This window comes from Falco punctatus (assembly GCF_963210335.1).
Source record: "Falco punctatus genome assembly, chromosome: Z".
Classification (NCBI taxonomy): domain Eukaryota; kingdom Metazoa; phylum Chordata; class Aves; order Falconiformes; family Falconidae; genus Falco; species Falco punctatus.
This window is the reverse complement of record NC_137586.1, coordinates 16,840,375-16,984,553: the sequence shown is the minus strand read 5'-3', so window position 1 is coordinate 16,984,553 and position 144,179 is coordinate 16,840,375. Positions and strand designations below refer to the sequence as shown.

The window sequence follows — 144,179 nt, the reverse complement described above, 5'->3', positions numbered from 1 at the left end:
TCAAGAAACCTAGGTACTCATTAAACTTTCTGTATTGCTGAAGACGTAATGGTACTATATTGCTGCACAAAGCCATGTGGAACATTTTTTCTTTCAGTTTAATCCAAAGTGATTTGGAGCAAACAAAAAAAAAAAAACACCAAACCCAACTGCAATAAGCCATTCTTAGGCCAAACCATTCACAGAGGTTTGGATTTATACAGATTTGAGAGTAGAAAGGAAGTGCTGAGAAAACTAGTACAGGTTTTCTTAGAAAGTAATCTCTCAGAAAATTTGATTTATTTGACTTACAGTACATGGTAAACAATTGTTGTTGGGCTTAGGGCTGAGCAGCTGGAAAACTGCCTGGAGGAAAAGGACCCGGGGTGGTGGTTGATGGCTGGCTGAACATGAGCCAGCAGCGTGTGCCCAGGTGGCCAAGAAGGCCAAGAGCATCCTAGCTTGTATGGTAAACAGTGTGGCCAGCAGGACTAGGGAAGTGATTGTCCCCTGTACCCACCACTGGTGCGGCTGCACCTCAAATACCATGTTCAGTTTGGGGCCCCTCACTTCAAGAGGGATGTAGAAGTGCTGGAGCATGTCCAGAGACAGGCAACGAGGCTGGTGAAGGGTCTAGAGAAAGTCTTATGACGAGCACCTGAGGGAACTGGGGTTGTTTAGCTTGGAGGAGACTTGGGGGATCTTATTGGTGTCTACAACTACCTTAAAGGAGGTTGTAGGCAGATAGGGGCAGGTGACTTCTCCCCAGTAACAAGTAACAAGGACAAGAGGAAACGGCTTCAAGTTATGCCAGGGGAGGTTTAGACTGGACATTAGGAAAAAAGTCTTCACTGAAAGGGTGGAACAGGCTGCCCAGGGAGGTGGTGGAATCAGCATCCCTTGAGGTGTCTGACAAACACGTAGATGTGGTGCTTAGGGACATGGTTAGTGATGGACTTGGCAGTCCTGGGTCAATGGTTAGACCTGATGATCTCAAAGATCTTTTCTAACCTAAGTGATTCTATGATTCCATACTTACTGTTAAGAATACAGGAAGGAGGTAACCTCTTCATATGTTGCAAACTTTGAGTATAGGAAGCAATGAAGACTAGGCGACTGTTGAGACCTGGTTGAACAAAGGCTAAGTAGGAAAGCAGGAGCTTCTCTGCTGGTTCCCCATTACTTTTAACTTTGACATAAATAATGTAGGGTCTCTGAGGGACAGAATGGTTTCTTCTTCTGAGACTCTTCACAGACTTTTACTCCACCAGAAATATTTTTAACATGAAGTCAAATGTAATTCTCATTCATATAGCTTTGGCAAAAGCAATCAACAAATATTTAGCTAACAGATCCCATATCGCTTTTGATGTGTATTTTATGTGCATATGTGTGTGTGTGTACACATACACATGCACACATATTTATACAGATTTAAGGGGAATTATTAGTTCTTGGTTCTAGCCCCATCCTGGCACATATCCACAGAAATATTTTAGATCGGACACGGACTTAGCCTTCTAAATGTACTAGATTTAAGATGTTAGAAAGTCTGTTCTAAGTTTAGGACACATTTCTTTGCTTGCCATGGTTACTGCATAAACCTGAAAAAGGACAGCATGTCCAAAAGAGGAGTTGAAGAGAACACTGCACCCAGGCCTGCAGGCAAGTTTCAGATGATGGACACTGTTAGCGCAATGATAACTGTTAGATATTAGTAACAACAGTTGTCAACTTGATTTGAGTCACCTTGGGCAAAAGGCAAGTGCCAGAAAAATCTTAGGCTATAAGATTTTGACTGCTTTGACATAACAGGCATTATAATGGTGCTATGCCTGTTTTTCACAGTTGATTTCATTCACTGCCAGCCTTCACTTTCTCTTCGCTGTGGTCCACATTCTGCTTTGGAAATTCCTTGTAATTTTATTATCAGTCTAGCAATTAACCCCAGAGAGAGAAATGGTACCTAGATGCATAAGAGAGGAGCTAAGGCAGGGGTCCTCAAACTACGGCCCATGGGCTGGATACAGACCCCTAGGGTCCTCAATCCACCCCCGGTATTTACAGACCCCCCCTGCCCCCCCCCCCCCCCCCCCCCCACCGGGGGCTGGGGGGGGAACCAAGCAGCCGCAGATGGCTGCCTGCCACTGCATCCGCGCACCAGCCCCCTGGTTAAAATGTTTGAGGACCCCTGAGTTTGAGGACCCCTGAGCTAAGGGATGGCAACAACAAGGTAAGCCAGAGGAGAAAAGAACAGATGCCAATGGATACAGATAGGAAAGGTTTTTGTTTCCCCCCAAGCAAAGGAGAAAAAACAAGGATAGTGATGAGGAAAGAAAGGAATGCAGTCATGGAGAGGGAAGAATATACTGATTGTGGGAAGTCTTCATTTTAGCATTGCACCCATAGTTCAAGAGTGTTAAGCTGGGTCTATCAAAATAATGAAGCATAAACAGCAATCCTACCGACAAAAACCAACCTACTTTAAAAATAGGAATATGTTTTTCAGGAGCAAATTTTCTTGCAGTTTCTGTTGGGTTTTCTGTTTCCCTCCACCTCATATTAACACTTGGAGAGAGGAACACAGTAGGATTGCAAAATAGGAGATATTCTCTGATAAATAATATGGCATTTTGTTTTGGAGTTACACATGGAGCAGGAAAAAACAGGAAGGAAGGAATGAAATGACTCAATATCTAAAGCAGACATTTTGTTTGCACAAAAGTCAATTCCAGTCATGGACATTAAAGATATGGTTCTTTCCTAACGCTCTCCAAGATACACCTCATATCTATATATGAATTACTGCTAGTGATTATTTTAGAAACTGGAAATTAGCATTTTCCTACACATTGTTAGTTTCCTTCTGACAAGTAACTTTTCACCCTTTTTTTAATTGTAACATGCACCTAAACTTAAACTGTCCTTTTTTTATCTAAGGATGCAGCCTGACATCACAACTACACTGATGTAACTGTAAACTGCTGTCAGAAGAAGCAACCTTGCTTCCTCTTTCCTCCCAAAAGCTATTTACCCACATCCCCTTTGCACTAGGAAGAAAAGGGTTTTCCTTTTGTTCCATTTTCTTTTTTTTCTTCCCATTTTCCTTTTTCTTTCGTTTTCTTCCTTTCTGTTTCTCTCTCCTTCTCTGTGTCTCCCTTCCTCTCCTCCCCTTCCTCTTCCTTTTCCTCTTTCTTCTTTCCCTCCTTTGCTCCTTCTTTCCTTCCTCCCCTCTTCCTCTTCCGCGCTCCGTTTCTCTCTTCTGTCCGAACGACCTCGGCGGAGCTGGGGTGAGAGCCAGTGCCGCGCAGGGGAGAAGCAGGACCAGAGCTGGCGGGCGAGCGGGGAGCCCCGGCGCGGCTGCTCCCCGCGGCGGAGGGCGGTGAGCGGAGCCTGGCTGCCGGCAGAGGGAGCGCACGGCACGGCACGGCACGGCACGGCACGGCACGGCACGGCACGGCACGGCACGGCACGGCACGGCACCCGCGGCACGGCACGGCACGGCACGGCACGGCACCCACGGCACGGCACGGCACCCGCGGCACGGCACGGCACGGCACGGCACGGCACCCGCGGCACGGCACCCATGGCATGGCTTTTGCGGCATGGCACCCACGGCAGCCGCCGCACGGCACCCATGGCACGGCAGGGCAGGGCAGGGCAGGACGCCGCCGTGTTCGCCTCCGCGTTCAGAGGCCCAGCAGTAGCACGTGTGGCAAGGACAGCCTTGCCGGTGAATGTCCTTCACCACCTACTGCAACATCAGCACTGAGATTTAAAGCAAGCCACGGCTTAAACGGAGTAACGGCTTTCCCCATGCCCTTCTAGCAGGCTTAGAACGAGTCAAAATAATCACTGTTTATTTAACCGTGCAGTCAGAATTCACATCTGGGAGGTGCCATAAACACACATGAAAGCACTTCTAAAGAGCAAAGGAGGTAAAGGAATAACAGTTTTGAGAGAGCCAAAAGGGCCTTGCAGCTCCTACAGTTTCCATAAAGGAGTAAATTTTACATAAGAACATACAGGCAGGCTAACACAAATAAAGCAACGCGCACTCAAAGTCAGAAAAGCCGAACGCTAAGCTTTAACTTCCTCAGTTTTAAATCTTCACATTGTATATCCTGTAGTTTTTATGGTAGACCATAAATAACAAAATGATACATTAAGGTTTCCATTTAATAAGGAAACCAGGAATAGAAAATAACACGTGTACAACTTGGCCAAGTAAACACTGTGGAAACAGTCTTAAATTTTAGTGTTTCCTGAGTCTGGATTGAGGATGCTTTAGACCCACATCTGGATTAAATGACGTGTCTGGAGTCCTTCTCAGATATGAAACTATAGCATAAGATACATTCTTATACTAGTATAACTCTGCTTCAGTGGTTTGGGTTTGGGTTTTTGTTTGGTGGTTTCCAAATTTGGGGAACTATAGTGCATTTAGATTGAAAAGCAACAAATATAAATTTTATCACCAAAGTAATTAATTTTAAAAAGTTGCAAAGCACTGAAAAAGCAGTGAGAAAGTTAAGAAAAAAATCCTGTAGTGAGATAAATTGTGCTCTTGAGGTACCCACGTTAAAACAAGAGACTGCAGTTAGTTGCAGCTGATAATGATCTGTCTTGCATAAAATTACACCAGCACTACTACATCAGTTGCAAGTGAGTTGTTCTAAAGCACAAATATCATTAAACAAGACCCTTGGTTACACTTAAAGTACGAGATAACTTTCCAAGAGCCTACCTTTTATGACAAAAACATCTGCTCTGCCTTCATGGTACTCACAACAGAAAACTCCCACGGTGAACTCCAGTTCTCTCTTTATTTGTCTAAAATAGCATTATTTTTTTTCAGGGCTCAACTGAAGTCTCTGCACTGTGGACCTCTCGCTTGGTTTAGAGCTCTGACTTTGAAAGTGTCTACAGTCAAATGTAAAGACAGGGCAATATAGGTGCACATGAGCATAGCTACGGATAGGTAATGGGAGTGTATTTTTGAGACCCATGATAACATAAGCAAAACCAAGATGTATCTGGTGTGCTGTAAGTACACTATAAAGCATCTTACACAGGTGACAGTCTTCAGCAGCTGCAGAATCCCCAAAAAGGGTCAGAATCAGTTTTGAACTATGAGACACAGTAGGCATGGTTATGGTGATGGCTCCAGACATGTTTTCACATGCACCTTGGCACATCATACTTTCCTCAGAGTGGGACTGAAGAGAATTAGAAGTAAATGTATCTTTCAGCTTGCCAGTTCCTTCCCATCTGGACTCCAGATGGCTTAGGGGGGCCTTGCAGGTGTTTAAAGTTACACCAGCTTCATTTATACAGCAATGCCCAGTACATCATACAAGAAACCAAGTATGTTGTTTCAGCCATTCTGGCTGCCAGAGTTGGCTGGTTTTGCTCTAAGACATTGGGTGAATGAGAAGTATCTTCCACAACACCTGCAGATTTTCTCCATTGGAACATGGAGTTTGATTCATGACAGCCTGAGGACTCTCCAGTTCCACGGTACGTCTCTTTTATTTGAGGCATTTACTCTAACTTTCAGTCACTCAGATATTTGCTCAGACGGCTTGACTGAGGGTCGCAGGGTATTTCCATATATACATGGCCCACATTTAACAATAAAGGCTTTACTCCTACTGATCTAGAATGAAAGACCACTAGGCAATTCCAGTTGTCTGGTAGACTGGCAGTTTGAAGATGTTAATGCTTCTGCCTCTGAAATTCTTGAACTGCAGTTCTAGCCATTTATGTTTGCTAAAAGGAATTGGTTTGAGGTAGCTGTGAACATCACATTGTACAAAGCTATGAAATATTCAACACTGAAGTTCACTCACTCGGAGCTTTAACTGGTTCTGAAAAAAACAGTTGCAAGTGTGCCAGTAAAATTAGTTATTTCTTTGACATATTTTAGCACTGCTCTGTCAGATCTCAGAACACCTAGGGGTATGTCTAGAACAAGGGTGGGACATGCCCAGAGGCACTTTTCTGAAAGGATCACCCAGCACTCACAAGCCTTTCTGGGCCAAAAGCTCTCAAACCAGTTTCCAAATACAAGGATATCTTATTATACCTCTATACATGCTCTGAAGACATGACTCATGCACAGCAGAGTGCTCAGCATTGATGCATGTTTGTCCAGCTGCCACAAGCAAAAATCCCACAAAAATCTGCCTGCAGAAGACCACAGCAATGCAACTGTGTGCACAAGCACAAATCCTGCCCCACTGCAGGACAAGGACCTCAAAAATCTCTGGAGAACTGCTCTATTTTACATAAAAATTAGGAACACCTTGGATTCTTTTTCTCTCCCTACTCATTTCTGTTCTAACTAGATATTTTCAGTAATTACCTCCTTCTCAGATCACCACAAAAATCAAAAGGCCCTTAGACAACCTGTCAGCTTATTTTCCTTTTGCATTTTTCAGACAGCATTCTGATACAAATCAAAACGTCATTATCATTTCACATAAATTCTCTCTCCAGGTATTTTCAGTTGGTTCTATTCCTGAATTATTGAGCCATATAAAATACATCTGTGGGCATGCCTGCCAGAGTCCTTGTAATTCTATGAATAAGCACTGATTGCACACACTGAAGTTTCCTAAGCATGGCTTTGGCAGATCAGAAGTGCTGAGATTTTAAACAAGATTTCACAGCATTTTGGTGAAGAAAATATTTGTTTGGTGGATTTACTACACTATACGCTTCTTGCATATATTTTAATTTTCCTATATGTTCTGGGAAGGTCCCCAAAATATTAGACAAACTCAGAAGAAAAACTTAAATATTTCTAAATGTGCAAATTTTTATTTTTCGTTCCTGTTTTAAAGTACTACACTCAAAATGAAAATATAAGTTAACATCCATTTGTAGTTTCCCACAGTTAATAGGCGATACTGCATGACCTTGATCCAAAGAAGGGAAAGAACTGTCAAGGAAGAGATACAGACCGTGCAGACCTTTACGCTTTGAACAGGTTTTTGCAAGAGCTCATTGAAACCAGCGACGCATAGTGCGTGTTAGCTGGTGTTGGTCTGAAGGGTGGTATTCCCACCCTACGTCTTACCTGTATGAAAATTATTTGTTCTCAAGCCTGTGAGGGCTTAGCCCATGGGCACTTGCCTGGCAGGGTGGTGTCCAGAAGATGAGACTGGGAAGTGGTGGCTGAGGAGTCCGGGGTTGAGAGTACACCCAGAAGCCCAGATACTTCTCCACACTTGCATGTGGGGCAGCTGCCTGAACTCTAAAGTTCACTGCAACTTCCCCACTCAATAAAAAAATATTAACTGCCCACTTCACTATGATCCATTCCAAACCAATCATTTAGCTAATTGGCTAATGTGCAAGTAACCCCTGAGCTGCATTACAAGTTTCACTTGCTGTCAGTAAATAATAGTTTTAGCTGCAATTAAAAAGCATCAGTATGCTAGTGTATAGTAACATAAGATTTACATGAAGTGTGATGGAGGAGGAAAACAGTTTCTGGTAGCCAAAATGAGAAACAGAGTAAAACTACATCAAGGAATTTCAGATTATATATAAGTAAACTCATTCTCAGGGTATGGACACTACTGGAACATACTTCCTGGAGCCTCCACCACCAGGTGGCAAAAACAGATGGGATAGACACCTCTAGGAAGATGGGACAGACACCTCTAGGAAGGACACACATCTTTCCTGGGGTGCTGAGCCAAGGTTTCTCCATTTCTGCCAGCACTGTTTTCTCTGGCAGGAGGCGGGGAGTCTCTACAAAGAGCACCCAGCAGACCTATTGCTACCCAGTCTTGTTTACCAGGTTATCCACTGTATTACAAATTCTACTTTTATGGGGTCTTCTCCTGTTACTGTAATACCTACTTACGATGTTCTCTGCAGTATTACCACAGCAGGGGGAGTAATCAGCATAAAACAGACATGCTCAGCTCCATTCTTTCAGCTAGTTAGCTGTGGTACTAGTTGTTGCCGAGCTTCTCAGCATGGTCTGATTTACCTTGCTCCTCCAGTGGGTTAAGTCTATTCAGAACAGACATATAGGAAGACTCTGCATTTTGAAAACCGATTGGGAACCATTAACACCTACTTATCTTGGCTTTCTGTACAAAACTAATGAGGCTTCATTCTTTGTAATGCTTTCTGAAAAGTCTTGAAAAGTTAGAACTGGCTTGTTCAGCAAAACAGCAAGTGGAAGGCAGAAGGAAAGGGAGTATTGTAAATATACTTCAGGGCTCCCTAGTGCCAGTGTTTTGGAAACATATTCTGCATTAAGTCTCTCTCTCCAACAAAAATTGGTGAGAGTCCAAAACTCCAATCTTTTGTTTTTGAAAAGTATACACTTGTTAGGCCATTTTATGTTATAAAAAGTTTAAACATTTATTAATAAAGAAGTGTCTCTCTTCCCCCACCCCCACCACCCCCCCGGATACAAGGGATCTTAAGGTCCAAGTTTCACATTCAGTTTCCCATGAGTGGATTTTTGCATCTACCTCAGGAATAAAAATAATGGCAGAAAGAGAAAAGCATTACAAGAACGGGGTCTTGCAGAGAAACTGTCAGTTCTAGTGAGCAATTTTTTTATGGGCTCCAGATAGAACACAAACAACATATATAGCGTAACTAGAATACCAAACATGAAATACAGGACAATGTTAAATAAGGAAATTAAAATTATGCTTCCTAAAGTAAATTCATCTGTGCTGAAGATAGAGCCTTACTGATGGTTTTGGAGTTGGTCTACATCTGTAAGGTTTAGAACAAAGGGTAGAAGAAGGAACATGCAACTGGAGACAGATGGAGAAGGAGGAAAGTGTTAAATTGTTTCAGCCACAGCATTAGAGTAAGGCTCTGAATTTCAGGAGTCGGGGGAGCAGGCAGGATCTACAACATCACAAAGTCCTACATCAGTCTACATCTACAACATCAGTTCAGCAAACCTTCACTGACACTGTCATAGATAGACTTAACAGTTAACAAAAAGATGGGCTAGTAAGAGCCCCTTAGTGTGGCTAGGGGAGGTAGTGTTTTTCATTATCAGCTTTTACCTGTCTCAGATGTCCATAACGTTCAGGATGATTTCTCAGTTTACTCCAATCACTGTATTACAGCAGACTAGAAAACTCAGACACCAAGCAGTTCCAGGCAGGGTGAAATGAAGTGGAAATTTTCCATTCCTGTAATCACGAAGGATCTGAGATCAGATACTCAAACAGGTTTAAAAACTTCAGGTATTCGTATTTTAGTTTATCTAGCAAAGGACTGGTAACTCCACTAAAAGTACATTTTTTTTAATGGGAGAATTTGTCCCCTCCCTTTTATATCTGAACGTGATACTTTATATTTTATACCTGAAAGAGATAAATGTCCTTTAGGTTTCCTTTGGCTTAGATGCTAACATGGAACATTTAATAATGTTTTAAGCAATGAACATGTGAATATAAAGAATTAGGGCAGTTCCAAGGTTGCATCCCCAAAAACACAGCTTTTCTCACCAAGAATAATGTGATATAAAATAATGCAATTGGTTACCCTGGACATACTGTGAATATTCGTAATATAACTGCTTCTGCCAGAAGTCCTTCTCAAATTGTGACTTTGACCAAAAAAAAAAAAAAAATTGCCTTTAAAGATCCTCCTATACCAAGTTCCCTTAGAGTCATATCATAACCCATTTTTACAACATAAATCCCTAGAGGAAGCAAGAGGAAATTTCAAAAGCTCTTTATTTCAACAGAGTTGGCTCATCATAAGCAATTGTCTCAAGGACAATTATTTGAGTTATCTGAAGACCAGAACTGTAGTAAACAGGAAAAACTGATATAACAAAGCTTGTGTTAAACTATCTTGTTTGTACAGTTATGACCTATTACTAACCCTGGTATATCTTGTAACTGCTGGATGATTACCGAAGAGAACTTGGTCATTAACCTGAATTTTTTTATGCTTGCTTTTTCATTCACTTATGCCAAAGCCCTGAACCTAAATCTAACTAAACACGTAGGAATGCCTGTCAAGGAACAGATTATATTCTTTTAGACTCCTGCTTAATACATTGTCCTAACCTGTTATGACTGTGAAAGCAAATAAAACTGCCCAAACCAATATCATATTCACCACAGGGTTCATCATTCCTGGCCGGTGACCCAAGGCAGCTGTCAGCAAAATAATGACTCATTTGTCCAACGCCTTAATAAAGTTGGAGTTTTCAGTTCATATTATCACATTATGTTTGGCTTAAATGACAAAGACACGTATTGCTGTGTTGGCTGCCTTTGGTAGATGAGCAATATGAAGTTACATCAAGAGTCCCTAAAGAGCAGAAGCAGGACCAACAACAAATGGGAAGGGTATCATTTAGCTTTTTCAGAGTAGATTTTAAGAAATTAATTTAAAATGCAGTTGCAGGAAGACATATTCATTTCTAGAAAGGCTCTTTCCTGTAATTTATGAGCTACAGCTCCTCAGGGGCTGAACACAGCCTGTGATGGATGAGTTATACTTGCAGTATAAGCTGTTCCTCAGAGAAGGCTTCAGCGCACCCCGTCCTCCTCAGAAAGTGGGGAAAAGGACATTACTGCCATCTCCTCAGCTTTCTTACTGAGCTACAGGTCACTGCCAGTCGTCAACTCCAGTGGTCACCCCGCTGAAAAGGAGTCACTCTACCTATTTCTTCAATAAGCAAGCATCAGGTGAGCATTTGCAACCCTGCTTTTCTGATCTGCTTTGCCAGATCTGCAATCCACATTTGGTGTGGTCAGTGCAGTTGCTGAAGCTGTCTGCCCAGTCTCAAAGACAAATTCAAGTAAATGCAAGCCAGTATGGTATTTTTCATAAGGTTGCTCTTATTTGCTGACTGTTAGGAGTGGCATGGTTATCCATGAGATGGTTTTGAGGAATTGCAAATGACTATACAATGGTGTAGGCAAATCTTTTGCATCTGGCCTGTTGCCTGATACATTTTGTGTCTTTCCTGTATCTGTCTAGAAGAACTGCATATTAACAGAATTATTGGAATTTAATATATTTTAATGTCATGGTTCGATAGCGCTATTTTTTTAAAATACAATTTTAAAAAATACAGTCATGTTTATAAGTATCTTATTGGTTTGTGTTATAAAATGTTATATGCATTTTACAGAAGCATATCATAAATCCTAAAGTTATCACTGTGAAAATCATGTATAGTATAAAATTTTTCATTTGGTAATTGTTTATTTAGAAGGTGAAAGAATGTGGACTGTTTCTCAAGTAGGTATTTACAGGATGTCCTTCCAACACCACTAGGAATTCCTTCTTATAATATGATCCTTCCTGGAAAAGTTTGTACTACGTAGAACCTCAGTTTTTATTCTTTGCTACATTTATTCAGTGTCACAATAAACATTTATGTTAAAATATGTTGTTTAATACGTCAAAGTTAACAGTTAAAAATACAAATAAATTAAAGTAGGAATTATATTGATTGTAATTAAGAGCAGAATTTGTTTTCCACCTTTTCTAACCAAAAATATTTTAAACTTCTTTGAAAATACTAAGAATATTCTATGAATTGTTTTTCACCATGCTATTGTTTGGCAACTAATGAGTAAATGGTAACTTAATATCTAGATGAATAACTGGTAACGTTTTGAACAATTGCAATTATATTTAATTACAATGAATATTTTAGTTATTGATACGATTTTAATTATGAAACTGCAGCTATTGAACAATTTATGTCACCTTTAAATCTTTCTGACAGATATTGCCAGCAGTCAGGGTTTCACAATCACTTTGTTAACTATCTAGTAATTTCTTGCACAACTAGATAATGCTGAGTCAGGTCATAGCACCATTGCTTTTGAGCACTGTACCATGGTTAGGGGCCAGATTTTCGTATGTTATTCCAGCAATAACATAATTAATTCCTTCTTGTGCTGAACCACTGCTGAACATTCAGACCTATTTCTTTTCCTATGGATCTAGAAGTCTATTTCAAATATTGCTCCTTGGAAATTATTAGAATAAATAAAGCCTAATTGTACTTTGATATTTAGGGTAGATGAGCTAGGCAACCAGAATTTTCACCAGCTGCAGGCAGTTGCCTCTGGAAGTTAATGGCTCAGAGAGATGGTCCAGGAAGAGGAAGTGCTTTCAGCCCTCATCAGAATTAAAACCTTCAACTGATGCAAGTTAAATAGTCCCTGTTTCCCAAGCTGTGGCCCAAAGTGATGGTTTTGATCTGCTTCCAAGCATAACATAGATTTAAATCTTCCAATAGAAGAGGGATGTTTCTGAAGGGTATTTTTATTAGAGCAGTTTTGGAATTTTCTTTCAGAAGTATTTTTTTTCCAAGCAGAAATTTATATTTTAATTTCTAAAAATTGCAGCTCTTAGGAAGAAAATGGTTGATTCTGACTTTTCAAACTTTTGGCGAGGATGTGAAAAGTGCCAGGAAATTAAGACTTCCAGCACTGTGAATTTGGAGAGCCCTGGAGGCTGCCAGCCTTAGAGCAAGGCACGGTGCTCAAGGTCAACATGGGTTCAGCCCCTTTATGGCAGAGCCTCCTGGTCTTGCCTGCTGCTGCTGAGCTGACATTTCCAGGCTTCCTAATTCTGCTGTAGGGCAGTGGGACAGCAAATACAGACCAGTACTTACATTTAATTTTGTCAAAAAAAAATAAATCTGTTTCAGAGATAAGAAGGCTTTTGGAGGTTTTTTGTGACTTGGGACAAAAACTTGACTGTTTCTCAATCCAGCTTTAATTTTAATTAGCACTAAAAGGAATTATCCTTTCTTATTTCAATAAGAATGTTGAGTAACACTTGAATTTTATTCTCACTGCAGTTATTGTCACAGGCCTAACTATACTCTTAGAATGTTATTTGATTTTGTGCTATGCTTGCTAGGCAAAAAAATTGAACTTATGCTCTGATGGTATTTGGAGAAAGGGACAAAGACCTACTTTTGTTAAAATGAAACTAGAAGCCAACTCTGTGCACAAGAAATGTGTGTGGGAAACTTGCTCTCGGGAAATTTTAGGTACAATTCATAAAAAACAACTGAAACCTTTATTGTATGAACACAAGGAGCCTGGGAGAAAAATGGATGAAGAGTTTCTAGTCCAGGATATGAAACCAGAGACAGCAGAAATAACAAACAGCTACTGTAACCAAAGCATAGGTGTAGGATTTAGAGGAACAGACAAACATAAGGATGAAGGTGCCAAACTGAACACTGGTGATGACAGACACTGTGAATAAGAACTAATATAAATAAAAGAAAATCTAACTGAGTCAAAAAATCAGTCTCTGATGAAGAATGATGGTGCAAGTTTATTGGGATTAATGTTGGGATTCTCTGTGAATCCTTTAGATCAGGTTTGGTTATAAACAAAGACCTTGGTAATTTTATTTGAGACAAATACTACTGTAAATTTGCAACATTATGGGAAACTATAACATTGGCTATCTAATCTATGAATAACATAGGGCTAGTTAGCCCTGGATGATGTAGCTTTCACTAACAATCAAATAAACCCATGAAAGGTGAGGGTTTCTTGTTCAGGGAAGTAGTAAAAGCCATAATAAAACAGCTGGCCATGACAAAAGAAGTGATCATGAGTTGCTTTACTTTAATAGAATAAACAAAAGCAGAGCTGTAATGCAAGCTTTCCATTTCAGATGGGTGAACTAAGAAACCTGTGACCTAGTTAATGAAGTCAAATGGGCTGAAAAGATAAGAAACTATACAGGACACCTGAAACATTTTTAAAACAAAAATGTGAACATTATTCTAGTTCTAGATCAAAGATCCTGCAGCTATGAGTCACAAAGTGTGGTTGCATTATAAAGTAACACAGCACTTCAGGTGCATTCAAAAAATATTGTTTATTTAACTTGTTACCTCTAGGTTTTACACCAAATACTCTACCCTTCCACAGCCTGCATACATCCTGGCTCTGTGCTTTGGCTGATTTGACAGCAGGATTCTATGCCCATGCCTGTTCTAGAACCTAGCTATATTTCTAGGAATTGGACTGTAAAAGCCTATAGTATGTCAAAAAAGATAGATACACAATGATCAGAACAAGATACAATATAAGCCAATATAAAAAAAATATTAAAAAAAACCTAAATCAAACCAAAACTCTGGGAAAAAAAATCTTTATGTATATGACTGTCAACTCTGATACTACAGCCAAGCCTCACTTTTTCATTTAATCTGATTCAGAAACCTTTGGTGTCTATTAAGAATACAGAAGTACCTCAGTAGGTGTTTTGATTCTCATGAGCTCTTTACAACACTCCACTGGGATCAGAAGTGCAGGTTATCAAATATCCAGACAAATCCATCACACTGGATAACAAAGTTGCCATAGATATTAGTTTCCAGGATTGCATTTATAATTGAACTGGAAAAGCAGTTCAGTGTTATCCGTCTCTGGAACAGTGACTGATATTTAAAATAGAACATTCTATAGGTCTGTAATTTTTGGAAAACGAATGAAATCAGAATTGACATAATGAAATAAACTCAAAGTTTATTGTTGTCAGATTTAAAAGAACATCTGGCTGCTCAAGTCATTCAAGGACACTAATTGTACAAAATAAAATACTTTGCTACCTCAACTTACAAAACCTGATATGTTAATTTTCTACTTTCTAATATTTCTTTTTGAGTTATGTCTGGAACCCAGTGAGATGAATCAATAGTATCAAATCTCTCTGTGGGAACCCAGAGAGAACATACTGTACCAGATGTTATTATGAACCAGCTACAGAAGCAGAGCAGACATCTAGTTTGTCAAAATTCACTGGAGCAGGAGCTTTCAGCAGCTTGTTTAATCTAGCAGGACTTACCAAAAGATGCTTCAGCAAGAGCTATTTATGAGTAGACCAAGTTGCCCACTCTAGTATTCTTCAGCCAAGTTAGTATTAACATCCATCTGATCATTGAATGTGGAGAAGCACTACAACCGCCAGATAGGATGGATTCACAAATGTGATGATCATAGATCATCGTCAGTCTGTCTGTCAATTACAGAAAATGGATTTAAGCCTCCAGCTTTTTCTTCCAGTTGGACTCCACTCTCCCTGAACTAGGTAAGAGCTTTTGCTTTACAACAAATAATAAGCCAGGTTCTGAACTCTCTTCTCATACCTGTATTCAAGTAGTTAGACTACAATAAAGCATGTGTCAATGACAACAGTGAAAAATAGCTGCTGCAATGAATCTATAAACACATGTCACTTCTACCAAATATCTCCTCAGTGGATACCAACAAATCCGTGTCTCTTGTCTTCTACTCAGATTCTGTGGTGTCTGTTATGAGGAATTTAGGAAGAAAATTCAGAAGTGAAATTAGATTTGTTGCTGCTTCTTAAGGTATTTAAAGTAAGAACTGGACAACTTGAGCTGTAAAAAGTTGAACTAGCTACTGGTTAGAGACCGTTTGTTCTGTTCTGCTTATTATCTATGATGGCAGCAAACAAATTCCTCTCTACATTAATTCTGATTATGAGTTGTCCTATGATTATGAAATCCAAAGAATGTTTTCACCACACAATTGTCAGACTTAATTTAGTGTAGCTCTTCCTTAAAAAAAAAAAAAAAGTCTTTTCTTCAACTAGCTGGACACTAGTTGTTTCAAATGTACTTACACCCTGTAAATAATCTTCTGTAATTTTTTGTTGTTGTTCTTAGAAGCATCATGAGCTCATAAATCAGTGGACTTTTCACATATTTAGGATTATCTCTAGAAAATCTTTATAACCCTTAAAGCTGAGCCCCGCAAGAGTGTTTACCACACTTAAATGTCTGATGGGATAGTTGGCCTCCACACATTTAGATCACATGGCCAACCACTTCAAATGTACATTACAGAAATCCCTGATGCATTTGTTCTTAGTAGGACTTCAGCATCTGCTACCTCCTGCCACCAGAGAATTTCCATAGTCTTTGAGACAACTTAAGGAGAAGTGAGAGTTTCTTAATGTGGCTTGTGTGACAACACACTGATGTTACAACATTGTCTTGCAGGACTTAAGTTTTGTTCTCAGTTTGATACCTCCTCTCTTCACAGTCTCATCCAGAGTCTTCTAAAACCTTTAAAGCCTTTGATAATCTGTGGTTTATTTAATCATGTGGGTGTGTATTTAATCATGTGGGTGTGTGTCATATAAATGGTGCTTCTTAGTGAATTACTTCATCCAGTGCAGACAGCAAATGCCTGATGGTGATGTTAGCTAGCATTAACAGGAGCTGGTGGCTAAGTGGGTTTTATCTTTTTTAAATAAAGAGTAGAAACAAAGTTATCACAAGTCCTGTGGACCTTACAGCTACCAATACCACTTTTTTTTTTAAGAGAGTGTTAGGATCACTTGGATTATTGTTATGTGGAATAAATGAATCAGAAAAGGAGGAACATAACACTCTGCTTATGAGAGAGCATTGTTAGTTAAACAAAAATGGTTTACAGAGAGACAGAGGATTTCCTTAAAGATCCTGAGCTGAAAAATATTGCTGGAAATGGAGACTAAGTGAAGACAAAGTGCAATTATTTCCCCATTTTGGGAAAGAGAGTGGATAAATGAAAGGCAATTCATAACATAGGAGGAAAGGTAAGATAAAGGAAAATAGTTAAATCAAAATGAAAAATTGCTATTCTTAAATATTTATGACTTAGATTGACGAGATTCTTATTCCTGATGGACAACTTGCAGACTAATGAGCTTTTAATTGTCCTTGATGCAATTAAGGGTGATGGTCTTTTGCTGAATCCTGAGTTTCAGCCGTAGTTTATGTAAGTCATTCACATTACTCAACCTATAATGATGTACTTGGCTTCATTGTTTGTGGTCTGGTTTTCATTTGACTGGTATTACATTCTAAGATTGCAAGGACTCAGATTTCCTTTAGTTTTACAACAAAAAGCACTAGCATGTATTGCATGAGACATCTCAAATTTATTCACTTGTTTGTGGTCTTGTGCAGGCTTCTCAAGCAGGTGTATCCAGACACATACCTCTGCATTCAGAGGATAAATAGGAACTCCCTGCTGTTGGGTCACTATAGTGACTCCTTTGCTATATAAAGCTTTTATAATGTAATGTGAAAAATTTCAGTCCAAGATGTTCCTGAGAAGCAATTTAATCATAGTCTTTTATTTTTAATAGAGATCTATGTCTTTCTTCTCAGATTTTTTTTTTTTTACAAGCATGGAGGAGGAAGCTATGCTTAACTACACTATGTAGGAGAAAACAAAAATTGCACATAATCTACTTGGCAGTGCATTCAGCAAACCTTGCTTAACCTTTATTCAGACAAAGCAATGTGAAAGTTGATGTCTGTTACCTGGAGCAGGAAGGCAGGAGTTGGCCGCTGTTGTGTTAGAATATGGTTTTGCTTATAAAAAAAGAACTGTTATATGTATTAATTGGCTTTAAGCAATTGTTGTAAGGAATAAAAAGGTCTATCCAAATGCTCACGCTGATAAAGTGAAATAGGTTCAAGAATTTTAATAGACTTTGGGATTAGACTTTTATGTATATTCAGACAGCAGGAACAATGGTATAAGTTTAAGCATATGCTAACCAAAACATGTACTAAGATTCCCTCGACAGCCTATACTTCAACTGTTTCTGCATGTCTGTGGCTTCATAGTTACTGGGGCCAGCTAGGATTATTAAAATTAAAATTATTAAAATTAAACCAGAGAACCAGGTGTATGCTATTCTCTTACTTAAACTTTGTCATCCATGTGGACAACCACAATACAATATGTCCAGGAAGAAAATGCCTAAAGAAGTAGGGATGAATTGTAAGCAGGTATAGACATCTCAGAAAAACAGAGCAGTCAGTTTTTCTGCTGGGCCTGGAAATAAGATAGAATTCAAAGGGAACTTGAATTTAATTCCTAGGCTCTAGATTCCAATGGATATTCCTTTGGGCCTATTACACCAAATTGGCAGGTGGAGGGTAAGAGGTGAAAGAGGGCATTGAAAAGATCTTTAAGAGACAGATGATTTTTGAGAGGAGAACATATGGTTTTCTACTTTGGATGGAGAATATTCTTCCCAGGACTTTGATAATCAGTAGGACCTAGCTAGTAGGGTGAGCTCAGAGGCACTGTGCAATGATTACAGAGGAGTCTGGATTTGATTAACACTGTGAGAAGCAACCCAGTGAAACCTGAGAACTAACATTTTGGTGACAAACAGATTTTCTTTGCACTCAGTCACATAGTAGTTTTAGTTCTACACGTCATTAAACTAGAGTATTTAATAATTCTCTGTTATGTTCAGCTATAGTCTCTAAATTAAAAAAAAAGGAAAAAATCAATAAAATAAAATAAAAAACCCAAACCCAAAGAAGTGACCTTGAGATCCAAAACTACAGACCACAGCAGCTGATGCAGAGAGCCAAAACTTTGTGGTCAGGGTCTGCAACAACTCATCCTTTGTGAATAAATAAAGGGACAAACCTACACAAAATGCTCACCAGGAGGTTTTGAATGAAGTCTATGTTGAAATAGCTCTATTGTAGTTATACCTGGACAGATTTATCATTAAAAACAAGAGTTAAAAAAAAATCTGTAAGATGATCTAATGGTAATTTTATCAACAAAAAAAGACAGTCTTAGACATTTTTGTGTTCTCTGATCATTGCAATGGTTTTGATAGAAGTTGTTTATTTCTTCAAATATCAAAACATGTTCTATCTTCCTGCAGCAGGCAAAAAAATAACTAGGAAATCATATGTCCTCCTGACCATGGAGAAAGCTTTTGTGTGTGTCTGCAATCTGTTGTTGGTTTATTCTCTTCATTTTCTTTTTCTTTTCCATGGTACCCTTAGCACTGACCCCTGAAAACCAGGCACTAAAAACCAATTTATTTTTCTTTCCTGTGAAGAAATGGCCAATAACAAATATAAATGTAGAAGACTGGATGGCCATTGCCCTGATTAATTTTGGCAGTTTACAATAATCTTATGTGAAATTCACTTCATTCCTGGAGTTTGACTGTATGTCATTATTGATCCATTTCCTGGGGTCCTAGCTTAAATACACTCTACCAACCCCCTAAGCAACTCCAAGGATTCCAGATCTCTTTCTCCAGGGCACAGTGTTCCAAAAATAGTATTTGCTTTCTCAGAAATTACTTTACTGACATACCAAAAGAAACTTTACATCCCAGATGTGAATTTATAACATAGATGATCCCAAGATTTCAATAAGCAATACAAAAATGATAAAAACAATCAGCTTTCAAATTGTTCAGGTATAGAACACAATGGATCCAGAGCCAATGGAAAGGCTTCCACTTCCCTTTCCAAGGTCACTTCAGTTGGCTTTGGACTAGGCATCATGATTATACAAGGACAATTCCTCATTCCATTATACATTCACCTTGACATGCTTTTTTACATTTGAAACTTTCCCAAAAATTTAGAATATGATAGCGTTGTTACATGGATATTTTATTTTCAGAACAGTATTAACGAGAACATTGGAGTTTCAGGAAGAGCAATAAAAGTAAAAACACACATTACATAATGTAGTTTAAAGAACCTGCAAAGAATTAGCTGGAACTGTAAATATACTCAGATGGACTGTAATAATCTTGAACCAGAAGGAGCTCACTAAGACTCAAGTTTCATATGGGCAAAACTCTACTTTCCTAACTCAAATGAATAGCCCCACGGGAGTCAGTGAACCAAGAGACCAGCAATTTTGTTTATGCAGGCTCACAGAGAAAAACATCTCCTATCTGCATATTCCATACTCTTCTTAGGACAGACATGAAAGCTATCCTTCCAACAGCAATTACTTAGAATCTCATCTTAACCTGTCTCCTTCTTAAGCTGAACCGATTTGCAGTAGTAGCGGCCAAGAACAGTGAAAATGGAATGGAAAGGACCATTACTCAGGCAGAAGTGCAGGATTAGGAAACTAGGGCAGCTTCATCCTAGGAGATACAGCACCTCCAAAGCAGAGAAGTTCATGCTAATCTAGTTACAAAGGCAATGTCACCACATTGTCATAAAATCCTTCTCATTTTCTGCAGCTCTGCATTCTACTAAAGGCAAAGTCAAGACTGAAAAAGACATAACGCGTTGCCGGCTTACAGGTACCATTACACCCAGGGGTGGATGGGGGATCCAGTGGGTTTAGCTGTGCCTAAACTGCATATAATGTGAGGTTTCCACACATGGCTTGTGTGGCCCACTGGAGAGGAAGCCATTGTAAGATTCAGATGTGAACCCTACTTTGATCCTGAACTATGGAATTTGAAAGAAACAAAATTTAGTAATTAAAGATTTTTTATGTTCCATTCCCTTTTTTATTTTAAACTTTATTAAACTTTAATGGGGTTTCGTATTACACAGAATTATAACTAGTAGCAGCTTGTGGACATTTTTTTCAAAGTGTATAATTTTGCAAGTTTTCCCTTCCTCTGTAAGACTAGCTAAAATGATACAATTTTAAACACCTCTTATAAATCTATGGCCTTTCCAGCTAGTATCATAAAGAACCACTTGTAAGATTAAAACTTACTATAAATTCTGAGTCTAGCAAGATCATTTATAATAAATGACCCTCTTTACCTTACCCTTTAACAAATAGTCAAAGTAATTATTGAAATTAAATCCATTAAGATTTATCATGTTAAATATACAAGACACAAGTGCCAATAGACACCAAAAATGTAGAATACCTCCAAAACAAAACAATACTCCCCATGTTGAAATTCCTTTAAACAATAATAAAAACTAGAAGAAAAGCTATCAGAATAACCTGCTGTTCTCTCTTCATGTTATATTCACTGGTGTAACCAAACCTGCTCTTCAGAGTGAAGGGAGCACCAGTGAACTCTGGAGCAGGGGCAGGGTGCAAGTGTTGTGCTCATTAGAGTCAGGCTCAGTGCTACACATTTTGAAGCATTAGTGGAAAATTAGTTGAACCCTTACAGCAATTGCTCCTTGGCTGCAGGTCTCTCACTCTGCCCAGCACATTCATACTGGAAATCCCCTCTTTAACAAGAGCACCTATTGCAATCCAGAGGAGATATGGGGCTTTATTATCACTTAGTCTACTCCAGGATGCTGACAAAAACAGCATACCCTGCTCTCTTTGGGTGAAGCTTCAGGCACACAAAGAAACCTCCAAGATGGTCTAAGCCAAAAAAGTAGAACACTGATGTAAAAAAAGATATCTCCTTGTATTGTGTGTCCTTCCACACAAAACTATCACAGTCCAATGACAAAGCAAGATAAAAAGGTGATCTTTAAAGATAACGCACCCAGGTCAGAAAGCAAATACAGAAGTAGCAGACACATAATTTTCCCTAAGAAACACGCATCTAAAGTGAATCTCTTTCTGGCAATATAGAGTTGGCAGCAGAAATACCAATACCAAAATATTCTGATACCTGTAAGTTTTCAGTAGGCATACTGGTCTTCTCTTTCTTTCATATTTTTTTCAAGAGACAGAAATTCTTAGTGATAAGAAGCAGTGCATTAAGAAAAAACTGAAGAGGGCTGCCTGATGTAAAGTAACAGCACAAAGCTAAACAACCATAGGCATGAATGCTCACCTGGCAATTCAACCTTTCCAAGGCTAAGATATGAAAGCCTAATTTAAACAAAAAGCCTCATTTAAACAAACAAAAAAAAAGTAACATCAGAAGCAGACTTGATTAAATTTGTTCACAAAGCTCTTGGAATGATTCTAGCTAGAATCCAAATCTCTAAGCTTTTGGCCAAGAAGAGACAACACCAGTAAACCCATGTTAGCTTTTGCAGAATTTTGTTCACACAGTTTGATCAGAGTTTAGCTTGTAGGATCCAAACACAGCTGAGCAACACTTGATTATGATAATTTGATTTTATTTTTTAAAGCATTTGTACAATATTCATGTTACTTTGAAGATACCTTACTTCAAGCTGCTTAACTTTCATTCAACTAAGTCAAACACAATTTCTTTTTATGAAACACTCTAAATATAGAAAGCTGTAAATTAAGTTGCTTTGGAGCAGAGAAAGCAATTTTGAGAAATGTCAGTTGATATATCTAGCTTTGAAATCACTCTCCACAGGAAGGAAGAGGACTTTTCCCGATGTTCCTGCCATAATGGGAAGCAAAAAGTCTAATTCCATTTCATGCCAGGAAAAAAAAAAAAAGCCAACTATGTGTTTGCATTATAATATATACCTGTAGGTGGAAGAAATACTTAGGAAAAGAAGAATTGTGCTTGTGACCACAAAACTTAGTTGTTAGCATAGGTATCAGTAGTACACTAAATTTTTCAAGTTATGTATCAATTACTGTAGTATTTATTATTAGAATATGTGCTTTAACAACTCCTTTACCTAAAATAATAACTTACTTGTTATAAATAACACCTTGTACTATTAGTTACACACAACAGTGGTTTTGGGACTATCTTGATAAAACTAAGTAATTAAATAATAATTCAAGAATGCACATAGATTACAGTACTGATACAAATTAGTCTGTTAATGATAGGAGCTCTTGCTTTTAGTATGCTTTTCGTACACTGAACCATTTAACCCTTTAACTGTAGACAGATGTCCTGGTTTCAGCTGAAACCCAAAATACCTGAAAGGTATTCTTCTGTATGGACTGGTAACTATTAAAACCTTACCACAAGCAAAGATTTTGCAGCAAAGGTTTCCAAACTGGTTCTCTGAGCAGAGCTTGCAGAGCACCTCCAGCGATGGTGGTGGGTTACCTGAGTTGAAGCGCTTCTACACAAGCAATTCCAGCTGATCCCTACTATGTCACTGCTGCTAGTGACATAGTGCTGCTACAGAGGTCACCTCTTGACAACCTGTGTGATTTGCAGCTTTCGCTGCAAGAATACAGTCTGCACGGGAACCTGAGCACAAGGCAGCTTGCTTGGAGGACGGAGTCAAGATGCTCTCTATATAGGCTAAAAGGTATACTAGCTTTGGTAAAAGAGCTAAGTCTGAATGGGAATGCACAGTGGGAAGGCAGGACTTTTGTGGTGAGGTCCTGGCTTTAGGGTTTTGCAGGAGAAAGATGGCAAGAAGGCAGAGAGATGTTAGACTTTCATTTCACGCACATCACCTGCATAGAACAGGAACAAGCAGATTTTAAAAAAGCCATCTGGTAAAGGAAAAAATAGGCCAATTTGGGGATATACATAAATGATTATTTGTTCAAAACAATTTGTAAACCAGTACTATAGCATGCTGGTAAATTGCTGGAAGACCCCTACAAAACCTGTAATCTTATTTCCACAAAATTTGCAGAGATTTTTATTCTAAGTTTTTCATTCCAGGCTATGTAAGTGCAAGTACTTATATAGTGAATTATCTAAACAATTCAGTAAGAAATTTTACTCAGAATTTGACAGTGAATTCTGAAAATGCAGCTTTATGGGCCCTAATGTGTATGACTCTACCATCTACTTAGTGGAAAAGTTCCTGTGGGTTTGTACTCCCTTCTAGTTATCACTGGTATTGTTCATGGTGCTTTCAATGCTTCTTAGATATGGTTTTTGGGGGTCAGTATAAAACAGCTAGTCATGCTTTGTAGATTAATAACATATCTGAAAAATGTATACATAGGCCTCCATTAACCCCGTGCTCAAAACAGTATTGGTGTTCAATTTAAACACCTGTTGAGTGCAAATCAGTGATGATAGCGCATAATACCACTCTAGTAGTATGTAAGTATATAACATCAGAAGTGATTTCCTAGTACATTTATAAGTCCTGATGATCAATACATCTACGTAATCACACCTGAAACACCTAACTGCTCTGCTATCACAGCCCCATACTATAGCGCTTGTTTATTGAAATGAAATTATTCATTAAGACAAGTAAGCATCCTGCTGGCACAAGCAGATTTAAATCTCCTTCTACTCAACTTGAACAGAAAGAAGACATAGTATGAAAGATTACAGTATAAAAACTGGTAGATTTTAATACTCAGACTTCTGATTACAGCCCATCTTCTCTCACCCTTCCCTTTCATTTAAAGAAAATTATCTACAGAAGTTTTATTTTTGTCCAAATTCCAGAAATCCAAATAGTGTGTCTCCTGACTAGGTTTTGTTTGTTTTCTGCCAAATTTCTGCCAGAGAGTATTGCTTATCCGTTTATTGAGATTATCAGTAACATTTAGCAAGACCAGCTGCAAGGAGATCTCTCAAGTCCTGAGCAATTTCACCTCCACAATCCATCTCATATTAGGCATAAAACTTGCTGGCATAGGTCCAGATTCCTTTTTCACCCCTCTGGGTCGTTTCTTAAATCTCTGCACCACGTCCACAACAAAAGAATGAGCTTTGGGGTTTGGAATCAACAAGAATAAACAGTTTAGTTTCCTAATTGCTGGGCCAGGCTCTCTCCAAAAGGGACTAAGTTTGGAGTTCTTTTCCTGGCTACTTTTTCTAATCAAAAGCCAAGGATTTTCTGCTCCCAGGATGGGCATATAATCATTTTCATTTCTTTTGGGCTTCTGCTGTCTTTACTTGCAGCTCAGAACTGCCTTATATTCAGGAATACTGTACTGAAGAAGGAGATAGAACAACACTGCAATGACAGCTACCTAGAGAGGACTCTGATAATTATCAGTGCCTTTTTGTTAAGGCACAGGAAAGCAAAAGTGCAAAAAAAAGCTCTGGGGAAGTAATGGATAATAAAACACTAGCAAAGACAACAAATGTTATTTTTATATTCTAGCATTTATAGTCTTCACCAAGACTTTAAGTGTTTAATTTGCAGCCTCCAAACTCTACACCAATCAAGCTCAATTTATTCAAGTGCAAATCCCACAGCAACTTTCAGCATTGCATAAAAGTAATTTCCCATACAGAAGCCACAAGTGACTAGGATCAATTTTGAAATTTAAATACAATCTAGTCCATAAAAAGTCTTTCTTCACCAATTCAAATCGTTTTTGCTAGTTCTTTGTCAAAAGTCACTCAATTAGTTGGCACTGTAATGGCATTGCCCACTTATTCAAACTGTATACAAGTCTTGTGTACTTTCAAACTGATGAATTTCTTCCAGTCTTGAAGAAATTTCCTAGCCCTTTCTAACAGTCAGTTTTGCAACTGGAGGTGCAGGAGCATGGATGTCATTACTTTAAACTTGCTTCCTCTTCCTCTGTGTTAAGGTGTGTACCTTAAATTAGAAACATGCATTTGGATAGCTTTAGGCTCCCTCCAGTTCCTACCAAACAGCTCTCCTGTATTCCATACAAACAGCTGAAATAATCCAAGTATTTGAGGACATCTTCCATTCCCCAAAACTTGGGTTAGATCACTTACTGCTGACCAGAGAATCCGAAGAGCATTCCACAGTGAGTTTTTTCTCACTTCAATTACAGCAAGAAACAAAATGTATTGCATATTTCCCTCTCAATGTTTTACAATGTCTGCTACAGGAGAAAGCTGTTAACTATCATGATCTACCTATGTGTTAGGGATCAGGGTCAGTACATGCCCTCCAGTTTCTGTCACATTTTTAAAATTATTACTGTAAAGGGTGTTTAATCAGCTTATTATTTAGTTTCTTTATTTTTAGGTGATACACTATAAAGTCCTAATGACTGACTTTCTGTCAATAACACACTTTGGTTTAAGCTTGTCCTAGTAATGCACAAGATCAAATCTCACAGGTTTTCTGTTATTTTGGAAAATATAACAGCATATGTTAGGAACTGTAGTTACAATTGCCACTTCCTGCTTTTTGAGTTCTCTCTTCCGGGGCATCCTCTAGATCTCTGACTCACAGCAGCTTCACAGTTCTTGCTCGCCTGTGATTAAATTTGCAGCAATGAACCCAGTATCCTTGGTCTGGTTTCTGACTAACTGACTCTTGGTCAGCCTCAGTATTCTCAATCATGAGTCTCTCAGGAGTACAGCTGTACTCTACAGAGCAAACATTTACATTTCAAATGCCAGTGCATTCACTGCCACAATCCAGTGCTAGTTTTATGCACTTGCATTTCTGCTTCATTTACTTTGGTTTGAGAAACCTTCCCATGTAGAGTTGGCCTTTTCCATATGTTGTCCCACTGTCCTTAGAGGATCATTTTGCCAAGATTAAGCAGTATTCTGTATGTGTAATTGCTGCAGAGTTCACCTGACGTTCACCACAACCTTCCTCCTCACCCCATGTTTTCTTTTATTCCTCACCCACCCTGTAACCTATTGAACTTCCAGCAAAGGAAGAAAAAAAAGAGTGATCACAAGTATTTCATGTAGCCTTAGAGCTTCAAAAAGGCTACAACATCATGAAAACAGTATGCCAAATGATAACACTATGGACATCATTTATTACATTAGAACTAGACAGGACAGACGAATTGCAACTACATGAAAACAACCACTAGATAAATCTAAAGTTATGTGCCTTAACTAGGTTATTTCACATCACTGTTTTTATTTGGTTTAATCAAACCTGAAGTAATATCAGCTGAGTGTAGGAGGACAATATTCCTTCCTTAAAACTAAAATTTTTGTTGATTTCTCTTCTAGAAACCTCTCATGCTTAGAGAAATCACATTCATAGAAATGGAAAGAAAAATCTTGTTCCAAGGAGCAATCAGTTTTCAAAAAGATCTTGGAGGACCACATGTCAAGCACTTGGTTTAGGTAGTCTAGAGCCAGCTAGAGTGTCCTCTGTCAAAGGAAGACATTTTGACAATCAGAAATGAAAGCATTTTCAAAGTCCTAGTAGGTTTGCAGGAGGTCGAGGGATTTTTATTTTTTTTAATAGAGAATTCAATGTTTTTGAGAAAACATCCTGCATTTGAAAACTTAATTTTCTATGAAAAAGAAGTATGACCAAAACCAGTTGATCATTTTTGGCTGGACACAGGGTAACAGGTAATGAATCTGTTTCTGAAAGCTTCTGACTTACTGTGTTGCTCCCTTGATCATCAAAACTTTGCAGATATCCATTAAGTAATAAATCTAGGCAAAATTTTAAAATACATTCCTTTTAATAAGGAATTGAAGTTATAGTGTGCTTGGTGCTGCACAAATTTTAACAAAAATACAGTTCCCTTCACAATCCTACGGTCTCATAATTTGGATAAGATCCTAAGAATACAATTCCTATTTAATTCAATGGTAAGCACATAACTAAAACCCTGTGCAAGGCATTGAACATTTAGCACAGTATTCACTAAGTAGATCCAGATGATGGGCCAAATCCAGCTCTGATGTAGGTGGGCAAAATGCCATTGAAATCATTTGAGTTGCAACACCAGAGCTGAATTTGACCTTATATTTTTTGAACATGATGCCAAATGACTGCAAAAACAATGTAGTTTTTACTCAAGTGCAAATGAATGCGGTGGTTTCATCCTAGCCCCTGGAGGACATGTATTCAGAGCACAAAAGCATCACACAGTTTGGCACAGCTTGTAACTGCTTTTCCACAAAGATCCAGGACTAGAGTGTTTAGGGCGTTGCAGGTCATGAGCAAAGGAAGAAAAGCAGGATAGCTGCATGGACATGGCTGCACACTGCCTCTTGCTAACCTCTTGCCAGCACTCATTTCCTCATTTTCATCATTCACTTTAATGTTTCAAGAACAACAGCAGCAATTTTAATTATTTTGAAGTCTCAGTGCATGTGCATTGTTTCTCCCCAGGGCCTACTGAAAGGCAACTCTGTAACATTGTATTTAAGCTGATAGAACTACAAGATGAATTTGTCTTAGTGTGGCTATTAACATTTGGCCTGTGTAATGTTTTACCTTCAAAAATGTCAAGGGTCTTTCTGAAGGCAAGTTTATAGAAGGCAGAGATAAATGGGACCAGCATTTGTAGTACATGTACTCCTTAGCTGTTTGTATTTTCATATTTAGTCTTTGGCTTTCAGAATTAGCAAGCATAAGGAAATTTTACTAGCTTCCTTGAGAACTATATTCACCCTGTGCCTCCATGGACCTCATTCAGGATATAAATCCAAACATTCACATCCTCCTTCAAGTCAGTGGCAACACCTTTCATTAGGCCAAATAATCACAAGACAGGTAACAATTGAAAAACAAACGCCAAATAGAGACAGCCTGCAGAAAGGCTGCCTGGATCATGAGATTCAGCAACTAAATGATAGGAATGTAGTCCAGAAGGTCTTGAAATTCCAACTTTAACCTGTCTTCTCACCACTTTGTGAGGGTGTTGAGTAAATATAGCACCAGCGTCCCCTGACTGCTGCTTTTCCTATTTTCCTTTTCTGTCTTGAGGGTAATAAGAAAAAGCAGAAAGCCTTCCATAGAAAAGGGGAAAAAAAGACACAAAAATATCACGTCTGGGGAAAATGTCCTCATTTTGAACATGGGGGGGAGACTGGTGTCTAACAAGTTGAATATTCAATAAAGGAAGAAGACGCAAGCCTTCTGTTTATGCTAGTATTGCATAAGAACAACTTTTGTTCTGCTCTTTGTTCATCTCATTTGTACTCTTCCAAACTGTGCTGGCGCCAAAGAAACTTCCCTGAAAGAAATCACAAGGATAACACCCCAGGGCCACAGAATAGCTGAAGAAATAATCTGCAGTAGTACTTGTTCTCTTCTCACATAGAAAATGTGAAAGATAATTTGTTGCTCACCACCTTCCCCTCCACTCTCTTAGCAGCTTTTATCACCAGTTAAATTCTTCCTTCCAGCATTCTTTGATCTATCCAAATGAGATATTACATTAGTGTTCTTTTTGCAGCTGTGTGGATCCCATACAACCCCAATCTGCAGGCCAAATCTACAAAACTAAAGCTAAAAAACTGAAGTAAACCCAAAGTAGAAGATACAAACATGAAGTGAGCAGAAGGAACTCTTTGGTCATCTAACTAGAATGTTAAGGAGCAATTATGAAAAACACAAATAGAAGCTGAGGATTTATTTGGAACTTTCCCAAAAGCAAGTGAATTTAAAAGTTTTAATTCATTAACCCAGTTTTGACTATCTTGACTTACTGACTTACTTGACAGGATTCTGATTTGGAATTTTTGATTTTTATTAGGAGTAAATGCCATTCAATTGTTTTCCAAGATATTCTAGAAGACAAATAGAAGATCTCATAATTCCTTTACACATCTTTCAAAGAATCTACTCAACCAACAGCACACAATGTTGTTATACCTACATAAACTTACTTCATCTGGTTGTAATGACATCAAAATTAGATTCTTCAGAAGAACTTTTAAACTGCTGCTGAATAAACACTGTAGATTTATCTTCTGATAGGTGAAAAATTTACTTTTTCTTGCCCTTTTCACTCCAACAGGTATCAGGAAGTAGACACAAAAGATATCATGGAAAACAAGCATTGTATTTCTCTATGAGCCAAAACCTAGATGTTTAAATTAAAAAGATGCGCAACATAGTTCTTTTAAAAGAGTACTTTACAACCTTTTTTTTTTCTCCTCTAGCTCATTTTTTTACAGATGGGATGTCTGGAAAACTGTAGTAAACTAGCTTCCAATTCCAGTAAGCCTCCCTAGGAAAGCAGCTTTCAGTTCCAGGAGAAAATTTTTACTTAGTGGTTAAAGGACTTCCAAGTTCATGATCCAGAACAAGCCAAGAGCACTTAAAAATCAACAACATCATAAATTAGTGAAATAAAACTAAAGTACTGAAGTATCTGAGGTTGATTTTGGGGATATCAAATCAGAACTTAACTGAGACTTCCAAATCCTGTTTAATTTTGTTATAGAAATTCTGTCTCAAAAACCAGTTTGTACCAAAATGCTACATCCCACAAAACCCACCGCTGAAACCTTGAACAGGCTTTTGCATTACAAAGGCCAAACTTTTTTTTATCCTTTGACCATCTTTCTGCTAAATCAGACTTCAAATAGAGAGCTTTTCTGGGAGGAATTAAAAGACACTCACAAGTAACCTCCATTTCAGATTGACATTCCATAAGGATGTTAGAACTAAATGTAGCCAGCTTTTGGGTGGAAGACATCCAACCCAGGATTCTGCGGCGCATAGGGCTGGTGGATAGGTCACATTCTTTCCTCCAGCCATACAAATTGATGTCCTAATATGGTGCTAGGTGGCACTATTCTGTGAACAGGCTTTTTCAAATAAAATGTAACTCTTCATCACTAAATACCACTGTACTGTTTGACAAAAGTGTGGTGTTAACCCATTCTTTGGCAAATCTAGGTCATGAACTACCTTAGTCCCACAGACATTTCAACCAGCCTGTTTTGGTTCAGTTCATACAACAAACTTCACATACTCTGCTGTTAGAGAGGATATAGGTCCTTATGTATATTTTAAAGATGCTTTTGCTTTCTAAGTGGGGTCCCATTCAAGTTAAGGAACCTTTGAAAACATTCAATAGAGTATTAATTTGTAAAAGCTCTGAGAGATGCTTTAGAAGAAAGGCTCCAGATCTGCATGGAGAATTATTTAATGAGACAAAATTTAAAATCTTTGCCCTGTGCTGTAGGTAATTCAGACTTATGCTGCCCTGTCATTATTATGCTGATTTCTGTAATAATATATGGATGACACTTTCTTTGCAGTGCATCCTTCACACCTTCCTTCTTCTTCTTTCTTTGTGGGCATCACTGCTGTACAAGGATCCATGAACAAGAATTCACTGAAACAGGACACCTATTTCTTTAGTGGACTTAAAGCCAGAAACTTAGACTGCAGTATCAAATGTACCAGTGACATCCTGTGACAGGTTTAATCTGTGTGCCTCAGTCTCACCTAGAAGAAAATATATAGCAGTATTTTTCCATGCTTATGACATGTCTTGACATAACTAAACTGTGGCACCTGTGTCCCTTACTGCCTTTTCCATATTTCACAGATAGAGAGTGTATATAAGCAAGCAGATTTGCTTTCCAAAAAATGTAAAGCAGCCACGAGGGGGGAAAGTATCCCACCTCCTTATCATGTGATCTTGCAAAATTTATTTTGTTTCTTGGTGTTGGAGTCACTTAATGTAGTATCACGTTCAGATGACACTTCCATCTGTAGTCACTTGTAATTTCTCCCCAGAATACCCTTGGTGTTATCAGTCTCTTGTATTTAGCTCAACTTCTTACTATAGTCCAAGGCTTTTAAAAATAGCAGTGCTGAGGACCTTTAATAAAAGAGAAGCTATTTTACATTTATTTCTTGCCATCCATTCTTACTGGCAATTTGATGACATTTTGAAAATGTTTGGCATTAGGCAAGAAATGTGATTGGGCTAATTAAAAACTATGTTCTTAAATACCGCACATTATTGAAAAAGTCTCAAATAACAGATAACCAGTTTTCATGACAGAAATAATGTAGAACTCCATAGATATTAAAGGTATATTTTCCCAAGTGTTTCAGGCTCAGCATATAATAAGATACCTGTTGATGCTGCTTTCCCAGGTTTAGACTGTTTTTATAAATAGCATGAAACACCACAGTAGAAAGGAGTCAGCTTTATCAGGAACACATTTCATGGAAAGGAGCTTCCACTTTATTAACTACCCAATTAAGCAAAAAAATAGTTCAAAAGTGTGTGTGTGTGTGTGTGTGTGTGTGTGTGTGTGCACGGTGAGGTTTTTTTTCTTTGTCATCCACAGCTGCTCACACACACACACACACCCAGCCCCTTTCCAGCTTGACTGTTTTCATATATATTCTATCCTGCGGAAGGGCATTTTGCATTCCTCTTCCCTGGTCTCCAGTCTGTCCATCCCACATGAAAAGTAGCAAGAACAGGCCAGGTAGCAAAGGCAGCGCTGGCTGCGGTGAAGGCGGCAGCAGGACAGGCGGCAGTGCGGGGGCAGAGCTGCGCACCACACTGCACCGCACCGCAGCCTCGCAGCTTTGCTGCTGCTCTGGAGGGGCAGGTTGTGGCTGGGGGGGAGGGGCAGCCCCCAGGAGATACACTTTTGCACTCCGGTCAACAGCTCCATGGGGTTGTTGTACTAACACTATCCCATTTGTTGTCGTCTCAGGCTCTGGAGAAATCTTTCAAGTAATGCTGAGTTTACTTAGCTGCAGAAGGTTTGGTGAACTTCAGTTCGCTCTGAGGCCTGCTAACAGCAGGAAAAGTCCAGCCTACAGCTACAGAGGATTCACTGCTTGATGACATTAATAAGATCCAGATCCAAGAGGTAGACACAGATGTGATCTTCTGTATCCTCTGCCCTTCAGGGTGAGTATGCTAAAGCTTTTTCCATCCCATTTATAATGTTCTCTCTCCCCACACAAGTGCTCAGGGTGAGGAGAAAACAGGAGAAATTAGTGCCCTAATTTTGCATCAGTAAGAACTTGTAAACCTCACTGAGCAGATAAAGCTTAGAGACTGCTGTAGAGGTACTCCAGCCTTACCAACCTTTTAAATTCTCACGAAGAACAGAGAAACAGCTTTTTAATAAAAAGCAAAGCCAGGAGAAAATAAACATATGCATAAGGAGGCTGACACAGGGGGTTCTTCAAGAAAGTCAAGAGTCTGGAAATACAAACTACAGCAAAAATGCTGAGGATGCATTAAGCTCTGAACGTACTTCATAAAAGTGATTTCTATGTCTACACTGTATATTACACTAAAAAATGCGGTTTTCATGAACAGACACAGATATTACTGCAATATTTAATGAAATGTCTTTGTATTTTTATATAATATCAGCATTACAGCTATAAAGCATAACAGAAGTGTCTGAGGGAGAAAAAGTAATATGCCTCTTCCATTTTTTTAGTTTTGTCTTTTCAAAAAAAATTTCCATTTGTAATGCAAGCAATTACATTAAAGGCAACAGTTTGCTTAGTGTCAAGTATCATTTACATATGAGTTATATATGAAGCAACTGCATGCTACAAGCTATTCAGACTAAACAATTTACATTCTATCATCAGAAAACACAGAGGTCCCTATGCTGAAAATCGTGGCTTGTACATAGCCTCTGATCACTGGGTATGTATTTAGGCAGAGGTTAGTACGATTAAGTCCTAATCTGTGCACCTGACATCAAACCATCATGGAAAATCTGCACAGACAACAGATGTTTATCCTAAAGTTTAACAGCAACACACACAAACCACATCAAAGAAAACACAAGCCCTTTTGAACTGTATTTATTATTGTCAGGAAATATGTACCTTTCATCTCATGTAATGGAATATTTTAGTTTATTAAATCTGACTTGAACAGGTGAAACAGTAAGAAATATTTCAGTTAATAGCTTATCTTTTAAATTTAGATGGCATTGCTATAGCTAGAGGGAATATCAATGGAAGGTGTAAAGGTAAAATGAACAAAGTTGCAAAAGACCAAAAGATGTATTTGCTACTGCTTTAGATTAGTAGTTTCCAGCATTTGCATGATTATTGGCAGATAAAAAACTATTATCACTAGAAGCTTTCTAGTCATGGGTTGCTTTATTATCCTTATAAAAATTGTTAACTAGTTTCAAAATAACTTCCGTGGAATACAGAGATTTTACTGTATAAAAAAAAGATCAGAAGGGACCATTATCTCTAAATCAGTCTCTTCTCTGTGTGATTTTTGTCTCCCTTCTACAGTACTTGCATTTCCAAATGACCTACAAGGAATTTTAGCAGTTGTCTAACTCAAAGTAGCTATCCATGTTTGGCCTCTGAGTTATGTGCTTGTATCATGTCATGGAGTTGGGATCTCACTTAGGTGCCACTTTGTTAACATTGGTAAAAAAAGCATTGCTTTCACAAAAAAATGACATAAGAATTTGAACATGCAGAAAGTTCAAATGTTGCAGATGGTTCCTATCAAATGACTGATATCTGGATATAACTTTATTGGAAAGCTAAACATTTATAAAATAATTTGGACTTGTATTTAAAGGTTGTCTAATTAAACAAATAAGTAACTGTCCTGGTTTCCTGGTTTTTAAATTAGTTACAAATGTTCTTTAAATATTGGTTTATGCCATTTATAGCCAGTAGAAAGTTGACTCATACTTCTTACATCTGACAGTGTTACTTTTGATTTTTAAAGCAATAAAAGGCTCTTAAGCTGTATCAGGCTGCTAATATTTAAATGGGAATTGAGAATTGGCTTTGAGTCATATTTGGCATGATCTCCTACTTTTCCTCCCAACAGTAAAAATTATTACTGAATTTCCCATTAACTTTCACAGCAATGTTCTTTGGACACACTGGACAAATTCTACCCAGATTTACACTCTGGAATCCCATGCAGAGCCAGTAGGGATGCAAACTACAGCCCAGCCAGCTATCTGCCAAAAGGTGACATGCTGTGATGTGTCTGTTTGCCATCAGGATACTGCTGTGGTAAAAACTAATACTACAGTTATCCCAAACACCTTTTCAAAGCCACTGCTCTTACTTTGAACATTTAGGTGGTGCTCACTTCAGAGAAACAATAATCTGAATGTATTGAGAGTTAATTTGATCCCTGTGATTTAGCACCTTTGTAGTACAGCATTTCTAAAGGAACAGATAACTAAGTGGTTTCAGAGGAAGGATTTTAATGAGACAGAGATGCCTTTTTTTTTTTTTTCCCAAAAAAAGGATGGCACCAGTTCTATCTAATCATTGCAGTATCCACTATTCTTCTGTTGCTGTTGACAAAGGCTGTTTCAGCTTTTTTTAATACCTTCTTTAATTTTGCTACAGAAAAGGTGATTACATACAGTCCTGCACTGAAATGTTTACCCATTTGCCAAATTATGTGAAATTAATTAACATACCAACAAAAGTGTTCCCCTAAATGTAAAAAGCCAACAAGCTATAAGAAGTTCTTAGCTCGATACAGCAACATTTTACAAAGCCCTAATAGCATGGCCCTGGCAGGATTACACATGCCAGTTTCAACAGCTGTAGAATTATTTTCACTTCAAAAGAGTTTATGCCCAGAGCACATTCAGTTTTAGTACGCAATGCTCAAATCTATGATCTACAACAGTTCTCTTTTCTTCTAAACTGGCTTCAGTTTGGAGATCATTTTGTTAGCATAAACCAGAATCAATGAATTCTCAATTGTGCTTGATTCCTTTTTTCCACTCTGAGCATAGCTCTCCTCCTGAAAAAATTAAATTACAAGGAAATACAACATATGCCCAAATCTTTTCCTGTAGCATATGTCCAATAGTAAGACATGGGTTTCAGTTCCTGTTTCAGTGATCATCTGCAGCAAAATTCCCATGGGTACAAATCCACATTACATTGTATCCTCTTGACACAATATGCAACAAAATCCAGCAAGCTTAATAACCTGCATCATATATTTCAACATCATAACCAGAACTATTTTTAGATTTATAATTCTCCAAATCTTTCTGTGTTAGTGTAAGGAACTTTGGCCATCACATTTGCCCCCTGCCCCTCCAAAGCAAGCTAGAATAATATTTCTCAAGAGCTCAGAACTCGCTATGAGGCAGACTGGGAGATTGCCATCAACCACAACAGTCCACAGAGTTCCTCCCACTACTGACACAGAAAGGCTGAGATTTTCAGTCTGATACAAACCTAATAACCTTAAAATATTTTTAAAGGTGAATTTGAATGCCATTGTAATTTACATATTTAATAGAAATTTAAATCCTTTTGAGACAGTAAAATATGCTTGCCTATCAAGGTCGTGTCCTTTCAAGGATTTCAGTCCTTCCCCAGTTAAAGGAAATTGCAAAACCTTTGCCCATTTCACTGGGAGAAGAATCAGATCTTTTCTGATCTTTACTAGGGACTACACCCTGCTATGCATGTTTTTACATGAGAATCATCCATATCTAAAAGTATTTTTGCAATGGGAATTAACATAAAAAATGAGGTCCATAACACAGAATCCAGAGCAGACAGTCAGTACTGTTTTCTCAACCCCTACCATTTGGCAGTCTTATTTAGTCCCAACAGGCTAGTTATAATCCATTTCATGGGCTTCAGGATGTAGGAAAGATCCAAAAGTCAACACCATTTAGCTGAAAAAATAACAAATGTGCAAGTGGAGCAGAGTGTCCCGCTTGCTTCATTAACAAGCCCTAAGCACACATGTGCTCAGCTGAGTGTCACGCACAATCACACTGTAGGACATTGTAGTAAACAAAGCAGCTCTCATTGCAGTTGTTTTGTGTCCTTATCAAACCGTGCTGTCCCTTCTTCCCAGTAAAAATTCTCAAATTCTCTGCTTTGACACACCTTACAAAACACTAAAGTCTCAGTATACAACTATTTCTAACACTTCCATAATTAGCTTGAGCTCTGGCTTGGGGGGTGTTGGGGAAGGAGCAGGAGGAGAGAAATAGCTGTGTGTTAAATATTGTAAGACTTCCGCTGTTTTATATGTAACATCAGAAAGAGAGAACTTCTGCATAAGGTCATTCTCATGGTTTTCATTATCGCATAGAGCTAATCAAAAACACTTCAACCCCAGGCAACCAACACACTGCAAAGAGAATATTAAGAGGGTATAAAAGCATCCTACTCACTTGGAAACTAATTAACTTGGTTAAAAATGAAACAGTTTTTTAAAAAGTACTGTAGTGTCAGGAAGGGCTTGTTGATACCTCAGATTTACTATGTGTGCACAGAATGAAAGCCAATTTTGCTTCTGTTGAAGGTAATGGCAAAAGTCTGTCCCCAGTGCAGGCAGATCAGGCATTAGCCTTTAGCATTAATCTTAAATCTTGAAATAAATACATTAGCTATACAGTGGCTCAGGTTTTAATAAAATAGGCTTTAGATGCCTGATGCTAGTTTAAGAACAATTTAGGCACTTAATTCCAAAATAATAGCTCTGAAAAATCCTTCTTCAACAACTTCTTAAACTTTGCAGTGCCTCAATTATTGTGAACATATATTTCCAGCTTCTTTCTTAAATGTTATACTGCTCCCTGCTTAATTTACCACTTAGCCATTGCCAGATATAGACCCAAGGCTCTGGGGCCAAGACCCTTCCATCAAGCTGTGGGGGTCTACAATGTAGGTGTCCCATTCTGACACTGTCAGCAAGAATCTTTCTATGGCCAAGGGAGATCAAGTCACTGTAGTTAATAGAGTTTGGGACACAACTCACCTGCTGCTAAGATTTGCGGAAATTATAGTACATATTCCACTCTATATTCAACAGGACAACTATCTCAGAGTTAGAGACAGATAAGAAGAGCTCTGCATTTGGGGTCAGTCTTCCTATTTCTCTTATCAAGCACAATTCTCAGAGCACATCTACTAAACACCAGCCAAAGCAGGATCTGTATAAAATGCAGTAACAATTCCTTTAATTTAGAAGATGTCTGGAAGAACTGCCTTCCCTTTTACACTAAGTGATCAAAGCACACATGTAGATTATGACAGAATAATTTTTTTATCTGAGGACATTTGAATTCATGTCCCCAGATGTGCCAAAGCCCTTCAGGTATTGAGTAGTCTGATGACTATGTCAGATAAGGAATTGGTGGTTTCAGACCCTCCTGATGAAGCTGTTCCACTAAACAAACAAGCAAACAAACAAAAAAAATTTATCAAGGTGGAAGAAGACAGCAAGAAGGAGCAAGGCTTTCTGCAGCATGACGTGCAAAACCTCAGTCTCCTGAACAGACTCTAGGAACAAGAAAATGCATCCTTTCTCTTCTGCAGGAAACCTACCTCTCAGCACAAACCCACAATCTCACCTCTCATGAAGTGGCCCTGCTCAAATGTCCCATGCACTTGGCACTCCACAAGGTTTCCAAATTGACATGTCTCTCTAAAACCCTGAATAAAATATAACAAAATATATAAAATATCCAAAAGCAGAAAAAAATGCACCTTTGCTCATCACATTTGACCCAGACTATCTTGGGTGACTGATCAACTGGTTTGAATTCCATCTTGAGGTTTTTCTCTGTATGGAATTGATGTTAATTCTGAGTTATTTTCCAGGCACCAGTTTGAAAAGAAGAATGCAGCTTCCTTAAGATGTGCTCAGCCTCTGTCAATTTGAGGCTTGGCCTTGTACTGAAAGCTTCCTGACTGGACCCTTTATGGAGTTTCTGAAGAATGGAGGCCCTAATTTGAAATTTTCCCTTGCTGACATGGTTTAAAATTAGAATAAGTGAGATTAATACATATTTCTATTTAAAAAAAATCACAACAAAACCTACATTAGGGTATTTTTAGATATAGCATCACAATAATTTAAACAAGGATCTCAAAAACTTAGTACTGAATAGGTCACAAGTCTTTAAAATTGATACTGATGCCTATTGCATACTGGGATTAAGAGTTCTTCTGTTGCACTGATTAATAATAGATAAAGCACATTAGAATGGTTTTATTTACTCAGATTTCTCTCACATGAAACTAATCCACACATACATTATTGATAAATAATGCACACCTCTCCAGTTCACAGCATCTAAATTATGCAGAATCAGGAATAGCTGACAAACTAATACACATGACTGTTTATCCTAGTAGATATCATTGTATTTGCTGCCAGCATACTTGGTGAACTGCAGTTTTGAGTAAAACCTGCAGTTTTATATATAGATGGAGTTTTTCCATAGATGCCACAACACTTGACATTTAGATTGATACTACTTTCATTACTCTTGTTCAGATAAAATATATTCTAATTAACTTATATATACACAGAAGCATAATTTGAAAACAATAATGCAGTCTTACAAAATAAAAGAAGTTTTACAGTATTTTAGAGTATATTAAATTGCAAATGTTTCAGCACTGCATTGCAGTATAGTTGTTCCATCAACAATAAATAACCTTCTACCAATCCTCACTCCTGCCTTGTTTTCACAAAGCAGTGTTTATTTTCATCTGGGAACTAAACACAACATTGTCAAGCAACATCTCTCAACAGTCATGAAGTATTTAGCACAATATTCACCTGAGAGCATCAACTAGTACAGATTTTCAAAGCAATAATCTTAGGTTACATTTGCATTGGGTTTCCAAGAGAAAGTATGAGTTTTCCTATGCAGATACACAAGGCCAAATTCACCTCATCAGTTCACTTAATTTACGTCTGGAATGAATTTGGACTATTCTCTATTCAACTGTGTTGAATTAGACTTTGCATCTTCAGTTTTATTTAGATGGAAATAATTACCTGAGAAAAGCCCCACAGGATATTCATTGTTTAATATTACAGTATTACAGAGAAATATGCAAAATTTTGCATAAAGTTTGTTATACATTATATATTCTGCCTATTATGACTGGACAGCTTAGGTGACTAATTCATAGGGCCAATGACATACATTGTGGGGTTTGGGGTTTTTTTGATCGCTGGGGCAATACAAGTATGAGACGAAAGCTTAAAACCCTAAAAGCAAGCCATTCTTCAAATACTGAAATCTAAATCCCATTTTATTATGCTGTCAATGAACTGCTGAGATTCTCCTTCACTTGTTAACATGATAGCAGACAGATGAGAAGAAATAAAAAGTACTGGCCTGTGAAAGGCAAATCAAAAGGGGAGATTGAAGGGATTTCTCGAGTTACTCAGGTGAGTCTTTAAGCCCCAGCCAGTGACCCAGCCAGTGGTCAGGACGGTGCAGGTTCCATTTGGTTGCTCTGAACGCTTAGACATGGTATCCAACTGTCTGCCCAAAAGGCTGAGAATTTGCAGTTTCTTTGTAAGCTTACTGCACAATAAACAAAAGAAGGGAATTTGATACTAACTAAACAGAGAATGAATAGTCAATTACATTGTATAAACTTTTTCAAGTCACAAATCTTTATGCCGAAGGAGGGACTTTGCATGTTACTAGAGTCTTTCACTGCAGAGATTGCTTTTTTTGTTTCTTCCCTTCAGTTTTCAGGTGTAAAATGTATTTTTCAAAAATGAAAGCCTCACCTGTTGGCAGAGAACACTATTGAATCCCTCACTTCTATAAAAGAAAGGTAAACCATATACTAAATAGAATTTAAAGTGAATGAAGAAAATGGAGAGCACTATGGTAACAGATAGTTAAATATTCTGCAGAACTCCAAAATAATTGTTTTATGACTTTCAACATGTGTGGCATAATGTTTACGAAATAAATTATTCCAGTATAAAAAAATATATATTTTTGATTGTTGGATCTCTAATTCTTAAATTTAAAAGAGCATTTAAAGTACCACAATGAACCTTTTGAATAAAAAATTCAAGTATGTAACAAGTTCCGTGCTATGCTAATTCAACGACTACGAAATGAAGTGTCGTATGAAGAAGAAACACAGAGGACAAAATGCAAACACAAGTATATTTGTACAACAGCTTTAAGTGCGGTTAAATAGAGTTTATAGACCTAAGCCTGAATACTCTTAGAGTGGAAACATTATTGTATGCATCATGGTATATATTTCTCAGAAAGTGTTAGCTGTCAAGTTTAATACCTTACATGCCCTTTTCATAACTTGCAGAATTAGCTTTATGAAACCCAGCTGTTCAAAATAAAGCCTGGACTAGCAGTGCCATCTAGCATCTTAAAAAAAACAACAACAACAACAAAATTTCTGTGCATTTAAAGAATTGGTAGGTTAGCATTTATTAAGATTATTAATTTTTGTAACAGATCTATGCATCAAGTTGTAACCCTCAAGTGAGCAACGGGACATGTTTTGATAATCAGCATATTACCAAATATAACATCTGTACATGTCACAAACCATCTGGACAATAAAAGTTTCAGACAAAACTCTAGTCTTTGAAAGAGCTCAACTGAGACTGGGAAGAAGAGGTCTGCATTTACTGATGCGATGTTGGGTTATAATACATGGATAGTGTGAAGCTGTAATAAATATGGGAAGAAGCAACAGCAAAAGGTTTTCCTGCTGTGCAACAAGGCCAAGTGCAAGGTCCTGCATCTGGGTTGGGGCACCCCCCAGTATCAATACAGGCTGGGTGGAGAATGGATTGAAAGCAGCCCTGAGAAGAAGGACTTGGGGGTGCTGGTGGACAAAACAGCTCAACATAGTCCAACAAATTGTGCTTGCAACCCAAAAAACCAACGGTATCCTGGGCTGCCTCAAAAGAAATGTAGCCAGCAGGTTGAGGGAGGTGATTCTCCCCCTCTGCTGTGCTCTCATGTAACCCTACCTGGAGCACTGCATCCAGCTGTGGAGCCCCCAACATGAGTCCAGAGGAGGGTCACAAAGATGATCAGAGGGCTGGAGCACCTCTCCTACGAAGAAAGGCTGAGAGAGTTGGGGTTGTTCAGCCTGGAAAACAGAAGGCTCCAGGGAGAGTTTATAGCAGCCTTCCAGTACCTAAAAAGGACTTACAAGAAAGATGGAGACAGACCTTTTAGTAGGGTCTGTAGTGACAGGAAAAGGGGTAATGGTTTTAGAATAAAAGAGGGAAGATTTAGGTTAGATATTGGGAAGAAATTCTTTACTGTGAGGGTGGTGAGGCACTAGAACAGGTTGCCCAGAGCAGCTGTGGATGCCCCATCCCTGGCAGTGTCCAAGGCCAGGCTGGATGGGGCTTTGAGCAACCTGGTCTAGTGGAAGGTGTCCCTGCCCGTGGCAGGTGGTTGGAACTAGATGAGCTTTAAGGTCCCCTCCAACCCAAACCATTCTGTGAGTCTATGATTCTGGGAACAGAAAGCCCGATATGGAGACTAGACCAGCCTCTTAGGGAAGCCTGCTACCTCTCTGGGGCCCAGGTTAAAAGTGTGAAGAGAAAGCTTCCTACCCTGGTATAGCCCTGGGGTCATTATCCATTATTGATTTTTCAAGTAGATAGCAAAGAAGTTGCAACAAGAAGTCCAAGAACAATTGAGAGACTTCAGGGCCTTGGGATGACTGCTTAATGGATCAGGAAGGCAAGTAATGTTCTCCTCTATCCTTCCAGTTGCAGGGAATGATGAGAAAAGAAACAAGAAGAGCCAGCTGATCAATACCTGGCTCCAGGACTGGTGTCACCAGCAGAATTCTTGGGTTTTTGATCATGGGTCAGTTTACACACCACCAGACCTGCTGGTGACAGGCAGGGTACACCTTTCTCAAAGTAGGAAAAGGATCTTTGCACAGGAGTTAGGGCTCATTGAAAGAAGTTTAAACCAGATTTGAGGGAGAAAGGGCTAAAAACAGGTGCACTAGAGATGAGCCTGGGGGCAGCACAGCAATGTTTGAGGGACAGTGTGCTAGCAAGGTCCTTTGGTCTGCTGTCTTGGTGGAGGTAGGGGATGGAGATCCATGCAGCAGCAAAAACACAAGGGTTATTGATGTGTTATAAACCATGGAAACACCTGAGAACAGTCACACTGGAATTAGGGCTTCTTCCCTCAAAAAGGTGGCAGGATCAATAGTCCCAGTGAAGTGCATCTGCACCAATGCACACAGCAGGGGCAACAAACAGGAGGAACTGGAAGCCACTGTACAACTGGAAAACTATTATATAGCCATAGTCACAGAAGCGTGGTGAGATGACTCACACGACTGGAGTGCTGCAACGGATGGCAACAAACTTTTCAGGAAGGACAGGCACAGCACGGAAGGAGAGCCAGTGGGGTAGCCCTGTATGTCAGGGAGTGTTTTGACTGCCTAGGGCTTGATGAAGCTGATGATAAGGGTAAGAATCAGGGAGAAGGCCAACAAGGCAGATACCCTGGTGGGAGTCTATTATAGAGCACCCAAGCAGGATGAAGAGACAAAGGAAACATTCTGCAAGCACCTGGGAGAAGTCTCAAGATTGCTAGCCCTTGTTCTCATGGAGGACTTCAATCTAGTGGATGTCTCCAGAAGTACAACACAACAGAGAGGAAACAGTCTTGGATGTTCCTGGAGTGTTTGGAAGAGAACTTCCTGACACAGCTGGTCAGTGAGCAAATGAAGGAAGGCACCTGGCTGGACCTGTTCATGAACAGAGAAGAACTTGTGGGTGGTGTGGTGGTTGGAGGACATGTTGGGCATAGCAAGCATGAAATGATCATATTTGATTCTTGGAGAAGTAAGGAGAAGAATTGGCAGAACTGCTACCTTGGAATTCCAGAGGGCAGACTTTGGCCTGTTTAGGGGCCTGATTGACAGAGTCCCTTGGTCCTGAAGGGCCAAGGGGCCAAGGAAGGCTGCACGTTCTTCAAGAAGGAAATCTTAAAGGTGCAGGAGCAGACCATCCACACATACTGAAAGACGTGCTGGTGGGGAAGACCAGTGTGGCTGAACAGAGAGCTTTGGCTGGAACTCAAGGTAAAAAAGAGAGTTTATGACCTTTGGGAGAAGGGGCAGGCAACTCAGGAGGACTACAAGAATGTCATGAGGTTAAGCAGGAAGAAAATGAGAATGACCAAAGCCCAGCTAGAACTTAGTCTGGCTACTGCAGTAAAAGACAATAAAAAGTGTTTCTATAAATCCATTAGCAACAAAAAGAGGGTTAAGGAGACTCTCCATCATTTATTGGGTGCGGGGGGAAACACAATGACAAAGGCTGAGGAAAAGGCTGAGGTACTTAGTGCCTTCTTTGCCTCACTCTTTAGCAGTGAAACAAGTTGTTTTCAGGGTACCCAGTCACCTGAGCTGAATAACAAGGAAAGGGAGCAAGATGAAGCTCCCATAATCCAAGGGGAAACAGTTATCAACTTGCTACCCCACTTTGACACACATAAGTCTATAAGGCCAGATGGGTTCCACCTGAGAGTACTGAGGGAGCCGGCAGAGGAGCTCACCAAGCCACTCCACTCACCATCATTTATCAACAGTCCTGGCTAATTGAAGAGGTCTCAGTGGACTGGAAGTTAGCCAATGTGATGCCCATCTACAAGATGGGCAGGAAGGAGGGTCCCAGGGAACTACAGGCCTTTCACCCTGACATCAGTGCCGGGGAAGGTTATGGAGTAGATCATCCTCAGTGCCATCACACAGCACGTGCAGGTGATCAGGCCCAGAGCATGGGTTTGTGAAAGGCAGGTCCTGCCAGACCAACCTGATCTCCTTCTATGACAAGATGATACCTCCCTCATGGATGACAGAAAGGCTGCGGATGTTGTCTACCTGGACCTTACTAAAGCCTCTGACACCATCTCCCACAGCATTCTCCTGGAGACACTGGCTGCTCGTGGCCTGGCCAGGTGCCCTCTGCGCCGGGTATAAAGCTGGCTGGCTGGCCGAGCCCAGAGTGTGGTGGGGGATGGAGTTACACCCAGCTGGCGAGGGGTCACCAGTGGTGTTCCACGGGGCTCCGTGCTGGGGCCGGTTCTGTTTCATAGCTTTACCGACAACCCGTACGAGGGGATTGAGTGCCCCCTCCGTGAGTTTGCCGAGGGGCACCAAGCTGCGGGGGAGCGTTGATCCGCGTGAGGGTAGGCAAGCTCTGCAGAGGGACCTGGGCAGGCTGGAGCGATGGGCCCAGGCCAGTTGTGTGAGGTTCAACCAGGCTCAGTGCCGGGTCCTGCACTTAGGTCACACCAAAAACCACACGCAACACTCCAGGCTTGGGCCAGAGCATCTGGAAAGCTGCCTCGTGGAAAAGGACCTCTGTGTGTTCAGTGTGGTCAAGAAGGCCAACAGCATCCTGGCTTGTATGGAAATAGCATGGCCAGCAGGACTAGGGAAGCGATTGTCCCCCTGTACTTGGTGCTGGTGAGGCCGCACCTCGAATCCTGTGTTCAGTCTCACTGCAAGAAAGACATGGAGGTGCTGGAGCGTGTCCAGAGACGGGCAGTGCAGCTGGTGAAGGGTCCAGAGCACAGGTCTTATGAGGAGCGGCTGAGGGAACGGGGGTTGTTTAGCCTGGAGAAAAGGAGGCTGAGGGGAGAAAGACCTTATCGCTCTCCACAGCTACCTGAAAGGAGGCAGCAGTGAGGAGAGTGTCTGTCTCTTCTCCCAAGTAACAAGACATAGGACAAGAGGAAGTGTCCTCAAGTTACACCAGGGGAGATCTAGATTTAATATTAGGAAAAATTTCTTCACTGAGATGGTGGTCAAGCATTGGAACAGGCTGCCCCAGGAAGTGGTTGTGTCACTATCCCCGGAGGTATTTAAAAGCCATGTAGATGTGGCACTTAGTGACATGGTTTAGGGGTGGACTTAACAATGCTAGGTTCATGTTTGGATTTGATGATCTTAAAGGTCTATACCAACCTAAACAAGTCTATGATTCTATGATCCTTTAAACAATATGAAAAAAGTAGAATGCTTTAGGTGACCAAAGGAAATACTTGATTTTGCCGATAAAGAGAAACATGTGCTTTGCTTTGCTTCATAAATGAATTCCCCATTCTGAAATCTACTAGATCTCTGCTTTGCACAGACATATATTGACATGTAACAATGCATATGAAATATATTTATTTGCTCCTTTCTATATGGAGTTAAAAGGCTTAAGATTTGCAAAAGTATAACATTGAGTGAAATTTCACCCACTTATTGTTTGTTGAACAGAATGAATTGCTTGGCATCGCATAAGAGAAAACATGAAAACAAATACTGGCTCTCAGAGCCTACAGTATAGAAGACAGGCTCTGAAATGACAGGATGTACTGGGAAGCCTTGAAACATAGTCATTAATTGTCGTCATTGTTAGGAGCAAACCTTTAGAAAGAACTTGAGTGAAAACACAGGTGGGAAGACACTGTAGCACAAGGTGTTCCGAGAAAAGGAGGTGAGATGAGTTAATATTACAAGTTCAGCCACAGCAGCCCTTTGGCATAACAGTGTGTAGATACAGGTATAGACACACACCTTTGCCCCATAGTTAAGAATCATTTCTATATTGCATAAAACAGAGGAATTAATTATATCACAGACATGAAAATTAGATTATGAATCTTTCATTTGAAAGTCCCTGAAGAATTTACATGTTATGAAAAATTATTAATGCCCTGGTGATTTTCAAATAAATCTAACCTGCCACTTTTTTCCACTGTTCTTATGCATTTTTGTGTCGACATTCCCTGAAAAAAGTGTCATTGATCTAGAAATGTAAATTTAAGATAAAGCTTGCAAATACCCTAGATTATGCTGTCCGTGAAGCAAAATTCTTCCCCCATCCCAGCTAAGTTTTCTTGGTATAGAAATGAACATAGAGTACAAAGATTTAACCAAATACTCATGGAGCAAAACTAACCCCACCAAGTCTTGATGTCAAATCACCCAGCTCAGATAACCAATGTGTCCAGTCTATGACATACAACCAGCAAGCTTTGTTTCCACAGAAACACACAGAAAATAAACTGATGAAGATAAAATTTAATATAACAATCTGGATCTGGCTTACATGTTAAAAATAACCTATGTTAATGTAACGTTTTTGGCAGCCACTGTAAAGTCACTTGTAACTATCTCAAAATCATTGCTTTGTTAGCAGCCCCAGTAAAAAAGTGCTGCATCTAGATGTATATTTACATTATTTTCTTTCAGGGAACAAGTGCCTTTTATCAGTCAAAAGCCACACTTTATTATCTATTTATTGAACTGCTATTACATAAGGTTCTATGAGATTTGACTATGGCACAGCATTCAGCTGAGTTAGATACAAACATCAAATACTTATCTATGATATTCTCATTTTTCATGTCAAGACTTTGACTGTTTAATTGTTGATTTTTCCAAAACACTTTTTTTCATAGAGAGAAATGCTACTTTGTAAGAATAGTTAAATATATCTGCAGTACTTTCAAAAAGACTAGCAGGTTTTACGTAGAGAAGTGAAAAAGCAAACTCTCAACACTGTAGTCTGATAAAATGTTTTTACCTTTCTAAAAAAAATACAGACGGCTGCAGCATGCTGATTGTTTTCCAGTACAATCACCCTAACTTTAGACCCACTAACAGAAAGGAGTAACATGTACTTTTGAAAGAGAGTCTGAAGGAAATGTGGGAATGGAGACATGGTAGATGCCTTGCCGAGCTCCCTTCTGTCGTCAGTCGCTTATTTCAAGTTTGCTGGAGAGGAAATACTGAGTCGTTAAACCAAACAATATATTTTTTTACACTGTTTTCAACTTTCTGTTTAAATGCAAGTTACTATCTTACCTTTTTGCTGTGTTCTAATTAAGAAACTTTTATATTCCTTTTTTTTAATTATTTTATTTCTGTTACAGAAGGGAATTGGGATTGTTATAGTGAATGGGAATTCATTCCCACTGGGTGAGTCTCTGCTTATAGACCTAGGGAGGCAACGTACCTTGTATACACTAGTATAGCTATTTATGCAGATCACAGCAGTTTATTCAGAAGGTTCATCTTATCCCTGCAGAGCTCAGGGCTTGATATGGGAGTGCTCCCATTTGTTAACCATCATGCCTTTAATGCTTAAATAGAATATTTCTAAAGGAAATCAGCAGCAGAGAATAAAATGCAGGGTGGAAATACATTCAAACTGGACAACCCACACACACAACTAACCCACTGGCGTAAAACTGATTAGCTGCCTAAGGCCACTGAGAGCATAGGCACAGGATGTTTTCCTAAAGGGAGGAGGAGCCAGTTTGACCTTTTAATTTATAAAGGGAAACCACACACCCAGGTGTTGCAGCTCTGCTCAGTAGGAGCAATTAGAACATAATCTGGGTTGTTTATTTTGTTGAGTTCAGAGGTCCATGCTGAAAGATCAAAAAAGACTTGGAGTCACTCAGTAAGCCCAGTGTAGGTGAGGTTTTTTCAACTGGCTTTTGTGTTGGTACTGTCTGGTTATTTGTTTGTTTGCAAAGAATAAACATTCTCTTTAAGTAGGAAGTCCCACTTGGGCTACAACAAGGCAAATTGCCCTTTCACATTAAAGTTGGATTTTAAAGGAAAAGCAACTTGAAAGGAAATTTGTGCCTGTACAGTGAAAAGCAGCCATTCAATTAAAGGCATATTCTTAAAACTGATACAGTCAATGCTTCTAGATAAATCTGCTTTTATTAAATACTTTGTGGCTTAAAGGTGTATTGTTATAAACAAACTTAGTAAAGAGATTGATTTAGCATATTTTAAACCAGTAACAGGCTTCAGAGGCTAGAACGATTCAACTTGTTAAACTATAGAGCTGTATAGAAAGAAAACAACCATCAATTACAACAGGTGCTTTAAGGGACACTTCTGGGCAACAGTGACTCCAGTGTCACAGCCAGATGTACAAATTACCTCTGCAGCTTTCCCAGAATGAAAGACTCAAGCTTGCATGGCTCTTTTAACCCAAACTGTGCCAGCATGGCAAAGAGAGTTGGGCAGTATTTCAAACAAGCAATAAAAAAATGTTTCTGAGGCTGACAGCATAGAACCAATAGCAAAAGAAACAGAATATTCAGTGGTGTTCCCAACCTCTGATATCTTGAATGTCTCCAGAGTTTCATAGGTGTTGTCCTAAAAGTGTTGCCTTTAGGCCTAAAAGGTTTCTTTAACAGTTCTACATCAAATTTGTGCACGGGAGACCCTATGGCCCTGATATTGGTTCAAGGATAAATCTGACTGTAACAGCTTAAACTACTTTTTTTTTTTTTTTTTTTTTTTTTTTTTATGGCAGTGGGATACAGTACTAAAAAGATGACTGCTTGTGTCATCTACCTAGGAAATGCAGGTCCCTCTGTGGGACAAGACCTATCATTTATTATATGGATATGCAACTTTTAGCATATTGTAATGTCTTGGACAATATTCAAGCAAGAAAGAGATTCTTCCCCTCTACTAAAGTGCTTGGTAGCTGATCTGTCATCAACTACCCACAAGAAAGAAGGAGGGTAAAAATAACCATTCTTCACAGCAAATTCCTTTCCAAATCTCTCAGATTCACTGTCAATGCCTTTTCTGAGGCTACTGTTTTTGCAGCTACAGGGGACCTTGGCCAACAGGATAACAGGCCAGCTGTACAGTGGAAACCCTCTGAAATCTTGAGATTGGCACAGAAAGATGTCAAAACTCACCAACAGTTACACTACTGCAACAACTAACAGGCTGGGATACCACAGTCTGGTGTTACTCTTGCAAAGACTTGTACACACCCCCAAATTAACATACTGTTAGCCTGATCCAGAAAACACTGATATCAATGGAGACCTTTTTCCAGCTGATGTGACAGACCTTTGGATCAGGAATTATGAACAGTCTTGTTTGTGTAAGTAGGGTTTCTTTCAGTGTGTGAACTTAAATCATTAAGACTATGACAGCAGCACCTACCTGGGACATTTGGGGGTAATACAGTCTAAAGCACTAGAAAGGAATTAATACAGATTGTTCTTTTCATTGAAATATTCTGTTTATTTCTAATGCTTTCTGACATTTAATCTTACATCAACAAGAAACTTTAAATAAAGACAAACTGACTGTTTAGTCTTGTCTTCATTATTTAGAAATTTTCTCTCTAAGGTTTTCATGGAAAAAAAATGAAAACTAAGTCTAACAACTCAAACATACAGAACAACCCATAAGCTCACACACGTTCATTTCTTTTTTTTTTTTTTTTTTTCAATTTTTTTCCACAAAAATGAGGCAAGTATGTTTTTCTAAAGGAAATGGCATATGAAAAATTTGGCACTGTAAGATCTGATTCACTGCAATGTCTTCTTCCATTTCATTCTGACTAACATGAAGACCAGTGATGTAGAAATGTCAGCCCTCATTTTACATAACATTAATATTTTCCACAGCTTCGATATTCTACAACAAAAATTACAACTGAATCAGTTCTGCTATCTTTAGCTTCAATGAAGAAAAGCTACAGCATTCTATAAGATTCTATAAGATTCACAAAACCCATTCTTCTTTCATCAGAGCTAAAAAGCTGATTTGTCATGGCACAAACAAAAAGAGTGCATCTGTTGGTTATGAACACAAATTAAGCTGAGTTTTTGTTCTTTTTAACTGATGGAACTGATATATTAGAACACAAAGTGGATCTAATAGCCATAATAGTTATTTGTGGCTCTAGCACTTACAAAAAAATAGAAACTTTACCAGTAACGGTTCTAAATTTTATTCCGTATTTTAAAGAGAGCCTACCATGTAGAAAGCTACAGAGCTACAAAGCTGGTAGCAATTTAAAAAGAAAGGCGAGATGTAATTGGGAAATAGAACAGCAAATTCAATGGTTTATTTCTTAAAATGTTAAACTACATCAGATGAGCAAAATAGCAAATGAAAAAATAAGCAGATGAGCAAAATCTTATTTTGTCAGCTATTTTACAATCCAAAGTAAGTGGACACTACATGGGAAGAAAGAATTTGCTGCATAGATGGAGTAGCAGACTTGCTTCTGGAGATTTATCTCTTAATTCTGCTACTAGCTTTCTAGGTTGCCTTCAGCAAGTCACCTCCACAGCTTGTACCTTAGTTTCATACTATGTAATGTGGATTTCCTCTGAAAAGCATTGTTGGTAATCTCTCATAGTTAAATTGTATTGTTTTCATATTTTACTGTGCACTTATCCTTTTTGAAAGCAAAATGTAGGTTGGGCATGTGGGATATAATTTATTCCACTATACTACCCTTGCACACATAATCTTGACCCAGGACTTTTCCCGGTACCCAAAATGGGACTTAAGGCAGACATGCACCTAATCAACTGAACTTCTGACAGCTTTTTCTCAGAGATTGTTTAAAATTCATAGGGGTCTCAGGCTTCAACAAAGGTGCGTTGGCACCTACAGATCAACTCCTAGTGTGAATCAAACACAGATCAAACACCTAAACACCTAAAACTGGACAGGACCAAGCAACTCTACACACTAGTGCCTACTTTGTGTTATGGTGTAAGCCCATGTACTTCCTACTGCAATTGTGAAGCTAGATCTGCTTATTTCCATGAGGGACTCAATCCAGTGAGTGTTAGCCATCATACCTGTGAAAAGAGAGGCTTTAATTCAAAGGAGAAGACGACTTCTTCCTCTAGTATGGAAACAGCACCTAGGTCTCCAACAGAACTGTAATCAGGTCAGAATGCTTCCTTTTAGAAACAGACAACAACCTAGATGCACCAGGTTGTAGCTTCTTCTGGAGAAGCCAAGCATCTGATGCTTAGGGACTGTAATGATGAATATCACATTGCCAGAATCCTTTATTATTAATAGATTATGGTAGTTATATTGCACGGAAACAGGAGCTCACCTGTAGACATGTGATGTCTCCAGACACCCAGCAATTTTTGGAGGTTCTTACAGTGTTCCAGTTCAGATTCCAACTTCATGGCTCATACATTTTCTCATAAATATATATGGGAGTATTATTTTAAGTTTTCTTGCATTTACCAGTAAGAAATTACATCCTTACAGTCACATAAAAGCATAATCGGTAAGTAATCTGACATGAGTCAAACACTGTACATGTCTAGTTCACGTCCTTAGTACCTTAACCCACTGTCATATTTATTATAGGTATTTTCACGAATGTCACAAAAAGCCATCAGTTGAAGGGTTGGGGAGTAGGGGGGTGTATTTACACACACATTTCTGAAGAGGTTGATTCAGTCAGGATTTTGGCAGTATAAATTACTGCTTCCTGAGTTTTTATTATTGAACTATTTGAATGCTGACTATCTGAGGATATGATTTGTGGTATAGTTCCTTGTTTTTCATGTCTTTTATCTATACAGAAAATACCACAACATCTGGATCAATAAAAGGCAAAGACCAGACTACTTCAAACTGTTGGAGTATTTACACAGTTAAATTTTTGAGACAATTAACACAGTTAAAATTTTGACACAATTTAAAACCAGCAGGAGCTCTATGAGTGAACAGGCTGCAGAATGGGTCGAGAACCATTTACAGGACCCGGATTGTTAACATAGCCTTAAGTAAGAGTAGCAAATAAACAGCACCATGACAGAAGCCATTCTGAGTCAGAGAGCCTCTCATGACTTTTTTTGCTCCTTTCCATGAGGGCTGACAATACCATGAGCAAAAGACTCCTTCCTCTAACTCAGCACCAGAGGAGTAAAAGGAACTCGATCTATCTAGTCTTTGCTACCACCATCCCCAGCTAAATAACTTGCTGCACCAAGCACATGCACACATAGCTCCTACTTACGGCTGCCATAGCAGACCAATGTCCAAGACAGAGAAACAAGGGTAGCTGAAGAGGTCCTCTTTTTCTCAGCTGTAAGGATGCATTCTTCAGACTAATTGGTTGCAAATGTTCACTTAACAAGCAAAGTTATTCATATGTTACAGTAATGCAATAGCAAGTCTTGAAGACTTGAAATGTTGTTCACTTGTCTTTCTAAATCAAAATCATCCAGCAATTATTAGGGGGGGGGGGGGGGGGGGGGAACCCAGTATTTAAAGCAAATGTCATTTTTAATCTAGAGGAAATTTGTGTCCCAGAATTTAATGGATTGTTAGCATTGTTAGCATTCTTTTCTTCCCTCTCCCTTCCCCCTTTTTTTTTTTTTTAACACAGAGCAAACCTTCTATGTGAATGATTAACATAGCTTAAAAAAATCCCAAGGATTAGAAATAAAAGTAGAAACTTTTTGTTGCTATGGTATTGATTTTTTTCACTTAGATATGATCAAATATTCATATGTCTGACAGGTACTCTGTGTACTGTGTAAAACAAACTGCTAAATCAAACTCTTAGTGGATGTGCACACATGACACAAATATGATACAGTGGAAAAAATATAAGAAGAATGAAAAAAGCCAGCATACACTGAATGAGCATTAATTACTCTCTTCCTTAGTCCACACTGGGAATTTCCAGGGAATTTCTAGAATTGCCACACCCTGATGTATTTTCTGCAGTTGGTCAGTGCAGGAAAACCACATAGAATCTGTTGAAGTCAGCTGCCCAGAATCAACTGAAATTTGAGTCCTGTTTATTCTCTAAGTTTCACAGAATTAGAGTTTTAGAGAGAGAGGATCCTCATAAAAAGAAATGGAAAATAAATTATTGTGAAAGGATGAGAAAGCTTGCTCTGTTCTTGCTTGTGTTGTAGTTTTGCAGATGTCACTTAGTAACGCAAGCATTTTGTTAAGCTTTTTAATTGAGATCTATTTTTTTCCTTCAAATTCAGAAAAACTATAAGAAAATAATCCAGAATCACCTAAACTGATCCCTGCATGAGACCAGTCCACCTAGAACAACCCAACAAATTTCTTTTTAACTTACCTTTGAAACATCCCATGAAAAAGATCATACAACCTGCTGGTTCCTTTTAACACTCATCAAAAACATCAAACATTGTGTCCATAATAATGACCTTCTCCTGAGAGGACACATAATGGCTACTTTGGTACCATTCTTTCCAGTTATGAAAGTACTAGTATCTTTCAGCCTTGAAAAAATGCCATGCAAAACCAGGCTGTTATTCTCACAGTTCAGGTAATTTTTAATCCCTTAAAAAGCTCGATAATCTCACTCCTGATGCCCAGATTTCTGCAAGAAGAATTCCACATCTAAGGAACTTTTTATAAGCTGGCGGAAAGTCTAAATGGAAAAAGCTGAATAAAGCTGTCCTAAGAGTACTTAAACACACACTTAGCTTTGAACATGTGTGCCGTCATATTGAAATTTATTGGAATATACAGGTGCTTAAGTACAAGTGTAAGAAATTGTCCAGGCAGCTCGCAAATGGCTCCAAGTCCTATAACGTCAAGCCACAGCTTTGCTTGAAGATTGCTAATAGATTAGAGAGTCTTATTTATGGATAGTGTTTTCTATGTCATGATTTTGGGAACTGATTTGCATTTATTTCCCTGAGATTAACCTCAGTAACTATCTCTTCATAGACAGAACTTCCACATTGGTTCCTGTTGTAGAGGACAATACTTTTTACACATTAGCTGACGTTAATCTATTTGCTTTTGTCAGAAATCCAGGCTGGACCTAGTCATTCTTGGTTCCAGGCTGCTCCCTACTTGCAATTCTATTCATTGTTCAGAAAGGAGATCTACACATCAGCCATCATCAAAATCTGGGGAGACAACACCCCAGACCTCGTGGATGCTTCATGTTGGGAATAGGATATGGTTTTAGGGTCCACAATACTGAGCATTTCTGAACAGATCATCAAGGACAAGTTCCAGTTCTGGAGGATGTATGGCTGCTCCCTAGCTCTCACTTGAGGACACTAAGCAATTGCAAGAGAACAGAAGGATATTTCTTCTGAAGGCCACCAGGGACCAAATTGTCCAGTGCAGCTGTGCATAAGCTCCCAGCCTAAGACATCTGGAGGAGCAAATTTTACTGCAAGCTGTAGAGAAAAAAAGAGCTTTATTTCCCTCACCTCCTCTCCTTAGAGAGCTGATTTGTGGTGTCTTATCTAATGATGTGATTTCTTGACAAATTTGAATGCCTGTCTGTAGGGAACCAGGACCAGAAAGACTGTCTGGTAATTAAATGTTATGGCCTGAGTTAATATATTATTTGTAAATGTTTTTTAAATTTTTTCTTACTAATTGTCATTCAGTAACTATGTATCTAACTAGCTGTCTCTCAAGCTTAGTTTTTTGTAGGGAATATTTACCTGCCACTTTACTGACTAGCTAATTAGATAGATAAAAAAATAAATAAAGAATGAAACTGCTAATTAATTTAAGAGTTTTCTGCCTTTTGGTGTGTACTTGGCACAAGCACCAAGTGAAGCTGACCTTAGGCAGGCTGAAGCAAGGGTCACCTGTTCTGTTAAATCATTTGTACAACAGACTCATAGAAGTTCCCAAGACATTAAAAGCACTAGTGTTGAATGCCTCAGAAATTATGCAAATATTTTTACCCCTGCATCATCTGTGGATATTGTAGGTTGGCCTATTTATTCAACCTTTCCATATGCTCTCCTCTGCTTAGACTGTGTTTTGTATTAACTAGCTCTTTTCCACAGACAACAGTCAACATTTGCCACGACTAAGTAACTTCCTTCTTGCTGTTTGTATTTTTATCCTTCAGATATACAAAGAGGGCTCCAGGGTTATATTCTTTTCCCAGTAATCACATAAATATGATAACTTGGCATTTCAGGGCTGGAAGGAACACCAGAGACAAGGCAGCATCACAAACAGTTTAGAAGAGAAAGAAACAGAGGTGTCTCTCCTTTGGCTTCTTCCCTCCATTCTTTGGGTGCAAGAAATCTTGTATTCTTTGGAGAAGTAGTCAGAATGAGCTTATACCATATACACAGGCTTCTGCTGCTTGTTGTGATCAGTAATGTCTCTTGGTCTGGCAAATTCCATCCTGGTTTAGGGGATGCTTATCCCTAATCTGCACTTGAAAAAATTGCAGCAGTTTTTTTTTTAGAATTAAGAAATATCCAAGGAATTTACCAATTACTGGCATGCAAAAACCAGTGTGTGTCATTTCCAAAGTCCCTTGCTTTTAACTAGACATAGGATGCATAAAATGTGATGTCACGTTTACTGAATCTGGCATTTAGGTGCTAATCATTACAATCAGTAACTGGCAACATGGTTAAAATCTGTAATAATTTGGATCTGTGTGGCCAGTTGTTACCCATATGCTGTAAAGAAAAACAATCCCTTTAAGCCTTGCAGAATGGTTGTCTGCTTTTCAGAGAGTTGCTTAAATCTTTAACATGCTGTAAACATTTTAAATAATGCTAGAAAGAAGATACCATATTGTTATCCTTTGTGTTTTGATCTTAATAAAAAGCTAAACAATCTGCTAATAAATACAGAACTAATTAAGCTGCATTTCCAAAACTATAATCAGCAGCTGGAGAGTGCCCTATAACAGAAGAAAATAATCTCAAAAAACATCACAACTCAGCAATGAGCTGACTTTGAGGACTTGTTCTTTGACACAGAGCCTAGAACAGCAGTAGAGCCTGGCTGTTTCTGAAATCCAGGACCAGATAATAAGGGTGTATCTAGTGGGGCAATTGTATCTGGTGTTCTTTATATACACTATATATGGTGTTCTTACTAATAACCTTAAGGGTACTAGTATGCCCTAAGCTATGAAGTGCTTAAGAAAAAGTCTCGTATATTTGACCTGAGTCCACACTTGGTTTTTTCTTCATGGCAGCTTCAATGAGACATGCTTGTCATGTAGATATGAAAAGGTATGGTCTTAGCAAAGGTGGTACCCAACACCACAGAGCACTGCTGTGGAAATGTGTGTGGAACCTACCCTGTAAGTGATACGGTTGCAACCTACCTCCCGGATGATGCCATGCTTAGGAAGGCTGACAGGTGCCCGGCCTGGCTTGCGAGCAGCTCCGGCACTGCCCCCGCCGTGGGAGGCATGGGGAGCTGTCCCCTGCTTCCCAGCGCTGCCCCACGCTTCTCCGCTAGCAGAGGGCTCGCTTCCACAACCCTTCCTCACGCTGAGAGGTGCTTACTCACAGAATTCCAGTGACTGCTACAAATTAACTGACAAAGAAGAGGGAATGTGCGAGCTCCCCCTGCAATGTGTGAACTATTAACCAGCTCAGAGGGAGCCCAGCTGGCTACCCTGGTTGCCTGTGGTGAGGCAAGCATGTTCAGCTGTTGGTCTGATGTTCCTAGCTGTCAGCTCTGTTTCAAATAGCTGTACAAGCAATGCCTAGAACTGACTTCTTCACTCCCAGTAGCACTCGAGAAGAATGGAGCCTAGCAGAACTGCAGAGTTGTGTTTTTGTTGCCTTTCTAAAAGGGGTCTTGGTTGAATCTAGGCAGAGTACCTGATAGTTGGCACCTTCAGGGTACATACCCCTGTTCATAAAAAAAGCTTGTATAACTTTTTTGGTTTTGTCTCAGTTATACCTCACACGAAGACTTTTTCCAATAAATGAATAGAATACAATTTGAAGATACAAGGATTAAATTTAAGTACCAAATTATCTTTATTTGTGGAGAGTTTCCTCCACAGAACCAGAGCTTCAATGTCACAAATGAGCCAACATCTTGTTTCAGCTGAAGATTTGGATCCTGGGAATGATTAGTGAAAATGTTTATAGTGTATCTTCAGAAGAACTTCTGTAAACAGAATAACCGGGGTGGGGTGGGGGTGTTAATTACCGTCAGCATTATCCATTGCAAGGAAAACTCACAGATGTACAGGTATATGTGGAGGTAGGGTATATCAGAATGTACAAAGGATTTCCTCAGAGTCCTCCTAGGTTTGCCCATGGAAACTGTAGGCTTAGGTAAGATGGGGGGGGGGCGGGGGGGGGGGGGGGGGGGCGGGCACGGGAAATGGGGAAGAAAGAATCTGCAAAAGCCTGACAGACATTTGCCTCTTCCCGGAAGTTTCTGACAGTTTTGTTCTCAATCACTCATATTTGTAAGAGTGTTTAAGTGGCCTGCATTCATGGTAGTTCTGTATGAAATGAGAAAGAAAAACAAATCTTCAAGATTAAAGTAATTCCTTGAAAATATTGCCTTTTTAATTACATTTGTGCCACAGAGTATGCAAAACTGGCTGCCAGCAGACCATTACTAAACACGGTCAGTGTCCAACCCACGCACATAGCTATTTACGGTACTGCAGCTCAATGTCTGGGGGTCTGTATTGTCTCTTCCAGATGACTCCATAGAATGCACTTTTTTACTTATTTCTTCTTGGTTTTTTAACAGCTGTATTTATCAAACAAAATTCGTACAGATATTTTCAAATGTCACGCATCTCTTTGTAATTTTTGTCAGACATAGCATGACTATAAACTTATTTTAAAAGAATAGTTGTAATTAGCATTTTAAACAATTTTCTTAATTGTCTGCTTGAAGCACAGCATTCAGACAGTTTTGCCAATACCATCATGAGAAAGAAACTGATCTAAGTCTTGGGGCAAATCCTGTCTGGACCCACAATTTATATGTTTGTTCACAAGACGACAACCTGTGCAGCTCTAAGAGCTGCCATATTTTGATTCTGTTTCTTAAAAGAAAAACATAAAACAGAGTATATTCCAGCAAATCTTATCACCAAACTACTTATCACCAGTGGCAGCGCTAGCCTAGCCAACTCTTCATTCTTCTACCAGATCTCATGGAGTGAGTAGCATCTTAACTGTCCTACTCCTCCTGAGGACTAGCCTCAGCCCAGGCAGGGCACTTGGCCATTCTCACTAGTGACTGTAGGCTGGGTGGAACCAGCTCTGGCTGAACTACATTTAGGTTATCTCAGACTTGTATTGCATGTGTCTGTTGTTATGCCTGACCTAGAAATGCAAGTGGGTTTGAAATAAGAAATAAATGCTGAAAGAAGCATTTTATTAACCTCTGCTAAACTCTGCTTGAGTTATTCTCCAGTTTTGGATAAATAGTTGGAAAGGAAAGTGCACGGAGAGCCAAGGAGTATGCTCCACACACTACCAAATCCCACTATGATGGGCAGCTAAGAGTATTCTGATTTTATGTGTCTTATTCCAGCTTCATACACACAAAAGAGTTACACTGCCTTCAGTCTTGGTCTTCGACAACTTATTTTATGCCTCACTCTATACATAAAATTAGAATGATATCAGTATTTTAACACCTTTTAAATCACATGGAGGTGCATAAAATGGTGGAAAACAGATAAATTCAATGACAGTGATTTTTCAGATTTCTCAGATTTCTCATAAGAAAACAACTGTAATGATGATTTTTTCCCCCTCATGCTTTAAGACATACTTTACTCAGATAAAATACAATGGCCGTTAGTCCCCATTGTTGGTGGGCATGAACTCCACAGTGTAAAGATTTCAGCAAATAACACTGCATCTCAAAACAAACAGCTTGCCTTACTGCTGGCTGGTGATTGTGGATACTATGTGCCACTGCCTTTTCTTCAGAAGTAAGAGCAGTGTTTTACAGCACTAACAAGTTCATCAGTTTGGAACTTACATACAGATGGAGGCATCTGAGCTGTCATTAGCATTTGGCATTCCTCACCTCATTTCTGGCAGAGCTGCCTATCTGGCAGTGACATTCCTGGCCCAAATCTCTCTCAATGAAACCACTGCCAAATTTCCCAACACCTTGAATTAAGAACAGAATCGGGTCCCATGACCAGGAGATGTATGTGCATCTCTCTCGTCATACTGTAAGCAGTAAATGTTCATGATGGCTATGTAGCAATCCAAACTGCAGGGCCAGTGACATCCAAGAGTGAGTTGATTACACATCTGAGAGTGAGCTGATTACATTAACACTCAAAGGTATAGACAGATTTATTTACAACACCAGAAAAGATAATGCCTTGCCTAGGGAAAATCATACAAGGCAAAATCTATTCCAACTACCTTAAAATATTCCTTCTCTGATTCAAGTCACCTGCTTAGCAAGGAAAAAAAAACCCAACCCACAAATAAAGAAAACCCCAAAGCATTGCTCCTTGCTGATAAAAAGACAAAAACATGACATAAGTTATCACTACAAGTATCAAACAAATATTTTGGTTAGATTATTTTTCATTACAATTCACTTCTGCAACTCATTTCCAACATTCTTTGGAAAGTAAACAGACCAAAAAGAAAATTCTTAAAATACATTTTCTACTTTTTGCACATTTTTTTGAAAAGAGCTTTCTTTATTTCATTCTGGATGAGTCAACGTAGTTCAGCATTTATAAAACTGCAGTGCAGGATACTGTTCACAGAATCTTAAGAGTGGTAAAAGGCAAAACAGAAACACTGTTTTAGAAGCAGCAGGTACCATTTCTAGTCTAGGACCTGTGCTGAAGGTAGCTGCTTTTCAAGCTTAGCAATGGAACAATTAATAAAGGAACCCATTAAGGTCTGATTGTTGCTGCTAAAAAGGAAGGTTGAATTTCAGTCCTTTGAAGTAACTGAGAATGATTCAGGCCTCATTACAGAGATATAATCTACATTCATACATTTATGTTAGTGATTCAAATCTATTGGGACAGATTGAATTCCGTTAAATAGTGCATCTCTCCTGTGGAACTTTTCTCAGGCTTTCTCAGGCTAACCTAAGAGGTGACCCGACAATACAAAGTAGTGGGGTATTTAGGGATTCAACTGTGCTATAAAAGAAAGGCTATACAGAAAGTAGAAAAAAGAATGAGATACAATCTAAAAAGCTATGTCAGCTTTTCATTTGGACTCTGTTTTGTAAATGCCCTCCCTGTCATCACACAGGATTGAAAAGGACTCTATGCGTTGTAGTAGTTTTAAGTACTGCATTGAATATTGCACCTGCCAGAAGCAGATTTAATATGAAATTCCTGATATGTTGGTTTAGTTCTTAAGCACAAGATCTTACAACCAACATACAGCCAATAACAAGCCATAAATACATGTAAGCAGAAGTCTTCTTGAGTAAATTCAAGACAGTACCTATTTTTTTAATGAGTAGGGGTTAAATACTTCTGCTCAACCCCCAAACTACTATTTTTCTCCTGCCACCAGAGATAAAATGCCAATTCACTGTATTTTCCAGCACTTTACAGAAAAAAAGAAAAAAACAAAAAAAAAATGAAAGGTTTCTTCAAATGTATAGTTTCAAGACATAGCAATTATTTACAATTTAAGCTGTTGGAATCAAAAGAACTTCAGTTTTAGAAATAATGTGTTGTGCCCTTCATAACCTAGACAGCAACCAAACATTGACATCAGTTTTGTGGATATATATAAGCTGTGAGGCATTCACTGAAAAGTAGGCTTTTGCTTTTCATTTTGGTGTTATTTTTTTTTTATTAGTTGCCACAAAAGGAAAGCCTAAATCAGATTCACAAAAAAATTTCTGAAACGTTTTGCACTCATTGCAAATACATGCAGAATAAATACTCTGAAGTATCATAAACAACACCATAAAACATATTGATTCTAACATTAAATGGTTTCATTTTTAAGGCTGTTTAAATGTCACCCCCAGAATGTGAAATCATAAATTTAGGAGCCAGCTCTTTCCAGAATAAACACCATAATTGGAGAAAATCTTTTCTAATTTCTGTTGTGAAGTTCACAATATATTTAACATCCTAATCTAATGCATCAGTCTAATTTTAGAACTATTTGTTCTTTTCTGCATTTTCTGTTGTTTAAATTAAGATTTACTCCAAATGCCAAATGTAATTGCATAGGCAGTTTTCCATTGCATTCCACTGATCTGTATTAATAAACTGCCTTCAACAAATATCTGGGTTTATGTATCGAGCTACTCACTGTGTTTATGTGCTGCTTCACTTCTCCTCTATTTCATTCTCTTAGTGAATATTCCACCTACTTGCATTCCAATACAGTTATTTAACAATACTAAATGCTGAACAGAAATTTAATGTCTTGGATGCTGCTTGCACCCTCCCAGCCAATGATCCCTTATTCTGGTGTTAAAAGACATCATATGGAAGATGCCCGCCAATTACTGGGAAAGTTAACAGTTGAGTGAGGGGCTAGAAATATTAATCTGTCGTAACATTCAGTATGTGAAACGACAAGTCCATTAGGAGAGAAGGAAGCAAAGGGAAAACCAACAACATACACCCTCAATGAAAATAATAGCTTGAAAAATCGCTTTAAAATAGCCTTGAAAATGGAAAATTTATTTCTTTCTGGCAAAGAAAACTGCATTAGTTTAAAAAAAATAAAGACAGCGAAATATTCAGACAGATTTTATGGGGAAACCTTTGCAATTCCAATAAAACCCCTTTTGCTTTGAAGTCAGATGTGTGATTCGGTAAATGACTCATGTTAGCAATTAGTAAATGGTCATTTAGGGCCCTGATTTCTTTTGAGACAAGAAGGGTGAGGGTGGGGAAAGAAACACAATAAATCTTGAGAGGCTTAAAAGGAAGAGCAGGCTAAAGTGTGAACTTTTTATTTCAGCAACGGAAGCAAGAAATCAGTGATTCATTAATGGAGGGAGAAAGACCTCCATGGAAGCTGGCAAAGAAGAAGAAAAAGGAGCTAATTATGTCTCTTCCCTTTTTACTCTCTCTGACCAGCATATAATCTGCTTTTCCAGGGTCTGCCTGTAGTATATACTTCTTTCCAACCTCTCCACCCAACCCCTCCTCCAGTGGGGGGCGAGGGGGGGGGGGGATCTAGCAGGCAACAAGCTCCAGGTGGCTTTCTCAAGCACTCCACTGCCAAAAAAATAAAATAAAATCCTCCGGTAGAAAAGTTTTTTGGGTTCTTTTTTTTTTTTTCTTGGGGGGGGAGGGTGGGGTGAAGAGGGAGGGAAGCCTCCCTGGAGGGGATTGGTTCAGCCTGGAAGACAGGGAAATTAGTAAAGCATGAGTCTCCGAGCCATGCTGGTGGCCGGCGGAGGCGCAGGACGCCGCAGCAGCAATTAGCAGCCAGCCAAAGGCGGCGGCTGCCGCCGCTGCAGCCCCGGAGGAGGCGAGGGCAGCTCCCGGCGCTGCCTCCGCAGCAGGCACCGCTCGCTCCAAGGGTTTCAGATGTCCCACCGCTGCCTGACCCGCCGCAAATGAGGGTTGACCACCAGAGGCACATCCCACCTCTGATTTGTAATCTCTAACATTTAGGCTACGGCTTCCAACCTGTTTACAACCAAGGGGAGAAGGAAAGGAAGGGGGGGCGGGAGGGGGGAGACACAACGTGGGATTTTTTTTTTTCTCCCTCTCTTTCTGGATTTTTTTTTTTTTTAATACTGTGCTAGAGAATTCAAAGCAAAACAAAGAAACTGCCTCCTCTGGGGTCGTCAGTGAGAAAGGACGGGTTGCGCAACTGGTTTGGGATTTGCAAAAAGGCAAGGGGGTGGGGATCAGAAGAAGGTGCAAAGCCACAACGTGTGAGTGCGTGTGTAAAGGGGTATGTGTGAAAAATTCCTTCCAGCACCCCTCTCCACTGGTTATTATTTATCTTTGTTGTTGTTCACTATGCTGTCATCTATTTTTCAGACCTTTCTGCATCTAAGATGGTGAAGAAAGGAGTGAGGAAGAGAACAAAATAACTACTGGGAAGTCTCAAACCAGGTTGGGGAGTGTGTGTGTATGTGGGGGGGGGTGGGGTGGGGAAGAGCAAAAGGAAAGAGGATTAACCACAGCAACCCCCCCAAAAAAACCAACAGCTCTTTTTTCTGAGGGAGGACTCGAAGGATTAAAAGGCAGCAACTTCTGAGGCGATTTGTCCCCTGAGTTATGGATGTTGGTGCACTAACTTCAGGCCAGATCAGAGCTCAGAGGGATCTAACCAGAAACAGCAACCACCGGCTCTCCACTTGCCTTTTACCAGGTTTTACCCTTCCAGTATGTTTCATTTGATAAGACATTTTCCAGCGCCCAGAGTTTCAGTACAATGTGCAAATGGATACTGACAAATGGTGCCTCAGCCTTTTCCCACCTGCCTTGTTGCTGTTTGCTGCTGCTGTTCTTGGTGTCTTCTGTGCCTGTCACCTGCCATGACCTCGGCCAGGACATGCTGTCCCCGGAGGCCACCAACTCTTCTTCATCATCCTCCTCCTTCCCCTCGTCCTTCTCCTCTCCTTCCAGTGCGGGGAGACACGTGCGGAGCTACAATCACCTCCAAGGAGACGTGCGCAAGAGGAAGCTCTACTCCTACAACAAGTACTTTCTCAAGATCGAGAAGAACGGCAAGGTCAGCGGCACCAAGAAGGAGAACTGCCCCTTCAGTAAGTACGGCTCCGCCGCCGCGCTGCCGGGCAGCGCCTGCCCAGCGCCCCGGCCGCGGCAGCCCCGGCGCCCGAGCCCCCTCGCTGGGGAGGGAAGGGGACGGGGACGGCGACGCCTCGGCGGGAAGGGGGCGCGGGTGGGGTGGGCTCCTCCGGGACGCAGCTCTCCGCTAGCCCGTATCTGCAAGTCTCCTCGGTTACATTTGTTTTGCAAATGGCTTCGCCTAGCACAGTTTGTTTCTTTGCCTGGCAGAAAAGCAAAGCAAATTAGAAAGATGTGCAAGGATGTGGCGCGGAGTGGCGGGGGTCATTGTCTCCCGAATCTGAAAATTATTATCCCCTGTCATTAAAGTGCCTTGATGAGAACGCTGTATTGGAACAATGCATCAGTTCCCCCCATGCACACACGCTCGCTCTTCTCCAGGAGCCGCACAAGAGCTGTCTGCTCCGCACTCCCTCCTCCCCGAGCCCGGAACGGGGGGGTCCCTTTGGGCTGGGGTCGTGCCCGGGTTCGCTCCATGCCGCGGGGGTGCCCGGCGGGCGCAGGGAGCCGGTGCGCGGCCGTGCCGGTGCGGTGCCAGCCGCGTCCTGGCGCGCCCGCCGCCCGCTGCCGGGCTGCAGCGCCGCTATACCGCTCCATTGTAAACATCTGGGGCCGGCTTCGCGCAGACCTCACACGCATTTCATTGTCATTTTTTTTTTTTAATTATTTCAAAGCAAAAGGCATATGACTGTTTCCATGGCTGAAGTTTTGAGCTTTTCTGTAGTTCTAATTAGACTGTTAGTAATAGCATGCTCCGGTAATGTATTTCTGGCTGTCAGTGCTCAAAATGTAACCTTTATTCGGTTTTCCTGCCTGGGCAATCTCAAGCTGAAGTAAGTGTAGTAAATCACAATATATTGCACTGTAACTCTTAAGTGACTGCATCCCACTATAGTAGCATGCTGAGAAAGTAAGCTCTGTTATGCTGGAGGAAACTCTCTGATGGGCTTCAGTGGTGGACAGCCACATTTTGGTTCTTGGACTGGTTTACATAAATCCAGATAAATCTGAGGATAAGTCTTCTGTTAAATTAAAACAACTTAAAGTAACTTAAGTAGGTCTTGTTAGCTAATGTGTAAAGTATGGAGTACTTCAGCAGGTTGCCATGCTATATGACAGACATGACTGTTAATTCAGCTGTATTTCTATTAAATACCCGTAATGTAGGCTTACAAAGAGGGAGGAGAGGGCTGCGGTGTCATATGTCATTACTTCACTTGCTCCACCTTGCAACTTCATACTTTATTATGCACTTAATATTCATAAAAACTTTAGATGTCAAAGCAGTTTAATCTTAATACCTCCCGTTCTGTATTCCACAGAAAGCCAAATTATTGAAAAACAGAGCTACAATGAAGGCTTCGCTTTGATAAATTTGTGTGGAATGAGGTCCTAGCACTGTATTTCTTAGATTTAATTTTGTTTGGCAGAGGACAGCATCATTCCCCCTAAAATGGGATTCTGAAAGCTTTGTGTGCACCTCTGAGAGTAACAAGCCATTATGTGTAGAGCATTACTGTCAAATAGGCTGTAAGGGGCCCAATCGGACAACAATGTACTCGGAGCTAAGTAACTACTCATTTGAGCAGTCCCACTTAGCCAGCAAAACTGTTCAGTCAGTAAAGTTGCATGCATGCATGTGCTTCTGGGAGACCTTGCCAAGAAAAGGTAGAATACACTGAAATGCACATACTGATCTTTCTACTCTTTCAGTCAACGTACAATAACAACCCACTGCAACTACAGAGTGTGATCCTTTTCCCCTGGTTTTCCAGTCAATGCATCAGAAAGAGACTTGGCATTCTGGTGGTGTCATGGTTACTGTCACATCTGCAAGTATCTACTGAAACAGAGGAGAATGTAATTTGTTTCATACAAAAGCAAAACAATGACTTCATTATGCATAGTTGTATCCTGTCCCTCAAATTTATGTGCGGTGAAGAAAGGACTCAGATCATCTTAAAACTTGCAGCTTGCTAACTGCACTTATATCACAAAATCAGACCTAGTGTGCATCTTTAAATACGAAACAATTAGGATTTTGTTAGAAGATAAGTCAAACAGTTGTATGTTCTTCTTTAGTAGTCATTACAATATGCCACGTGAAATTGTTTTCTGTAAAAGTACGTAGTCTGAGACAATTTAAGAATATATTTACAGCACCTTTATTTCAAAGGTGCCTGTGTAGCAAAAGGTTGCAAATGATTAACAAATTCTATGCTTTTTATAACTTTAGGTGTAGCTGTGCTATCATAATACTGCTGTAACCCTGAGCTGGACTGATTCCATACAAATATATGGTATCTTTAAGATAGTCTGAAATACATAATTATATGTGGATAGATTCCTGCCATGCTTGAAGAGTCAGCCAGCCAGCCTACAAAACTGTAGCCTGTTGAACATTAAAGGCTATTTAATCTCTAATACATGTTCCTCTCTTGAAACCATGCTTTCCTAAACAAATAATAGAATATTGACACACAAGACTTGGAAATATTCTAATTTGGGGGCTAATTTTCTTTTTCTTATATGCTAATGTTTAAAATTCATTTATGTTGCAGTAAAGCCTTATCGGTAGGGCTGTAAGATCATGATACGTAATTAGGTAACAACTTTCATGTCTGGCTGCCAGTTAAACACTATCAAGCAAGAACAATTGGAGAAAGTCAGAGTAAACATTCAGAAAACAGAATTTAGTCTTCAGCCTTTAAATGGCTCTTGCAGCGTTCATAATTTGCTCTGTAAATATTGTGTAGAGTGTGCTAAATTGAAGTTTGATCTGGCAGATGGTTTCCAACTTAATTGCTTGGAACTGTTCCATCAACCTTTCTTTACCTATAGTGTAAGGGGAACAGAGGTAGCTTCTGACTGCTCTGTCAGGAGGCTGGGGGAACTTGCAGCATTTGGTGTATCTGGAGGGTGTCTGTCAGTACATAGAAGTAGAACACATTTTAAGCTTTGTTTTATTGATCCTTACGTCTGGAAGTTTGTCCTCAAAATGCAACTGATAGCTCCTCCCACAGCACCACAGCTGTGAGTTCCCTTGCCCCTGTGCTTGACGGAGCTATTTGCATGCATGAATAAGGAGACCTGTACTGCTTTGTGGTGACTGAAGTACGTGGGGGAAAAACAAAACCAAAAAGCTTCCAAAGAGGAATTACAAAAGCTTTCACTATAACTTGATATCTGGGATGACCAAGAGAAGGTTAAGCTAGATGTTAAAATTGGGAGTGAACCGTGTGTGTGCAGATCCTGCCTTTATTGCATCCAGAAAGCTCTCTTGAAGATACTGAAATTTTGGGGGTTTAATGGATGGCGTTTATTGGACTACATGATATATGATAAGCTGGTTGAGGGAAATCTGAATGTATTTTCGTGTGTTACACTATTTTCAATTGACTTTTAAGGCAGCTGCTAATAGCACTATGAAGTGCACAGACTTCAAATGTACAGGACAGATCTTAGCAGCTAAAGAACGGTAACACAATATGCAGTGCTTAATTAGCAGCTGCTAACCTGCAGTGTGTGGACGGCGTTCTGCCTGAGCAGGAACTGCAGGATCAGGCCATTATTTAGGTACGAGTTTAGGGACTGGAGTCTATGTCACAGAGCTCGGATGTTAGTGGGAATGCTGAAGCTGTTCCTGCGGGCTTTGGACCAAGCAGTGCTATGCAAAACCTACGGTAGATGGCGGCACAGCCACTGTGTGGTGTCACCTCCGCTCGAAGTAGGTGGACAAGAAGGGGCTGGATCCTCAGCTGTATGAGCTAGTGCAGATCAAGCAAAGCTAAAAGGGCTTTACACCAGCGGAGAGTCCATTAATTGGCCTTCTGAGCTTCCAAAGTGGATGGATCCAAACAGTGCAAAGGCGCTGTGATTGCAGAATAACAGTGTTTACTGGGGAGCAAGCATGAAACAATTAGCTACTTCTCATGAGCTAACCTATTCCAGGTTTTTCCCCTGAGTATGCAATTATGTTTTTTATATAGCTTTAGGATCTGCTGAAGTCCCTGATAACCTTTGGCTTTATTTTAGTTAGCGTGGGTTCAGATTAGCAACATAGTCACTAATAGCAAGAAAGTTTTGAGTCTCATTCTGTAGCCCAAAAGATTGTAAACAACTACTCTTAATTACTAGAAGTGCTGAACATTACTACTGAGGAGTTTAAGTGTGTGCATATGTATATTACATATAAATACAGATTTTTACTATGTATTGGGTTATATACATAAAAATAGCATTTAATGTGTTTTAGTTAAGTATACTCGGTTTGATACTCAGCTTTTTGATTATACCTTAAGTGTAATAAAATCATAAAGCTTGATGGGTACCTCAACCTCAGCTGTAAAGCTCAAACCAGATAAGAATACTTGGTAAAATACATTCTTTTGCTACTGAACGTCTTTAAGCTAGCTGGGTTATGGGCTCCTTGTGAGCTGGTGTTTACAAATTAGTGTGAGAAATTTTCTCTGTTTTTCTAAAGACTGAGTAGTAGGCATATGTGTTTTGTTGTTTTACACTCCATAGAGATCTGGATTATTTATTAATAAAATCAAAAGACTTGAAATAGGAAATAATACTATTTTAGCGAAGTTATTTGAAACTTTGGTTCTTTAATAGGCAATGTGTAAGTTCTTATGGAGATGATATCGTACTTTAAGTCTTTATTTTCTTCTTTTTTTTTCCTTCTGCAGAACTCAGTTATATAATTTATAACTAGCAGTATACAACCTTAGGCACTAAGATTTATGAATGTGGAAAGAATTGTACTATTTAATGTCTACATGACACTCTCCTGTTCCCCTTACTGCATTCCTGCCTTGTGGACCCTTCATACTGGTACTGTAACCCTATCATAAATCTGTTCAAAATACAGAGTTGTAAGAAGTCTTTTTTTCTTCATAAATCTAATTTATAGCCACTTACACTGGGGGAGTGGTGGTGATGGGAAAAAGTCTGTTCTTCTCAAAACCTCAGAAGAAAGAAACCAAGGGGCATGCAGGTTTATAGATGCCATGCTGTTGCTTTAATGAGAGGGTTCTCAAGTAGTGGCTTGGCCAAAGCTTCCCTTGAAGGTGGCATTAGCTGAGTGAGCACTACAGAATGTGCTTATACTTCTGAAACATCTTGGATGCATTCACTCATAGGATAAGATCCTCTGTTTTGAAATAAAGCATTTTAAGATGACTTTCAGATGTCTTTGAGCTGTGTGTGTGAATAGGGGCCTTTTCACTTCAAAAGGGAGTCAGAATGGATCTTGCAATAGGGGAGTTTATTCCACTGAACCTTTCATTTTGGAAAAGGTGGAGCCCTTCTATGAGCAAATCTTGTTAACCTGTGTGTCTTAAGTTAGAAATAGCAGGTACCTGTATGAACATAGGGCAACATCTCCTCTCATGGTGGATTCCTGACTTTTCTTCTGAGCAAGTAATATAATTGTACAAGGAAGGTTCCACGTAGGAAAAATAATCTTTATAAACAATATTGTATTTGGGTTCTTAAGCTTAATACTTGGGATGATGGAGAAAGTGTGTCAGCAAAGCAGAGAAATTATTCAGTCAACTTGGTATTTGCTATAATGCTGTCTTCCTGGCCTAGTTTTGTTTGGTTTTCTCCATTTTCTGAAGAGCTTTCTGAAGCTTTTACAGTCCCTTCTTCCCCAAAATTGCATTGAATTGAAAGTTCAGTTTGCACATTTTGAACACCTGCTACCACTGCTTGCAGTCACCATAAGACACTGAACTACTTTTATTCTAATATTCCAAGGCTTATCATCTAATGGCCTTTTTGCCACTTTGAATAGCACAAATAGTTTCAATGTTTATCAGCATTAACAACCAGCTTCAGCCTGATGAGACTGTGTGAAAAAGTAACCTTTGCTTGCTTTGGGCTATGGAAACCAACTTACCAGATCAGAAATGGAGGATGCATTTAGTTAACGTTAGCACATATGTTTCTTGATCAATACTAGTCTGATCAATACTAGTACTACTAGTCTGACTGTATGTATGTATTAAACAGATTCTTCTTTTGCTTGAACAACTTATTGTGATGCAGTGTTTAAATATCTTGCAGCCCTTTATTGCTCAGTTGCTCTGAACACAGAAAAGAAGTCAATGGTACTTGCAACCATTAGTTTTGTTAACTAGAAAGATCCTTTCCTAGCTGTATGAATCGCTTGTGTTTCTACTGCCAATTTGTTGTAAAATGTCTGTGTTAGTTACAACACAGTAAAAAGGAGACAGGAAACACTATTATATAAAGTTTTGAAAAATCAGCCTGGGAAAACTCTCTGTGTTTATGAAGAAAATTAAAATCTTCAAGGGTAGGAGTGAGGAGGAGGTGGCTTAATCTTTAATCACTGAATGGATATTAAAACTGAATTCGTTAGCTGAGTGGATTATTAAAGCTATTATTATGCTACTTCATGAGTACAATGCAACAAATAGAAGTTGCAGGGGGAAAAAATGTTACAAGTGAGTGAGGTCACACGCTAAATAATGGCTTTAAAGGCACTCTGTTTTTAAATTAGGTCACTTGTGTTCTTTCTTTGAACATTCAGTTCTAATTGCAACAGTAAATCAAAGAATACACTCAAAGTAGACTCCCATGTAAAGTGGACAACTGGACAGTGCCTTTTTACTGCTACTAACACGTGCATCCAATTACTTGGTTGATATACTCACAATGTCAGCTGTAAAGCATTCCCCTATTTTATAGTTAGCCTAAAGAATTATTAGCCTGTCCCCTTTCACATATACCTCTAAATAATCTGTCAGTAGTGTATATCTTCTACATTTTAAGAGGAATTTTCACACACATCGAAGCTGACTTTCAGGAAAAAAAGGAGATGTTGAAACTGCACCAAAAAGTTTCATTACTTTTCTCCCTTCCCCCTTCCATAATTTCTGATGTAGTGCAAGACAGGAAAAGGCTATGGATACTAGAAACATGAATGCTCGTGAATTTTATATAAAAACAAAGATCAGATCTTTCATAAACCTTGATTTAGTAAAGCAATATGATGCCTGCTCCTTTCATGGTGCAATACATATGTGAAGGACAATAAACTTAGTTGGGTTTTGCAGTTCCTGATTCCTCTTCCTACATGGGGACCAGAAGTGAAAATGGGGGGCCTGAGGAGTCTAATTGCTCTTCCTTCTTCTGCCACATACTAGAGGTTCAAACATTGCACAGAAAAAAAGGAAATTCAAGTTTTCTTTCAGGTTCCTGATGCACATCTGTGCAGCTGTAGTCAAGTGTAGTCAGTGTGTGTGGGAGCTGAGGAGGGAACACAAGCATTTTGCAATCATTCAAGATCATGTTTAATTGGAATTAATGCATGGTTGCCAAGTGGAGGCTGGGTGTAAATCAATGAAAGCATGCCTGCATTAGAGGAAGGCAATGGGAAGTGTGACGAGTGCCAGAGCAGCATTAGAAAGCATGACAAGAAAGAAATAGGGGTGGCATGTGTCATGAGTGGGAGAGAGGTGTGGGGAGAAGGGGCAATGTGGCTTACCAATTTTGGCAGCTGAGAAGTGTTGGTGATGTTGAATTGTCCTGTCTCATCTCACTGAATCATCAGTTTGCTCACAGACTCAACCTATGAAGTCACTAAGGTACCTATTGAATTTGTTCGAAAGTGCATAATCAGTGTTGGGATATAAACTCTTCCAACTCGTGGTTTCATTGTGTCTTCTCTGACACTATTCTATAGATAATAGATACTATTTGATGCATGCTCTGGGATTCTTTTCTTCACATTATCCTCTTCCAGGGGATTAACAACTTGCTTTATTCCTAATGTTAAAGTCAGTATGGACTACTTCCAAGCAGAAAGGTGGGTAAACTTGCCCTTGGAAGTAATAAGCTTTTTAAAGGAGTTACAAGCAAACCTGTATTAAAGAAGAAAAATGTTAAGGTTTTATTAAGTAGGTTTTTCTTCAATTTTTCATTACACTAGTACTATCCACTGTATTTATTATAAGAAACATACACCTGAAGGACATCAAGATATCCTAAACTTCTGAGGGTTTTAATCTTTTGAGGGAGGAATAGGATATTATTGTGATTGATACATTTAGTATTACCAAGTAAGTCGTATTTTGTAAGCTTATCTTTAAGATTTGAAGTAGTAATGTAGTTGTAAGTTCATATATTCAGTAACTGTTACTACAGTCAGCAAGAGAGTGTATGCCCTAGAACAGAACAGGATACAGGATGACTGTGTTTAATAGGAAGTGGATTTTATAAGACCACGGTTTTAGTGCTACCTTTTTATACATTCTTATGACTTTTTAGGAGATGTTAAAGCTTCTGATGTTCACTGAAAGAGTCTTTTGACTTCAACAGAACTAAGTTTGCTCTATCTGTATTTCCCACTTACTCATTTTTTCCATATAGTTTTCCTGGAGGTGGACATTGTCAGTCTGGAAGTACCTTTCTCATCTGCATGAATGTATCTTAGTACCTGTGGCACCTGTCCCTTGGACGAAAGGAAGCTAATGGAAACCTTCCCCTGAACTGTAACCTTAGCAGACTTCTCTGTGCCTCTCTCCCCTGTCTCAGGGGAAGGAGTGTGGTGCACAGCCCATGTTGTGATGATGGGACACCTTTCCTTTGTCAAAACACTAGTGCTAATAACAATACAGAAGTTGTGTGCTCACTGAGGATCTGTAACTGCAAAACCAACAGTGACATGAAGAGAAGCGGCAGAAAGAGTCTAGAGCTAACCACATGAGCCAAGCTGTGGCTGCTTTTTGTTAGTGTGCTTCAGGGGTGGGTTGCTCAGCTGCCTCTTCAGACGCTGAAAAGATAACCTCCTCCCGTGAAAGATACATGTGCTGTTTTGGTTCTTCCCCTCCCAAGTAGCTGGGTCAGCAGTAGGTAATTTGACCAACTGGTCTAAGGCAACACCATGTGTAAACTGGAGCTAAAAGTTAGTACGAGCTGTGTTTTACCAGGCGTTCTGATACAACCAGACATCTAAAGCATTGCAAGCTCTTTAAATTATCACTTTACCTGGTTCTGACAGAAGTAGCTTGGAAAGTGAGTAGCATGTAATAGAAGAAAATGATGATTCACCTTCTTAGAGATGAAGATACTGGGTGAAGGCACATGTGCAAAGTACCCCGATTATTACAAACAATAACATTTGCCATAATGTCTGTTAGGTTTTTTTGTGGACCAGCATCACCTCTGCTTCCAAACACCCATAAGCACGCATAAGTAATGACTCATTTCTTAGGACAATGTATAGATTAAACCACTTAAGCAGCTAAAACATAATTTACTAAGGTTAGCACTGGGAGGTGCCAATAATGCCCTTTCTGAGGCCCAGAAGTGGATTCAGTTCAAACAGTTTTGCTGCTTCCCGTGGGTTTTGCTTTGTGGGCAGCCCTAGTCCTAGGCCCAGGAGGATGGACAGAGATGCTGAGATCATGCATACTGGCAATTCTATACATCCTGGCAATGATGATGTTTCCTATTGCCAGCATACAGTGGGAGATACTGCAGGACAGGGGGAGGGGGACAATACTAACAAAAATCTCTGCTCAGAGTACTACGTAGAGAAATGTACCATTCCTCTCTCAGCTTCATGTGCTTCAATAACCCGAGGAATGGTAAATGGAACCCAGTATGTACATCTCATGACATTTAGACTATGTAATATGTAACAGCTATATATTAGTTTATTCCTTGGTACTTCCTTTTCCCATATGGCAAGAACAGTGACTGCCAGTTGCTTCAAAGCTGATGATAACTATTAAGGAGCTATGAGACTGAACCCACTGACATTACTAAAACCATTTTATGATCACTGTGTGGAAGACAGAAAGATTACTATTAGTAAATGCAGTGTGTTAAATACCTTGCTATAGAGCTTTGGATAAGGAAATGCGTTTCAGCTTGTTGGTATACTTTACAGAATAGCTACTGCATCAAGGTTGCAACAAATTGGTTGGGAAAGAAAAGCTCCAACACCAGCTTTCTTTGCAGAAGAGTTTGCGGGGTTTTTTAACTTTAGAAAGATTCTTAATGACCATGATGGATTGTTTTTTTATCAAAGCAAGACTGAAATGCATAAGGACTGGAATAATGATGTAGGACTGTGAGGAACTAAAGGTTTATGTGCTTCACCACGTGCTGTGAAGACACCCTGGGCATAAAGGGAGCTGGAGGATTCTTCTGTGTCCCTTGTGCTCCTCCTACTGATGGTCAAGCAACACAGGAGGAATCTGCTTAAGGGGAAAGGGAAGAAGACAATTTGGCACAAGGATAGTCTGTGGGAATTAAACTTTGAGTATGACAAGTGCCATGAAGTGTTAGGTATTATGAAATATCAGATCCTTATATATGTTTTTTATCCATTGTAGCCCAATATTTATAAATGTATTTTACTCTAATCTCTCTTTGGCTCTTTGCTGCTTATAAAATGAGAATAGTAATACTTCCTTCATGAGCAAGGGTATTATGAAAACAAATTATTTGTGAAACACACCAGTAACACTGTGATGAGTGCCAGGAAAAAAAAGCCCACCCAGAGGGTAATCATTCTCTTTTTACAGGAAGGGTTGGATATAAGGAATAGGAAGGGCAGTTTTGTCCTCTTACAGAACAGAAAGAGTAGGCTACTTCTTAACTCTTCTGCTGATTTAGGTGTTTGTCTTTTGACTAGAAAAAACAAGATTCCATGGAAAAAAAAATATTCTATAGCCTCTCTTGCAAGCACTGTGTCAAGACTACTCAACAAATTTATTGCATGTATACAAGAGGTAATGGCAAAATAGCTCCTAACCAAACAGCATAACCATAGGTGCAAACTGGATCTGTCCTTCTGTCAAGCAGAGCTCTAGGTCTGGTTGTGATATATGAACATTATAGTCATGAGAGATGTCAAAATTTACTTTGCTTTAAAGGTATGAACATTGGGATGTTTCAGCTCAAGGATCTATATAATTTCTATGATTAAACAGTTGAAATGTAATTGCGATTTCTCTCACTTGACTGTGAGGTCTATCAGTCAATAAAAAATCAAGCGTGATCTCCACCTAATATTTATTGTATTTAGACCTATTGTATAAGTTTGAAACTTCCTTAATTTCTATTAAATTCTGTCTGTGTGCTGAAGTTAAGCTACAGGAATTATTTGTTTGGGTGTTATTTCTTTTGCTACCATTTTTTTATTATTGATACTTCCCCTTTAGTGTTACAGACACTATTCTTTCATTTTAATTTATTATAGTTACTTTTACATGTCACAACTTCTCTTTGAAATGACAGCCATCCAAGTTAAAGTCTTTTCAACTTTAGTGAAAACATATCTAATGAGGCTGACACTTGGCTCATGTGGTATTAATCTGGTCTCTTGGTCATTTCTTCTGTGTCTCCTGCTGCAGTCTGCTCTCAAAAAAGACATATCTGCAGCTGGGGAGTACATAAGATTAACTTCCGCCTCTCTGTGGCTTCTTGCCTCAGACCACACACCAAATAATTCCTCAAAGCATTATCCAGATTTGCTCAAAATTCACCATGCTTGCTTTATTCCTTCAGTTCTGCCACACATGCATTTGTGGACTCTGCTTGCAGCTGATTCTGCTTATGAAACAGGAAACATTTTGCAAAGATGAGGATTTGGAGACAAACATTGTTGTACAGTATCTGTAGTAATTTTTCTGTGGAACTCTTCCCTTTTTGGTTTTGCTGATTTTATAAATGTACACAGCAGACCATAAAGGTCAGCAAGATGTAACGTTTTTGTTTTCGACTGTACTCAGGGCATAACCAAGGCTGATGTAGCTTTTCAGTACAGACTGAATTATAGTAACTCCTGTGTCCAAGATGAACTTAAAAAAAAAAAAAAAAGCAAATCACAGTGCTTATATTCAGGAAGATCTTTAGTGTTGTTTAACTATGAAAGCCTATTAAATGCTACCAAAAAAAAAAGAAGCCACGGTGTGGATGGAAGAAGGATTAGTCAGCTCTCCTATCCTATACCTCCAGACCTTCATCACAGTTTAATATACTTAAAAAGCAAGCCACAGATATAAGGAGCGCTGTGCTCACACCCCAATGCAGAATCAAGAAGTATCAGTAATAAAGAGCAGGAAAACCAGTACGTAAAACCATCTTGTACTTAATATAGGTAGTTACAGCTGAGATTACAACACTTCTCAGTAATTCCGTAATGGGGATGGAAAAATAATTTGGGTGTTTGAGTAAATTTCAGCCTGGCATTTTCTAGTATTGGTATTGTTGTTTTTTCAACTAAATACTTTTCAGTGGTAGTTTAGAAGCCTTCTGCTTTTCACAGTAGCCAGTCATATGTGTGTGTGTGTATATATATATATATATATTCATTTATAGATGTGTTTTGTGTGCCAAACTATAGAAGTTCTATGTGCAAAACACCTGTTACGCACTCACAGACATACTGATAATGCAAGAGTAGATTGCATGGTGATGCAACTAATGTACCACATAAAATGGAGTTTCCAAAGAGTCTGTAACAGCTCTGACAAGTGTAATCCTTGTGCATCTGTTGCTCTGAGCACATCTGAGAGCTCCCTCCATTGAGTTTACAGCGTAAAAGTTGTCATGAGGTGAAACATCTTGAGTACAAGTAGACATCTGTGTCGTTATTATAGTATTCAGACAGATTAGATTACTGTCTTCACAAGGACCATAGCATATAATTTACCTAGCAAAGGATGGTAGAGACTGCTAATGAATCCTAGTTAACATGACCACATGACTTTGTAGCAGAGTTTTTTTGCTGTTCTCTTTTTTTTTTCTTTGCATTCCTTATCCAAATGGTAGATTTTTTTTTCTGATTTTGAAGGAGAGCTGATACTCACAAGTAATATGTCACAAGCCACTAAAAGTGTCAAAATCTTACAGCAGGCCCTTGGTGGCTTGTTAATCTCTCCTTCCCCCCCTTCCTTTTTTAAAGGAAAAAGACTAATCCATTTAAATATAATGAGAGCCATGCTTGCCATAGCCTACTTTTCAAACAGTATCAGCCAAGCAAGATCTGTCTTATTTCTTCACCTTGTTTTCTTGGCTCAAATAATTAAACAAAAAGCTGGAAAATACAGGGTTTTATGGCAAAGGTATTTCATATGTCAAATGAGAAATGGAGGCTGTCACTTTCATAACACAAAAATATACAAGTGTAAGGGCAGGGAAGTTTTTCTTTTCCTTTGTGCCCCCCTTCTAAATTATCATCAGCAACATGCAAAAGATAAACCTCTATGTTAAATAGGGAGACCAGATGTATGTTTAACCTCTTGCCCCCATTTTTCTAACTGGTTTCCATTAGGAACAAGAAGTTAAAATATCTCTAAACAAAAATAACTGATATGGTAAAGTGAACTTTTCAACTGGATAAGAGCTCTTTAGGAAAAGGCAGTATTACAGAGCCCTGTGTTAGGCCAGCAGACTGTTTTACTATAGTGATACATCTATACTCAGAACAGTAACTCCATGTTTACTTTTGATAAGTAGTGGCAGAAAGTTTGTTGAGTTGCAGCAAAACCGAAAGTAACAAGTAGTTAAAATTCTCATGTGTTAAAGACCAGTCAACTGTATGGCTGTATTATTTTCCCTGTCTTCAGAGACAGTGACTGAGGCAGGGAGTTTAAAGACCAAGATTTTCTCTCTTTTATCTTTATTCAATCTTATTCCACCATAAATCCCTGGCCTGATGATTCTACTCTGTTCCTTAGTTTGTGTTCACTATACAAAGGATGACATGAACATTCTTAATAGAAATGGAAATTGAAGGGTAAAGTGTAATTTATTTTGTATAACAGAGTGTTTCTGCAACATAGATGTACATGTATGACAGATTAAATGACGACTTTAACACTGGTTAAAGATACAGAAGGTAGAGAGTAAAGACACAGAAAGAAGAAAAGTTGACAGAAGTGATTCAAAAGAGACGTTAAGCAATTCAGTCTAAAGACAGAGGTATTGGAAAGTGTCTTCTCTTGGTAAAAATGCCTGTCAGCCAGTGGATTCAAGAAAATTGGCAATGTTTGAAAATGAGTTGTTCTTAATAAGCAAAGCTAGGAGCTACTGGTAACCCATAAGCTATCCTTTGGAAGAGTTTGGGAACTGAGTTTGTTTTATCATGAAAGATGAATGTTTTAAGTGCTGTTAATGTATTCACTACAGATACCAGCTGTAGAGAGTCTGTCCTTTTGGAAGTACAGAGTCTGAAAACCAGCGGATTTTGCATATGGATTTTAAATTAATCATTTTAATTGCTTCCTTCTCATATTGTTGAGCTTTTATGGATGAGTTAGTGTTTAGGAGATATTTAACTGAAGAAAAGGTATTCAACCAGGCACAAAAGAAAATTGCCTACAGAAAGGCAGGGGAAACAGGTCTGACACTGAAAAAATCAAGATGCTGTTGCAATCAGAGAATCACTACCAGAAGTGAGTGACTAGAACAGAAGCCCTCCGGGAACTTGTTCGAACTCCTCTGCTGGAGGTTACTAAATCTCACTAGCTCATGTTAGCATTCTATAATTTTCCCCATGCAAAATTACACATCTTAGCTTTACTAGCTTAAATTCAAGATTTCAGCCATCCTGGCTGGCTGGTATTATCTAAAGCAAGTGTACACTGGAGTGTTTGGAAGGCAGCTAAGCTCCATCTAAAGACTGGCTGGCATAGACACTTTTTTTTTTTCCCCCTTTAGTTACGATTCATAGCAGGGGTGCAGGATGTTTCAGAAGGAAAAAAAGTAAAGGAAGTGTTAAAAGGAGTGACGTTTGACATAAAATTACCAAAATCATTTAGACTTTTAATAGAGAGGATGGAGTTTTGACCCTGTACCTAAGCGTAGCAGTCTAGGATCTTAGTTATGCATTCCTCGCATTTCTTTGAAATTGGCAATGTAAAGTCGCCAATTTATTCACACTGTGATTTCAGCTTCTACCAATAGTACCATTTCAGCACCTTATAAAAGTAATAATACCACTTTAGAACCCAGTCCAGGAGAAAATACCAGTTGATTTTATGGGTTGTGCCAATCCTGGAAAAAGTTGCAGATGTCAGCTTTACAGTAAACTGAAATAGCCAAAGGAAAAGGTCAGTTGTGGGCTAAAGAGGAAAAGGAAATGAAAGAAGAATTCTTTGTGCTGCAGGCTGCAGTGGGGAGGCAGGAGCACTCTGAATTCACACAATAAGCTCCTCATCTTTTGTGCCCTGCAGCTACCTTAGAAGCTCTGTCTTCTCCTTATCAGCATGAATTTCAAAGGTGAAATGCCAGTATTGGAACCATTCCTACTGAATGGCTTCAGCTGACAGTTTCTGTGGAACAGCAGCCTATGCATGGTACCAATGGCAACTTTACAACATCTCTGGAACACTCTCATCCACTCTTGTGGGCACTTCCACATGGCCTCTCCCACCTACAGACATCCTATCTGTTGGCAGTCTGAGAGCTGTAGGTAGGTGGGGAGTGATTTTTCGCTCTTGGCCTAAAACAGGGAAGTTCTACAAAGCCATGTAATGTATAACCAGTGAACTTATGGCACCAAAACCAATCTCTACTCATCTTTCTCTGGCTTCTTCTTTTAACATCAACTTTTGGTGGACCACTTTAAAATGGTCAGGCAGCCCTTGTGTCCCAGGATCAGGACACAGCCAGCATCACTGTGTAGTTTACGATGACTCAGGAGCTCAGCTTTGGGCACAGCCTCACCATGGGCATTTGGTCAGTGTGTGTCTGTTATTCAAAAATGTGTCAAGTCACAGGAAAGTAGGACCAAGGAGAACCTCCTGAGAACCTTAATATAGCCCCTGTTATCACCAGTGATTGTCATATACATTTTTTCAGAAGTATATCAAGTTCAATTAACACCAGCTAGGTTTGCTCATCATACTCCTTAGCTGTATTTTACAGAAGGCTATTCCACAGTCTTGCTCCTCTAAGGGCTACAAATAATTCTTATTTTCAGTCAAAATACCTTCATAATCTGCACTACTTTCCCTAGTATCACCCTTCACTGCCTCATAGCTTTTCTTCTTTAGAGTTCGCCACCAACTTTTTCACATAGAAAGCAGTTATATTCTCTCCTTGTTTTTTCTCTTTTTTAAACGTGGTATGCCAGGTTCGTTGCTAAACGGAGAACAGGGTGCTGAGACATCACTTACCATCTTCCTGCTCATTCTGGATGGAAAGGAATGTAGCTACATCCACATACGCTAATAAACTATGCATCTTGGTGGAGGATATTAATTCCTGTGTGGCACCCTGGAAATGTAGCTGTCTTGCTTTCCAAACCTAAGTTATATAGCTTTTCCGGGGCAGTTTAATTTGAAGTATTTCTTGTAGGTTTTCTGGTTGGTTCCGTGTAGACATGCCCTTTTCTTGTGAGAGAATGCTTTCATTCTCCTGTCTTTCTAAAACTGCTTCTACGTGCATGGTCGTAAACCAAAACTACACACCATGTCCCAGGCCTAAAAGAGTAATTCCAAGATTACTAAAATTAGCAAACCCCCAAAACAGACCTCACATCTCACTTGGCAAAGGCTGCCTTATGCGCAACTAGTAAAAGAAATGTGGACTACAGAAATGGGCCTGGTTTACGGTGCGTTTGTCAGTGCAGAGTGTTGAAAAGGTTTAAGTACTCTGTTGAGTGATGGTCAGAATACAGCTGATGTAGACAAAGGTGAATTGAAACAATTTATCATGTGGTCTTCTACTGTCATTGATTTGCATATAAGACTTCTGAAATTTGAAAGGAGAATATTGTTTTATGAGTGTTTTGGGGAGGAAACTTATTTTCCCCCCTTTCTTAAAGATGTTGAAATGCCAAAGCATTTTCCAACTGGATTGAATATGAAATATTGAAACAGACTTTCCTACAAAATCAAAGTCCAAAATAATGTCTGCTTAGATGAAGCATGACATTTTGGGGGAATTAGTTAGAAACATGTAATGAAAACTGTCCAAATTGAAATACTATTTTTACTATAGTAAGCTTAACAAGATGTTTATCTTTCTCTTTTAGAAGTATAATAAATGAATTTTATCATAATTTTTAGAAACGGGAGTTGAAAATTTGGTTGAAGCCCTCTATGGGGAAATGAAATTTATTTAGTGATATTTTCAAATGAAATAATTTTTGGTCATAAAAGTACCATCTATAGCTTGCTAACTTCAAAATAGGAAAAGAATTGGAGAGTGAGCAAATAAATGCTCAGAAGAGGGTTGCAGTATTCTTTGCCAAAATAATCAGGCTCTTCACTGACACGATGCTAAACACAGAGAATTACTATGTTGTGTTTTGCACAGGCCTGTGTCCAAGTTCTTGGTCCAGGCAAGCAGTTTGACTGTAAAACATCTAAGTTAATACTTGAGGCTCTAAGGCACAGACATCTGTATGACTAGAGGAATAGACAGTTCCAGCTAGTCTTAGCTTCAGTCCCTAAGAGTTATTGAATTAGAAATACTAGAAAGTTGGGGCACATACGCATAAAGGCTTAACATTGCATACAGAACTGTTGCTTTCCATGCAGAAACCTGCGCATGGGTTGTTATCTGTCTGTCTCACATGTAGAAGGGAACAGGCATAGCTCTACCTTTACTTTCTTGGCTTCATTCGTCAGTGTTATCAATGGGTTTAGGATAAGTATTAGGAAACATGCTTGTTTTCTGCTCCCAAGCAAAAGCATTGTTTGCCCTATACAGTGCAAGCTGAGGAACCAAAACCTTTTTTTTCATGAAGTTGTATCATTTTTATGCTAAACACGCATTTCTATTTAGAAAAACACTTTAGGAATCAGTGGCTTTTATGTGGTTGTGTATTTGCATTTGATATAATCCATACAGGTCTCTTGCTTCTGTGTTAAGAAAAGGTGAAAAGAAGTGTTGACAATTATGGTTTTTTTCGTATTATGACAGATCTTTTCAATATAGTATTTCCTGAAGCCTTTAGGTATATTTTCTCATGTTCCTGCCATTCTAAGATTGATCTATCAGCCAAGGCTATTTAGTACTCCCCTGATGCATCAAGATGTCATAGAAGAAGCGTGGACTGTTGCAGCTGATCTATGGAGATAACAGGCAGCACATGACATTTTTTTTTCCTGTTTTCCTTTTCTTTTACTATCTGTACATCTGGCTTTAATCAGTGACTTCTCTGTGAAATGTTGCAATTGGGCCTGAACAAAGTCTTTGCTCTTCTCTGATATGGACCTGTGGATTATAGGTGAAACTGCATTAAGAGGCTACAGAGGTTAATTACGCCTGAAAGTTTCCAGTACTGTCCACATCAGTTGACACTCTCAGCACACTACATAAACAATCTGAAAGAAGCTGTCATTAGCAAAGCAGGCAGCGCCTGCCCAGCTCATGCACAATCTGCTTGCATTTTGAAGCCTTCACACATGGTTGAATGTTTTGCATGAGTCATTTATGTATTCACATAAATTTGTTGGTCAGCTGCACACCCTGTGTGTGCTATTTCTTTCATATACACAAGGAAAAGGATTCCTACCTATCCTCCAGAAATGTAACACCTGAACAGTCCTTTCTAAGAGCTTTCTTTTTATTTAAAGTATGTAATCTTTCTTTTTTAATAAAAAGCTTAGAGCAATTTTACTAGAACACCTGCATATATTGTACTTGTCAAGAATTCTTGAGGTTCTGTGATCACATTTTGCTGGTTTAAAAATGTTTTTACTCTTTTGTCCTGTGAAAATTCCATATTGACCCAGAAGATAACTTCCATTGGGAAAATAGTGAAATTTATTAAACAAGTGTTGTCAAGAGTACATTGTAGGCGTACTAATAAATCATTGGTTTTGTTTTACAGGGATCCTTGTAGGTGTTAGGTTAAAAACAGAAAACATAAGGTTTTCAAACAAAAGCAGTCTTTAGGACAATCATGTCTCATTTAAGATTTTTTTTTTATTTCAAGCCAAACTCTAGTGAAATCGGTTATCTTCTATGCAAAACAGAGAAATGGAAGTGCAAGTACCTGCTTCCCTCTGTCTCCTGTTATGATGTTTTCTTACATTCTAACACCGTTTTCTTTACTCTTTTTGAAGAGAAGAGGCAGCACTTTATGCTTTGGAGTGTGCAGGAACAAGTTGTGGAAGGGTTGGAAGGTCAGTCAGTGAGCTCCAAGTGTGGCAATTCACTTCTGTCTCACCTCATTCCTGCTTCTTCAGAGCAGCAGCACAATAATCTTTTAAATCTGTTTGATATGGTTTGTATGCTTGAAGCAACTTGGACACTGCTTGCATAGGAACTGTCTTGAATTTGCCTATATGAGATCACAGGGGGGGAAAAATCGTAGGACACTCAAAGAATTCTCCAGGTTGCTAGATTTAATTACCAGAATTTTGAAGGAATTCATTTGTACCAAAAATAATTGAATCATCATTTTTTTAAGTGGATTAGATACAAAAATATAATATAAAACAGCCATTACATTGAGATATGATGTGGGACATTTTAGCTTGTCAAAATGTGCTTAGAAACGTATAACAAATGCCAAGATGATACTGTGAATTGTGAAAAGGAAAAGACACAAGTTCTGCTGTTTGCTGTTGCCAGTAAATGTCTACTTTTGTTTAGACATTATTACTACAAAAGCCAAGATAAGATTGTGATTTGCCAATTGTTGCATTGAATTACAATACACATATGCCAAAAATTATGTTTATATAATTTAGTGTGTTGTGTAATAAAAGTGTTAGGTAGTCCAGTTAATGAAGTTATTAAATTTTGGCAGATTGGTGTTTAATTGAGTTCATATTTAGTATCATTTTTGGGGAGAGTGCGTAGAAGGAGAGTTGAATTCTACTTCGTCTTAACTGAAACAGACTAAGCTGTTGATACAGTAATGCCTGTAAATAGCAATTAACTGCTACGTAATAGTAGGTTTTTCTAAGAATAAAATTTTGAGAGTTTACTTTAAAACAGAATAGTTTAAAGTGGAGCTTTTATTCCCTATAAGCAAGAGTCTGTGTAGTCAACTTCCCTTTTGGACAGGTAAGATGTTGCTGGTCCCAGGAGAACTATGTGCTGTGGAAAAGGTCTTTTATCTCATAGTGCAAGTCAAAAAATGAGGGTTAAATATTTAGTAGTGGAAACTTGCCCATGGGAATTAGCTCACCTTATTATTTTATGTCAAATGAGATCTTGGTTCTCAAAATGAGTGTGTCCTTTTCCATATTTTTTAAATTAGAGTACAAGTACAGTTTAAAGGATCTCATTCTTTACATCAAAACCCTATTGTAGTCACTTGGATAATTTTCTTGAGGTTAAATATCACTTGAATGGAGGAGTTTGCGGGATTGGTTTTGCTGTCCTTGCAAGTTGCCAAGGCACTTTCTGTTGAACAAAATCTGCACACCCTAGCTCTTATGAGTTATGTTTGTTGTTTATTTTTCCATTATCAAGATGACCAGTTATATGTTTCATAAGTAGGTTTTTTTGATTGAGAGTGTGGGAAACAAGCTCCATTCGTCCCTTGTTTGGTTTGACACCCTTCCTGGACACTAACACTTAATTAGTCATTGTCCAATCTAAGGAATTTGAGCAGCTTATTGGTTTTGTTTATTTATTCCATCTCATCAGTAAGTAGAGTAGTATAAGGTGTATCTTGAAACAGAACATGATGTGAAATGTCTATGTTAAAAAATTGCTCATTGTGGGTAATAGAAGTCAAACCATTGCACTATTTTTAAATTCGTGCAATGAGAGGTGACAGTCTACTAAATTACATATCAGAAAAAGAGAAGGACAGATTGAAATTGTAGCTACAAATATCTCTGAAGTGTGAAGATGAAATTAAATGCTTTTCTACGAAAAAGAAAATAAATCCAAATTTGAAAATACAATGTATTTAGGCCAGTTTGAAATAAAGATGTCTGAAAATCAACGACAGCAGTTTTAAAGAGCCTGTGCTGTCAATCTAGATGTATACTACTCTTTCATCCAAGAATTAGCTTTCTAGTTGGGGTTTCACTGAATAAAAATGTTAAAAGAAAATTCAGGTTCTAGAAAGATTTTCACATAGACAAAACCACCAGCGAGGTTCCTTTTTGAATGATTTGTATAAACATTTTCAGCAACTCAATCCCAAAGTGTTCATTAAAGTCAACATCTGCTAAGCTTCACAATTTCTGGCTTTACTGTGAATACTTCCAGTTGTTGCAAACTAGGTAATTGGGTTTCTATTTCCCCTTCACTTAGCATATTTTGCTGTAGCAATAAGCAAAGAGGCAGGTAAAGATGTTTTAGTGGGGTGGGGGTTTTTGGATGAATTCAAGCCAAACCTTGGCAGCTTGTATTTGTATGAAATCTTTCCCTTCATATTTATTTTAAATTAAAAGAACTTAAAAATCTTTGATGCTGGAAGCTAAGCCTTTGAGTATCCACTGACAGTGTCCAAATGTGCATACTTGTTGGTACATTCAAATATTTATAGCTGCTCTCCAGAAAGATGTGCCAAATAATTTCATTCTGCTCACATACATTGCAACAAAATAGTTAGGAGAAAATAAGAAAGGTGAGAGAAGGCCCAGAACAATAAGATAAAAAATGAGACATCTGGTTATTTAAAATTATAAACAAAAATTTAATCATTGATGTAAATCTCATAAGCATTTTCTTAGCAGAAATATTTACATAAGATGACCAGGTGTGACTGCCCAGCTGTGGGAGAGTATTAGGTGTCTTGTAGTGTTATGAGTGTAGAAAAACTGTGAGAGTTGAAAGGAGTAGATGTGTATATGTGTGAGTGTGTGTGTGTACACAAAGAATAGAATTAAGTAACCAAGGTCACCTTACTCAAGGTGGCTTACTGCAAAATAGCTTGTTTGTTTGTTTGTTTGTTTGTTTTAATCACTTGGCTTGTAAACGGGCTTTCTCGTTTTGTTCTCATGGCTGCAGTTATTTGGCCTAGATACACACATGCATGAGCATATATTGCAGGGGATCTGGAGGAAGGATTTACAGTAATTTACAGAAGTTAGCCACATGAAATAAAAGCAAGGGCATTCCTGTTAGAAACCTGGCTTCAGCTGGTGTCTGCCTAACCACGGTTGAGTCTAATGAATAGCAATGGGGCCTGGTATTACGAAGTGCAGGGAATCATCAAAGGTAATAAAATTGAGATCAGACCAAAGCAGCATCTGGGAGTGAAGTTTTAAGTCGCAGACAGGAATGTGTACTAATTATTGCATTGTTAATATGTTGCATGTGTTGGTTGAGTAGAGATGGTGTGACTAAGGGCAGGCAGTAGCACAGCCAGTAGCCCTGGATTTTATCCATCACAGATTCTGTATTAAATCTCCAGCTGCTTTATAACTTTCCTAATACAACATATTCCTGTGCAAAACCTGTCTGTCCAACTGAGCACACCACTTCTTTCAGATGTCACCAAATTTATGTAGCAGCCTAGGTCCATTTGGCTTCCTACTAAACTGGATTGAAAGCTTAAAAGAGGCAGCTGGACAATGTTTCACTGCTACTAAAATATTTGCATTGTATACATCAGACACTCAAGTTCATCGACGTGCTTTGAGGGCTTCTTTCTTATATATACAGGAGGAACATTTAGTTGAGATGCTGTTGCAGCATTGCTGTCAAACACAGCATTCCAAGGTGTCTCATACTTAAAGAAGACTGTTCTTCAGTCTGTTCTTCCTTTTTATAGATCAGGAGGCTTTGGCAAAAGTATTGTTTTCTTTTCTGTACAAGGTGTGCCAAAGAAATGCAGAGCAAGCACACTTCACCAGCCAAAAAAATCTCTTCGTCCTGAACTTTACATGTTTATTCTTAAATATCAAAGCTGTACAATTAAATGTAATACTAATCAACCTGTTGAACAGAATAGTATTTAGCATTAGTATTTCAATTTTTCAAAGCTATAGCAACATAAGCTAATTAATTTTCTTAAAGCACAGGAAGCAATAAAAATCTTGTAGTGATTTGAATGTGATGTAGCAGGATAACATAATCAGCTTACATGTCTGCATGAGAAATGGTCTTGAATATTAGCTGGAGTAATACTACAGTAAGCGAAGCCATCATTTTTCTCTGTGAAGACTTTCAAATTTCAGGCTTTTCCATCAATATCTGTTTAAAATGCAGAAAATTCTCCTGTTAGCTTTACTGCTGTTTGCATCATTCTCAGTTTATGTCCTGTTCTGCTCCCAGACTCCCTTGAGCTATCTGATACCAGTGAAAAATTATGATTATGAGGATTATGACAGATGTCAAGGGAATTTACCTCTGACACCTAGTAGCCTTGTGAGGCTCTTATGAAAAATTTTGATTTCTCAAATTAGTCTGACTATTGCCTTCATGTTAGGAGACTATTTTGTTTATAAGTAATACAAAATAGCATTGCCTATCAAGAGCATTTGTGGGATGTGGTATTGAATACTTCATGGACAGCCTGCTAATTTAGTTGTCAATCTATGATGAAAACTTTTGGCTAGAGTTAGTGAAAAGTAGAGCGGCACTGAAGGACCTCACATCACCAGCACTTTGATCTGGGAATGGATTGTCATTTATTATTTGATCAAGACCATACATCAGGAACAGTCACATTTTGTTGTGGCTTCTGTCACAGGGCCATCAAGAAAGAGGGTAGCAGGTCTCTCGCCACCAGCTTGATTATGGTGCTCTGAATCTGCCCTATGACATTCAGGGTTTTCTTACTCCTAAACTGTCTTAGCCTATCCAATGACCAGATGCTATCACACTAGAGAATTTACATTTGAAAAGAGAAAGGGGAACTGTGCTGTAACTGTTATGGGCTTTGTCTATTCTACTATATATTATTTTTGCCAGGCTACCAAGACTCCAATTACACTTCTCTTATTTTAATTTTGCTCTCAGGCTGTAGAGTTGAGAAAGTATAATTTAATTTTTTTTTCCAAATTTGTAGATTTTGAAACCTAATTTGTCATTATATCTTTTTCTCTGTAACATATTTTACTTCTGACACAAATAGCCACCTATCTGATTCCAGTGGTAGCAGTGGCTTGGTCAGCCTCCTTGATGCAGAATGAGAACACTTTTGAAATCTTGAAATGTTTCCTTGGCTAGAGAGATGGTTTCCCACCCAGCTTTTGCTAGCAGTCATATTTATCCATGGAATCCCCATATGGCTTTGTGGGTGGTAATGTGTAGAGGGCAGCTTTCCCACCACAGCAGTTTTCTTCAATACAGATTTATTTCTCTTGTGCTCTGCAGAGTTTTAAATCTTAATCACTGCTAAACTTAGGCCTGGTGTTTGTAGGCCAATATTAACCGTATGAGGAAATGCCCTATATTGAACCTTACAGCTCCTTGGGTACACATTTGTTACTTTTGTCTTTAAAATTGGATAATTGTTTTGAAAGTTTCCTCATCCTGACTAAAGGCAGAATAGAATGTACAAAATCCTGGCACCAAGACCTTCATTACAAACTCAGGCCTGCAGGCAAATTGGTGTCTCTGAGGGCTGAAAACCTCAGCCATGCAGAAAGCAAAGGACCGACAAAAGCGGAGTCCTCTGGCTGACTCCTGCAGAGGAGAGCACTGCAGTGCTCTGTGTACACGGCAGGGAACAGACAGTAGACAACTTTTGGCAGCTGTCAGCTCTGAAGTCGGCACTCCTCAGAAATTCATGGCACAAAGGTGTGAGAGCAACAGGGTCACCCTGAAATTGATAAATAGCAGTTTGAAGATGTCTTCCATTGTATAAAGACTGGCTGGAAGCAGACCGAGTGTCACATATCTTGCCATGTTAACTTGTGAGCTGAAACCAGGAATCTGAGCTGTGTACCTGTCTTTTGTAACTAATATGCTCCAAGGAGCTGAGAAGTCTTTGGTTCCACTCCAGTAGATACAGATCTTAGCTCAGTTAGAAGATGACTTTCTGGCAAATATCACTTATCCGTTTCCTTTGAGAAAATATTGTTCTTGTATTGTGAGGGAAAAGGGAAAGAATAAGTCATGGTTCATATAGCCAGTCCTCACTGGAGACCTCAGGTCCAAGAGTCATTTATTGCACACTGTGGCCTTCCATTATGTGCCTGGCCCAAAGGCAAATGTTGTGGCTGGAGACAGCAGACAACCACCTCTCCTTTTGTAAGGTGCATGGAATACTACTATCCCACTCCCGTTATACCTGTGGGGTCTAAGTAGACTCTAGGCTTCACTGTGTTAAGAGTTTTTCCTCATTTCATGGGGCACATTGAAGGTTTAATACTCACAGATCTTAACTCTTTTTGAAACAGCAGTTTTTAATGATGCTTTATCCATGATCTCATATAAAATGTAAAAGCTGATAGAGGTCACAGAATCATAGAAATGTCAGGGTTGGAAGGGATCTCTGGAGATTATCTAGTCCAATCCTCCGATAAAGCAGGTTCACCTACAGCACGTTGCGCAGGATCACGTCCAGGTGGGTTCTGAGTATCTTCAGAGGAGACTCCACAGCCTCTCTGGGCAGCCTGTTCCAGTGCTCTGTCACCCTCAAAGTAAAGAAGTTCCTCCTCAGATTCAGGTGGAACTTCCTGGGTTGCAGTTTGTGCCCATTGCCCCTTGTCCTGTCACTGGGCTCTACTGAAAGGAGCCTGGTCCCCTCCTCTTGACACTCACCCTTAAGATACCTGTATGCATTGATCAGATCCCCTCTCAGTCTTCGCTTCTGCAGGCTAAACAGGCCCAGCTTTCTCCGCATTTCCTCAGAAGGGACATGCTCCAGGCCCCTCATCATCTTCACAGCCCTTTGCTGGACCCTCTCCAGTAGTTCCCTGCCTCTCTTGAACTGGGGAGCTCAGAACTGGGCACAGCACCCCACATGCAGCCTTGCCAGGGTAGAGCAGAGGGGGAGGATAAAGCCCCTTGACCCGCTGGCCCCGCTTCTCCTAATGCACCTCAGGATCCCACTGGCCTTCTTGGCCACCAGGGCACACTGCTGGCTCATGGGCAACTTGCTGTCCACCAGCACTCCCAGGTCCTTCTTTGCAGAGCTGCCCCCCAGCAGGTCAGCCACAGTTTGTGCTGGTTCGTGGGGTTGTTCCTCCCCTTACTTAGGAACTTACACCTGCCTTTACTGAACTCCATCAGGTTCTTCTCCATCCAACTCTCCAGTCTGTCCAGATCTCGCTGAATGGCAGCGCAACCTTCTGGTGTATCAGTGGCTTCTCCCAGTTTTGTATCGTCAGCAAACTTGCTGAGGCTACACTCTGTCCCTTCATCCAGGTCACTGATGAATAAAATGAACAGGACTGGACCCAGCGCTGACCCCTGGGGAACACCATGAGCCTCCAGCTGGACTGTGCTGCTGATCACAGCCCTCTGAGCTCTGCCATTCAGCCAGTTCTCACGCCCTGTCACCGTCCACTCATCCAACTCACACTGCCTGAGCTTACCTATGAGGATGTTGTGGGAGACAGTGTCAAAAGCCTTGTCGAGGTCAAGATAGGCAACATCCACCACTTTCCCTTCAGCTACTCCACTAGTCATTTCATCACAGAAGGCTATCACGTTGGTCAGGCATGATTACCCCTTGATGAATCCATGTTGACTGCTCCTGATAACCTTCTTTTGCTCCACATGCTTAGAGATGACATGCAGGATGGGCTATTCCATCACCCTTCCAGGGATGGAGATGAGGCTGACTGCCCTGTAGTTTCCTACCTCCTCCTTCTTGCCCCTTTTGAAGACTGGTATGGTGTTGGCTTTCCTCCAGTCCTCAGACACCTCTCCTGTTGTGCTCCATGACTTTTCTAAGATGATGAAGAGTGGTTTGGTGATAACATCTTCCAGCTCCCTCAGCACTTGGGAGTGCATCCCGTCAGTTCCCATGGATTTGTGAGTGTCAGATTTTCTTAAGTGATTTCTAACATGATCCTCCTCAACCAAGGAATGTCTTCCTTTCTCCAGTCTTTCTCCCTTGCCTCCAGGGTCTGGGATTCCTGAGGGTTGGCCTTGGCAGTGAAGACTGAAGCAAAGAAGGCATTCAGTAACTCTGACTTTTCTGTATCCTTCATCACCAGGGCACCTGCCTCATTCAGCAGGGGGCACACATTTTCCCTTGTCATCCTTTTCCTGTTGCTGTACTTGAAGAAGCCCTTCTTGTTGTCCTTGATATCCCTTGCCAGATTTAATTCCAAATGGACCCTAGCCTTCCCTGTTGCTTCCTTGCACATTCTGACAACGTTCCTATATTCCTCCCAAGTGGCCTGATCCTTTTTCCACATCCCATAAACTTTCTTCTTCTGTTTGAGTTTAGCCAGAAGCTCCTTGCTCATCTGTGCAGGCCTCCTGCCCCCTTTGCTTTATTTCTTACTCATCAGGATGCACTGATCCTGAGCTTGGAGGAAGTGATGCTTGAATATTAGCCAGCTCTCTTGGATACCCTTACCTTTTAGAGCCCTAACCCATGGGATTCCTCAAAGAACATCCTTGAAGAGGCCAAAGTTACCTCTCCTGAAGTCTGGGTCTACAATCCTACTTATTGCCCTGCTTCCTCCATGCAGGACCCTGAACTCCACCATCTCATCATCACTGCAGCCAAGAAGTACTGAATATTTTTGAAAGTACACTTAAAGGGTGTCAGGCTGTCCTTTCACTGTTTCTAGTTTTGTGGTGGTTTGGGAACAGTTTTCTTTAAATGAAGAAGTTGGATTCTGAGACCACAAGGGCCCCATTGTAAGGTGCTGTAACAAGCACTTTAGAAAGCACAGTCTCAGCCCAGCCTTCACATCCCCAAGCAGCCCTTCTTTGTTTGTGAAGGCAGGGTCTGAGAGCACGCCTTGCCTTATTAGCTCCTCCACCACCTGTGTCAAAAAGTTATCATCAGTCTTTGCAGAAGCCTCCTGGACTGTGTGAGCCTAGCTGTGTTGTCTTTCCGGCAGATACCAGGGTGGCTGAAGTTGCCCATAAGAACTGGGGCCTGTGATCATAAGGCTACCGCCTGTTGTCTACAGAAGCCCTCACTGACCTCCTCTTCCTGATCAGGTGGCCCGTAGCAAACACCCGCAGCAGTGTCCCCCGTGTAGGCCTACCCCTTAATCTTTACTTTTACTCTCAACTTGTTCTGCTTTCCCCCCCTGGGGAGAACACAATGCATTCCAGTTGCTCCCTCACATGAAGTGCTGCGCCACCACCTCTCCTTGCTGGCCTGTCTTTCTTAAAAAGTACAGAGCCATCCATAACAGCATTCCAGTCATGTGAGCTATCCCACCGTGTCTCTGTAACTGCAATGAGATCGTGGCCCTGCAACGGCACACAGGTCTCTGAGTCTTCCTGTTTATTCCCCATGCTGCATGCGTAGGCGTACAGGCATTTCTGAGAGGTAATTGAGCATGGAGGTGTGCTTGTCCATGCAGAAAACCTCACAACGGCACCTCAATGTGTATCCTCTAGTTCAAATCTGAATTTTTGGTTTTCATTTTAAGATTGCTTTCAAAGTATTCTTGTCCCTTAACTGCTTAAAATTACATGATCATCATGTCACCATATTTCGTTACTTCAAGTACCACTGCCTAGCATAATAAAAGTACAAACAAAACAGGAGGAGAGATTGATGAGTCTAAACTCTGTATGGAAGTGCTAAACACTGCCATTCAGACGTTGCCATTCGGCTGTTTGTAATAGATACTGTTTAAGCAAAAAAAAAAAGGAAGTATATATGATAAGTTAATTAAAAAAATATCAAAGTAAATCAGACAGTTGCAATTGATAATTCATTTTGTTTTGGTTCACATTCAGTAACTTATCCCTCTATTTCCAAACCTTAGGAAAACCAAAGCTGTGAATTAAAACCAAGTGCAAGTTTGTATGTAAGTAAGCACCTAGTGAATGCAACCTCCTTTTTCCTAATAAAATAGCCAGTAAAATAATCTGATTTTCTGGTGCTGCAGTTGAAAGATTTCCCTAAATTGTGTGTGTTTGCAAGCTAAAGACATGAGATACATTCTCCTCTATAATAATGTTACCCTGTCTCACAAAAAGAAGTACTGAATATTTTTGAAAGTAGACTTAAAAGATGTCAGGTTGCCTTTTCATTGTTTCTAGTTGTTTGGTGGTTTGGGGAAAATTTGTATGAAGTTGGATTCTGAGACCACACGGGCCTGATTGTAAGGTGCTGTACAAGCACTTCAGAAAGCACAGTCTCAGCACAAGTGTCTTTGGAAGCAGCAAGGAAAAGAGGAACAGGAAGAGGACATGTCAGGAATTTTCATCAAACTGGGGATTTCAGGATTTGTTGTAGTAATTGGAGGACCTTAACCATACAAAATGAGTCATTTGCTCCCAGTTTTAGGAACAGCAAAAGGTTTTCTTCTCGAAGTGTAAGCTTAGGGTAAGAGAAGATTGAGTAGAACAACTGCAACATGCTCTGGACTAAGCTGTGCCCCAGGCACATTTACTGAGTTGGATGAAAGGGAAAGAAGAGATTAGTTTTTGGTGCAAACTCAGAGAATTAAACTAAGGGAACTGAGCACTGAAAGGCACTAGAAGGGGCCCTTGCCCTTCTGTTTGCTTGAGTAACAGTGGCAGTATGCTAGAAACCGCAACTTTCACTACAAGGGAAGCAAAGTTCAACAGTTAATGCATGTTAGTGTGGTTTTTTTGACAGAAAACTGCAGAATAAACCTTAAAAGGGAACATTTTTTAAAATTTTTTTATTTTTTTACTTCAAGTAATTTGCACAGTTCTGATTTACCCCGTTGTTTCTTTGGTGGAAAGCACTAAACTCTTACTTAAATCAAACGCAAACGTTTTCTTTATAATGTAAATCAAAGTTGTCTTCCTGCTACACTGTGGTGCAATCTCCTATCAGTGATAGGTATCAAGTAACAAAATACACCACTTTAAATTTCTTTCCTAGGCTGGCAAAAGTTAGTTGTCCAACAAAGTCAGTGTCACGTCCTCAGTGGATTTAGTGCATCTGTTTTGTTGTATTACACTATAGTAAGTAAGTAGCAGCTGGAATTGCAGGACCTGATGTTCAAAGCAGCAGTTCTGCCATTGACTTCACTGGGAGTAGGGACAGCTTACATTTCACCAGAGTGTAAACCACTGATTTCTGAAGAAGAATGGTACTTTTAAAGCAACCCTTGAACTACCTTTCACAACCTGCAAGTGTAGAAGTGTCACAACTGTCACGCAGATTTTGTCTCATATGAAATAATCCATAGAAAAAATATTGCCCTAGATAGAAGTCACTGACAGACACATTCCCAAAGTGGTCTTGGTGCATAGCAGATCTTAGTAGAGAGACCACTTCATTAGCAGCAAGGGAAAGCTTCACTTTTTTGTCTTAGAGTGGCATTTTATTTTATGCAGTTAAGCAATAGCATAGCAGTGTGCAAACTGACAATTTGAGACAGATTCTTGGGTGCCTTAGCTTCAAGCTTATTTATCTCTGTTGAAATTGCTGAGGTCGTTTTGTGTTTTTAAGTAGCCTCTTAATTTGGTGTCAGGGATAGAAATAAAGCAGAAAAACATTTTCTGGGCATTAGTTCTTTGTGGGCTACTAGCAATGTTCCGGAGATGACAAAAGCTCTGGGCCATCCCTATTTGAAAGTTACTAAATCACTGAAATGCCAGAAACCAAAAACTTCATTAGACTGTTATGTATCACCAGGGCCTTTACATATCATCCCACCCACAAAATCCAAACAACCTCATATCCAAGAAACTAATTAAAAGGGTTTTTTTTATACTACCCAAAAACATTAATAAACACAGTGAGACCTCATTGAGGGGCAAAAGAAGATATTCTATTGATTACAGAGGAGGAGCTTTGATATCAGCTAGATGAGAGTTTGACCCTTTTACTGAGTTACACAAGTTTTTGTTTGTGAGTGGGAAGGCTTGATAGCATTTCTGTTATTTTGCTTTTGGTATTCAAATATTCCACTCTTAAAAGGTCAAATAGGAAGTGCCCCATTGCATATGTTTGCTGAGTGTTGCTGGTAGAGTGATTATTATTTTTTGAGGAAAAGTATGTTTTTCATTGTAGATTGATAAAAAACAACTGTTGACTGTATCTGGCACAGACATAGCTGATCATCAACATCCATTAATACATAATTTTGGTATGTTTTATTTTACAGACATTTTCTGTGTTGTGTGTACATTTTCAGATTGTGATGAAGTAATATTTATTCTGATTGAGGGTTGAGTTTCAGTTGTGAGGAAATGGACTTCACTGAGATATGTGCCATTAAAGGGTCCAGACTGAAGTTCATGGAAATGTTTCTGCTGACTCCAGTGAACTTTAAATCTGGTCCCTAATGAATGTCAAATTTAGGATGCCTACTTGAACATACTGTTCTGCACTTTTGGTTCACAACTGGAAGATAACAACAATTAGTTTCAACACAAAAATTTCAGTTCTGTGTAAATCATTATTTTATGTGAGAGAGGTTGCTCCCTACATTGTTAAAATGTGGTGTTAAAAGGCAGGTACTTCTTTGCAAGGTCAGGAGAAAAAATCTTTCAAACAAACAGTTGACTTTTATTTTGCTTTTTTTTAAGCCTCTTGTCTTCAAGAACTATTCTTTACCTTAACTCTTAAATGAGAGTTTTTAAATCAGGTTTAAATGCATTTCCAGATAAATCAACTTCTAACATGGCTGTCTTGGCAGAATATTTGTTTTAAATAGAGCTAAGAATTAAAGTGTGTTTTAGATAAAAAGGTTGAAAAGCCCAGCAACTGTTATATCCCTCTTTCTCAGAGTACCCCAGAAGATTCCCATTCTATGTTTCCAAGCTTTAATGATTCTTAAAAATTATTGTATGCTTGGGATGGATTGCAAAGTATAAAATATCTTGCTTTGCCTTAGAGATAAGCATGTGTCCTCCTGAAAAATGATCCTGGATAGCAATTTCAACATGACTTTGAACTCATTCTTGACATTATCTTATTCTGAACACAATTTTGTCTCAAAGGGCCCTACTGGACACATGGCTGACCTCAAAGATTCAGGTCTTTGACATCTGGAGATGATCTCACTGTCATCGCTCTCTCTCATATCCCACCAATCTTCCCTCAAACAATTTCCAACTCATTTTTCTCACGAAGGCATTATTATTCCCAGAATTAATCATTGGAATATTTTTATCTGCACAAAGAAATGGTAAAAGCACAAAGTTATGACTCATTGAACAAAGTCTGTCAGTACGAATTCTGAAAACTGTTACCTTCATAAAGCTTTGTTTGGCTCCTGATAACCATGTTAGTCTTTACTTATCATCTACTCTGGCTTCTGCAAATGCCATTGCTATTTCTTTTCTGTTCCTTCTCATCTTTCTCACTCTTTCAAAAAGTCTGTAAAAGCCATTATACCATACTTTCCATTCTCTGTTTCCAATTCATATAGCATAGCACACTCAGAAAACCTGCTAATTGGCCTCACCACACTGTTACAATGTTAACTTGTGTTCACATACTATTTGTTGCATCTTGTCAATATTTTTTTGGGGTGGATACTGTTGGGACCAGGGTCATTGCAAGAATGAGCATGAATACAGAACCTGGTAAAATAGAGAGGTACATCCTACATGAGATGTCCAAGCACCATTGCAGCTAAACAGAAATACTTTTGATGTGTGCACTTGCCTACATAGCCCAAACTTTCCATGTTAGGAAAATGCTTCTTGTCATTGTAAAGAAGCAAGAAACGTGCTTTAGATGGTTTATGGAAGACCATGTAAAGATATGGTTATGGACAAAGGTCTGGTGTAATTCACTCCTACACACAAAGCGTTGTGCATATTAGGTCAGCTTAAGCGTATTTATAAGAGGAATCATTTTGTCTTGTTCACCATTAGTATATTCATTCCCTACTTCCATGTGCAAGTCACCCTTTCAATTGCGTGAAGACAACAAACCTGTAATTTCACTTCCTTCTGTTGATAAAGAAGGACAGACTGTGGTTCTTTACAGTGCCAACCTGCTTGTGTAGGAGACAAACTTTTTTTTTCCCCACAAGATGAATTCAGGCATTTTTTCAGAAAAACACCACTTGGTGAGCTGTTTTTCAAAGGACGTAGAACCCTAAAGGCAGGTTTTAGCAAAAAATTTTATCCTGAGCCTTCTGTCCTGTGGTAGCTGGCCCCACCTGTCCATTATATCTTCTTTACTGAGTGGTGTCAAAAATGAAATGGGATGCTTTGCCACTGGCTGTCATCAGGCAAAAACGTTCAGCCATGTTGGGATCTAGTGCTGGTTTAGGAGAAGAAAGACTGTTGTTTCTGACTGCTCTTAGATTCTTCTGCTCATTCCATTCCAATTTTCCCTTTTGACTCATCCACACAACTAAAAATCAGATAATCTAAAAATCATAACATATAATTATTTTCTTCAACTTTCTTCACTTTAAATGCAGGGAAATTAATAGAAAATTGGATAAAATTTAACATGGATTTTCCAAAAGAGCGTAATGTCAGGGTAATCTTTCTTTGATGATTGTTTTTTCTAGACAAGGAAAATAAATGAGATCTCATCTATTTGACTGGACTTCAGGAAAGTTGATCTGTTTTCATTGCTTTCCATAGTAACCTGGGCAACAAAGCAAATTAAAGTTTGTGGTGTGACATTAAGAAATTATAAACCAGTAGAAGTATATAGGAAGTACTTCATGAGACTCCTGAGTGGAGAGGTGAGAGGAAATTTGGTAGTTTAAAGAGCAAGACATAACATTACAGGCTACTAACAAGAATATATAGTATAGGCAACTATAGATTAATCTGAAAGCAGGATTTTGGCATACAGCTTCATCACAGAATGAGTAAGAATTTCTAATGTGATGCAGCTATGAAAAATATAAACACAAGCTTCTAGTGTTCTGCATTAGAGAGTTCCTGTAGAGGTGGAGCAATTGTGGTTCCACTCTGGCACTGTTAAGAGCTGATCTGAAAGAAAATGCATTATTCTAGTCAAGAAAAAAAATGGAAATGTGACCTGAGGCAGATATGACGCTGTGGATAGCCCTGCAATGGGGAGGCACAGTTTTACCAGAGATTCTGAAAAAAACTTAGTTTAAACAAGCAAAAGAAAGGCTGAAAGAGGATGTAAGACTTCTCTGTGAATATATCTAAGCAGAAAGATAGAAGGGAGTAACCTTACAGATATGGAAAGAGACAAGATGACTGGTTACACTAAAAGAGATAATGATACAGAAGAAAATGGGTAAAAACTGACCCTTTCAAATTTTTGCTGGAATTTATGTTTTTTAATTGTACAGTACAGGAGATTTTTGAAATGCACTTTCAACAAAAACCTAAGCAGATATTAAGGTTTATCTGTTTATGAAATGATTATAAGATGTGGTTGCTTCATATAGTAATTGAGCTCAGATTTACTACCCCACTATATACTCCCATGATTTAAAGCATCCAACAGGAGTATTTAATTTAAAAATAATGATTTTGCAGTTGTTTATTTTAGTAATTTTGTTGGTTCTCACTGTTCGATAGTTTAAGGCTCCTCTTTACTAACCACAAAGTATCTGCAGATTTGTATATCCATAGTTACATGGATTAATGAACAGTTATTCACATTTGCAATTTTTCCTTTTTGTTTTTTCTAGAAAATGGTGAATGGTAAGTTATTTATTTACATATGGCTTTTGTTAAGAAATTATCATATAACTACAAAAAATTAAAACCCATCAATTTACCATTGTTTTGTTAACTAAATTACATTAAATGACATTATGTTGGAAACATAAAGGGTAATTTGTCAAAACAGGCTTTGCATTCAGTATGAACTAATATATTAAGCAAAAGGATTGTATGCAGTTAGTGAACTAAACTGACTGTTTCTGGTTACTGTTTTCTCTGAAGTTTCAAAAGTAGTAGGAACTCACCTTCTGACACCTTATTTTTAATCATTAGTTTCTTTCCTGTTACAAATCTCACTATCTTTCAAAATCCTAATCACTTCTTAACTTTGAATGGATGACTTATGGGCATGAATAAGTCATAACAAAGATGTTATTTTCTCTGCTGAAACTCTGAGACAAAGTGTTTCATCCATGTCCTTTACTACTCAGGTGTTCGACACCTAACTTCATTAGCATTTATACTACTTAATTTAAGATCATGATCTTAGTGTCAGTCTTAATATGTTGTCATGCAGCAGTTCTCATTAAATAGTATTTATTAAATGAAAAATAAACCAACTAAGTAAATATCAGATTAAAAGTAAATAAAAACACTGTTTTTTATTTTTAAAAAATCTAATGCTACAGACTTCTGTTTTTCCAATTATGCAAGAGAGACACATGGTGGACATTTTAATAATGGGGAGTGCTGTAGCATTGCCTATAATAAATATTTAAGCAACTTCCATCATTAAAAACTGCCATGGTTTTACCCTAGGAAGCAGGTAAGCTCCATACAACTACTTGCCCACTCTCCCACCCGGTGGGACAGGTGTAAGAATCAGAAAGGTAAAAGTGACAAAACTCTTGGGTCAAGAGAAAGACTGTTTAATAATTTTAAAAAAGAAAAAAGAAAAAAAAAGTATAAAAAGGAAAAGAAACAAAATCAAGAAAAAGAAGTGATGAACACCCACCTCCACCACACCCCCCCCAAAAAAAAAACAAACCAAAAAGAAAAACAAAACCCTAAGAATTTCTCACCACCCAGTAACTGAAGCTAAGTTAGTGCCCCCAGGCAATGGCAGCCCTGGCCAAAAACCCTCTCCAACCCAGCTCTATATGCCGAGCATGACGTATGGAATGTCCCCTTGGCCAGCTGGGGGCAGCTGTCCCGACTGTGCACCCCCAGCCCCTCGCTGGTGGGGTGAGGAGCAGAAAAGACTTTGGCTCTGTGTAAGAACTGCTCAGCAATAGCTAGAACATCCCTGAATTACCAGTAGTCTTTTCATCACACATCCAAAACACAGAGCCATACAACCTACTATGAAGAAATTTAACTCTATGCTAGCCAAAACCAGTACAAAACCCAATATTGTATTCAGATTTTTGTACACCCCACTACAAAGAACTATCTGTTTATATATCTAAGAGCCAAATGCGCTATCAGTAGAAACTGAGGAGGCGTAATATTATAAATGGGTAGGGGTAATGCAGGGTTGAAAGAAATTAAACATTGATTTTAGTGGAAGCAGATTTAGCACAAGAATGAACTGTTTACATTTAGGCCAGTTTTAAATGTCACTGTGCATTTACCTTATTTGCTGACTCTACTGGCACGCATAATATATTACTGCAATAAACAAGGCAAAATAAAGTTGCCTAGGAAGCTGTGTGATGAATTGTGAATGCTCTTGTGTACCATAATATCTACTAATTCTGCAGTGTTCACTAAACACTGATTTTTCATGATGTTTTCAGGGACCTGAGCCTTTTCTCAAGCAGTAGATTGTTTCCAGTGTTGGCAAGACATCCAGGTGGTAAAGTGAAAGTATTTTATGTGGAGAAGTCAGAGAGCAAACTTAAGATTTAACTATAGCTGACACATCTCTACTAAAAGTGCTGTCACCACTGTATTTTCCAGCCCTGCTCATGGCTCACAGGAAGAAAAACTATAAACTCCAGCCATTTTGTGCACCCATTTTCAGACACTGCATTTCATGATTACATTCCACAATTCCTTTTCAGCAAAACCAGCCAAATGTTTCATTGTGATTTCTTCTTTATTAATGAAGTGTCCCTATACAGACAAAATTTTTGATGATGCATTTGTGATGTATTTGCGGTTAATCTGTGAGCATACTGTGTGAATACACTTCAGCCCTGTGCCAAAGTGCACACTGCAATACAGTGCATCAGTTTCAGTTTTCATTATTTATTTTCTTTTGTGTCACTTGAGAATGTTTTTGCTTACTTATACTGAAAAATCATGCATTGGGACATCTGGCAGAAAATTTTTGTGGTGTGGAGAGAGATGCAACCACCTGCATTAATAAGCTTAATATTAATCAACTAGATTATTATTATTAGATATTATTATCTTTAGGGATATATCAATGTAAACATACGTGTGATCTGATGTCACCAAAACCAGATCATGTTTTTCATAGATGTTTGCTAAATTTTGACTAAACACAGCTGAGCTGAAAAGATGCCCATAATTACTTAAAAGCTTAAAATATGTTCTGAAACTTATCCTCCTCTGGTTCTAGCTGTTATTTCTTTTGTTTGGCCTGCCTCCAGATGGGAAATAGCTTAGATGGGATCTGTCTATTAGACAACATTGGCATCTGTCTTGGGGATAGAAATATGAGAAGGGAAGACGAATGGTGTCTCATGCTTATGTTGAAATACACCAACTTTTAAGAGAAGCAAATTCACCCTGTGTCCTTGGATTACATGAGGTATTTACAAGAGGTCACTATCATTTTGTCTGCACATAGAATCCTGTAAATTTTTTTTCTGCATAATTTTCTGTCTAGATAGTGCACTTTATACACATTGAATATAATCTGAGTGTGAACAATTTGCTAGCTATGCAGTGATTTAGCGTCTGATAGGAAATATACCAGGGATTTCTCATACAAATAGATGTACTTCAGATGTCAGGAGTACATTTCTAAATTATATGTGAAATGCTTTCTCTATATAAGAAGTCTTCATAAACAGTATTTCAGTAGCTAACATTCATATGGTTGGATCTATATTTTTACAGAGAGGCAGAGTGAGGTACATATATACAATTATATATATGTTTAGTGCATATGCAAAAATATATATGTGAAAAAAACCTTTCCCTACGTGCAGTTTAATGTAGCGAGCAAGATGAATGTAGATACTTGCAGGTGCATAGATAAAGATAGGAACTCCATCAGTTAAGTTTTATAGCAGAACTTATCACTTTATAACTTATAAATATAAAAATATTTCTAATATTAATAATCTATTATAAAATAAATTATAATATTAATAATGACATATAAAATAAACAAAACTTAGAAATAACTTGCAAAAAGGTTATAAAGAAACATTTGTTATTCTGGTGTCTTTTGGGTAAAGGGACATGCAAAACTGTTCATGGAAACTTAGCCTTTACTAGGTGATGCCAGTTTATAAATATTATCTGAAGATGTGGTAAGATAGGGACAAAAGTGAAAACATCACCAGCCAACTGGACCAATGGCCTACAAAGAGATAGCATCTAATGCAGGAGAATGGCTAAGCACAGAGAATCAGAATCAGTCACACAGAAAGGGTGAGAGTTATTCTGGAAAATAGACCAAGGATTTCTTCACTTTTTTTTTTTCCAAAAAATATTTCAAATCTGTACAAACTCACTGTAAACTATCTAGCCTGAGTATCAGCAGCAACCAAGCCACTGGGCTGAATCACTCTGCAGAGCTAACGCATTGCGTGCTGAGCACTCGAAATCCATGGTGCTAATCCTGTTACACTAAACACAGTACAAGTACAAAATAGGAGATGGTTCCTCTGAAAAATGTGATCACATTAAACATATTATTTGCTTGGGTTTTATTTTTTATTTTTTATTAGACACAATGTAACACCTCTAAAGGCATTACATTCAAATTAAACAAGCTCCTAGCCTGCATGGGAGTTTGTCACACAGATGGGCTGCTCTTCAAGATGTTGAGATATCTTAACAAGCAGACAAATCACATTTCCTTTTAAAAAATTCTCTGTACTGGTTCAACTGTTGTAAAACCTCTGTAGTTTTGTTTTAATTGTTCTGGTAAGTGATGTTACTCACGTTTCTCTAGTCATAAACACTAATGAATTCCAAGGATTTCAGAAGAGTGGTTTTCAGTTCACACAGTGGTATTTTAATTTCTGTCTGGCAGGCAAACTCCTACCTCCAGCACCTACACATCTGATTATACATGTTGCTTCTGCACATCATACATACCTATTAGAATTTTATTGTCACTTATGTTCAAAAAACTCTATTTGAAACCAATGCTTGTTTGAAGGAAACGATTGCTGAAGTTACTCTAGTTTAAGTGTTAGTATTCACTATTTTAGCCTTGCATACCTAGAAGTAATTGTAAGTATGCAGCGTTGTGCACAATATTGATTTGTCCTGTGTTTCCAGGCAAAGCGACAGAGGGAGAATGGAGGAGAATCTTAAGGAATAAACATGGCAAAATTAGGCAACCTTCTTTTTATCTCAAAGGAGAAAACATACTAAATTTTTATATTAAAATTGAAGCATATACTGACTAGATAAATCTAATAAGTTACTGATTAACTTAACTTATTTGGAAGGGAACTATGAAAATGCCTTACCTCTTGGATTTTGCAAGTTATGTTTTCTCTGTGCCCCTCTTCCTCCCTTTGTTGGGTGATGTTCAACTGTGGCTTCAATTTTTTGCATCTATTTCTGCCTTTCCTAGAGCATTACCTACATTTAGTGGTTCCTTCATTTATGAGCTATGTGTATCACTTTTGTGAGAAGAAATGATATTCAAATCCAGTTAAAGATAAAATAATTATTTTTGTCTTGAACCAAGTTTTTGCATGCTTAGAATGTTCTGCTTTCTTCTGGCTAAACTTGGTTGATATATTTGATTTACAGAACTGAATTTGTCACAATAAATCCTATGGCCAGTATACTACCTGTATGCTCCTGATGCCTCCAGGCTTCTATAGTCTATTTCCACCACCCTCATTTATTTTTTCCTGTTTTAGATAAATGGTCACCAACCAACAAAAAATGTTTAGTTATCTTAGGTTAGATATTATAGCATTTCTTGTAAATGCTAAAGCTGTATGCAGCAGTGCAAAGCTGCTAGGAAGCTTTTGTTACAATTTAGCTTTTTTATGTTTTCTTTGAACTTGCACTGCAATGGGAAGATGAGGAAAAGGCCCTACCAATATATGAAACACATCAAAGGCTTAAGAAACTAAACATGCGAGGCAGATGCTTTTGTTAACATGTGCTGTATCTCATTTCACCATCTTTAGAGGCATATACAGCTTCATGATTTGACAGAGTTACTATTTTGGCTGCTTACTGAGGTGAAAATTTGATACAGTAGGAAACACTTGTTTCTGCAGGGAAATCTCATCTTTCACAACAATTCTAACCTAAAAATACAATTTTGAAGAACAAAAAAGTAAATAAACATAATAAATTGCTTATGTACAGCAATCCTTAGAGTTCTTATTTGTATGGATAGATCAATAACATCTAGTCTGACTGCTTACATATCACAAACTATTGCATTCCCTACAGTTAATACTGCAAAGACAATAGTAACTTCCAGTCTGAGCGTAACTTCCAGTCTGAGCATAACTAATATTTAGCTAATCATACATCCCAAACAGGCTTGGTATAAACACATCGATATATAAAGCATCTTCATTTTTATTTTGATAGCTGGTACCAAAGCCTCATCAAAATTTTCCATTAAAGTGCTTTCATTCATCATTAATTTTACTGCCTTCAGCTTCTACAATTTGACTTTGCTCAGTCTTTGAGTATTTTAAATTAGGCAGCCAGTGTTTTGGGTTTTGTTTGTTTTTTTTTTTTAAACGAGCAGAAACCTCAACACAGAAATAATCCTAGAAGTGAGCAAATTTGCCAGTATGATTGTGATAGCAAACCTTCCTAACATAGGCCCAACTTTAGACTTGAGTTCTGAAGTCTGAGTTGGAAACAGCAGGGAAAAAGGAGTTTGGCTCCCCCCGTTCCTGCATGTGGATAGCCCCGGCTGCTGTTTCCCTCAAACTCCCATGTTACCAGCTTCTCATTTTTGATAACTTTTTTGTGAAGTATAACAATAATAATGTGGTTGATAATCTAATAAATTGGCTAATGAATATGAAATAAATTGGCTAATGAATGCTGCCCTCTACTGCATCAGCCCTAGGGTACGCATAGGTCTAGCCTGGTAACAATTAAAGACAATTTTTCCTAAGTTCAAGTGGCAGAGAGGCCTGTTACAGCAGAATGAGCTGGGTCTTATCCCCACTTCTGCTTTGTAACCACAAATTTGTTACAGTACTTTACACATAGTGCTTTCCCTTTGTAGACTTCATTGCAAATACTCATCTCTAAATATTTCCAGCTTTCCCCTTCACTCAAAATATGATATACCATTGGGATTTCCTTATCTTGTTTAAACTGAAAATGGGCATGGACTAAGACTGTCAGTTTTGGTTTATTCCATTATACTTAAAGTAGCAGCCTTTAATCATTACCAGCAATATTAGTGCCACAGCAGTGTTTACATCTCAAATATGCTTCTAATTTTCCAAGTCAAAGGCAAATTGTTGGTGATATCTTAATGTTTTTTTAGGTAGCTAATGCCAAAATGCAAGGTTATGATCTTGATCTGAATATTTCCCAGATGTGTGGTAAGGTGAAAGGTGGAGCAGCTAACAGAACTTGACTTCCTATCCATGTTACTCTAAGTGAAGTGAATTGTAAGTCAGGCATAATTAGAGAATGAGACCCCCAGAAGCCTTCACCTTCACAGCTGTTTGAGATGAAAGCTTAGCGCTTGGGTGGATGTAACATAATCCACATGTTGGAAAAGAAATCAGAATCAGCTGTCACTGTCTTTTGCGTATGTTTTACAGTGCCCCATTAGCCACCTTCTTGTCAAAAGTCAGTGATCTTCTCCAAGCTTAATGCTTCTGATTCATTTCCAGTGGAATCAGGACCAGATACTGAATCTAATGCCAGTTCTACCACAGCGACTTCCACTGAGGTTTCAGTTTGCATATGGCAGATGCAGTTTTGGAAGAGATTGTCGACAGAGAAGGATTCTAAAGGATCCTCAGTCATGGAAGACACTTAACTCTTTTCCAGGACAGCCATGTTAAAGATAACAGAGATACCAAAGGGGAGAACTAGAACAATGTAACAACACTTTGAATTTGGCTCTTCAGGTTTGGGCCAAATGACCTCCAAAGGCCTTTTCCAACCTAAATTATTGTCTGAATTGGAAAGGCATCTAGAAATCTTTATCTGTGTCCCACAACACTGGAATTTTAAAGTTGGGAATCAGAGATTGATGTTCAGCTCATTTAAGATAAACAGGGAAGATTGCTGTTATTAGATATTGTAGCCTCGGTGGATAAAATACTGAAATAGAACTCAGATAGCGGAGTCCTATTTGAAACTTTGTTATTATTCTGCTGGGTCACTGCTGCAAAGCTGTTGGTCTCCTGAGTCAATGGTATAAGCTTCCTGGTTCTGATACCCAATGATCCTGGAATGAGGGTCACACTTTTTCCAGATATTGTAATATGTATATATACTAACACATACATAAAGGGGAAATGGCATTCAGGGGCATGTCTGTTAAGAGTAAATGGGTAATAGCCTGTTTTTGATGTGCATGATAAAAATATTTTATGAAGGCAGAGTGGAAAGACATTATAGAATGGTCCTATAACAAATCCATCAGTGATTTCCTTTAGCTCACTTGTTACTAAGAGGTAAGCTAAGTTTCTTGAAGAAGCAGGGTCTAAGTAATCGTGCAGGTTGTCTCTAATAACTTTTGCATCTGCTGGAAATTTTCTTTCAGGTTTGTTAATGAATAGCTCAGAGATACAGCTCTTACGAGACAATAGGCAAGCAACCAAAGAAGTGACAAATTATTAGTTTTAAGCTAAGAAAAATTGTAGATTTAATCAACTGTAGGACACAGATCTGCAAGAACATTTCTTGTTTCAGAGCTATGTAATTTTGTCAGAAGGAACACAGAAATAAGGAATTGCTGAATATAGGCTGATTATTACAGCATATTTTGGTACAGTACTGATCACTGGCTCTACAAGTTATACATTAACTAAGGAGAAGAGATGAAGCTTCATAATTCAGAGCTTACTTCTCATTAAAATCTTTCTGTTTCTGAGCACTGGACTTAAGATATTTTTGATCAAATAATGGTGAACCAGCTGAGAACTGTGCCAAACTAGGCACTTCCCAATTCGTCTAACATCTTTTGTTGAAAAGGGATTTCAGGAGGAAGGATAGATCTGGCAAAAACTTAGGTCAGCCTTTGGAAACTTCTGGTTTTCCTGACTGTGGGTAGTCTTCCTTGATTTGGGAATGTGGCCACAGATGTCCCTTTTATGTGCCTGACAGCACTGGAATTGTTACAATGGAAATCAGAGGCTGATATTCAAAGAGTTAAGATCAATTAGAAGGGATTCCTAAGGTCAGTGGGCGCTGAGTCTTGTCAACTGAGATTTGCAGCAGTGGCACTGATAGCTCTGAGATCCTTCAGGCTGTGTGCTAGACTCCTTGCACCAGAACTGTTCCACTTTAACACTAGAGAACTGAGAAGGCAGTTTGCCAGCTGGGATTTTGTCATCTCTGTCTTGTTAAAGATTTTACAGAGCACTAGCTGTTGCTCAGCATGTACGTGAAACATACAGGACATGGAAATAAAAAAATCACCTGCAAATAGTGTCAGTAATGTATTGATGTTACCCTATTGACATAACAAAGGAAATATTTGCAATATAATTTCTATCCTGATACAAAAATTCGTTCTCTCTTTCATACCAAATACTGTTATATTATCTTCTGCTTTCTCTGAGGGCTTTCTTTTTTTCATAGGCAGCTGACAGTGCAGCTGGTGGGACTGAGTAGAGTCAGGCAGTCCAATTGCTTTGTAGTTGCATTGAAGTGAATTATGATTGTGCAGATGCATGACAATAGATTTAGCAGCGTCTTGTAATTGTTGATTACTGTGTTAGTTTATACACAGCAAGGAGCTCCCAGAGCGTGGTCTTGGCACACACGGATTTCAAAACAGCAAAGTAAATAAAGTAAATAAATGGACTGACAGCTTAAAGGAAGCCACTGCGATTCTTAGCCATACATTTCAACTTAATCTTTTTCTATCAAGTTCTTTTGTTAGTGTCTACCACAAGGACAGAGGAGATTACAGTGTGGGCTTGAGGGGAAAAAGAAGCACCAGGAAAATGATGAATAGAAAGAAAATAATTCATTAGAGGTGGGCAGAGGAACACGGACTGTAAGAATCAAAATTGTTAAAAGTGGTTCTGTTATCTTCATGCTTTGTGTTGCAGAAGACCAGCTGTCTATGAGCCTGATTTGTGAAAGGAGTCCCATGAATCTGTAAGTCTTGTAGGAACTTCAGTTGGGAGTCCAGCTTTCAGATACTGTTCTGTAGGATGTACCAGTATGCAAACTCTTTTTTTTTTTAAAGTAGAAGTCCCTTCAAATTTCAGTGTGGCAGTCCTCGTACTGTTGTCATAATTATGCTTTTCATAATACAGAAATAAATGGGTGTCTTATTTCTAAAGAACACTGACTACAGTGTTTGAATAGTTTCTAATAAAACAAAAAGGAATTATGATTAGTGTTGCATGTGTTCAGAAGATATCAGTTAGAATCAACAGGCACAAACCTGCAAATGAAGAACATGAGGATAAGGGATGAAAATTCCACAACTTAGAAGCAAGATCTCCAAAGTTTATGCATAATTTGTAAAGACAATGCACTTGTCACAGATTATAGTTTTGAAGTTTTTGTGAGCAAAATCTGAATTATCACACTCCTACTGTCACCTAGAACTGCCACATATCTGACTTAACCTCTTCTGCTGCCTGGGCCTTTCAACGATTCTTTGCATTTTTTCTGGAATTACGAGGCACTGATCAGAAGTATCATACAGTAGTTCTGACTGGTTTCTGTGTAACCATAAATTGTGAAAAATTCATTATATCAGCTGCACATCATGCACTCAGTAAGTCCATACATTTCCAGAAGTGTTTGACTTCCTATGCAAATACTGTACAGAATACTGCTCTATAACATATTAAGTCCAACATTTTCAGAAACATTTGATTAACTTCTTGTGTGTGGAAACACAGCTTTATAGGCTTGCAAGAAATCTCAGAAGATCATGTGGTGCATTCCCTTGTCCCACAATGTACATACGGATGATATCTATCATCAGCTCTGCTGGACACTTTTATTACCTGCTCTTAAAGACTGCACACGATCCAAAGCACCTTTAATGAATACAGAGAGTTTTTACCACCCTTGTTAAAATCTTATTATTCTTAATATCCTCTGTTACTCTTCTGTGCTGTTGAGTCCATTATTTCTGTTGCCTTTTGAATGGAACATTCCTCTCTTCTTTCCAGATATTTTTTTAAGTATTTGAAAGTTACTGATATGCTTTCTCTTCCCACAGTTTGTCTTAAGACAAACAGGATTGGATTTATTAAATTTTCCATTTCAAATCATATTTTCTATGGCCATGCTGGTTACCCTCCTCATCTTGAAATGAGCATGGAGCCCAGGTGAAGCCTTCCAAATGCTGGATGATGTGGAAAGATTTTCTTCTACATTTCACACACTATTTTCATGTTTATACATCTTAGAAAGATATTTGATTTTCATATTGTTCACTCAAGTCCAGATTGTGGCCACCCAGACACTTTTCTGTAAAATTGGTATCTCATTTTTCTTCAACCTGTATATGTATTTACTTAATACTTCATTCCATTTTGGCAGTGAATAATTGAGAATTATTCTCTAAATACAGTTTTCTAACCTGCTTTTCATCCTTCTTAAAATACAGTTTTATATGAAACTACTGTATTTATGATAATGTAATGTGATAGTGTCAAAAGCCTAACTATGTAGCTCTTTCCCTGAAATGACCTGTCATATTGTCATAAAATGAATAAGATCTAAGAGAATTTGCTGTTGAAAAATCTTTGTTGACTGTTTCTCTACTTTCTTTCATTTCTCTATATGAGGGAATGTATAAGTAAGAACTAAAGGGCAGCTCCCCTACTTCAGACTAAAGGTCAATCTGTTTCCTATCTCTTGACAGTAGCAGTAGCAGAAGCTTGAAGAGAAGAAAAAGTGGTAACTGCCTGTTACACTTTCCTAGTGTCCATCAGTATGCAATTCAAAGACTAATGATGGCATCTCTTTAATTGTCCTAGGAACACATTTTTTTAATCAGTTGTTCTGATTGCTTTTTAGTTCATGTAAATGGACATCCTACCAATGACTGCTGTAATCTAACAAGTGTGAAAAAGTACCTTCTTTTGTTTTAAATATCTGCCCAACAATTTCATTTAAGATTCAGTGTATAGTTGCCCCTTCTTCGCTTTCTCAAGGTTGCCTACAATTTCATAGATTCCCCCTCAACTAATTTCTGTTCCACCCTGTGAAGCCCTGGGTTTTGGTTATTCCTCAAACAATAGTTAATCCTTATTTCTGAGCTGCATGTTGATCTTTCCTGTAGCTTTTCCAGTTCTGCTTCATTTTTTACAAGATGAGAGACTAGGGTAGCATGTGTGTTCAAAACGCAAGCACAGATGAATTTAAACTTTGTTGCTCTATTACCCATTTCCAAAACATTCCCTACTCCTGTCCTGTACATTCCTAATTTTTGTTTTGTTATCTATTAGAAGACCAAGAAGTGATAGCTGGGCCATAAGCCATTCTGTAACACATTCCGTGTTTATAAACCGAACATTACTTTCCCTGTGTGCACCACTTTTTACAACATTCACCTGCATTGCATTTTATCTGGTATTTTATTGCCTTGTCAGCTTGAATCCTGAGATTCTTCTGCAGTTACTCTCAGTACCTTCAGTTTTACTATCCTGAATAGTTTAGTGTAAAAATAGCACTTTTTGTCATGGCATTACTGTGGATCATTAATGAAAACATTAAGCACAGACAACACCAGGATTTTGCTGATTACTTTCCTGAGAAAACTGATTAATTTTGTTCCCTATTTTTAATCCAGTACTTATTTATATATTGTTATCTATACATTAGCTACACAATATGCGTATGGTTGTTGAAACAATTGTGGAGTTGTTTCATGCACAAGCAATAAGACATTTTTACATGGGTTTGTATTTTTTGCCTGTGGCCAAGCTGCACAGGCAGCATGCACAGCTCATGTCTGAGCTCTGACATTGCTTAGAAATGTCTGTCTTCACATGCAAAATCCCAGACAGAAACGTGGCAGCTCTGTTCTTCAGCTGCTCATCTCCATAGCTGTCTAAGGCTAGTTCTACACTGTCAAATAATTTAGCTCCCCGGGTAGCTTTCGGATCCAGCACTCCTGACCTTTTGCATTGCACATGTTAGTTCACACTTAGCCTTTTTTTGACATGAACTATTTCCTCCTGGAATGAACCTCCACAAAATTCTCGGGACCAGGACAGTTCACTGCAGGGTTCACTCCTAAGAGGGAGTATGGACAAGACCAAGCCAGCTTTGGTTCCTTTGGTTTTATACATTTTCATGCCAGCCCTGCAAGAGGATGTCTACCTGACCTTGACACCAGACTATACAAACAGCAGACTAGTGGGCTGCCACACGCCTCCACAGTATGTCAGACACAGAACAGAAAAACCACAGACATGTCTGAGGGCTATGGGTAAAGTCTCTAGAGGTAATAGTTGAGGAAAATTGAACCAAGCACTCTCAGGGATGCACTAGACCACCCTAGAAGGTGCAAATATGATTGTCAGCCAGTTTTCACCAAATGGCCTAGGGGCCAGGTGCTCTTTGCAATGTTAGACAGTACTGTAAGCAAAGGTATCTCTGAGCCTGACGTAAAAGTACATAGAGAAGATAGGAGGTTCTTTGCCTGCCCTCTACATGTCCCCTGGCAAGGATTCTGCTGGAATCACAGCAGAAAATGCAGTGTCAGTTGAGTGGTTGATTGGGGTTTGTTGGCTGCATGGGATTTTGTGCTGTTGGACTCCAGCAAGCAGAAAAATCAATTTAAATAGAGAAAGTTGAGTAGAAAAGCTGGAAAGAATGTATCAAACCTTCTGAATCGTACCATTCATTAACTGTCCCAAGCATGGGTTTTTGAGTGTTTGTGCAAGACTTACATAGTTCAAGGAAAGGAAAAACCAAAAATATTTCAGCAGCCCAGGCTAGGGAATCAGAGTTTGTATAAAAGGACAAGACATGAGGCAGAAGCACGTGCAATTAGATCACATAATCCTGTGTGCAAAACATGCTTGTTAACTGTTATGTGAGAATGTCAGCAGGGAAGATGAGAAACAATATAGAAAGAGACTTGAAGATAATGAAAGCAGAAGGGTGTGAAGTGATTGTGCTCTGCAGATCAGCCTTTTAAGTTTCTGTGCAAGATTGACGATTTTGTCATCTTGCTTTTTCATGAGGTGTTGAATGAATGTTTAAGAAGACAGCACTTATCGCTGCTCATCAAAGTTTTAAAAAAACTGTTTGTACTAGAAGACTGAAAATACCAGCTCCAGCCAGGTTAGGAGACAGTCAAGTATTAAAGATGAAAACACTGTGAAAGACATATATCAGGTGCTTGCACTATAGCAGGCAATAGTTTACATCTGTGTGCAAGAATATAGATCTCGATACTTGCTTTAGTGTTTCAACATACCTTTGATGATGAAAGAAGTGTACAGAATATGTAAGATGAAGTACAAATCTAGCATTAAAAAATGAGAAGCTGATCAAGTAGCATTATAACAAGAATAATACAGTTATTGAATGTTGTCTTTTTGGTTAGTTTGGATTAGTTGTAATTTAGGATGAATTAAGTACACAGAAGTATTTATGTCAGAGAAAACAAAAAATGAATGAACAAAGCAATGAACTGGTGATCAGAGGTCACAGTTCTTTTCAGCTGCTAAACTATTAACCTTAACTTCTTTTCATATAGTAACAACTGGTAATTAATTTCTTTTTATTTACTCCAAGACTGTCCAATAACAATAGTTATAGTAGTTGTGCCTTTCAATAAATATTTTGGCTGAAAAAGTTTGGACAGTAGTTTGTTTGCAAAGTACCTAGGGGGTTATGAGCTACCCACAATCTGTGACTGGTCATCTTAAATCATATGCAACATTGACCCAGACTATGTTGGTAAGAGTATTAAGGTCAGAGACCTGTCTTTCATTTGAACACATCCAGGTCAGTTAAGAAAATAATATGTGGACAGAAAAAAGCTATGAGGGAAAACCAACAGTTAGCTATTTTAAAACATACTGTAATATTTTTTGTAGTCATTTCTTAATGCTGATCACCCATACTATACAGCTGCCCTAATCTATACTTCTCAGATGTTCATTCTGTTCCCACAGTCATGATAAAGTTTCCTTTAAAAGAATTATTATTGTGACCAAGCAATATTGGGAATATTTGTTGCATTGTAGCATAAAACTGCTGAAAGTGTTGATGAGTAACTGCCACTGAGGATAATTATGTGAAACAGTGAATATTATAGCTGTCCAGTGGTAGTCTTGCATTATAAACATATGGATCACATATTTTAAAATACCACGGATTCCTTTTTCCTGTGTTAGGCAGACAGACATAAACCATTAGAACCAACAGCTAATTGATGTGGTGAATTAGTGTGTTTGGCAACTTTCTGATTTGCAGGGAAAACACTAAAACTTTTTTTTTTTTTTCAGAGAAACACAGCAGTAGTGGGATGCTGTTATCTGTATCTGGTCATGGTCTCTTAAAAAAAAGCCTGTAGAACTTTGTGATTTTTCTGTTCTACCCCATTACTAGGTCATTATGCCCATACAGGTTTAGGAAAAGGTCCTACTTGCCACAGACAGTGCAATGCACATTGCTAATCTTTGTGGTACAGTTACACAGTGAGTTTCCTTCTGTCTCCCACCTTCCACAAGAAGATAAGTACTTGAAACTAGCAAATGAGAAACTGTATTTTTCCAGTCTTGTTGTCTTTCACAATGGGGAGTCAGGTTGAGGTCCATAATAAGAACAAATGAGGCCCAAAATTAAACATAACTGTTGAAATAAATTGTCTCATTTTGATGTGCAGCTGAGCAGCCTTCACATGAACAACTACAGTATGTATCAGTCTCAGTAGGAGGCAACAAACCTGTCATTTGGATAAAGATTGTTGACAGACAAGTAGCAGAGGCCATCTGCAGCACACTGAGTTTTGTAAATCTCACAACTTCCATACATTTCATAGGGATACCTTTTTTCATCTGTTTATACACACTCTGACTGCCTTAGCACCCAGGCTCACTTCCATCTGCTCATAGCTGTCAGCACTTGAGTAGGACTGGCTTGATTTAATTATAATTTGTGCCCTATTTGTAAATATATTTACTGTATCTGCTAGAAGCTCCTGACTGAACGGCAGCTGACTGCCTGAGCAATGAAGACCTGCCTTTCCTTATATTGCAGGTGATGGACAGCTACTTCTCCTGGCAGTCACCATGCACTTTGACTGTTTCTTTTGCATTGTCCCTTCCTTGTGTGTTAGGATGGGCAATAAGTGAACAGCTTTAACTCCATTCAGTTTCTTACAATTTGCAATTATTCATATTGAAATTTATACAAATGGTAAAATGCAGGAGGAAAACATAATGATCATGAGTGTGGAAGATAACTTGGCATTCCACCCAGATTGAAATAGGCAGCTCCACACAACTCTTAGAAAATTTACTGAGTTGTACTAGTCTGTTACAAGCTTTCTATTCTCCTGTGTATTTCTGTGGAGACCTAGAAATTTAAGATTTGACAGAAATCCTGAGTGCCTGGTCCTGTCTGCTAAATGGAAACATGTATGGACTGCCAAGTTTCAATTAGGATTTGGATTGTGATCCAAGATTCCTTATAAACATGTGAAGTAATCTTTTTGCTCAATTCAGTACCCATCAGGCCTTAGTTAGAACGTCAGTCCAGTCTTGGGCATCTCACTTCAAAAAAAATTAGCCAATTGGAAAGAGACCAGAAGGAGAGCAATAGGAGGTCTAGAAAACATATACTACTCGCAATGACTTAAAAAACTTGGATTGTTTAATCCTTAGGGGTATAGGTTGATTTATTTTCTATTGAGAGTTATTTTCAAGCCAGATCCTTCCAATGATTTTGTTTATAGGGCTGCTCCACAAACAGTTATATTTGAAGGGTTGGTGAACTTCAGCACAGAGGCAGAAAAAAATACCTGGGGGAATGGAATTTAAGGAGACTCCTTAAGCTGCCGCCTTTGTCAAGAGATCTAGCAAATCAGATAACTACAACCATACATCTAACCATATATACTGAGGTAGGGACGGGGAGTAGTGCTTTCCTTTTTTTCTCTTCATCCCAAAAACAGATCTGATAATGAATTCTGACACTGTCTCTGTCCGGTTTACAAGTTATCAAATCTTGCAATGTTGGGGTCAAGCATGCAGAGGTGTTCAGACCCTTATATTTTCCATCAACATTCATGTTGCTGTCTATACATCTTCCCATCTTGGCCCAAGCATGGAGCTCAAAAAATCTGGGTTTTGATTAATAGAGCTCAGTACAGTTGGCTCTGTCTGTAGCCATTCCACCTCCACAACGTGAATTAAATCCATGTGAAGGAAGTAAATGTGATCTCTTCCCTCCTGCAAGGACTTTGGCTAAATCTGGTGACATACTTGCATGCTGGTGATGAAAGTGATGGACCAGGTGCCCTTGAGGACAGCTCCGAACTCATATTAACTGGCAGCATAGATGTGTCCTCGAAGTCACTTCCTGCATTTCCTTTACTGAAGTTTAACCTGTCTAACTGTGGACATTTAACAGGAGTGCTGGTGTTTGGAATTGTTTTTTGGAGCTGCCTCTTTTCACTGACAAGAGGGGAAAACATAGGCTAACTGTGCTTAAGAATTATTTGTTTCTGTTACATGTCAGGACATATACTAGCTAAATTGATTCCTGCCATTCTTGTAAGTAAACTTAAACATCTCCTTTGCTAACCAACAGCTCTCACTACTGCATCACTAAAGAGGTCCTTTCTTGCCATGCTATGCCACCCTCCCATTTACTTGGTCTACAGAGAATCACTGGTTGAGTGGTCCTTGCTCTGCTCTGGAATTAAAGACATAAAAGCAGTAGAAAAGGGAAGGAGAAGTGATTTAGTTTCCTTAAATCCCCTTGTGGTTCTGAGAAAATTATTGAATAATTAATCTTTTACATGGTCTTTATGCACCATAGAGACTTCACACCTTACGCTAATATTGTGCTAATGCAGGAGGGCTTAGAGGTACTGTTCCCACAGTCTTCAGGAAGTTTGGATACATGTATAAGGTACATCTTATCCAAATGCATCAGATGAGGGAATTGGACTGGAGAGCTCGTGGGACATTCACATTTTGGCTATAGTTTAAATATGACACATTAGCAGCTTGCTCTGTGGTCTTTCAGTACTTTCACTTCTGATTTAGAGCAGGAAGGGTAGAGGTCTCAGAAAATAGTAATAACAAGCACAAAATGGATTTTAACTTCAAATAAAGTTTTAGTTCTGAGTGACAGCTGAGGTTAAGGTTCACCTTGGTCATTATTTGAGGTTTCTGCCCATAACTGTGGTATCATGGGTTGTGAGATTTCTATCTTAAAATGCCTTCCAAAGGCAACTGCAAAGCCTGTAAGATTACATTTTAATGGAACTACTTTGCTTCATTATAAAGCTTCTAAAGGCACATCTTGCTTAGCCCATCTTCAGTTTCCTAGGTTTATTTTATCTTCTACTCCACCAACTTCCTCTTTCTGTTGTCAATAATTCTTATGCAAGACAAATAAGAGATGGAAATAACTGTATAACTTCTCATTTGGGAATGTTTTCAGCTTAGTTTGTGCAGATGTAAATGGTGCAACAGAGTAGAAACAGAGTCAGTGGCCTCATATTGCTTAGTACTTCAGTCTTTCATGACCACATCCAACCAGTCTTCTCATTTCTTTAAACCACACTTTTTTAAGCCACCTTCTAAAAGCAAACTTTTGAACTATGAAATCTTTAACATTATGCCTTATCACCAACTTTATCTGACTCAAGCCAACGTTAGTCAAAGGTACCCCTTCAGAGAAGCTCCCTGCAGGGTGCACAAACCAAAGTTCTGAAAAGAGGAATGTTACCAAGTTTTGTCCTATCCAGTTACCCACCAAGAGCAGCAGCTGCTGTCACAGGCCCAGCAGCTTCTTGTCACCATTTGGGAAACTGGGAAGTTTTGGAAGCCCTCAGTCATCTTCACATTCCATCCAGATGAACTCACTCTTCATCTGTGGTATTTCTGTAGACAGAAGAAAATGCAAGCAAGGGAGGGGCTGTCTGTGGATCGCCACATATATGGGATAATCTCTGAAAGGGGGAGGAAGATACAAGGTGGTCCTGTTCCTCTACATTAAGAGGACTGCAACTAGGGTTACAGACATTTAAAGTGCATTTTAAGAATTTATTACACAAACAGGATCAGCTACAGAAAAATGGCCACTGTCTCACACTGCAAAGTAGTTGAATTTGGTTCCAGAATCAAGTGATCCTCATTGCAGGGTATATTTGGATCCATTGCAGTACTGCCTTGATAATACATGTGGTACTCTGTCAAGTTGTCTTTCCTAACAAATTGCTTTCCTAACAAATCACTCACATTCTAGGATGTTTTGTAAATGTTTTGCTTCATATTACCAGCATTTTTATAAAAACACGGGACATTTGGATATACCATACAGAATTATGAAAGTGCCACTTTTCACTTTTGTTTTTTATAGCCACCCTGTGCAGAGCAAGACAGCCAGTCAGCTTTCTGTTGCCTTGTCATTTATATAACGATGACTTTTATAATCTATAAAAATAGTTTATTTAAGTTAAATATATTTGGTTTCTATTGGGAATATGTTTCTAGCCTTCGGGACCTGTAAAGGGAGCACATGCATAGCTACAGGGCACGTTTCAAGTCGATATTTGAAATGTTTCTAATTATAATGAGTTGGAAATGGTTTGGGTATTGAAAGCTATGCTTTTACAGTGGATGTGGTCAAAGGGGATTAGTTATAATTGTTGAAGTTTACAGAGTTATGGCTGTAAAATAATAGTGTGCTATCTGCTTTAAAACCATAATGGAGGCCACAGCATATTTTTTTCTTTTAATTATTTTAGTTTCCTTTCCAAGTTCCTAAAAAGCACAAAGCCAGAAATGAGTAACTACTAACAAGAATTTTCCCCCCAATAATATTAATGATTTGTAGTGCTTATTATCAAACCTAATTACAAGTCACATTATAACATGGAAGTTATTTACTTCACACATTTTCTTGGAGTGAAAAGTTTAATGTTTGGAAATGGCTGAGCCCAAGTAATAGCATAAAATCAGATAAAAGATACATACAAGGAAGTAAGTTGAAATGCCTTGTTTGTTTCGGTCTTCATCAGTTGGAATAGAAAAAGAACAAAATGAAAATGAGTTGGATGATTTATCTGTTTTTTACTTGATAAAATTTACTTGCTATACTGCGTAGGTTGGCCAAGCCTCTAGAGAATAATTCTGAAATCAAGGAAAAAAACAACTCCCCAGATAACTGAGGATGTAGTAAATGTAATACCTGTCTTTAAAAAAGGAGGGAAAAAGACCTAGAGACAAGTCAGCATATCCTAAGAAAAAATACAGCAAAAGTAATTTTAAAATAAATGTTTATAAGCACCTAGTAAATTAACAGCCAAACCCAATTAATTAAAGAATTAATGAAATAAAAACAATACCAAACCAACCTAAATTTCATCTGTGGTGAGATAAAAATCTTCATGCATAGGAAAGAAGCAGCAGATACCATAAATTTGGGAAAGATTTTTGAAACTTAATGTCCCGAATGATATTCTTTTAACCAAGATCAGCAAGCAAAATCTAAGTGAAAGCCTTACAGTGTGGAAAGCCGTACTCCGGAATGAGCAGTTGTTCACTGCCAATCTGAACAGAGGCATCAATTTACACAAGAGTCTCTTCAACATATCTCCTAGTAAAAAGTAATTAAGAACTTGAATGAAGGAATTGAAACTAGGATTATAGGAGTTGCAGGCAATATGAAACTTGGAATAGTTGAAAGTATTTTGGAGGACTGAATAAGAACTCAAAACAACACTGACAAATTAGAGAAATTATCAAACAAAAAGGCCACAACTGAGACACATGCAAAGTACAATATTTAATTAGGAGTAATCAAAGTCACAACTATAGAATGAGAAATAGTTGCTTACATTTCTTCTGTGTATCCGAGTGTGGTGGATGACAAATCAAACAAGAATCACTATTAGCATATTACTGTAAAAAATGAGGAATTATGCATAAATGTATGAGTATGCATATATCCTTTGCAGGAAATATGAAATGTTCCTTCAGGTATCAACACTGGTAAGGTTTCATTAAAGTACTATGGCCATGCTGTGGGCACAAGCAACAGGCATGTTCAAAGGTCTAGAAAACCTGAAAGCTTTAAGGAAAGCATTTTAAAGCTGGGCTTGTTTAGACAGTGAAAGCTGGTAGGTAGATATGTAGATTTAATAATAATTTCTGAATATGTAAAAGGTTACTGCAAATTAAAAACCATCTCTTTCATGTTAGTTTACAGTTTAAACAAGAATTAATGGGCTCAAATTACAAGGCCATTTAAATTGGACAATAAAAACATTTTCTAACGTAAATGGTAGAATAGGCTACCAGGGGGTTATAGAATCTCAGGTTTTGAAGGTGTCTGAGAACAACCATCCATCAAGAATATCTTTCCTAATTAAGTCCAGTGGAGTATCCACAGTGATGTGGCATCCTTTCAGCCATATAGGCTGTGACTACACATAGGCTCATACCTCCAATCCTGCAGCTCTTGAAGAATATGAAATTGTGTCAAATTGATCTTGAGAGCCCATGGAAATTATATTTTTTTATTGCAGTAGTATATAAGTCCAATCAGAGCCTGTGACTCTACTACATAAACCTTGAGGAAAATGCAAAAATTTTTGTGCCCTCAAAGAAGTCAGTTTCATTAGGTGACGAAAACACTACAGTTTTAACCTTCATAATGTAAATGTCAATTATATTTTTATATGTTTCTTCTTAATTTAATAATGACTTAATAATCAAATACATATTTTCACCCTTACATCCAAGGCATTTGATTTACATCCAGTCTATTTTGAAGTTCTGAAAAATCCTTAGACTTCTGCTTGTAGGTCCAACTCAGATGAGTTGGTGCTTTCATGCTGACATTTGAAATTTGTGTCTACATCACTGAGACCTATGAAAAGATTCCTATTGCCTTCAGTAGATTTCTATAAAACTCCTGTAACAATCTCCTCCTGAGAAAATCTGTAAATAATACTAAATAATTTGCAATCTAGACAAAAGCTAGTTCTGTGCTTTAACTAGCATGTAACTCCAGTGAAGTCTCTGGGGTATACAGGGAGTAGCAGGGTAGATAAAGGGTATACAGGGAGTAGCAGGGTAGATAAATACCAAATCAGGTCCCTGTTACCCAAGGGGTAATAGATAATGTATTAAATTAATTTTTAAGGAAAAACATCCATTAAAATTTCCCCTTCTCCTCCCAAAATACTGCAAAAGTTAGAATATGCAAAATTGTCACTGAAGACTATAATTTTTCAACTTCCAAATACACAAAGCGCACTCAGTAAGAATAAATCCAGGATCGTTGGTGATGAGATCAACCTGATAATAGTTCTCAAGAATTCAGCTACATTTGGCTCCAGTTAAATAGTGTAACTAGGTATAATCAAGCCAGTTACTGTGGATATAATGTAAATGTAGTAACATTTCTCCTCATGACCTCCTTTCAGCTCTCCCACTGGGGATATATTGGAGTAAGTATGTATTTGGAATATAATGGAGTATGATTGCAAACAAATTTTACCAGAAAAAGATACTATATTTTCATTAATTATATGAATACTTCCATGGCTTTAACTTAAGTACTGAACTGAGGAGCAGTGTATCTCCATCATTCAAGTGCAAGACACTTAAAATGGGTTAATTCATAACAAGTTTCTTATTTAAGCACTGTTCTCTTTCAGCTGCAAGTGTAATAGTCATAGTTTTGAAATGTTGAACCATAGCTGAAATGGTCTAATACAGTGTTTTGTTACAAGGAAAATGTGACAAAATGTAATTCAGTTTAATCCATTTCAACATAAAAAGTAATGATGGCACATGTTATGCCAGTATCTTTTTTCTTTTAGTGGTGGTGGTGGTTTTTTTGTTCCTGCTGCTGTTAGAAAGGGACCCAGCCTAGTTTTAGTGGTGCCACATTTGGATTACAGCAATTAATTTCTGTAGAAAGACTTAACTAAATTCTTCTCATCACTTTTTGGCATGGAAAATACAAAATACACATCACTCTGTAAAAGGAAATGGGCATTGTAGCAGTGTTTGCACCACATTCTTACCTTTTAGTAGCTCGTCATCCACATAGCCTAAGGTTCTCGGCTTAATTCTGTTTGGGTTTGAGCACAAATACTTGAAGAGATGTCCCATGGGAAAGGAGTATTAAAGTCCACTGCTCTGTATTAATGCTTTCACAGAAAAGCAAGAAAGAAACCGGCTTTTCTTTGCTGTGAAAATGAGCAGCTGTGCAAGAGTAATCCAAGTATAATAGGCCTTGGCTGGATTGGACACATTGATCTGCTTGTATCAATGGCATGACAGTGGTATATATAAGATGACCATCAAGACTTAATTAGGGAGCCCTCAAAACTTCTATTGAGATTAGAGAGTATAATTCTCTTAATTTCACGTACGGAAAGTGATATATGTCTGCATTGCGACAGTAGACGAGTTAGCCCTAGAAGTAGATCATTGGCCTTAACTGACTCTTTCTGGGTCTTCCTAGATGACAGTTCCCCTAAGTTGTATCCTCTTGTTTGCACCTAAGCACCTTGTGTTAATTCTCAAGCTAATGTTACATATAATTAAATAATGGAAATTGTGCTTCGGGTTTTCATTTAAATAAATGGCCATAACTTTTCTGCTTTGCAGTAGTTAGACAGCTCCAGATATTAGAGGGGCCTTTGCTGCTACGGAGTTGGGTACTACTGATGACAGAGTGAGCTGGTTTGGGAACTGCTGTTTTTACTCCCTCAGAGGTAACAGACTTGCAGTGCTGTACAGAACTGTGCATTCACTCTGTTTGTTCAAGTCTGGGTTTCAGGCCTGAGGGGCAATTCATGCAGAACTGTTTTCAAACGGCTCTAAGAAGCTCAGGGGCAATTCAGATCTTTGACAGTGTAGGTGAAGTTTTTAGTTTATATATGCAACTGCATCCTTAGCAATAATGATTTTTCATGCTGCAATTAAGACTCTTACCATAAAAATCTTACAGCAGAAGGCTTTATCAGTTGATTTTTTTTTAACACTACATCATCATTTTTGTCTATCAACATTTATATTTGCATTTTCATATGAGTATTTAAACAAAATAATCCTCCACTTGCATCTTTTCATAGGTTTGGACAAGGAAATTTTTTTTAAATATTATGTCTGGTTTAATATGGTCCATTTTCTGAAGGGCTTACTACATCCTAGACCTACTGTTGTTTATCTTGACGTTCTCACTGAAGTCTTTCTCATATGCAAGTACTGTAGACCTGGTGACTGTGGCCAAGCTAATGTTTCTTGCTAAGTAAACCCAGAGCCTCTGGTTCTTGCATCGGAATTTATGTATCTTCATATCAAGTACTTCATATATAAATATAGAATTTTAAATATATTGAAAAATGCATCCAAGAAAGGCCACCTCTCCTTTCTTGACAATAGGTCATTCATGTAAAACTGCCTAGTTTGATGTTCTCCCTCTCCTTCACATCCATAAACTACATAATGTTTACTTCTGAATAAAAAACAGCTATTACTTTTTCATGCTTGATTCACAGTTGCTGCCCAGGTAACATCAAAGCCTCTACTTCCAGTCACAGAACAAATAACAGCCACACTCCTGAATTGCATAGACCAGTTCAATGGCCATACAGAATGGCTTTTGTACCGCATACAAAGCAGCCATTTTCAAAAAAAATTACAGTGAAAAAACTTCCTTCTCATGTCTCTGCACACTGAAGTCTACATGGTTCTGCAGGCTGAACAAAATGCGTTCATTTTTCAGGGACACAATATCAGCATTTACAGAAAAAGTACTGAATCCCAAGTGACACTGTTGGCTTCACTTGATGTGTAGTTACCATAAGGAATTTTTAAGTAAATGAAAAAACATATGGATTTTTCAGTACTACTCTGCTTAGACAAAAAGTATAGAATATGTTTAGGAGGAAATTACTCCAAATTCTTTTATTTTTTAAACAGGTAACAAGTCGTCAGCGTTATTCCAGCTGATCTATTCACTATATTTGTTCGCTCAGCCTAGGATGTCCTTTTCTGCCCCTCTTGTAATTTCCTCATTGGGCCCTTAGTGACCACTGGGTTAGATGGGCTATTGTTCTGACTACTACTTTAGTATCAGGAGAAATGTTGCAGCCAGGCATACAACCGGGATAAAACATTTAGAAGTTGTTTGGTTGGAGCCATATTTATCCTCTGTTAAGACTCAATGCTGAAACAACATAGCCATCTAGGTACTCTATTAGTAGTTGAAAAGGGATCTCTGAAGTCACTACCTAAGCTGTAGTAACTTCTACCACTCCCAGATCACTATGCTTTTGGGCAGAAAACGTAGGGGTGAAAAACTCTGTCTCCCATTACTGGCCCCTTGAGCCATCCACTATCCCAGAAAGAGTTTGTTTTAAAGAAAAAAAATTAATCATATTTATTACAAACAGAACAAAATGTTTCTGATATCTGAAAGACAAAGATAACACGGCCGTTAGGGTTAGTCTTACTGTATCCCAAAATGTCAACACACTTGCCAAAAAAGAATTTACCAGCTCAGTGCAGCCAAGAGATTTAGTTTATCTAAATGTCCTACAAGGAATAAATAGTTTACCACTGGTTTTGAAGACTGGGAGAAATATCACATTCTATTGACATATGCTATAGATTTAATTTAATGCTGTGGTTCAGATGTCTCTTCTGATAAATTTTAGTAAAATCTACGCTAAGAAGAATGGAGCTGTTTCAGTATTTATGGGGTTTAAAATGCAGGGTTAGCAACGGAAACATGTTAATTGAAACAATGTTTGTATATATTCTTGCAATGGTTTAGAGAAGAATTTTGCTGAAGTTTGTTGGTCAGTTGGTTCCAAATATAAGTTTAGTATTTTTTAGGTTTACTGTGATTTCTATAGCAAGAAGATCCTCTAATGAAGAGATTAAATAGCTCAAATTTTATTTTTTAGGCATATTGGAGATAACATCTGTAGAAATTGGAGTTGTGGCAGTTAAGTCCATTAAGAGCAACTATTATTTAGCCATGAACAAGAAAGGAAAAGTCTACGGCTCTGTAAGTATTTTTCTACCTTGCAAACAGACTGAAGCAGACAGCACAGTTCCATCTCTTACCTACTGAAAACGCCACTTGTCTGTGTATATACTACTAATTAGAGCTGAAATGAGCTGTTCATCAAAATTTCATTCTCTGCTAAACCAGCAGCCCCAGTCTGCACAAGCTCCCTGTTGTTTGGTAAGCTCATATCATACCAAAGCAGCTGCAGGGATTTATCATGCTTACTGCTTCACTCAGGTTTCTTATTAAGTAGTGGCCAATGGAGAGGATCCTACAAAATGTAATCTTTAAGCCTGGTTTTCCTTGGTTTTCTGCAGTACATTCACATTTAGCAGCAAATCTTGGAGGGATAAAGTGCACCTGAAATCTTTGAAACTTCAGCTGGTGGAGCAGACACACCAAATTATCAAACTATGACTTTGAAGGGGAAGATATCTAGAGTAGCCAGCTTTAAATTGAGTGTATTAATTAATAAACAGGATTGTGGGCAACACAGACAGGCACGGACTTATATATCAGCAGATAGATCATAGAATTATAGAATCATAGAATGGTTTGGATTGGAAAGGACCTTAAAGATAATCTAATTCCAGGCCCCCTGCCATAAGCAGGGGCACTTTCTATCAGAATAAGCTTCGTGTCTGAGCAGAATTTGGGTATCATTTGAAAACTGTATTTGCATTTGTGTAAGTTTGGGCTTACTGATACTTTCTGGGGGCAGGGGGGGTGGGGGTGGGGGCGTGGGAGGGAAGCAAACAAAAAACCCCAACCCTAAAAAGCCCAGTAACTATCCAAATATTTTTAATAGGAAGCAATATGGTCTATAAATCTGACTGCTAAACTCAAGTGTACCCTCACACATCCACATGATTACACAAACACCAGATGTTCTGGTATTATATCTGATTTGGTTTAAAATTTTGCAACTTTTTCCAGTTCCAGTGAGTTTGAGCCCACAGAAATGTAAACTTATTCAAGTCATCTGCAAAGATTATGAGCTGATCACATTGCTCAGTGTTCAGAGCACCCATAGATGCTCTAAAGACAGCAGGTCACGGATGGATACTGGCACTGGGTTTATCCTTAGGCAATGTAGCTAAGCCTCTGCTGAAAATACTGAAGTAATGCCAGTCTCAACTAAGACTCAAGGAGCTTGAAGTCATTTGACCCTCTTTTTTAAGGAAACATTTTTATAGGTGGGTTTAGTTCATACAGCTGTATAAACTATCCTCCCTCATCTGCACTGTAGCTAGTCACTCCTGGTTCAAAACGTGACTTCTGACTTTCTAAACTCCTGGACAGTGTCAGAGAACCACATTAAGGAAAGGCCAGAATAGAGAAATGTTTCTGAAACTCCTGTAAATGTGGTTTTTAACTTCTAGAACCACAGTGATCAGAAATACAGGACAATCAATGCTCAGTCCTGCACCATTGAGAGATATAAGCATGTACTGAGTTGCTGACTAAGTTACTATCTGTCAGTTAAGCTACACTCATTGATCATGTGTATGCTTCTGTACACATATGAAGGTGTCAGCATAAATCACCATCTTCAATTCACACATCTCAGTTTACAGTGTTTAGTCATTTTTGATGGCCTGTCCCAAAGCCTGAGTTAAGTTTTCCTACCCAAGCTGTTAGCTGTGGCTTGTGTGGTGAAAGTCCATCCCAACCCCACATACACACAAAAGAAGTCAAAGTATCTTTCATGTACCATAGGTGGAAACTGCTGCCATAAGGTTCAGTAATTCATAGTGTATTTGAAATAGTGTTGACAGGAGGATACGAATGTGGAAAGCCTTTTTTTTAATTCCAGCTGAGATAATTTTTCAATATTCACATCATAAAATCACAGCATAATGACTTATCAAAACCTATTCCATAACGCTTCAGAGATTTCAAGAATGCTTCTGTTATTATTTTTCTCATCCTCCAAGACTTGCAGTTAGACCTATATTACTACATTGTGGCAGCCTGCAGATGGATATGAAAAACAGAACCAATAAAAAATTTAAAAACACTCTTAAGCATGTGCACAATAGACATTGGTGCAGGGTTATGCTGACATTTGTTTGACATGAGCAAAGCAGTCCTGGGCTAACATTCAGACCCCTGCCAATAAGACTTCTTAACCACATCACAACATCATCTGTTCTCTCTTTATTATCTAAGAATAGAGATAAAACTTTGGGTCTGAGTAACATTCTGCATCTGGGAAAACAAGTAAGACTCTATGTTTATCAAATACTGTTCAATTTGACTGACTTTGAGGGAGCAAAAGAAGACTCGCTATTTGGTTTCTTTAACAAAATAAGCTGCTGGTAGGTCAGAGAACTTATTGCAGTTTGGATCTGTGACTGATGTCCAGCTGCATTCTTAATACCTTGATGCCAGAGGTGACGTATTGCAGTAAATAAATATTAAATGACCTATATGTAGCTTTGTGAATACCAGAAGTATCAAGTGTGGATTTGTAGACTCTTCTCTTGATAGTGTCTTCCCCACCAGTGGTTCAAATAACTACTATTCCCAATGTCAAAGAGCATGCTGGAAGTCAAATTGAGTTTAATTATGCACAGTTTTGTTAGGAAAACACAAACTTGTTCTGTGCTCCTAGCAGCTAAGTAAAACATTAATTATAGACCCAAAAATTGTTACTGTATCAAAGTACTGAACATTAACTACTTTAAAAATTCCAAATTAAATTAATAAGAATAGAAAATATATCTTAATATTCGTATGTCCTTTTTTATTAATGTGGATACTTTCTGTGTCTTTAATAGCTGAATATCTGAGGGATTTGATCATGATTAAAGATAAAACATGCCAGAAGTTCTTATCTGTGCCATGAAAATCGTTTTATTATTCAGACATATTTCTTACCTTGTTAATAGACACATTAAAAATGCCACATGTAGTTAGTATATCATACTCTGAGATTCTGACTGGCTTCTGCCTGAGGTGTGAAATGACATTTTCTGAAATACAGAAACAACAAAATGCTAATTTTTGGTTGTAATTTATTTAAGGATGTTGTAAATGTTGCACTTTTGAAGGCCTTCTAAATGGAATATAAGTAACTTGATAAAAGTGGAGGGTTTTATATGTAGGGATTATTTTTTTATGAAAACAAAGCATTCTTGGCTTCATTATAGAGAAGATCTTTGTAAGAGTGCTTTTAACATAGAAAAAAAACCAAAAACATTTCCTCCTACATGCTTCTATTTTTTATTCTTTCTACCCAACTGGTAACTGGTTCTCCTTTAAAAACAGAAAATCTTAAACCATAGTACTGTATGCAGAGTTGCGTTCTTTAGTCAATAAGATACAGGATGGTACATTATTCTTTTTTGACTAAGCCCCTTTTGAGGTCAGCAGAGTAAACAGGCCTCACTTCCATTGTAACAGCAGCATAACAGTGACTTACGCCCAACCAAAAAAGCCCTTTTTCATGTCCAGTGTGGTGTAAAGGATAAGGATCTTACTTCAAATAAGAAGTAGGCCTATGCCATGCATATTTGTTTAATATCTGTTAATATGTTAACAGTATCAATAAACTCATTCAGGATATTTAATGGTTATATTTGTTAGAACTGGAATATGATGAATGATTCTGAGATTGCCACCTCATACTTTGAGTTTATGACTGGGAATTTGATTTAATATTGTTGCCATATTCTAATACAGAGAAGTTTAATTTCATTTGTGAGTGAATTATATCATATCTCTGCTATAATTATGTACTGAATAATTGACTATGTCTTTTTTTTTGTTTCATTTTTTCAGTCTAGCTGATGTTGCTTTAAATGCTCTGGGCACACTGAAACTTTTTTTTAAATACACTGTGGAATCCTAAAAAGGTGTCACATACAGAACATTGAAATCTTCCAAAGTGGTTTTAGAATTTTAGAAACTATTTACCTTCAGTATGCTGCAACTCTGAAATATTATGTTTATTCTGGATTTGTTTTCTTCTTTTAACAGAAGGAGTTTAACAGTGATTGCAAATTGAAGGAAAGAATAGAAGAAAATGGTTATAACACATACGCGTCCTTAAATTGGAAGCACAATGGAAGGCAAATGTTTGTGGCCTTGAATGGAAGGGGAGCCACAAAGAGAGGGCAGAAAACAAGAAGGAAAAATACTTCAGCTCACTTTCTTCCAATGGTAGTAATGTCCTAGATAAAGGAACTATTTTATTGATGCAGTTGAACCAAAGGCTCTTATTTCAAGAATATTTGGTAATCCTGAAGAGTAAGTGCAAAGAAATAGTGCAGACATCTGCTTGTTTGAAAAGAGAGCAGGGGAAGCCTTTGAAGGTTTTGTACTCATTCCTGGCACGTGAAATACTTTTTTTTTAGTTCAGTGTCATATCTTATAGTCAAGATAAAAGCTGGATCAAATGGGATGGAAGTTATTGCCAGTGTGAACAATTGTTTTTTTACCTCTTCAACAGAACTTATGGGACATAAGACAATCTGTTGAATGATCTTCATGGGGAATGCTATTTATGGAATACTAACTCATATCAAAGACCTTAATTGCTCAGTCAAGCCTAATGATCCAATGAACAATTAGATACACAAGCATTTACTGGAAGCACTTGGGTCATATGCACAAATAATGAAATTTCTGGAGAAGCCTTGTGGAAAAATGAATAGGATTAAGGAATATAAGCAAAGTAGTGTGAAACTGTTCTAACAAAACGAATAGTATGGTTTGCTTGTATGTTCTAAATTCATTTCTTTTTATTTCTCTCTAAGTTATTTATTTAATAGGATGTTAAATATCTTTTTGATTTGAAATGTTTCCTCATTTGCTTCTTTGTTACTTTCCCATTTTCTCAGTACTTCACTTGGAGGTTGATAGGTTAAAATGTCAAAACCTCAGAAGTACTCTGAGAATAGGTATTAGACAAGGCTTTAAAGGCAGATTTTAATGTGTATAATCCATTTTTTTCCCTAAACTGTCTTGCACTTAAGCAAAAAGACCAAATGAGCAGCGCTTGGATTTATCGTATTGGGTGTCTCTATGGCAGAGAATTTCTTTTACTCTACCAGCACTCAAGAACAAACTTCAAGAAATACTTTGTTCAAAGGGTCTTTCTGCTTTTCTGAAATTGAGAGAAGGGGATACATCTGTACTTTGGTGTCAATGCATCTGTGTATATATTCATCTAATTCTGATTTCAATGTGGAGCTAAGTTCTAACGCATTGCAATCAGTGCAGTATTCTGCAGGAAGCGTTGGGCTGGAACCTAGGTGTGGACAGCCCTGTTAAAGTCACTAAGATTGCAAATGTTTAACTGTGTAATTCCCAAGTGTAAAATTTGGCCTCTGAAAGGTAGGTAATAAGGCAACACAGTCCTGCACTCCTTCTTTAATTAATACACCCATTCAGCACGTTTGTCCTTGTTACCAGCTTGCAGAATCATGGGCATACAGTGAAAGTGATACCTAAGTAAAGACTGAGGGACAGGGGATCCAAAATTATGCTCATGCATTTATCAGAAATTATTACTCACACATATATTATATATGAGAGCCAACTAAAAAGCTGTGCTGGTATCCAGCTTTAGCATGCCTTTCATATCCATCATAGCAATTGGTGGCTCAAAATACATAATATCCAGCACATTTTTAGGACGTGTTACTAGTCCCATGGCTTAACTTGAGCAACTGCAGTATAATAAAGTTAAGCATAATATGAATTTTGTTCAGTTAAAGGTACATAAGGTTTGTTTTATGTTTTACTTTACTCTTAATTTTAGAGAGCTCTGGATAGCTCATCAATGTAACCATATTGAGATTCATTTTGTTAGAGCAGATAAGTAGAAAACAGTACATCAAACAATTTGTACCACTGTCTTCACATTGTATTCCACTAAGTAAATAAATAAGTCTTTGCAGTGTCTTTAGTAAGAAACAAAAGTAGTATAATATTATTTTGTTCTAAATACTTTAAGTGATAACTATGAGATTATATTGATGCTGCAGTTTTATCTTCAATATTTCTTGTTGTGAAAAAGTTGGTTTTATTTTTATTGTTTGGAAACTGTATTTTGGTACAAAGGAGAGCCTTGCTTAATGTGTCTTTTTGAGAATGTTTAACCTGTATAAAGGCTGGTGTTGTTGGAATCTTCTATAACTTATTTAAGTCAATGTTTAACCAGCACATCAATCTTAATCTGTTATTTAAATATTAGCCATTTAAAAAAAAAAAAAAACAAAAAAAATACAAAATGGGCAGATTGTATTTTCTGTCCTTAAATAAAGTCAACTATTTTAAAACTAGGAATTCATTGAGAGACAACATTTTAGCTGATAGCTGACATTGTATTTGATGGTACTTTATCTCCAGCTTTCTCTTCACAAATGAGATTTTTTTTTTAAAGAAATAAGGATTTCAGATTTTAAATGTAATTGCAGGTCACAGCAAAACTTAACTGCCATGATAAAGGCAAGTTTCTCTTTAAATTTGTAATCATAATTAAAACTGACAAGACATAATGGACCACCCGCAGTGAACATTCAATGTGGGCCTGGGTGAATGCAATATTGGATGACCACTTAAAGAACATTTAGGGTAAAAATGAAATTCTCTTTTGACAGAATTACCTATATGATGTGGTCAGGGGATGAATTGTACATAAATATTATCGTAGTACTTAAAACACCATGCTGCTAAAAGACCAATATGGGGAAATATCACTTTTCCAAAGTGCGTCAGGAGCTATTTGTGGTTTCTGAAAATTAACCAAAATAAAAATAAAACACTTGAAGGAATCAATGATTCCTGTGTGTTTGGTATACTGTAATACCCACTGTAGTGGGAGCAAACTGCAGACACTATCTAAAATATCACAGATCTTCAACCATAAGCTCTGTTTTAAATCACCCTCAGCATAACAGACTCCTGAGTAACAGGAAAACAGAGGGAGGGATTTAAGAAAAAAAAAGGGGAAATAAAAATCACTGAGGAACAATGTATAGTATGTTGTATTTAAATAAAAATAATAAAACATGGGGAACAGAGAATAAGAGTATTGTCTTTGTTTGTTCTATGAACCTGAAATAATACTATACAATAAAAATAAAATGGGAAAATATCTGTTGTACTACAGGATGTGGTTTGGTGCTGTGTAGCCCCAAAACAAAACAAAAATTTCTTGAACATTTGCAAGTTTCTTTAATGTTTTGCATGTGTGAGTCAGATATCTCCACACTAATAACAACCAAATGCTTCAGATTCTTCTTGAAAATTCTCAAATCCATCTAGTTTATACAGTGTAAAAAGCAACTAATTTAAAGCAAGCACATTTCATGAAGGAATGAAGGATTTAGGAAGAACATGTACTCATATTCTTAAAGTAAGCTTCAGATATGGAAAAATAGTTACATTTGATATAAGATGTCATCCAAGACATTTCAGGTTATAAAGTTCATTAACTGTTAGTAAGCTTTAGTAATACAAGAATACCAGTATATGAGCATAACTTTGTAATTCATGCCCCTGCTGAAACTCATTGTCCCTATTCACACAATCAGTTGTAACTGCTTCAAGGAGTGATCTTGAAACTAATGCATGAAGACAGCTCCTCTTTTGAAGTATCAAGTATCATTATTTACTCTGTTAAGATTTTGGGACAGAATTCATCCTGCTGATTTCCTATTAAATTGGAGAAATAAAAGTACAATGCATAACACAAACACATTTTCTGCTACAGCTAGTCAATGTGTGGTTGCTGATGTTATTTTTTCAGAAAAAGCTCATTGATCAGAAAAATTTCAGTGCAACTGCAAGTAACACATGCAAAAAAAGGTGTTTCCCTTCATACTATAAGCAACAAATAGAATATGAAAAATCAATTGGGTTTGAGTCTATCAGATTATGATTTATAATTATGCTTACCTCCTCAAATACTTGGATTTCAAGTTTAAATATACAGAAGATTTCTTGGAATAAAATTTGAGATTTTTTAATGAAACATGGTAGATCTCAGATACCTGACTGATGTCTTCTCACTCATTAATTCCAGACAAAAAAATGTAGTTTTCCTTTGCCCACCCCAACAACGTAAAGAAAATATGCTCCAGTGAAAGGCAAAATAAAGGAACCTTTACTAAGCCTCAAGTAACTGCTATGGGAACACTGATCTCTTAAGTTACTGCGGTACAAATGAGAGGAATTCAGACTTCTGAAATTCCTCACCAGGACCTTTAGTGATGCCAGTATAAAATGTATTCATTACTGCAAAATACTAACTCATGCAATTGAATAAATGCATATGGTGGTAGTGACATCAGAAATACATGTCCTATCAGACCACTGTTCAACTATGAGGTTATGAGAATCACAATATCTGAAAAAAGCCACAGATGATACCCCACTGTATGGTTCTGTGCAAGATATTTAGGGCACTGATAGTATATAGAAAATGCACCACAGTGGAAAGAGAGTCTGTATTTACATCAAAGCTCAGACTCTATATTTATCTTCTGATAACATAGTAAATGAAGAATCGAGATATTACAGGTTCTTTATTACTACTGAAATGTAAAGTGTGCCTACCTTTGTTGTAGCTATTCATTCAAGCTCCAGATGTACTGTTTCACCATCCAAACTATTCTGTGGCTTGGTTTAAATTATTTTTTTTTATTATGAAAATGCTTAATTTTCTAATTAATTAATTGCTTAATGAACTTTTAACTTTTTTATTTGCTAAGTCTTCACAGAAGCCTGGGAAAAGGCCAAACACTGGTCTACACCTGAATCTGCACTTTTTTCTACCTATAAATAGCTGGAAAAACAGATTACATTCAATGTTGTACACACAGGAACTTGCCTTACTCAGTGAGGTGTATCTGAGTGGGATGAAAAGTGAATCTCTCTGCTCTGTTATTTTCATGATGTCCAAATCTGTATACTTGTTTGTATTAGAAATACTCTAGAAGTCTGACTTCCCCATGTTTCCCAAATGTACATCACAAAACCATATGAGCACTTTGGCTTTTCCTTTTATCTCTTTCTTTTTTTTTTATTTTCCTTTTTTTTTTTCTTTCCTTTTTTTTTCTTTCCTTTTTTTTTTTTTTAACAAGTTGAGACAGCATTCAGAAAAGGAACTGCCTTAGCAGGACACTGTACAGACAATTTAACATTCTTTCCAAATTGTACTGAAATAATCCATTCAGGTCAATCAAAATGTTTTGAGCATGATCTTCTAGTATCCATATCAGTAAGCTTCAGATACAATTAACTACTCGAAAAAAACTGTTTTATTTATACTCAGTTGTAGAAAGACTAGTTCAGGAAGAGCAGAATCTTCCAGAAAAATCAATAAAAACCTTTTAGATGTTAGGGTCAATAGGCTAGAACCCTTCAGGCAATATTTCTAACAAATCTCAATTTGAAAAATTATGGTATTGGGTGTAAATAAAAATCAGAACTTAAGTATTCATGTGAGATATTTTAAAATTTGCACTAAATGGGAGCATGAAAAACCCTACAATCTTCATTTAATATTTTCAAAATATATAGGTTTTGGTTTACTTTTGTACTCGTGTGTGCAGTATTTTTCTTGTCCAATTATGGTAATTTTCTATGATGTTTTCCTTCTTTTACATGTAGTGATGCCCCCAAACAACAAAAATTATAAATGGTTCGCTCAGCGGGCTTGCACAACTGGTGTCTGCAGTACACGCTCATTAACACCACAAATGCAACTCTCATTTCTGGTTCGATGTAGAACATGACAGAGACCCAGTGATACTGCAGTGTTTTAATAAATCTTGGCTCCCCTGAAACTATCCATATACGTAATATAAACATGCAAATTACGTTCACAAGTTAAATATGCATTGTGAGGATAGCTTGGCTAATATAACAACTACTGTGTACAAGATACACTGCAAAGGAAAACATATTTACCACCTTCTTTCACTTTCCATGGTTCACTAAAGAAAAGAGAAACAAAAGAAAAGAATATATTATTGTTATTTACAGTCTTCATTGCTTTTCTTAATTGGTAGCCAATACATGACCTATGCTGGTCTTTGACTGGATCTTATTTCAGTGATGAAACAGAATAGAGATACCAGCAATCTTGTAAAAGAAAGGTCAGCCTCTTTCTCTTCCTTATGGTCAAACAGAATAGAGATACCAGCAATGTTGTAAAAGAAAGGTCAGCCTTTTTCTCTTCCTCATGGCCAGCCAGTTTGACTTACTGAGTGCTACTGATACAGCATACAGTTTATGCTCACTTAAATATAGATTAAGCTAAAAGATTCCAGCTTAGGAAGAAGAGATATAGCTCTGCTTATCCTATTAAATGTGTACTGTATCCTTTGCCTGACAGCGACTGATAAGATTTAATACATTAATTTATTTAACTGATTGCTTCTTAAATGTTCTGAGGTGAATGATACAGTATGAAAGAAAAATCTTGCTGATAGCCACGATGATTACATTTGCATGGTAATTGGGAGGTGCAGTGGGAAGGTACAGTGTCAGGCCAGTTAAAATACTTCAATACCAAATCCTGCAGTGAGGTTCAGCCTATATTCATACTGGAAGCCGCCATCAAGTTGTAAATTAATGCCTGGGCCTCCAGATGCAGGAAGTCAGTTATCTAGAAGCAATGGTAGGCCCTTTGTTCCCTTGACTTCTCTAGTGTCTTAACCATTCTCCACATTAAATTTACAAAAAACTTGATTGATTATGTGTACAGATGTAGAATGTGAAGCAAATTCTATTTGCGGTCAGAAAGTGACAGTGACTGAGTTTAAGTCACCTGCAGCAATTGTATTTCTTCCCCTTCACTCTTGTAACATTTTCCCTGGACTTCTTGTCTGAGTCCTGACAGAAATAACAGTGTTTCCTCATTGCACTTGAAATGCAGTACAGCATGAGGTTTCTAACACTGCATCTTATGTACACCAAGCAGTAAGGATGAAAATTCACTTGTGACAAAAAATCAAGGTGGCACCTTGCAAACACAAGCATTGCTGAAAACTGCCTGTGAGACATAGGACTGTATGTAAGAGCAGGCTACTCCTCAGCACTTATGTGACAGGTATTCTGTTTGGTATTAAGCCTTACATATATTAGATTTTCCCAAACCTGTGAATTATTTTGCCATAAAGGACTTCAGACAGTTGTTTCAGCTTGTCCACTGAGGGATATTAATACAAGACACCATCTTTTGCCACAGGAAGTACTTGAGCTTCTTGGTGCTGGACTTTGGTAGTGTACTTTAATGAAATGATATAAAATTGCTTCATTCTGCTTATCCCTTTTGCCACTCATTTATGCTTACTGTTGGAGGCAGAACATTTTAGAGGATAATTTTCAGTCTGGCACAATAGATCTGTTCTCATATTTAATTTGCACACCAATAATTCCATTTTGGCTTCTAGACTTCCAAAAAATGCCCACCTAGCCACTGCACTTACGCAGATCAACACACAAGCAGTACTGCAGTAGCTGGGCATGCCCAGCTCCATTCAGACTGACCCCATGTACCCAAGTAATTTGTGAAACACAGACATGGTACATACAACATACTCCAGAAAGCCAGACCCTCAGCTTCTGCTTTACGTGTAATATCTGTGTCCAAGAAAATAAAAAAACCTATATCACTACATAAGAAATACTTGAACATTTCTGCCTAAAATGTTTATATTAGGTTACTAAATCAAACTGCATTGAAAGAGTTATCCAGTAACAAATTCTGCAAAATAATCCTGGATTGATAATCCTAGACACTCAGCTCTTCTCAAAAGCTACAATGCTTGTCACCGTCATATGGCAGCATTTCCATATCACCCTGTACCTCTAGCCTCATCTGACTTGAGATAGAACCACTACTACTGAGGAAGCTGTTCTGTTTCCAGAACCATTAGAACACATTAATCCTTCAAATATGTTGAGACCAGTCAAAACTGGTTATGTTGATTTTTGATACATGTCCAGTTAGGCTATTATGTTACATTGATAAATCAAATATCCCTATTTTTTAGGGATATTTTAGTTTAAGAACAAAATTATCAAGTAAGCGCGTGCAATTATCAAGAAGTAAGGACAATTTAAGTTTAAATATTTGGAAAAACTTTCTTAACACTAAGAGCTCTGAAGTAAATTCATTAGATAATTGTACAACTTTCTTTCCAAGTTTTAAACATGTAAGAACTATGAGGAATGGTTTACTTTGTTGATTCTGCCACAGACAAGAGGATGGAATAGTTCTCTTCCAGCAACCCTTACTGCAGTATTTTCTATGATTCTATGAACCACCAGCTGCATCTATATAAAATATTAGGCAGTCAGCTGCAGTCATAACTGTCAATTATTACCGACAGGCTCGATCTTAAGCCAGTAACATGCAGAGATCCTATAAAACAATACCAAGAGCAATCCAGTTGCCCCTGCCCATCCACCCCAATTACTTTACACAAGTGTGTCGCAGTGCTGAACAGGAAAAAACCATAATTAGCTAAAATATTTCTAACTAAAAGAAACCAGAGTGGCTAAAAGCAGGCCAAGTTTAAGTTTTTTAAGCACAGCACAAACCTTTCCAGAAAACGTCAGCAAAATGGTATTTGGTCCCTTTTTACTAACCATTATAGAGAGATGCAATCTGGGTCTGACTCAAGCTTCCGTTGCACACTGATTGCAGGAAATAAGACTGACCCAGGCAGTTACAATATGCAAAGGTCAGTATCCACCTACTTTTGACATTTAGTAACTTGCACAAAAATGAACTGATAATTTTTGTAGATAATTGCTACATTTTTAAGTGGTTCTTGCAAGAATAATGCCACAATGAATAAACCTCTCCATTAATCCACTCCTCAAAATATACTGTGCCCTAATATAGGTTGATTTATGGATACTGTCCAAGAATCTTTACTTATTTCATCTATCACGAACGGCACTATAAATTAACCAGTAAATCAATTTGTTCTATTTAATATTTGATCTGATGGCAGCTCAATAATTTGTTCTGCTTATTTTATGTTTATTTTCTTTTGTTCGTTTTTAAAGTAAGTGTGGCAGTTGATCAAATGACAGTCTGACCCTAGAATATAGAGTCCTCTGTATATACTGGGGACAGCTCAGCCACTCATAGTTTCTTCTTCTTAGATTTTGTATCACCATTTTATATAAGCCCTGAAAAGAAGGACTGTTTTGCAGAAGAGGGAAAATATACAACGATTATGACTATTCTGTTACTGCTTAGACTCTGCAAGTGTGTCAAGGATTCAGCATAACTAAGTTACAGGAGGAAGAAGGTAAAACTATTTTTCAGTTAATGCTAGCACTAACCAGATACAGATATATCATGAAACATATAGTATACTACACATCCTGATCTTCATTTTCTTAAATTAGGTCTATGTTAATGCATACAACAATATTTATACCCAGTAGTCATGAGTACCATACAAATGCACACAGATTTACACCACTGGCAGTTTCCTGCCATATTAATTATATTGTTTTCAATTTTTCACCCCATAGGAGCACCAGTGTTATCCCCTCCTGTTGCTTCTGTAACTTAGGTAGGAAATTAGCTTAATCAGCATCCTTTGAAGATAGTACCCATCTCTACGGTTCACAGCTCTTACAAATGCATGTGACAAAGCCTTGTACTTCAAAGTCATTAAGGTAGGTATTCTCATTTCTTTATGTATTTAGCAGCTATCAGTTCACTAGTCATAGCAAAAGTACAATTGCTAGCTACTGCTACCACTGTTATCAAAACTCCATTGGTTTAGGTTCCAAACAATAAAAGGTAAGAGAATACATGTTACTGCTCCAGTATGATTACAACTTTCTTATCTGATATGGTGGCATATGACAGAGATAAATAGATGAGAGTGTTATCATTAAGGTATTGTTATGCATACCTGTAATCCATATCATGGAGGATGGCACTATATACATAGCCCTTACTGAAAGGTGGAATTCAGGGAGAGATTTATGAGAAGTAAAGTAAAATCTATACAGATTTTCATTTGAAGGATTTTTCTTTTTCCTCAGACCAAAAGAAGGAGCATGTACTAAACCCTAGCAGACATACTGAAGTCAGAGATACCAGTCACAGCTAGTATCATAAGATCAGTAAATCATATAAGGCAGATCAGAAAAAATCTTATAGACCCCTCTTCTGTAAGCGTGGTCAAAGACAGAAAGACAATGAAGGGTTGCCAAGCCCTGTGATGGAAGAATTATTTTAGGAGCTGTCTCCTTAATACTCATAATGTGGGGACACAGTACAGCTGGCATCCCAGCCAAACAGTAACAGGACAAAATCCTTTAAGTATGTGATCATTATGGTCTTCTCAGAATAAGGCACATCCTTCTCAGTAGGTTCAGGCAGGAATTGAAAGTAAATTGGTATTTACCTGTTGGAAAATGGTCTCTAAATGGGACTTCATTATTTTATTTTAGAAAACTGTTACTGAGAAAAATATATTAATCATGCAAATACAGTTGTGCTTTGGAAGAAAATATTACATTTATTTCAGAAGAGCATAACATGAAACTTGCCAATGCACTGTAATGACCAACATAATTGTCAATGTTGTTCACAAGTGGCAGGATCAACTGTGTGGACCAAAAGCTGCAGAGAGGGAAGAGTGGATAGATCTAGAGCCACACATGAAACTTATTGAGAACTTTTGCCTCTAATTGCTTGTTTAAACAAATAGTTAGCTCAGGGCTATATTACATGAGAATAAAAGGGATCGTATCAGCACTGTAGAGCAAAATCAGAGCCTTAATTGTTACTTAGAAGGCATGGCCTAAGTACAGCAAGGTGGTATAAGGAGATTTATGCATAGGGGATCACTGCAAGAAACTGCTGGGCAAGGACAGGCGTCACATCACAAAAGCAACAGGAGAATTTAAATGTGGCCAGGAAGAACAGAAGTGGTAATAAGGAGTATAGGGAAGAATGATTTAAATTAACTTTGCAGAACCTCACAGAAAAAGTCCAATGTAAGTTTTGGCCAGCGCCTGAGCCTTAGGGAGAAGTTCAAATTTTCTTCAAATCCAGTCCTAGAAGCAAGCTGCTATTTGGTTCTAATTAATAAATTAAATGTGATTTTTGTTTCTTTCAGACTCTTCCAGATTGTCTGTTTTAAACATTTTACTGGTAACATTATTGTGTTTTATATAAAAATGGAGAATTTTCTTAACTTGAGCCAGATCACATTTAAAACAAACACCATGCAACAAGGACAGCCCTAATTAAACAGAGGACAGCTGGCAGTACTATTGCAATACATAGAAATCTTGTGCTGTTTCCTGTCTTTTTTTATTGAGCGTGAAATCCACAACAGATTTCTTGTCACCTAGGTAGAACTGAACAAGACACACTCTCACTCTATTCTTCCCCGCAAATTCATATAGCTAGTACTGTACGGAACCACAACATTGACTGTGGGACTATGCAGCAGCCTGTGTTTACCCAGGCAGATGATACGAAATCCATGCCAACCCAAGGACTTCTACAGGGGACACTGAAACAGTTTAACATGAGTGATAAACCAGATCTCTATCATTGAACATGCTTGAGAAAATCCATTGGGAAATAACTTCTTCAATTTAGCAGCAGTCCTAAGTTGCCACACAACATCAAACTTCACTCTTTGGAAGAGAAGCATTGTAAAGCAAGAATGGAAGTAGTTTACACAGTGGAAAAAGGGCAGATAAGGCTGATGTAGTCAGGGTTTTATATGACACATTCGGGTAAAGACTCCACTCCATACTAAATATTGGTTCCATAAGCAAGAGGACAGAAAACTTCAGGAAAAATTGATGAAGTCAAGACATAAGAGGAGAAAGGCTGAAGTAGAAAATGCAGGAAGTTGGCTGCAGAGTGGGCTGGAAGACCTGGACTGGTGTGATTACCTGTAGTAACCAAGAGAACTCCATCAGTGCAAGAAACAATCTGATCATTCACTGAAAACACTTGACACTGTTTAATGAACCACTGCTTCCACACTCCCATGACTGTTGTGCCTTCAGTCATGAATAATTATTTCACCAATAGTTTCATACACATACTCAGATATAGAATTTTCCAGTAATTACTCTTGCCAACAAGACACTTACTCATCTTTCTCTCATGTACCCAAAAAGCATGAAGCTAGCAGGCAACGTCACTTCATCTTCACAAATTTCTCTATTGTAGCTATATTTAGCTCAATACATTTGTGACTGACTATAGTCTAATTTGTGTTTGACTAAAGTATATCCTCTTGAAAATGATCTTACCTTGACAGAAGTATCTGAAGAGAGACTGAGTCCAGTTTTGTTCCAGTTACATACTGTGTTTAAAATTTGTGTTTGTCTGGCTTTATGCAAATCTTTATTTCAATTCTACCTTTTTCCACTGGAGGTAAAAGGCAGTAATACCCAGTGTTTTACTATCTATTAAGGACCAGAATAACAACACTCTCAATGTTTCTGAATAGACAGAATTCTTTCAGTTGATCAGCATACGGTACCTTGCTCCTTCGCTGATAATGTTTTAGGACTTTTTTGTGTGGCAGCATATATAGTGTCTACAGTATCCTACCATACACAAGTGAAACAAAACTTTCTAACAAAACTTTACCACCCCTACTTGTAGTCTGAGGATGAGAGTAGTTCACATTTTGCCACAGAATACTTTTCTAATAACTTAGTTAGTACAGATATGTCAAAAGTTTATGTCCAGGTCGCTGATCAAAAACCTGAATAGCATCAGGCTTAATATGCTTACTTCTGGAACTCCAGTCTAAACTCTCTATTCAACTGTTTTCCTCTGACTGCTATTTTTTGCCAATTGGTATATCATTTAACATGTGTTTTACTGTTATCTCATAATGTTGATTTTTGTAGCTACAATATGATATGATGCTAAAATTTATAAAGTGTAGTATATCTACACATTTAATTTATCTATCAAACTTATTATCTTACCAAAGAAAATCTAATTTAATTCATAAGGTCTAAATTTCCTTTGAGGCCCATTAGCTATTACTGTGTTTTCATTCTCTGGGTCACAAATACTGTAGCAGGAATTATATAAAGCTGACTGGCTTATATACCCCTGAGTTATCCCACATGCCTTTCTGATGATAATTACAGTTTTACGTGCTACATATAAGGAATCTGTTTTAATTCACTAATTTAGAATGTACTCTGTGTAGATAGTTCATAAAGAATCCAAAGGATTAAGAAAAAATCTATCACCAATATGCCTAATTTGCCAACATAGGTTCAAATCTCCATTTCCACTGAATCCATAAATGGGCTGAAAATTTTTATTCATCTAATCACTAAGAAAATGGGTTGCTGTAGGAACATAACAAATAAGAAAATCCATGTTGGTTTTGTTGATTACAAATCATTAATAATCTAACTAATTCATGTTCTATCTTTTGTAAGGATGAAAACGCTTGATCACCATCTTCTTTGCAATAACCTTTTATACATTTCAAGCCTGTTATCATACCTCTTCTTCATTCTTCTCTTTCCCAGACTAAACAAATGAAATTCTTTCATACTTTCTTTGGAGGTCACGTTTTCTAAACTGCTTATCATCCATATTATTTATGATAAGTTATCTCCAATTTCTGTGCCTTTCAGAAAAATTGTCCACCCTCCCTCAAAAGTGCTTACCAATACCAGGTAGCATGAAATAAATACATCCTAAATCTAACAAGAGACATGTTTTTATTAACTTGCTGGAATTACATTTGCCTCTTTTATAAATGCATATTCACTTTCATCTGTGTCCCCAACATGTTTCCTGCATTTGCTAAGCCAGTTCTTGGCCATTTGCTATTCATGTAGTCAGTAAATGATAGGTAAGGTGGTTTTCAATCATTTCACTTTATATTATTTCACTGAGACCCTATGTCCCTAGCTTGCTTTAGCACAGAACAGAGGACTGCACAGAAAGCATCCAACCAGTGCAGATAAGTATTAATCCAGACTGTGATTATTACCATCCACAGCCAAAATACAAATAAGTGAAGAATCTCCTCTCTCCACCTTCCAACCTTACTTACTACAGATGCTTATCTACCTTCTATCTACTCCTGCTCTAACAATTCAATTAACAGGTTTGCTTCTTGAGATCTAGAAAGTAAGAGTCAAGATAAACTGGTTGTTTTTTCACATAAACCTTATATAGGCAAGTGTTTAGTTAGCTTACTCTAACATGTAACACGTGTAACATGCTTACTTTACTCTAACACTTGCCAAGCCTAAGTGTCTGATAGCTAACTGCATCTATACTAATCTAAAGCAATCCTACACATCCCAAGTATCATGTTTTAAATATCTGGAAATAAGTATTTAGTTTGTATGTTCTGAAAGGCCATTTTCTGAACATTACTTCCAGTATTATATAATACAGAAAAAAAGGAACATCTGTCATGGTTATAAGAAGCTGATTAAATGAGATCAGGACTAGAAAGCCTTTTCCATTTTTGCTTCTCTGCCTTAGAACAGGAGTGATTAGGACATAGCACATCCATGAAATGCACACTGTTTAGCTTGTGAGCATACCTATGATTGTTTTTATGTGTAATAAGAAAATACAAAACACAGGACTCAGAACTCCAACTATAATTCCATACTGATCTCATGAAAGACAAACCTCAAGATAAAATAACACTAGAGCAAAGAAACAGCTGTATGTGTACAAGGACCAAAAAAGTCCTTTTTGCAAACACAGGTACACAATACCACAAAGGTACTGTGCATCGATTAAACCACATTATTCATAATTTTTTCATAAAGGCACAGCTTTCCCTCTACACTGTCCATGTTGTTCTCCTCCACTCTTGCTGTATTTTCTTTGTATCTACTAGTCCTACTTGCCGGTATTGTTGTAACAATTTGCCTTGCATGGTTCTTCTTTCACACATTGCACAGAGGACAAGGTGATCAAGTCCAGCTAGCACGGGTTTATGAAAGACAGGTCCTGCTTGACTAACCTCATCTCTTTCTATCACAAGATGACCCGCCTAGTGGATGAGGGGAAGGCTGTGGATGTTGCCTGCCTGGGCCTTAGCAGAGCCCCTGACGCCATCTCCCACAGCATTCTCCTGGAGACACTGGCTGCTCGTGGCCTGGCCAGGTGCCCTCTGCGCCGGGTATAAAGCTGGCTGGCTGGCCGAGCCCAGAGCGTGGTGGGGGATGGAGTTACACCCAGCTGGCGAGGGGTCACCAGTGGTGTTCCACGGGGCTCCGTGCTGGGGCCGGTTCTGTTTAATAGCTTTACCGACAACCCGTACGAGGGGATGGAGTGTCCCCTCAGTGAGTTTGCAGGTGACCCCCAGCTGGGGGGAGCGTTGATCTGCGGGAGGGCAGGAGGCTCTGCAGGGGGTCTGGGCAGGCTGGAGCGATGGGCCCAGGCCAGTTGTGTGAGGTTCAACCAGGCTCAGTGTCGGGTCCTGCCCGTGGGTCACACCAGCCCCCGCAGCGCTGCGGGCTGGGGGCAGGGGGCTGGGAACTGCCTGGGGGGAAGGGGCCTGGGGGGGCTGGTCGGCAGCCGGCTGGGCATGAGCCCCCCGTGTGCCCAGGTGGCCAAGGAGGCCAGCAGCATCCTGGCTGGTGCCGGGAACAGCGTGGCCAGCAGGGCCAGGGCAGTGCTGTCCCCCTGCACTGGGCACTGGCGAGGCCGCCCCTCGACTCCTGTGTTCAGGTTGGGCCCCTCACTGCCAGGGGGACGCAGAGGGGCTGCAGCGTGTCCAGAGACGGGCAGGGGGCTGGTGTAGGGTCTGGAGTGCAAGTGTTATGAGGAGTAGCTGAGGGAATTGGGGTTGTTTGGTGTGGAGAAAAGGAGGCTCGTGGGAGAAAGACCTTATCATTCTCTAAAACTAACTGAAAGGAGACATTAGTGAGGCGAGTGTCTCTTCTCCCAAGTAAGAACTGACAGGATGAGAGGAAATGTCCTCAGTTTGTGCCAAGGGAGGTTTAGATTGGATGGTAGGAAAAATTTCTTTCCCAAAAGGGTTGTCAAGCACTGGGACAGGCTGCCCAGGGAAATGGTGGAGTCACCATCCCCGGAGGTAGTGTAGATGTGGCAATTAGTGACATGGTTTAGTGGTGGACTTCGCAATGTTAGCTTTATGTTTGGACCTGGTGATCTTAAGTGTCTTTTCCAACCTAAAGGATTATATGATTCTGGAATAATTTTTTTTCCAGAAAATTAGTGTCATAATGCAAAACACTTCAGCTCAACAGAGTAGACAAATACAAAGAGTTTTCATCATTGCATGCCACCTACAAGTTTATTGGAGCAATCTTACTCTGCTGATTTTTTTTTTTTTGGTCAAAATGCAAATTACCCTTCATTAGACTTAGTAAACAAGAAGCCAAATGTCAGAAGTGAAAAAGAACATTGTTCAAGCAACATTCCTTATTAAAAACATGCTGTCTTTAAAACACATTAGAGCAGCTTACACTGAGCAAATCTAGCAACACTGTTCTTTGAAGAAGGGATGTGAGGGTTGGCAGAAAGTTTGAATTTTATTCTGTCATTCTCCCTATGATGTTATGTCCAACTTGAGCCAATTTATAGCAGCTATCATGCCTACATCAAGCTGCTTCTTAATGTAAAGAATGTCCTGGAACCAAGGAATAGAACCTAGGACACTGTCTGTC

General features: G+C 38.5%; 1 protein-coding gene across 4 annotated transcripts; it reads left to right on the top strand.

The window, feature by feature from the left end:
• Nucleotides 1-61,737: 61,737 nt before the first annotated feature.
• On the top strand, nt 61,738-129,751 carry FGF10 (fibroblast growth factor 10). 4 transcript variants are annotated; one of them, XM_080370960.1, is made up of 5 exons: nt 61,738-62,146; nt 62,574-62,648; nt 62,744-63,304; nt 123,403-123,506; nt 127,494-129,751. In XM_080370960.1, exons 3-5 carry the CDS (start codon nt 62,971-62,973, stop codon nt 127,689-127,691), a joined length of 636 nt encoding a protein of 211 aa, XP_080227086.1. In that variant the 5' UTR covers nt 61,738-62,146; nt 62,574-62,648; nt 62,744-62,970; the 3' UTR covers nt 127,692-129,751. The 4 variants fall into 4 exon arrangements, with proteins under 4 accessions (XP_080227086.1, XP_080227085.1, XP_080227084.1 ...); XM_080370959.1 differs by having other exon boundaries at nt 61,738-62,180; XM_080370958.1 differs by having other exon boundaries at nt 61,738-62,484.
• Nucleotides 129,752-144,179: the final 14,428 nt, after the last annotated feature.

What these genes read in the sequence shown, in the direction of transcription:
- FGF10 (XM_080370960.1), top strand. Translation starts at nt 62,971, where the DNA reads ATGTGCAAATGGATACTGACAAATGGTGCCTCAGCCTTTTCCCACCTG. An exon ending in GAAGGAGAACTGCCCCTTCA is followed by an intron (nt 63,305 to 123,402) that starts GTAAGTACGGCT and finishes TTTATTTTTTAG; the next exon opens with GCATATTGGAGATAACATCT. An exon ending in AAGGAAAAGTCTACGGCTCT is followed by an intron (nt 123,507 to 127,493) that starts GTAAGTATTTTT and finishes TTCTTTTAACAG; the next exon opens with AAGGAGTTTAACAGTGATTG.